The sequence below is a fragment of the Ooceraea biroi genome, chromosome 5, assembly GCF_003672135.1.
Source record: "Ooceraea biroi isolate clonal line C1 chromosome 5, Obir_v5.4, whole genome shotgun sequence".
Taxonomy (NCBI): domain Eukaryota; kingdom Metazoa; phylum Arthropoda; class Insecta; order Hymenoptera; family Formicidae; genus Ooceraea; species Ooceraea biroi.
Window position 1 is genome coordinate 5,754,765 of NC_039510.1, and position 144,179 is coordinate 5,898,943.

The 144,179-nt window shown below is 46.7% G+C and overlaps 4 protein-coding genes and 1 non-coding gene across 12 annotated transcripts; 2 read left to right on the forward strand and 3 right to left on the reverse strand.

Annotated features, from left to right (window-relative positions):
* Positions 1-1,001: 1,001 nt before the first annotated feature.
* On the reverse strand, positions 1,002-75,271 carry LOC105287554 (slit homolog 2 protein). Of its 4 annotated transcripts, none has more exons than XM_026969955.1 (4): positions 74,484-74,783; positions 73,716-73,842; positions 39,901-40,140; positions 1,002-4,824 (listed from the first exon to the last, which is right to left on the reverse strand). In XM_026969955.1, the coding sequence occupies exons 3-4, from the start codon at positions 39,988-39,990 to the stop codon at positions 4,126-4,128; spliced, it is 789 nt and encodes a 262-aa protein (XP_026825756.1). In that variant the 5' UTR covers positions 39,991-40,140; positions 73,716-73,842; positions 74,484-74,783; the 3' UTR covers positions 1,002-4,125. The 4 variants fall into 4 exon arrangements, 3 of the variants coding, with proteins under 3 accessions (XP_026825756.1, XP_011351466.1, XP_011351467.1); XM_011353165.3 differs by lacking the exon at positions 74,484-74,783 and adding an exon at positions 74,791-75,271 and having other exon boundaries at positions 1,003-4,824; XR_003406579.1 differs by lacking the exon at positions 39,901-40,140 and having other exon boundaries at positions 4,741-4,824.
* Positions 73,770-73,842, reverse strand: Trnav-aac. The gene has a single exon. It is a non-coding gene; the product is annotated as a tRNA-Val (tRNA).
* Positions 75,272-75,441: 170 nt separating the features above from the next.
* LOC105287550 lies at positions 75,442-91,100 on the forward strand. The gene is made up of 27 exons (XM_026969601.1): positions 75,442-75,655; positions 76,627-76,726; positions 76,956-77,319; positions 77,831-78,142; positions 78,455-78,643; positions 78,734-78,853; positions 78,971-79,270; positions 79,401-79,532; positions 79,622-79,777; positions 79,894-80,128; positions 80,243-80,563; positions 80,692-80,831; positions 80,913-81,140; positions 83,634-83,756; positions 84,307-84,726; positions 85,577-85,747; positions 86,063-86,226; positions 86,344-86,538; positions 86,622-87,440; positions 87,627-87,758; positions 87,831-88,334; positions 88,505-88,727; positions 88,864-88,952; positions 89,063-89,298; positions 89,384-89,539; positions 89,742-90,232; positions 90,307-91,100. Exons 1-27 carry the CDS (start codon positions 75,616-75,618, stop codon positions 90,517-90,519), a joined length of 6,573 nt encoding a protein of 2,190 aa, XP_026825402.1. The 5' UTR covers positions 75,442-75,615; the 3' UTR covers positions 90,520-91,100.
* Positions 91,101-91,288: 188 nt separating this feature from the next.
* Positions 91,289-94,326, reverse strand: LOC105287549 (DNA-directed RNA polymerase III subunit RPC4). 2 transcript variants are annotated; one of them, XM_011353154.3, is made up of 7 exons: positions 94,166-94,326; positions 93,383-93,691; positions 92,958-93,078; positions 92,566-92,848; positions 92,379-92,479; positions 92,061-92,306; positions 91,289-91,623 (listed from the first exon to the last, which is right to left on the reverse strand). In XM_011353154.3, the coding sequence occupies exons 2-7, from the start codon at positions 93,649-93,651 to the stop codon at positions 91,492-91,494; spliced, it is 1,152 nt and encodes a 383-aa protein (XP_011351456.2). In that variant the 5' UTR covers positions 93,652-93,691; positions 94,166-94,326; the 3' UTR covers positions 91,289-91,491. The 2 variants fall into 2 exon arrangements, with proteins under 2 accessions (XP_011351456.2, XP_011351454.2); XM_011353152.3 differs by lacking the exon at positions 94,166-94,326 and adding an exon at positions 93,970-94,159.
* A 1,374-nt stretch (positions 94,327-95,700) lies between these two features.
* LOC113561432 (NK-tumor recognition protein-like) lies at positions 95,701-137,538 on the forward strand. 4 transcript variants are annotated; one of them, XR_003406576.1, is made up of 3 exons: positions 95,701-95,961; positions 98,371-98,773; positions 136,081-136,166. XR_003406576.1 is itself a non-coding variant. In XM_026969953.1 (2 exons), exons 1-2 carry the CDS (start codon positions 127,866-127,868, stop codon positions 136,168-136,170), a joined length of 2,688 nt encoding a protein of 895 aa, XP_026825754.1. In that variant the 5' UTR covers positions 127,843-127,865; the 3' UTR covers positions 136,171-137,538. The 4 variants fall into 4 exon arrangements, 1 of the variants encoding a protein (XP_026825754.1); XR_003406577.1 differs by lacking the exon at positions 95,701-95,961 and adding an exon at positions 96,055-96,280; XR_003406578.1 differs by lacking the exon at positions 95,701-95,961 and adding an exon at positions 97,465-97,483.
* The last annotated feature ends 6,641 nt before the right edge of the window (positions 137,539-144,179 follow it).

Consider the following 144,179-nt stretch of genomic DNA (forward strand, 5'->3'; position numbering starts at 1 on the left):
CGTGCCCCGAGAAGAGAGAGAAAATCGTAACGATCCCGATACGTCCCGAGATCGCCGCGAGTCTCTCGGCTCGTTTGCGCTGCTCTCGACATGGACAGACGAAGCGGAGGCCGGGTGACAGTTACGGATGGCGATGCGAGAATGCGCTCGCGGGAAAATTCAGGAGGACCCAAGGTGAGAAAGGGAAAGAGATAGAGAGAAAGTAGGGGAACAGGGAGAGAGAAAGAGAGAGATCGCGCGGTGAGAAGATCCGCACGTAGCCATCTTCTCATCGCGAGCGGGCTTACGATTTCGCGAGACGACAAAAGCCGAAATGTAGGTTGAATCATCCGACGCCACATAACAACGGCAGGCACTCGTCTCTCGCTTTTTCTTTTGCGTCTATCTTTCTCGGCCGGCAATTTGTCCTCCTCCTCTCTCTCTCTGTGTGTGTGTGTGTGTGTGTTCTCCCTAGTCCTAGTAATAAATATAAAAGTACCCCGGCGGGCCAACGGCGTGTTCGTACATAATCGTACAGTCGATAGTACCATGGTCGTTGCTTCGTCAGAAACCAGGGATGAAGGGGGTGCAAAAGGGAATGGGCGAGCGAGTTACGCGAAAGGGAGGCGCGGATAGGGCGCCGGTATATTATTTGGCGGGGCTCCAGCCGGCCGCGAGGCTCGCCTCGATGCTTTCATCTTAGGCACAGCCACCCTCTCTATCTCCCCGACCCCCTTTTTTCTATTCGTCGAACAAAAGGACGTTGCACACGAGCGAAACGCGGCGGACAGGTGAACCGTGGTGTATCGACGACGTTCTATTCCCCTCTCTTTCGCTCTACTTCTCTGCAGATTCTCTTGATTTTTACGTTCTCTTCCGTACGTGCTGATATGACGGTCCTGCTGATGGCTACTACCGCCGGCGGAATAAAGCCCGGAAACCCCTGTTCCGATTTAGGATCACGGTGTGGATTCGGAAGACACTCAGATATGTAGGTACATAATAAAGTGTGACATAAAATATTCGTTAAAAGAGATTTATATTTGATACACATATATATTTACTTTCTAAATTTTCTATTTGCGGATATTTGCTTTCATAAAATTCTGAAACGTTCTCCGATCGTCATTTTGGAAATAGGCAACGAAATTATGATCAGAAAGATGTCCGTGTTGCGATTCTAAATCTAAGAGTTTTACGGTATATTATTGTACTTTATCTAACAGTATCGTATTTTACTTTCCGCGCTTTAATAACACGACTGCAACGCGGACGTAGCGCGTAACTATCCATCGACGTTGTTAATTTCGAGGAGATCCGGGAATCTGGCGGCGTCTTGCATCGCCGAGTCCTCGCCGACGATCAACGCGGGCTGCGAGAGGCGGGGGACAGGGGGAGGAAGGAGGGAGCCCTCATCGAGGCCGTGTTACGTCCGGATTTCCGGGTTGCAGCGGGCGATGTTGATGCACCGCGCGCAGCATCGGCACGGGTAACCGGTGTGCGTGGTCGGGATGCATGTGCAGCGTGCGCTACGATTCGCATCGTCGAGCGAGCGCTCTCGATGAGGTGAACAGCGAGAGAGCGACAAGGAGAGAGAGAGAGAGAAAAAGAGAGACAGAGAGATCGGAGGGTGAGAGAAGGAGAGAGATCGAGAGATCGGGGGAGTAGAAGCGCAACCTCTGCGTGGGAACTGGAGCACTCCCCGCGTGCAGGGAATGCTTGGCGGTGAAGCGGCGACGAGGACGAGGGGGCACGAAGACGGAGACGACGATGACGATGAAGAGGAGGACCCCGAAGATGCGGTGGATGGCGGCAGCACGAGCAGCGGGGCACTCGCTCCATAAATCACGGAGAACCGGTAGTTTCCGCGCGCACAGTAGGTGGAACAATGTCCTTTCCGCGCGGCTACCGTGCGCGCGAGCGCGTGTATGGCTCTGTGTGCGTGTGCGTTTGTCTATGTGTGTGTATATCTGTGTGGATAGATGCGCCGTATCGCGTACACTCGACCCCGTGAATCGCGTCGATTCGCCGTGAAATCCGTTTCTCTCTTTCTCTTTCTCCTTCGTGGATCACGCGATAAAACGACCGAACGGATCGATTTATCTCATCACCGTCTCCGATGCCAAAGAGATCTCGGCTCAAACTCGCGGTTTACGTTTGACTTCAAGGTAGCGGAGAATAGCATACGATAGCGCAAGCATTTGAGAACGTTCATGATATTACAGTAAGGGCTGCTTGATGTGTGAATCGATAGCAAATGAGAGCCCGATATGGGACAAATGATGAACAAAATTGTCAGTACAAAAGTATCAGGAATAATATTTCGAAATTCGAATTCTGAAAATTTTTAGGTCCGTACCTTTTGTTTGTCTAGGTTAATCGCATTTCAAATCCCTATTTGCTCCATTTATATGAGGGTCGTTTGAGAGAGAGAGAGATAAGCTTTCAGAAAATATGTACGTATATATATATTAATATATACGTCAATTATCATGTCAGTTTGATATTAGTGCCACCATCTCATATATTTTTTAAGGACTTATCAAACGTTTCTCGTATTATTAACAGAGAAAGTTCATCTTCGAGTTCTAGAATAGGAGCCTCGAGAGACGATATAAGCGGAAGAACTTTTGTGGTTCCGCGATATTTAAGGGCTTCTACCTTGTTTCTCCAAGCTATTGCTTGCATATTCGATTAAGCTATCCTTCTCGAGATTCTCGGAACCAATCTTGAGCTATCTTGCTGCTGCACTATCTGGATTCTTGAAAGGATTTTCCGGCCGTTTTAATTTTCATAATTCATCACGAGATCAATCGCGCTCCGCCAAATTGCGATACACGACTCGCAGATTTTTGCGAGCCGCGCGCGCTTTCATTAACGAGAATATGCATCGCGCAGCGAGCATAACGGACAGTTCCGCACCGTGACGAAGCTGTCCGCTCCTGGTTTCGCTCGCGGGCCGAACACCCCCCCAGTCCTTCTCCGTTCGGTTTTTTCGCTTCTCGCTTCTCGCCGTCCCGGCGAGTTATTAATGACTGCGGAAACCGCCCCAAAGATCCCGAGCGTTCGCGCGCAGCCGCCGATCTGCTGCACGCGTGCGAGCGATACGCATTTTTTGACCGGTGCTGATGAATGGCGGCTGAACTGGAGCCGGAATGTTCTTGTCTCGGTGTTGCGGGGAGAATCCCATCGGTGCCCCATGGACGAGCGCTACCGCGGACACGCGGAATGATTTAATACGCTCGCGAGCGATTCGACGCGCTGCCGTGATCTACGGACGCCTCACGCCAGATCGAACGCGAGAACGGCGAAGATCCTCGCGAGGATCTTTCTGATCGGGAACGGGATCAAGATAAAGACAGGGCAGATTTATGGGAACGTATTTGTTGCTGACTCATGAAATGATCACATAAAAGCAAAAGCTCAATATAAAAAGAGATGTTGTATAGGAAAATACATTTTCAGATTTGGCGAAAATTTACTTAAAGTTAAATCAAAGTTCGCCACATGTCTCTTTTTGCGAATAATATAGCGCGATTAAGTATATCAAAATGAAGTTTCCCAGAGTCGCTTCACGCAGCATGCATGATGCACTCGACGACTTGTAAGATTTCGATCATTCGTAACGTTTCGATCATTCCGGACGCACTGAAGCGCGAACGAACGCGTCGAATTACCGTTAGTTTCTAGCATGTGAGAACTCGCGATTCGAATCGTTTATTCAGAAAACGATGCAGGTCTAATCGCGAAAATCTCTCCGAAACGATAGTTTGTAGCCAATCACTGTTCGTACCTTATTAAGAATCGTGAAGCTTTAGAATCGCATGTTAGAATTGGAGATATACTTCAAGTAAATTACCTCAACATTATCCGCAGAAAACAGTTTAGTAATTATTGAAGTACTGCAATTCAATTATATTGAGACATCAAAAACGCATGAACATTATTGCGGCTTTATCTTAATCTCAATGCAAATTAAAACATGCAAATGCAAACTGCAAAAAAAACATCGAAAGCATCGAAAAATCGTCGCTGTAAACTCGCGACGATGAAACGCATATAGCTACTAAGACATCTCTTGATTTAGCACAGCTGAGTTTCATAAAAAGAAACAAAAGAATTACAAACAACGAAGCTCGCGACGGATCAATGAATGTTCTTTTTCAAAGCATCGACGTCGGCCTGCAGCTCAGTGACCTTCCTCGCGAGTTCGCGTACATGCTCGCTCAAATCGGCCAGAGCGCGCGCCGAGTCGACAGTAACGAGTTTGCGATCGACACATCCTTGCAGAACAGCGTCATCGACATCGGCGTGCAACTCGTGCACGAGGCAATCCTCGATCAGCCTATCGTTGGCGCCCCAATCCTGGACGAAATGGATGTGGTTTTTGCCCAGGTACCACGTCATCGAAGGGCGGCATCGGTACAACCACGGATTGCCGGCGATGTGGATCCTCCTCAGCCTCGTCAGCCTGCGCAGCATGTCGGGCGGCAGGCAGAAGTTCAGCTCGTTGTACGCGATGTCCCAGTACTCCAGATTGGGCAGCAGATCGTACAATCGTGCGTCGATCTCGGCGATGCGATTGCGCCACGCGATCAGCGCTTCCAGGCTCGTCAGGTCTTGCAGCCAAGACGCGTCCAGCACGCGGATCCTGTTGCCGATCAGGCCCAGCACGCGCAGCCTGCCGAGACCGCGAAACGCGTTAGGCTCGATCTGCTCCACGCCGCATCCAGTGATATTGAGCTCCTCCAGGGTGGCGCCGTACGCGGAGAACGCGTCCGTTGGTATTGTCTTGATGCTGGAGTTCCTGATTTCGATGCCCACCGCGCCCACGGGTATTTGTAACTGTGTATACATATCAGAATATACATATCAGAATGTGATGTTACTACATCAGATAGTTTCTGGAAGCGTGAAAAGAGTAAAGATGGCAGTTAAAGCAATTTGACAATCCGCAGCTTTCTAATGATGTATGTATGATTGCGAAATCGGTGTGGAATGATAAATGCTTTTAGTCCTTAGATATAATGCGATTTGAATTTGGAATATATCATGGTGTAAAATATGCTTGCGCAACTGATAATAATAAAATATAAAGCTTTAGAAATACAGAAAATATAAAATAATACATAAATAATCTCCCTTAATTCTAACAAAAGATAGAAGTCTCTACGAGATAAAACAGGAAGGTTATTTAATGTTTCTAATCACAGGGGAGCTCCAGTAAAAGAGAGATTCGAATCTCGAATCGCGCGGGATGGTACCTGCAGATTTGTAAGACCTTCGCACTGGTACCAATCTTGACGTCCGTTCAAACCTGGTCGGCAATCGGCCGAACACGCGGCTAGAATCGTCGCGAGGACGAGCAATTCCAGGACACGCTTCATCGCGACGAGTCTTTCGGTGAGGTCTGAATACTGGTCGTTCTCGCATTCGCTTCTTATAGTCGATGTCAGGGTCATCTAGAGCATTATCGACGACATCGAGGAAAAATAACGACCAGCCAGGGAAGTACCGGACCATAAGATCGTAAATGTATTGCGACACATATGCTCTGTGCATTGCATATTAAACTATCGGCAGAGGATTCACGATATGTGGTCGATAGTTTCTTGGATATTTAATATAATAAAATAATTTCGAATTGATTTCATATTGAAATATGAATATTTAATATTAAATATAAAAGAAAACCGCGAATTTTGATACGTTAAATTGATAAAATAATACTTGAAATTTGTATATGTAAAATTTGTATAAGTATTTAATTTATTTTATATGAAATACATGTATTGATATATATATATATATTTATTTATTTATTTATTCCGTAAACAAGCATCTAATTTGTCGGCCACTTCTGGACCAGACGGAGATGAAGAAGCGTTCGGGGCATCGATTATAAAAATTCTCGTAGAGAGCCTCGTTTGCCTTGCATACAGTTTCTTCGTCCCGACGAGTGGATCGTCGACCGGATTGCCTATAGCATCCGTTCGATTTCTGGATACAGGCTTATTGCACGAATGGCGATAAAAGCTCGGGAGCCGGATAATTAGGGTGTCTCGCATTTATTTCTGATAATTTATTCGGCGCGAATGGTCCGCGTGATTGGAACCGGTTTTGCTTTGTGAAAAAGCTCGTGATGATTGCAATTCAATACACTTCTCCTATTAAGATCAGTCCGATGATGAATCGTCAACGCGCGTCGAATTGACGACTCAGAGAAATCACCGTGTCTTTAGCAGCGACGCGTCCTCGACATCCGCATTCCGAGGGAGAGGGATGATTTATCACTCGGGGCGACATTCACGACACACCGAGTTCCGTTCTCTCCCTTTCTAGACACCCTCCTACCTCGAACTTCCGTTTCGCGAATACTTTGTCGCGATAAGACTTATCGTGACATAGATACCGAGATACCTCAAGTATGACGCGTTAAGCGGCCGATGAAACTGCCACATAAAGATTTACTCGATTCTCTCGAGTACGACATTGTTACGACGTCGGCGCGACATGCGGTTTAACTTTCGTCATTTAATGGGTCGTACTGGAGTTTTGCAAACCTCTGTCTACGAGGCTCTTGTAGCACTTGCTTTGTAGCTTGCAATTTACTTTTGTCCTTCCTTTCTCACGTACATCAAACGTCCACGAAACGGAAAACAGTATCGTTAAATAGCGATGAGGTGTCAATGTCGAGACATTCTCCGATGGATTAAAGCACGGGAGGGAGGCTGCTGGATTATGTCACACGTAACTATCGTTCCCGTAATTACGGGGTTTGGGGGACAGCTTTTGGCACTTTCGTGTAATGTCTTCATGACGCGCGGTGACCGTGCACGGCCCGCGGCAGGATTTGCGAGCATAATGACTCGCGCGCTCGCTATGATCGAAATATTAAAGGAACCCCCCGTTCGCGCGATAATGCCTACGTGCTTTACAGACGTTAAGCTGTGGCCCGCGTGAATTGCACGGTGCCACCGCATAATAATAAAGCCCGTTGGTTGGCTGGTTGGTCGGACGGTCATTTCGATCGCTTTCTCGCGTAGCCAACCGATCTGATGGCGTATCCGTATGGTTCACACGCCGTGCATATATATATGCGCATTTGTCATCCCCCGTGCGGGAATAAAGGCACGCGCGCGCAGATGCGTATCTCTAATGACACACCTACGAAACGTACGGAGCACGCACGTACGTTCACCTCCGCGAAATGCGATCTCGCAATTAAACAGCCAGAAAATTGTCGCGCGTTGGATTATCACGTCGTGTTAAACTGTCACGTATAATTAGACGCAACTCAGACGTGTTTCAATTAATAAATCTCAGAGGAAGAGGCAAACGTGCTCGGTCACCAATCATCAGCAGGATGCAGTTGCAAAGTCGGAGCCAGACGTTCGTCATAAATATACGTAGAACGAGCGATTGCAAAATTAGGACTGTCTGCTTGTCGGATGTAGATCAAAAGTCTCGAATTACAGTCATCTCCGAATAGATTCGGCTTCCTGGTACCCCTCGTTCATGATAACGATGCATTGCGGGACCGATATGTCGCGCACGCCGGAAGAAGTACAACGCGAGGTCGAAGGAAGGTGTTAACGGGGAAGAGAGTACGCGAGGTACATGTACGGCGACAGGTACATGCGAACCCAGCCGCACACGTACACTGGTGCATATAAGACCATACATACGCTGCCGGCACGACGGCAAATCGTAATGCCGTAATAATGGATGCACTACCAGCAACAGTTGTCCAGCGGCGTGAAGGGTCCGAGGGGCAAAGGGAGCAGTAAAAGGGGGGTTGAAATGGGTGGAAAAGCCGCGGTGGAAGGACGGGTTAGAAGAGAGAGAGAGAGAGAGAGAGAGAGGGAACTAAAGGGTGCCACCGGTCTCTCCCACGCGAATGCGGACGTCCCGCTTCCGAGCGCGAAGCTACGCAATTTGCGTGTAAATATTTCCGCCGGCTTTTACACGGTCGGCGCGTGTACATTCCGTGCTCCCTCGCGCGGAGTACATAGAACTCTCGGGTACATAGAATGAGCGAGCTAGCGAGCGAGCGAGCGCGGTGTACCAAGAGGGTCTCCGTGTCCTCCTCGCCAAGCGTTTTGCAAACTCGCACGAGCTCGCGTATGCACGCACAGCGGAATGCATAATTTATCGAATACGCCGCGCGGTTTTACGCCCGCTCGATAGTCGCGCTCGATTAGTCGCGGCGGGGGTCACGGAAAAGTCGCCGGTAATCGCCCAGGCCCGAGATAAGCACCGTCAGACACCGTACGGAGCGGAATCGCGGAATCCGCTTGCGCCGATAACGGCGCGTTAATCACCGCCGTCGTGTGTTCTCCCTGTTTGCATAATCGTCGGTTATTAATGCGTTCTTCGCACACATGCACATGCAAAGAGGCGGCCGTCCCGTTCAGTATTGTGCGAGACCCGACGAGACCTCCTCGCCGATCTTATTTTCGAAGCCGATGCGCCGATAAGCTTCTCCATCTCGCGCGCGACCTTTTTGCAAGATTGCAAGTTGCGGGTTTCCGCGGACCGCGAGAGCGCCGATAACACACTCGCCCGACACGATCAATAAGTTACGACGGAGATATTAGATACGTCGACGAAAAATGTCTACGCTCGCGAGTAAATCCGCGCGGCCAATCGCGCGAGTATACCCGCGTCGCGAAACGATTCGCGTGTCGGCGAACGGCGGCGCATTAACCGGCCGTCCGCCCTGTAATCGCAGAAAAGCGACGTTTAAGCGACCGCTTTCAGCGTTATTCCTTTTACGTTTATTACGTTCATAACGAGCGCGGGGAGGGAACGCAAAATTGCCGACGACGACGATGTCGGCAGTCGCCGATAAGGCCCGGAGGAGCGTATCAACGCCGATCGCGCCGTCCCGTCGACATTTCGCTCGCTTGGTCTAGGTTGCGCTCTTCGTCGGCCCAGACAAATGTTTATGTTCACGGGGGTGGGCGATCAGGGGGGGCTGGCGAGATACGTTAACGCGGATACGCGTTAAACTGATACGCGACGGCGGCGTTACGAAACGATACGTCGGCGGTGGTGGCGGCGGTGGTGCACCAACTATATGGCGTCGTAAACGAGTCCCGGTGCGGCGGCGTGCGGAGCAGTAAACCCCGTCTGTGCCGACGCGCACGTGCGCTGGATGCACGTGCGTGTTGCCCCGGATGTAGAGAAACGCACCGAGGAACGATACGAGTGCAAAGAAGCGCAAAGTCCGATGAAATTCTGATTCGCGGATTCGCGATGCGTTTTCATCGCGACGCTTGATCGTCAAATCAAAGGGGGCTGGGGAACAGGAAAAGGGTAAAGAAGAATTGCACCCCATGTTCTCAGCGAGTCATATTACTCGGAAAATTCAGATACTTGAAGAGAGAAAGAGAGAGGTTCGAAGAAGAAAATTTTAAGTGATTGCTATATTTGTCCTCGATTTTCTCTCGAACGATGATGCATCGCGCAAGTAATAAATATCTTCCGTGACTGGTTATTTGATTGCCGATCCTGCTTTCGACGCTGCTCGCGCAGTTGTGCCAGCAGTCGCCGGAAACTAATGCGGAAAGTTGCGCGCGCGGGCGCGCGTTTACACGAAAATGGATTATTGGAAAAGCGTTCAAGAGCGCTTAAGAATTTCGGCGGCGCGCCGCATGGTGCACGACGAGTAAAACGAGGATGACGGGAGACGCGATAACGGTTGCGAGAGAACCCTGTCATCCACGATGTGCGAGACCGGCTTACGCGATTCAGAATTAATCGTGTAGTACTCCGAACTTTGCGCTCGCAATTAATGTACCTACTATTACAAAATTACCTTGTACAAAGTCAGATTTTTAACAGAAACAATTGTCACTTCCTGTGACGCGAATAGTTGTTATTCTGAAAATCGTCAATAACAGTCAACACAATGTCGCGTATTTCATCTCGACAGTATAGTAATAAGCTGTACATTTGTTTGTAAATTCCGAGTCGTCCCTATTATGTCTGCTCTGGACACACGTGTGCTTTTATTATTTAGTGCTTTACATTTTCACGTGCAACATTTTCTCGCGAATCAATAACGCGTTGCTAAATTTACTAATCGACTGGCAAGCATGAAATCGTGCAGTGGAAAAATGATGTGAGGTACGCGAGGGAGGTAGCCGCGTACTCGAGGAACGCGATTTTATCTTTTTACTTCTCGCCCAAGGATGCCTCTCACCGCTCGGGCGAGGGGGATGCTCGCGCCCTTGTGCATCCCGCGCGGACTCTGCCGTTCGCATTATGATAGGCGGTAATTACGCGCGGCATTAATTAGCCGTTTGATATATGACTTTAACGTGTGGCGCAGGGAGGAAGGCCCGAAGCATACGGATCATTAAGTGCACGTACATACGCATCGCCGTAGCTTTGCATTCCACGTGCGCATCTATCGCGTAACCTGTAGCAGGCCACACGATACCCCGCTTATGGGGCACCACATCGTCGTGCATGTGCGCACGTATCCGTGGCTAAAATTATGGGAATTCGTGGTAGCGTAAGTCACAGAGCCGAGTCGAGCTCGACTCCAGGACCGCCCAGATTCTTTTGGTTTTACAAGCGCAATCGAGATGTTTTCATGCTTATGAAAGTTATGGAAACAGAAAGTACTTGGTGCTTGGAAACCTGCGTGACCCGCGCACGAACTTGCAGACAACGAATTTCACATGTAAAAATTGGAATGTGCGAATTGAAAAGGATACGTTACTTTGATGACGTGCACGTTCTTTCCATTGATCGAGAACAGGCTGATGAAGATTCAACTTCTGAAATTAATCTTTTTGAAGATTCACAATGCGACTGCGTAATGGAGACACCGTGCTATAAACGCGAACGACGACCTGCATCTCTGAAGGGAGAAAGTATTAAAGAACGAAGCCTTTTCTGGATCTTTCTCGCGAGGGGGATCCTCGCGTTTCCCGACTCGCTGCGTTCGCTCGTCGTCGCGCACGCGAGGCATTTTTCATGTCTTGCGTCTTCAGCCCTTGCTCCCTTCAGCCCTTCAGCCCCGGAGACTCCTTCGCTCGATCTGCCGCCTCGTCGTGCGCCTTTTTCTTCCTTTCTCTCTCTCTCTCTTTCTCTCGCTCGCTTCGTTCTTCCTTCGCGATGCGCCGCGAGAGCTGTAAACAACTCGGATGCCCCTCCTGGAAACATCCCCATAAAGTACGTTTTATCTATCGTAAATCGATGGAGCGGCGTATTTCACCGGCGCTCTGTTATACAATGCGGCTCAATTAATGCCAAACCGTTGCCCTGATTTATTTCTTAACTCGGCCGTGCCGCCGCCGCCGCCGCCGACGCCGACGATCGGCTGCATCGCGATAATCTACGCCCCTTATACGGTATACGATCGACCGTGAACCACTCGCTAAAGGATCGCATGGTAGTTGGTCGGTTCACGCGGTGAACGCTTAAACGTGTTTAAACCACCGCTGCCCGTCCGCACATCGATCGTTGATCTTTCAATGAACGACTTATGTTAATATGCTTCGCACACGTCGTTTCTGACCCTTCAATCACAGTAGTGACTATAAATCGATAGAGTTGACGATTGGAGTTGTCGGGATGATGTAACAGCGTTTTACAAGAGCGTGCCCAAAGGATAATTACATCTAATTAGAGTTAATTTATAATTAGCTAATTAAGGAATTTTATTACATTCTCCTGAGTCTCATTTCGGTCGATTTTCAATGAATATTATTATTTTATTGATGTAATAAATTCTTTGAAACTAAAATATCTATTGCAGACATTATTCTTGATTTTCTGCGAACACGCGGGTGTCTCGTACGCGTCGGAAATGCGCCGAGGCAAGCTGACTCTCTTTCGAATCTTGCGCTTCTTGCGTTACTTGGTAGTCGCGAATCACGCGGCAGGGAGGTAAGAAAGGCGGCCGCGCACGGAGCTAACGCGTCTGCGAAATTTGAGCCGCGAAATGCACGAGCGGCAAGAACCGAGGACCGCGTCACCGCCAACTCCGACTTCGCAGAATCCGGCAAACAATGAGACGATACCCGGAACGGACGGTATTCCTTCAATAGCGAGACCGCGGGCGCCCAGCACCCGACGTTGCATTAGTTTCCATTATTCCGGCCATTGTTCCGCGCGAACTCGTCCCGTTCCCCGCCGCATCTTCGCCAGCCCTTCTCGCAGCTTCCGGTGGTTGCGCGACCTGCAAGACAACGACGACGACGATGACGATGACGACTCGGAAGTCTTTGAGCTTCCCAGAAAGCCAAGTCGTGCAAAGATAACCGAATGCGCGAATGTCGCGAATGCCGACTCAGGCAACTCGCCGAGCGATGAACGCACCTCGCTTCAATTTCACTGCTTAATGCCGCGTCGCGCGTTTAACTCGAGACAAATTGACTGCGGATACGTGGGGGACGGAACTGCCGCAAGTTGCATAATGTATCCGACACCCGAAAGAATGTACAACGCGATCCCATTCCTGTGTCACGCCGCTTGAATCATCGGAGCTGCCAGGTCTCCCTTTCTCTCTGACAGGCCGGGAAAGGCGTCGCTGTCCATTCCGACATCGTTTCCCGTGTTCTTCCGACGCTACACACGTAAACGTGCGTCGGCCGCGCTTAACCGCACAGCCTCCGCAAAACCGCGAGCAATCGCCTTAACCGCGCCCCGAACTCTCGCGTACGCGGCGGTTTCCATGGGGCGATGTCAGTCGCAGGCGGCGGTTATGGCGCCGTGACGTCTTCCTCGCGGATGCGAGAGAGCGCACAGACGCGCCTCTCGCGCGATAATAACTCACGAGTGACGCGGCGTTACCTATTCCCCGCAACAATCCCGCCGTCTGCGAGAGAGATTAATTTAATTCACCGCGGATAACGCGCGTTGCGAAAACGCGCCCGCGGAAGCCTCCTCCGAGGCGGAGGAGGTCAGATCCAATCGTTACGTCGCGACGAGATCGAGACAAATATGTCAGATGTGTCTTTTATCGAGAAACGATCAATTATTTAATTAAGAGCTATAAATACTTCGCTTCTGTCGGAAGCTGGTTATATACAGACTAATTCTTAAGTCAGCAAACAATCGTAGGAAAAATGTGCTCCGTAATGAAGAGCATTGAACTAACAGTGATTTAAAGATTTTAAAGGAACTGCATCGTGCGATTATTAATTCTTATGCTTAAAATTAATGCACAGTTTACATAAGTAAACTGTGCATTAATCTCTTTTTCGTAATTACACTTTCGATTAAGTTCTCCTTTATATAAATAAAGGAGAACTTAATCGAAAGTGTAATTACGAAAAAGAGATTAAATATTAAAAAATGCTGAATACGTTATTTCACATATTACAGAATTTTTAATATATAAGTATGCAATTAATTTTTCCTCTTTAATAAAAATTTAGTGATTGGAGAGAGAACATATTCAATGGAATCGAATTTTTCATTGTTTCGCAAAAGTTCTCCGATTTTTCGTCGTCGCTTTCGTCGAAGACGTGCAGCAGCAGCAGCCCGATTCTCGTATCCGGTTTCCCCGATTATGCACGCGGAAAGTCGACGAAAAGGGACTCGGAGGAATCCGAACGAAGCTCGAATAGGTTCGCGCGAGAGCAGTCGAGGGTGAACGCACTCCGCGGGGATATTCCGCGGGATCGCGCGCGATTAGTATCGCGGCGGGAACAACAAACACTTTGCGCGTTACGACCGTTGGCAATCGCGAGGCGATAGGATTGCTCTTTAATCTCGATCGGGAATCTTCTCTCCTGCGCTCCTCTCCATTCTCCCCCTCCGCGCAGTCGTCTTCTGGTGTAGACTTGGTATGTTCTCTCTAAAAACGCTTCTTCCCTTCGCGGTCGGGCCGCGGCGAGCTGCGTGGGAAATCGCGGGCGACTGGTAATTTCTCCGGCCTGATTCTGCTGGCGGTGCACGCGGATTATCTACAGCATCCCGGCTCGAGATATATAGACACGCTGTGCGCCGCGCTCGTGCACACAGCCGCGAAGAGATCGGGCTCGCGGCCTCACGATTCAACGTGTCGGTCCGCGCCGGTCGAGGGAGGCCAACCCGTCGTTTGCGCGAACAAGAAAGGCAGGATTATCGTCGCGAGTTTCCAATTAATCGGGCGGACGATCGAACGAGCCGAAACCGTCGCTGAGAATTACGCGGCGATCCGCGTCCGCTTCGTGGAGCGAGAATCGCTCGCGTCACGCTTGCCCGTATTCGCGAAGGAGCACAGTTACGATCGCGGAAGACACCGGTTACGATCGAAGGACCAATTGAGACGAGATCGGGAACGGGAGGTTCGGTAAACAGGGATACGAATGGTCGCGAATGAGACGCGTGGGAATAGACGAGAGTTCCGAGTGCAACGACGACGACGACGCGGTCGGCGGGATCGGTCGCGGGATTCGGCGTCGCTTTTCGGCCTCTCTCGCGTTGCCTCTCGGTCTTCGTCACTTTTTCGCAAAAACCCTCGCGCTGGATGGAGGGTCACGATCTCGGCGAACCGGGGGATTGGTATCCCGCTGTTGCTGCACGCTCGAGAAGGTGTCTCGTATCTACGTCCATCGCTAAACAGCCCGAGCGTGAAATCAGACCAGCGATCTCCCGCTCTCTCTCTCTCTCTTCCTCCCTTTCTTCGTTCGTTCCCTCTTTCCTCTCTCTCTCGCCCCTTTCTTCCCATCCGCTTCCCCGTGGCTCTCGCGTAAGCTCACTCATTCCTTCTCCCTTTCTCCCTTCTTCTCTTCTTACTCTTTAATTTTCACCGGAAACCCCGAACGACCGCCATTATCCGTACCGTAGAAGATCCCGGGCGCTCGTCGAAAATCGCGTTTCGTAGGTAAGCCTCCACGGAGGGAAAATGGAGCTCAGCGGCAGCGCGACGCGGGGATAAAAAGAAATTTTCTTCCTTCGTCCCGGTATCCCCGGCGAAGTTTCCCGCAAATTTATGCTAGATTGCACGCAGTTATTCGTACCACGGGTACGATCTTTTATACTCGCGCTTTACTTCATCGGTCGGTGCAGCACGGTGGACCAACTGGTAACGTTGATACCTGCTTGCTGGGAAAATTCGATCGAACGTCTTATTCCTCTTGCGAGTAGCTCGAATCATTCAGATGCAACATCGTTAAAAATCATTGCAAATAAGTCTTCGAATTCCTGGACCACGATCAAGATAGATTGAAATGTGAACGTCATGGTGAACCTTTAGTCGGCGATTTCGTGGCGATTTAAATGCCTAGAGTACCAAGCTACACTTCTTTCGCCAATCTTTGGAGTCTTGTGGCGTCAAGTCGAATCAATATTTGCCGAGATTCATTCGCGCGCGTCGAACAAGAGGTGGCGGTGGCGGACACGAGGGGGTGGGAAAACGTTGCGGGAGGGCGACGAACGAACGACTCCTCGAGCGAATCGCGCTTCAGGCGCGGCTAAACCGGATATCGGAAAGCCGACGGTAATTTGATTCCCACGTGTACCCCACCGAGCGCGCGCGCCGGTACCCTCGGAAAAATTATTCCGGATACGTTGCCGCCCGAGGATGAGAGGACAACGACAACTACGACAACGACGTTTCGTGTCTTCCTCTCCCTTTCTCTCTCCCGCCTCTCGTTTCCTCTTTTTCTCGCTGAAACGACAGGCTTCATATAAAAAGGCATCGCCGTCTCCTCCGGAGCCCCCCTTGGGGGGCAAGCAACGCTCGTCGTATGACGAGCAAGCGTCACGTTTGCGGCAAACGACGCGCATGGCACAGCTGGAGCCTCCGCATAGAGACCCTACGTGCGGCTACGTCCTATCGCGCCATATGCGTTGCACCCTCCTCTTCTCCTCCTGCTGCCCGCGGTACCCTCCTGCCGCGCAGTGGCTTGCATCCCTCACGCTCGCGCCGTAAAGCCACGTAATACTCTTCGGAACCTGGGGAACCGTCGAACCGGGCGAATGGGGCACGTTCGCGGACGCGTAGCCCGCAATTGTCGCGGCAGCTATCCTCGGCAGTCTCCCAACCCTCCCTCCCGCCACCCTCTACAACTCCTCCTGTCCATGCTGATGTTGATGCGTTGCACGTACGTACGGAGACGTGGGAGCGCGCACGTGCGTACAGCCCGTGTACGTAGGCGCGCGTCTTCGTGGAGAGGCAACCCGGAGGACGCGGTCGAGCGAGGTCCCTGATCTGCTTCGATCCGCAGAAAGCCAAGGACCAACGTTACGATAGTTACGATTGTTTCTGTCTCTCTTCCCTCCTTTCACGTCTTTTCCATCTCATCGGTGCGTCCACGTGTTCGCGCGCAAACGACCGCACCGCGAAGTCACCCTATAAGTTTACTTTCGATCTTTCCTCTTCCTGAGGACGGGGGACCATCTCTAATAAAATATCCTGCATCTAGCGTAGTGCGTATTGTGTGGCTCGGTATCACGTACTTACGCGCATCCACGTTTCACGAGCGTGAAAGCGGAGAGGCAGAGGAGACGCTCGCGGGACACCGGAGAAAAGTCTCGTCGTCTCTCTCCATCGTCGTCCGTCTCTTTCGAGATCTCGCATCTCCCTCGTCCGTCGTTCGGTCTCGTTCGCTCGCAAGCCGAACGGCCGAGGGAGGAACGGGAGTAAGGCAGGGTAGATAACCCTGCATCCTAGTGCTAAGATAACCTGACTTGACCCGCGGGTCCTCCTTGCTGAATAATTACGGGGAAGCCCCGCGCATCTCTCGCTCTCTCCCTCTCTCGTCTATTGCCGCCTCTTGCTCTCGCCCACCCACCTCCTCCTCATCGTCCTCCCTCTCGTCCGCCGCCGCCTCCTCTCTGTCCCCTTTCTTGGTGCATGAAGGCAGCGGGAGACCTGAACCTGGTGGCTCTTAGCGATGGTATCGACCTGCGGAGAGTCTTTGCCTCCCCCTGGCCCTCCTCTTTCCAAACCAAGTCGACCCCCTTGCCCACCGCCACCTCCTCCTCCTCCACCTTCTCCTCATCCTCCTTCTGCTTCCCGCATCGCCGTCTCGCCCTTCGTCCCCCCGCCGCATCACGGCCTCGCCCGTCCCCCTTGGGCATTCTAACGCCCGCCACGGCAAGGGTTGCTCCGTGACTGCTCCTTAGGTCCACAGGATCGAAGGCAGAAGGAACAGGAGAGGAGACGGTGGCGACGCTGGCGATGCTGCGTCCGTGTCTCTTCGTGTGTACATGTCTGTACACCGTTCCGGTAGAGGAAGGGGGGCAGGTGGAGAGAACGACCCCGGGCCCTGTGCAACCTGGCCCAGGCTAGACCACAGCCTGACCCGAGTCACGAACACGCACGACCGCGGATAGATCGTGCCAGGCTTAAATCCCGACTTGAGCCCGGCCCGCCTCCAGGGGCGGATGATCGTTCCGCTCGCGCGTAGGGCACGGAGCGCGAGCACCGCGCGGATTGCTGTCGCAGTTTGCGCGCGTGTGGCCCTTTCGTGTCTCGTGGACCCCCGCGTCGTTCTTATCGTTTTCCTCCTGCGTCTGCCGACCACCGACAATCGCAAGTAATAACGAAGCTTTCTTGCCGCCGTTCGCCACGAAACGATGAATATTTTAGCGATCAATTAAACGCGGACGGCGTCCTCTGTTCTGATTGATTTAATCAGAGGTTCGTTTACAAGGTCGATATTAGTAATAGTTGATTCGTTTCGTCAGTTTGATCATTTGGACCAATTTATGTTTTGCTAATAATATTTAAAATACATTTTTCAGATATCACGACTGATCAGATTATCCATGGTATATTCAGATATATTTGCTATCTTCAGAGATAGCAAAAAGTTGTTTTTTATGTTTACTGGCGATATGTAACGTTATCTGCTTCAAGAGAAAAAATATCGTATTTTCCGATTAACGTGTTTCCACGACATCGCAATTCTGCGGTCGAATATATATATTTATATTCCATACGCATACATGCGAATTAATTAATCAGATATCAGTAACATTCACCAATTAATAACCCATGCAAGCGTTTTCGGTTGCGCTCTCGTGCTTTCCGTTCACCTCGCGCGCTCATTATTTCCCAGATGCTTAAATAGTTACGTCAGTCGAGTCACCGACAGCAACTGACTCTCGAGTTCCGTGTTTCCCGCGAATAACTCGCGCGTTAATTCACGCACTTAACGCGCGGCGCAATTAAGCGCGCATCGGCCGTTCCTGGGCTACAATCAATGGAATCGCGGGCGTGCAACTCCGGTTCCGCGCGGCGCGGCTTTCACGCGCGCTCGCCGCGCATTTACCGCCGAAAGTAACGTCATCCTCGCCGAATATCGCGTGTTCATCGACGACGACCGGGTAAATGCTTAATACCAGCGTTGTGCTGCCGCAACGCGCGCGAGTGCTTTTAAAATACGTGCACCACGGCCGACGGTCGTTTCTTCGCGCTCGTTGCTGCCGGATAATCGCTTGCGCGGACTAGCCCTAATCCGCCCCTGTGTTCAACATTATGCCCGAACCGAGCCCGAACCGTGTTCGTGCCGTTCCCTCCCGTCGCTTCGTGATCGTGCACTCGTTCACGGACACTAGCCCGTAACCACCCCGGGCGGCGCGGGGGGGAGCGGAGGCGGAACGGCGAACTCGATAATATGCACTTACTGGATGTGCATCGGCCCTCGCGGGCCGGGCAGCCGTTTTAAACGAAACCCGCGTGACCTCTCTTCCTTCTTGCTCTTCCTCTCTCTCTCTATCTTTTTATGTTCCTCTCGCATACATTTACATGTACCTATGTATAGTATATAGTAGCGCGCACTCATTGATTGCTTCCGTTTCATGCACCGACAAGGTCTTACTCTCGTATTTCGGAATAAACCTCTGGTCTCTTGAATTTTTCGAAACAACCGCATATTTATTAGTTAATATATAATACTAAAAATTTGTACATAATAACACACATACGTCGGCATGAGAATGTATATGTAAAATTCAGCGGCTTCAGTGAGATCATAGATGACTTCCAGAGATCTGAGAGTTAAGTAGATCAGGCAAGGTTTAACGAACGGGAGGTCGGTAAGGTCCGAGGAAAAGAAGCATCCGGAAAAAAGAGGAGGAACGCGAGCTTTTTCACGAGGACTTTAAAACACACGAACGATTTCCGGCGTCCGAATCAGCATTACAAATGTATCGCGCGCCCGCGTCACGAAAGTTTTACACAATCATTCTTCACGCCACCGTCGCACCCCCACTGTGCGTTTAGCATTTCATTACGCGGCCCACGTGCGCTGCTGATACACGTGGTCTATGCAACGCTTAGTGCACGAGGGAAGCAAACTTGCACTCGCGCGATTCCCTCTCACGATCCCCCGCGGAAACAGCGATAAATTCTTGACTGTCAATTACTGAGATCAAAAGTCCGGCCGAGCTGGAATCGCACCGAGCAATTGTGAGACAATCGCCGATCTGTGGCGAAAAGCCCTTCAAATTCGCAATCGGATGATTTTCGATCGCGACTGAAGGATCGTTATCGCAGCGCGATGCGAGGTGGCGATATTTTCACTTTCATCAAATATCCGTCGAGATAACGTCGACCTATGTCGGCAAGAATAACGTAGGAGGAACAACGTAGGATGACGGCAAACACGTTCACCGTCACGGGCACAATCAGAAGAGGTTTCTTGATTACGACGCGTAATCAAGGCGGGCTTTTTGCATAACCAAGAAAGGTTGGTTACAACGTATAATCGAGAAAGCTCGCCTCTCTTTCTCTCCCTCGGCCCCTCTCTCGTCTTCCTCTTCCTTTCTGTGTAACTAAGAAAAGCTGCGTAGGATGCATAATCAAGAAAGCTTTCTTCGTTACGGGGTTACACGTGTTCCTGTCCGTGCGGGAACTTATTAGGTCCTCTAATCCCGCCGGCAAATTTGCAGGGATGCGGGCGAACCTTTCGCATATGTAATAAACGAGTGCGCAACGAGAGAATCTCCCTTCGCTTTCCGCCAACGAAGCTCATTGCAGAGGTGGGTGATTCGTATGTCGTTAGCATCGACGCGCGGAATGAGAGAGAAAAATACATTGAGCGTGACAATTCGTCGCATGAAAATTCGCGTCGCCTTTCGATGCGACAGTCTTACGCGTGATCCGATGCTGCGAATCTAACATGCTTTTACATCGTCGCGCTCGTGCCGATAACGGAATTATCACAGTGAAAGTCGATAGATCAACGACGCGTCGTGATCAAATAATCCCGCACCTTTCGGCCGGTGGAACTCGATGGGAGTTTGTCGAAAATAATACCGGAGCGGCGCGGAACGAGCGTCCGACTCGAGCACCGCAACGACTTTACCGTGTAACAACGCGCGACGCCCGCCGTCGTGTATATACACGGCGCGCGTATATCATACGTGTGCATTAACACCCACATGCGTGTGCCACGCATCCGTGCACGTGGCAGGGATACCGCACACACGCGATACACGATGATGCCGACAACGACAACGACGAGGATGCAGTATGTGCGCGTTAAACCGCTCTACCGCGGAAACGCGTTAAACCGCTCTTCAGCACTCGCCATCCTCCACCCCTGCGCGCGCGCGCAGCCTACGGTCGCATCAACCCTATACTCTACACTGGCGCACTTCCGGTCCTCGACCCTTTCGCCCTTTTCATACTCGTGTCCTCTCGCATCCTTCAGCGCTACCCCCGTCCGCCTGCGCCCGCGCGCGCGCCACCGCCTCGTCCTCTTATCCTTCCATTAACGGCGTAAGCCTGGCGCCGTATCGCGTCCTTAAAAATCGTCCACGGCATATTTAATGTTTGCACTTTGACGCTACAGGCGCGACGAAGCAGCCGCCGCTTGCAGCGAGGAAACCGGCTACCATTAGCGCGCTTAATTAGTCGAGAATTTCTTCCTTTTTTCGAGCTCAAGTGTGATCGCTATGGTAGATGGTTAATAGGGGATTTAGCTCTGGTATATGATTCTGCTTAAGAAAAAATCACTGTGCATCTTGAAAGGACAGAGAAACCACGCGAAATTAGAGGCACACTTTTATCTTTTCGGATGAACCGAACAATGGGGATGGTACTGGTCTCACAATCAGTTGTTTAGGAGGAACAAAATGCGAAGATGCTGTTGGTCCCATTTGTCCAACGAAGAATGGAAGCAACACTGATCTTACTTGTTTCAGAAAAGGAATATATAAAATAGGAATACCATTTGTTCTATTTTCCTGATAGAACCAAAGTGAAAGCACTGCTTCAATTTCACGTGATCGGTATAAAAAGAATTATGCCATTATATAGATGTCGCGTGTAATGTAATAAAGATGTACGTATTTAACTAAAAATATAACACTAATAATTTATTACTGCCATTGGATCGTATAGCATTAACAAGTGTTTACTGCCGTTGGATCATATAGCATTAATAATAATTTTTATTTTATTTGAAGACTGAAAAACTCGCCTTCTGGCTTTTGTAATCGCTTAAATAATTGCTGCACGATCGTTGGATGAATCGGATCATCGGATACGAAAACAGCGAGTATCGCATGAAATCCGCGGGGAACACCGAGAGAAATTCGATAATGGCGCGTAATACCAGCAGCAAACGCGGTGACGTGACAAATATTTGGGTATTACTCGTCACCTGTGCGGTGAAAAAAAATTGATTCGCGGGGGTAGTTTATAAATCTGGATGCATGCGATCGTCAACACCAGTTCGCGCGATGATCGATTGGTAAACGGCGATTGAACGCGGAGTCCGCTCGACGGGAGACGCGGAATTTACGTCAGCGTGGACGCAATCATGCCGAGGACTTCGTCAGTCTCAATCATTTCCGGTGCTGCAGCCAAACAGGACGAGACGCGAAGAAGAAACATGAGATTTCGGCTCGTGCCTTCCTCGCGAACGCACACAGATGTCCGAGATGGTTGCCGTTTGCAATTTATTTGCGGGACAGGCGATCGCGTGTGATGGCGGCGAGCGATATCGGCCCGATTATTCGCGAACCATTTTCTCCTCGACGAGAACAGTCAGAATGAAATCGTGACCTTATCTAAGGAAGGGGCGAGGGGAAGGGGGCACGCCGATTACGCGAACCCGACGAGCTTATTCGTTTCATTCGGTGCGGATGCATGAGAATTTGCATGTTGCCTACAATGTGCGCAACCTTGCGTGCGTAATAACCGAGGGGGGTGTGAGGGGCATGAAATATCAAGGGTAGCAGCAACGTGAAGCAAGTTTGCGTACAGTCGCGGCTGCCGCATTACGAGCGCACCGATGTTTCATAAGTTCGTACCGGTGTAACGTCGTAAATCTTAATCTTGTTACACTGCATGCCGCGCCCCTCGCTCGTTCACACGCACGCACGAATTTAAATAACGACAGCATCCATTTTTTCATTATCTATTTATGCACGTGACATGATCGAGCAATCGATCCGCTGCGGTGGTACCCTCAAAGATCGGTACCCGGGTACCTCTTACTGCGTATTCGCACTTTGCGTTCGCACGACGAATCGGTTACGTGATTGTTATCCATTATGTATGTTAAATACTGCATATCAAGCTTCTTTTACTCCAACATGTACAGAAGATTAATTTAAATATATTTAAAAAACAACAATGATATATTTTATGCGGAATAAAATTTATGTTTTCCTACACATATACACAGGAAATATGTCATGATGAAGCCTGAGGATGGAATTCCGGAATTGATATCTTTAGATATTTGCACGAAAAGGAAACGTTCTCGCGGAAGAGGGAGAAAGGCTAGAGGAGCTCGCGAACTCGCGAGTTCGCCAGAACACGAAAAAAATAGCGAGTTCCACGGGTGAGTTCCAAGTGCGCGGCAGGGGAAGATAATGCGCTCCTACGGGCTCGGTCATTGAGACCGAAGGTAAACGGGGATCGGGCCCTCGATCGCGATAGATAGGGCCCCCGTGAACGTTTCGAGCCGGGGTCATCATAACGAGGTCTCGTGTCACGCGCGGTGAAGGGGGCGGTGAAGGGAACAGTGCCGGGTCAGAAAAGGGAGAGAGAGAAAGAGAAAGGGCGAGGGACAGAGAGAGGGGTGCTCGTTGTGGGAAGGACGTGCTTTCGTAATGGGACGCAAGAAGACGAAGAGAAGCAAGAAGAGGACGAGCGGGACTAAGCGCACGGCGTGTACCTTCGCTCGTCGTGCACCGCTCGTGGCCCACCGCGTGCATCGCAACGAGCAAATAGAAGAGGTATGAGTATGTGTGTATATGTGTACTCAATTTTGTGCGACGACAATATGAAGAGAGAAAGAGCTCGAAAACCGTCGATCGTTTCAACCTCTTGTTAAGTATAATTGCGGGGAGAAGGGTTCTCCGATCGGAAATCACGTTTTTACTGGCAGAGATTACAAGATGTATGAAAGATCAATTCAATGCTGGACAATCCTTCAGCTATATTGAAATATAGATACAGTATATAGTATAAGATATATTCATTATCCTATATTGAAGTATAGATACAGTATCTTCTCTATGTCCTAAATATATCTATTTACATTTTAATATGTATATTCTCAGAAGAAAGAATATTGTGCAATTACAAAAAAGATGCGCGTTATTAATCATTATTAATAACGATGACAATAATGATTTTACAAACGCGGTCTTAAGATTCAAAACTAGGAGATCCGATATGATTCACGTGCAAACTTTCACAGAGCGATACATTTATTAGAACCATGACAAATGAACCCTCCATGCAACTTTCCACAGAGCTTACGCGGTTCTTTTAATATAAAATAAATTTAATATCAAAGTTGCATCTGCCAACTAGATCATACGGGGAGAAGGATCACGAAGCAGTGGTGGTGCTAGTAAATTCCCGAACTTCCCCCGAACAGCACAAGCGGGCGACACAGTGTCGGGCCCGAACCACCCATATACACCCCCGCGTGTCCCGCACGACGCGTGCGTGAGCGTGTGTAGCGCGCGTGGTGCATACGTGTGGTCGACGCGACGTGTCGGGGCGAACTCGGGGGAGTTGGAGCGTATGCATATCCCGCACGGAAAGGAGCCCCCGTATCTCACCGGTCAGAGCCACTTAATTGACACGCGGCGGGTCCCTAACACGTCGCGACCCCCCATTCGGTATTCCCTTCTCCGTCTCGCTCCATCGCAATCTCTCTCTCTCTCTCTCTCTCTCTCTCTCTCTTTCTCTCTTTTCGTCGTCCTTTCCTCTCTGTCTTTTGTACCTTTCGTATTATTCTCCTTTTCTCTTTCACGCTTTCTCTATCCAATAAATAACGCTTTCCCTCTCTATCTCTCTATCTCTGTTTCTCTTTACTGGTCCCTTCCCGCGCACGCGGAATCACGGACCCGCATCTGTCGCGCGTGCACGCGGCGTTGGCCGCGTCGACCGCCGTCGATTTCGCGTCGTCGTCGCCGCCGCCATCGTCGTCGTAGTCGTCGTCGGTCCAATCATGGAAATGGAAATACTTCACACGATGTGTCGTCATAATTAACGGCCGGCGGATATTGCCTCGCGCGTTCGCGTCCTATCGCCGCGAGACTCCATTCATTCGAGATCGCTCTCGATAAGAGTCCGCGGCGATGCCAAATAGAATGAACCCCATCGGAGAACCCCTTCGGCACGCCGATGATTGATCGGAGAGCGGTTCTGTTGGATGATTATTGCGCGCATTCTCATTACGTGCGAGAACTATTAGAAACGCTCGTCTTCCGCGAGCACTACACGCTCGCAAATCGGCTATACGAGTCGATATTTATTTTAATGTATAATATCGATTGTGCCCGCGTATAAAACGGGAGGTACAATTAAAGCCCCGTGCAACGGAGAATTTGCTCCAATTTTCCGATAATACACTTCTCCATTACCACTCAAATTAAATTTAATTACTTAAATTACATGTCAAATTACTGCGCTTTACTCATATGCGCTAATGTGCGGCAAGGTGATATCTTTCAATCTCCGAATTATTTTATAAATGTTTGTCGTTATGTGATTGGTTCCAGGAAAATATAGTGCGCGGTTATCGCTATACATAGAAAGAGAGAACTAAACTTGCATCAGAAAATAACTTCATAACAATTAATAATTGTTGCCGCGTTCTTTTTTGGCAGGATCACGATATTAAAAGGGGAAACAGGAAAATCTAATTTTCTGGGGTTGACAATTATTATTTTATTCGTACGATTTGCATTTAATAGTTTGTAATCCTGAAATCGTCCCGATTTATTGCAACAGGAATTGCGCACACAAGGATCACGCAGATTACGAGAATATCCAATCGAACATGATCAAACTGCGAGAGGAGGAACTCTGCTTTCATCAGCAACTTAAAGGCCGAACTCTCGGGACTAATTTTTACATTAACACACACTAAGAAGACGTAAGCTCTTTCATTTCGAGAGTAAGAAAATGGTGTGATTTGATCTGTAATTTATTTATTTTTACCGAATATGTGTCGGGTTGATCGAAAATATTTATTGCTATTTAATGTAATAATTACTCTATGAAGGTTTCAATGAATATCTCAAATTTTCCTATCACGCTACATTTAATTAATAAAAACTACTGGCATCGTGACGCATCTTCATGCGTCGCAATGTATTTTTCTTTGATTTCCGCATCCCTTCTGTTGGTTGAGGAGGCCTCTATTGCGAATGCCCCGAAGCGAAGCTGCAAAGAGATCGTCGCGCCAGTAAAGGTATCCGCCGAGACGAAACGATTTGCCATATAAGTGGTGGCGCGTAGATGCGTTTCATCGGCGCTGCGCCTCTCGAGCGTGTTATGCGACACGCTTCGCTCGTCGCTTCGGCGTGGGCACGATACGCAGAGCCGAGCGAGCGGACTTTCGCCTCGCAGCGTGCCGGCCATTAATCTCCCCCGTTTGACATCGCCCTTGCTTAAAAATCGCAAAGGTCAATCTGTGCGCGATAGATCGAGCGGGCGCGTGTACCGCGTAAGATTCCTCTCGCAACGTAAAATGAGAGGAACGCGCGCCTCGCGTTCGCTCGAGCGCTGAGTACACAGCGGCAATTATAGGTAAATGTGGGAAAACGCTGCGAAGTAAAACGACGAGAAGAGAATCAAAGTGCGAAATGATTTTTTGCCAGAAGCGATATAACTGTGGCGCGATTGTGAGTCTACCGTTCCTGAATTCCATCTGCCCTTTCTTGACTTCACCTCGATTTGGCGGTACATCCGGTAACGGCTATCCCTCGCGATCGAATGGAGGAAGTGTTCGCGGAATCGACCCGGTACCAGCTCGCTTAACCGCGTCGCTCGTGTGATTCTCGCCGGGCTCGACGTTCACGTCCGGGTCGGCCCGTGGCCCCGTCGACGCGGACGAAGGATCGTCCGCGCGCCGCAATGACGCGGAAGACGCGCGCGGACCTCACGTGGCAGTTATACGTGGCACGCGGGAGAGGGCGGCGGGGGATGCAGGAGGGGCAGAGCGAGGGGGACAGAGAGACGGTACACCACGTTCGAGCTCGTGTGCGGACGAGGGGGACGAAGCGAGATCGCCGAGAGGGATGGAGACGGAGTTTTACGGGCGCGCGGCGGCACGGGGGGGTGGACGGGAAGGGTTATACGAAGGTCCGATGGTATATAGGCTTCTTACTTGGCATCGACCAAAAAAAGGGGAGTAAGAAGAGAAGGAGGAGGATGAGATGGAGGCAGAGACGAAGATCGGTGAGCGGGTGAGTGAGGGAAGGAGGCAGGTAGATAGGTAGGTAGGCAAGCGGTCGGTTGATCTCGAGCGAGAGGTACGCGAAGAAGATGAAAAAGCGAACGAGGGAGAGAAGGACGAAGATGTAGAGTGAGAGGGAAGGAGGGGAGGAGGAAAGGGTGCAGGGCGAAGGAGAGAGGGGATAGTTTGCTCTGGATTCCAAGCGTGACCCCGTGCTGACCCGGCGAGGGAACATCTCTTGCGCGCATCTCTCTCCCTCTCTTGCTTTCTCTCTCTTTCTGTTTCTCTCTTTCTCTCCTTGTCTCTCGTTTTCGCCGTCTTCGTTACGTGCACACACGTGCGTGTGTGCACCGTGGTCCGCGGTGTGCGTTTCTCCTCCCTTCTGTCCCCACACCCCGTCGGTCCCAAAGTTCGCTTCCCTCCGCAATTATATTCCCCTTGCCACCCCCGTCGCTCGCGCGACCCCACCGGGCTGTCTTATCTCACGCGCCGCACGTAAGTACGTCTCTACGTAGGTACGTCTCTCCACCGTCTCTGTACGTGGCGGAGGTGCACGCGGACGTGAGTTACCACGACGGTTTTCGACGATCGTGAACAAAGCGTGATTCCTGAGACCCGGATATCCGGATTCAACGTTCTCTCTCTCCCTCTCCTCTTCCTCTCTCTTTTCCTCTGTCCCTCGTACCTGCGAATTTCATTGGATTTCTCCGTTAGAGACCGATTGGTCTCTGACAGTAGACCTTCATGACAAGAGAAGTGACTTGAGATAGCATGAATAACAGAATCGCGCTTCGTCGCTTTGCTCTGAGATCGAGAAGGAGACACATTTCCGATCAAAGGCACTCCTTGCTCATCATGCGATATTCCGATAATTCGCCGCGTCGCGGATTCTGTCGATCTTCGCGCGACTCCCTCGCTCGAAGATACACGTTCCCATTCTGACACGACTGTTTATTCGTCCTCATTACGCTAGCGAGACTCACGACGCGTTCCGGTACCGATACGCGCGCTGTCTCGCAGCACGACGCGAAGAGGGGCACGACGCTGCCGGTTCGCGAGGTCGATATCGCGGGGTACCGTAGTGGATATAGCGAGAGCGCGCGGGGGCCTTTAATTGACTGTAATTTGCGTGCGCGGAGGTACGCGATATACTCGAAGATTGTAAACAACCGGCTCTCTCCCGGCTAGCTGCGAAAGCAAAAGAAGGGAGCGAGAAAGAGGGAGAATGTGGCGGAGTGCGAGAGTAAGAGAGAACGAGGGGGCACGAGATGGAATGAGAGAACACGAGAATCGACGGAGGTCGGCAACCCCGAGCGAGCGAGTGAGCGCCACGCTGAGGAATCGTAACCGGTGTTAGTTAAGACAAGGGTAACCTTAACCCTGGAGTATCGCCCGGCTTTAATTCCCGTACGTGCACCTCCGGGGCTGCGCCAGATCTTACGTATGCCGTGCACCCGACAAAACTGATTGCCTCGCGATCAAGCGTCTTATCTCGTAGCTCTCTCGACGACGAGGACGACGTAGACGAGGTCGGCGAAGACGACGTTGCACCCATTCTTTACTGCAAACCCTAGATCGCGCCGCCTGTTTTCAGGATGTTTTATTCATAGGGACCGTGTCTAGAGCCTCACTCGTGTCACCCGTGCGACAATTCATTCCGTGTGTTGCTCCTTGCGACTGTGAGAGCATTATAAGCGACATAATTGAGGCACAAACGTTCCTTGCGAACGCTGTCTGGATCAGTTTCTCGGAGAATTAGCATACTTACGCTTGGAAGTACGCATCTGCATTTTTGTGGAATGTCTAACCGACTTTTAATTAAAAATGGACTGGGTAAGGATGATGGTAAAAATCGGAAAATGGGATCTGCCGTTTTTCATTTAAACAAGAGTCAAAAATTGTTCCTTTTTTAGATTCTCATTTAGGTAGTCGGAACACGTGCTAGTCAGACAAATCGGGGAAAAATTACGAAAGAGAGACTCCGCACGATATCGCCGCGCTAAGCTGGATTTTATGCAACCGTCGGAATTTCAGAAATTTATAAATCCGCACCGTATCCGATAATAAATTTATCCGAGCGTGTCGTGTGATATCGCCGAACGGATAAATGTCGTGACAGTAACCGAAAATAGTTCGTTGTCCGACGAGCTGTTGGTCGAACATACGAATTCAAGCGGAGTGGAGGCGCACAGCTACGAATATACATATATACATACGTGTATAATCGGGTGATAAGGGCACGGTGGGAGAAAAGGGCTGCGAGGATCGTTATCGGTCTGATGCTCGCGATTCGCCGCGAATCAGAACGCGCGGGCGTTACGATGATTTTACATCGGGCCGCCACGACGTAACCGAATTAATACGCGCCGCGGAAATTTAATTACTCGCCGTGCTTGCGAGAGCAGGTCTCTCGTCGTTGCCCGATATTCGTTCGGCCTCATGCATATCCACGACGTCGAAAATTTAGGTCAAAATGTTCGGAAATAGAAGCTGCACTTCGCGGCAACGCGTCCAGCCCGCGATTTATCGGCAGGAGTGTTTAATAATCGCAGGCTGTATTTCGGGTTGACTTCCGTCAGAATTGGTGTCACACTCTGATGTGCGCGACGCGATATCGCGTGTCGGAAAGTCAAGAAGATATCGGATACCTTAATCGAATGGGATGAGAAAATAATATTGAAATATTTTCAATATGCAGGTCCGAAGTTAATTCGATAATTCAATTTGACCTGTGATCTCTGATAATCTCAATTTAATGTAATATTATCCAAGTCCAATTAAGGCAATTTTCATTCATGCTTTAAGATTACGCTGACATCTATTATTCGCACCAGGCTAAGAAATTCGAAATTACGGAATATATTTTGCAACGTTATTACACTATAATGTGTTAAATGAACGTTAGAACAGAAAATGTAGGCCAGATGAATGAAGAAACTCGTATATATCACAAAGAATCTGGATATTTTATTTCTCCTAGAAATAATTAATTCAGGATATCCTTTTCACCAGGCTGACGTTGCCCGTGATAATAACTTAGAAAAAAAAAACTAAAAACGATATTTCTCACGTGAAGAATTTAACGCGAATATAGAACTCGCAGGACAACACTATATCTTACACGGTAAATTGCAAAATTTGGCGTTAACTATCGATGGCCCGACGCAAGTTGAACTCGAAATCCATCCGAGCGGCGTGTTCGTAATGCCGCTCACGGAGTTGCTGCCGATAACCGATTTTTCGTGATGCACTGGCATCGTGAGAGAGATACGAGAGAGAAAGGCAGAGGACCGAAGGAGAAAGAGAGAGAGACAGAGGGGAAGAGGAGGACGGTAATCTATCGGGCGGAGAACGTGACGGGGATAGCCTGGCATTTGTTAGGAGCCAGGAAGACGGAGGAAAAACAGACGCGGCCGGCTATCCCGGGTCGTGGCCCTTAAAGGGGGTCTATTAATGTCGGTCGCATTTTTCCGGCCGCCTAATCACAGGGTTCCCGAGGGATCTCGGCCGGTGTTACCGCCCGCTAACCCCCGTCTCACGCCCGTCCGACAGTTTTTCGCCATGTTTCCGCTACTTTGAGCGACTCGAACAATTTCCGGACGCGACGGAACCACGCGCCCTGTCCTTCATCCCCCTCTTCCAGCCGGGTCCGAGAACCTGGGGCACTTTTTATTGGTCGAGCATCCACCTTGTGCACCCGCAGGCTTGCGTCGGCTCTCTGCGCGGACTTAAACTGAAATTTTCACGTTCGAGAAGCGACACTACACTGATAAAAAGTGGCCAACACATTGGAACAACGGGATGTTTTGACAAAAACTGTTAATATCAAAACGTGCCATGTCAAGCAAGTTTTACTGTAACTTTTACTGCAACAGATGTGTGGTTTGGGTATCTCTTTATCGATCTCTATTCCGAATCATATTTGGATATCGATTAGTGCGAAGAAATGATTAAATGAGTGAAATGTAGCCGTGTCGTTTTCCATTTTCACCGCCCCGTTGGCTGTTTTTAACGCGCATTATTAGCGCTTGCTTTTTTCACGCTTGATTAAAGCGGTTTTATCTAGCGCGTCGCCCAGCCGCGCGTTCTGCTTATATTTTATAATTGTGCGTACGTACAATGCACGCTTGCAAGAGATACGATATTGTTTTACGGAAGATGGGTAGGCGGGCAGAATTGTCCGTGCTGTTCTGTCCGCGCAAAAATATTTTTACCGAAATAATACGTTTTCGCGTCACGTATGTATAACGCTTCATTAAAGTCACATTTATTACGCGGCGCTTTTCGCTCGCTTCCGGATCGCGGCACGCGGCGGTCCCGCGTTTCATAACGGCACGTAAGCGCGTGATACGTGAGCGCGATGGAGCGCGAGGGCATCGGCGCGTTCTATTGCTTCGTTTAACTGCGAATGTGAGGCTCACCGAGTGAAGATACGTTTAGAACATTCGATTACATTCCGATTTAAATTTCGATACTTGGATAATGGCTCGCAAATAACGCGCGATATTCAGTTGCGAGGCAATAAGTTCCGCGCGTGGACCCGGCCGCGCTGGTCGCTTGCAATGAAATTTAATTTAATCACGGCGAAAGAACGAAGCAAACGGTGCTTCATAAAAATTGCAATAAATATAAATCTATAACAATGTATGTAATCGACATAATGTTTTAACGGTGAACATGATTCCTGATTAACAAGTTTGATATTGTGAATGTAAATATTTTTAAAATCGTCTGGACTTTAGACATTTCAGAGATGCGTTTTCAAAGGAGACCGATATCGAACATAAAATACCAAAACAATCAGATGCACATCTTCGAGGTACAATCTTGTCGGGAGCGCGTTTGTAATTCGGCCATAGCGATACGTCGTAAAGTCCCGGCCGTCCCAATGGGACGAAACATCCCAACAACGGCGCGCACTTAGCTGCGCTCTCGGTAGTACACAAAGGGGGTGGCTGAGGCTCGGAGAGGCGGCAGCGACGCGGGGGTATGTCAGGAGCGGCGTACAGAGGTGAGAGACGGTCGTGAAAATCCGCGGTGGCGGACGCGTATACGATCGGATCCAGGTGCGGCCGTCTGCCCAAAGTCTGGACGTTTCCGGAACGGTGGTGGCGGCGGCGGCGGTGCGGGGGGCCGACACGGGGGATGCCGACGAACGGGGAAGCTCGTCTCGAACGTCGAGGGTAGCGCGGGGCATGGCGGGGGTTAACGAGCCAGCCGCCATAAAGTCTAATGCATTTGTTGTCGTTGACGATGCACCACCGGCTCGGCTCGACTCGGCTCGACTGGCGGCGCAGACGACGGTCTGCGGCCACCGCGACGACGACGAGGACGACGAAGAGGACGAGGTCGACGATTACTACTACTACTACTACTACTACTAGTATTACTATTACTACTACCACGGGGACGACAACGCGACGCGACGCGGCAGCAAGGCCGCGCGCGGAATTTACGCAGCCGCTCGTAAAACCCGGTATGGATTGACACGTCGCCGGCAGTAAACGTCGCTGCCCGCTTCCCGCCAACGATGCAAAGTGCAGCCGCGTTTTATTGACTGCGAGCGACGCGAACGGCACGGCGAGACCGCGCGCGTAGACCCCCGCAGGTCGATGGCACTCGTAACGGATCCAACATGCGAGTTTCCGCACGGACCCTGTTATGAGCCCTTCGCGTTTCCCTTTCTTTGTTGTCTCCCGCGGGCGCCTTTCTGCGCCGCGCCCTCGTGATTCCCACGCCATGTGACGTAATCTTTCATCCTTCTCCTCGCGCGTTTACTAAAAAGAAGGAATAAAAAACGAAGGAAAAAGATGCAATCATAATCTTAATTGCAGATCAAGATAAGATACAAGAATATTCCTGAATTACTTAGGTAAACCGCATTATGGATGCAATATTCATTACGTGCATTTAAAGACCGTGAAACGGCTTTTCGCAGTGGCTTTGCAGACACCTCAAAGTGGTGTTTGAATCAAATTTTTAACGTACATGTTAATAATACTAAGCAACGCACGAATGAAGCAACACGTTGTTGAGCTCTACTTTGGAAACTCTAAGCGTCTGCAAACACGTATTCATTTGAACTTTCCCTTCACTCCGTTACCCCTAAAGTTCGTCTGACTATTTCAGAAACCGTCTGTGGATTCCAACATCGTTGTGGAATTTAATTGTCCCAAATATTAGTATCGATCCTAATTTTGCTGGCAAAAAATTTTTAATACGTTTTATGCGTCTTTCTAAGTCTGACAGGAGCTTAAGGGTTTTCTCCACTTCGGCAAACGTAACGAACCACCGCTCATCCGCGCGAGAGATGTCATGCGCGATATTATTCGCGGGTTAGAAGAGGAGTATCTAATTTCGCGATCTGATTAAGGCTCGCAGCACACGTTTCGCCGGGCGCGAAATAACGGAAAGTAACGGGTAGCGGTGCGGGGGAAAGGAGAACGAAGAGAGAAACGGAAAGCACGGCTTATACTGTGCTCCGGCAGATTGAACCGAAAAGAGAGGAAAAAAGGAGAGACAAACCGGAGAATAGCGGTTCGGCGCGCGAGCGCGCACGCGCGCTCGCGTGTTTAGTATGCAGATATACGGAATTTTACGCACCGCGCCGACGATCCCGGTTAACCATTGATCGCAACGGCCAGATTTTATGCGGCCCGTCGCGGAAATTCCGATTATACATCCGCGCACGTGAAATATTCTCATCTCGCGGAGTGGAGCCGGTCGAAATTGGGCTTGCGGCTCCGGCGCTGCAAGTTTTCCGGAAATACAAATGTACGTGCTCGCGCGAGGATTTCTCTTCCTTTTTCCTATTTTTTCTATTTTCCCCTTTTTATTTTCTCTTGCTTTTTTTCCCCACGTCACGTCGCGTCTCGCGGCGAATTCGTTCTTTAATTTCCGTTCGCGCGTTACCGGCTATTCAATGCGCCCGCGTTGGGTAGCGCCGATGATCGCGCGCGCGTACACGTCTTCGCGAATACGTTTTCTCCGTGCCCCGTCGCGCGCTCGTCGGATCCGTCGCGAATTTATCCCTCGCGTCGCGAGGATATTTTGAATTCGAGCGTATTTGCGACTCTCACCGGCGTAACTTGCGAACTTGTGTCGCGAGAACTTGGAAAGAATCAACGAATCTTCTACCCGAAATTCTTCCCTCTGGGTTTTATTTACGATTTAATTCAGTTGATTCTTTCAGTAGGAAACTTTCATCTACGATAATATCAAGGAAATATTGCTGCAAAATTTAAAAAAGTTTTTACATGAGAGGCGATTATGTCATCTTAGTTAGCAACGTGGAAATACACAATGGCGAGTAGAACAGCGTAACTCGTGCGAGAATTTTCTCCGAGGAACTCGTCACAAGTGCGCGCACTCGCGGAGATACACATCATCTCCATTACTGTGAAGGTGCACACATGACACATACACACTTACAGAAAATCCACACGTTGTTAGACGCGAGGGAGTCGTGTGCGTTGCAGCCGGCACTCGTTCGCGCGCTCGACGATTCCTCACGCGTGTGACCATGCGTGTGTGCATGCGTGCATGCATGCGTGCGTGCGTGTACGCCGAGGTCGGAGTTTAGAAGCTACGGAGAGAAAGGGGTGAAGGGAGGGACAATAACAGCGCCGCGTTTTCGGGCAACGACCCGTCGCCTCCACCCCTTCGGCCTCCGCTACCCCCCCGGTGCCGTGTACCAAACCAACCGGCGATACACCCCGCCGGTCCTCTGTACCGCCCTTCGTACCCCGCGCTCTCGGCCTCCGGCGTTCGCCACGTACTCTTTTCTACGCGCGCGTTCCTTCCTCCTTCTCGCCCTCCACCTGTCGAGGCGGTGAGTCGCGCTCTCGCCGCGAAAGGAGAAGAGACCGAGCGAATCGATTGTTTTATTGCGCCGGGGGTAGGTGGATAAAAGCGCTACTCGTGCCCTCTTGGGAGATATCGGCTGGCGTCGATTATAACACTGTGCCTTGATATACGCGACGCGATGGCGAGGCTCTCTCACCCTGTCTCTCTCATTCTGTCATGTTGCGGTGTCTCGAGCTTTACCGTCCCGCTACTCGACTGCGGATACTTATCGGGCGGAAAAGAAATAAGTAAGCGCGTTCTTCGATAATGGACTTTGAGAAAAAATTAGGATTTGTAGGATAAATCGAGTCGCGAGGGAGAGACGGAAATGTAGAGACGCATTGAAAGAGTGAACTGAAGAGCACGGCAGCTCTTTCAATTTGGAGGCCTCAATAGTTTTTCAGCTACGGCGGAGTCAAAGATCCAAGGCGATTTAACTCGTTAGTGCGACTTTAATGTAGCTAAGTTTTAATGAAAAGCCTGAAAATTGCAAAGAAACGAAAATGTCGAAATAAGCAGGGATGAAATCAGCGGATAAAGGTGTCGAATCGTTAAAGATGCTAATAGAAGCATCGAGACAGAGAGGGAAAGAGAAAGCGTTTTTGAAAGGGAATCCCTTTAAACGAAGGAGAACGTAGGGCCCATTAAATGTATAAAAAAGAACGATCGTTAGGCGGCTGACGAACGAGCGCTCGCCACGTAACGATGCACGTCCGGTTGCCAAATCACTTTCTCCGCTTTAATTTGCACGCCGTAACGTGCACGGAACAACCGAAAATAGCGTGGTGCGTGGACGTTGAGGGGTGAGGCAGGCGGAGGAGCGATGGGAGGGGCTCGGACCGGTGGCGGAACCCTCCGCGTTTACCCTCGGACGCGGGAGCACTCGAAAATTCGAGGGTCCCAACGCGTCCCTCGGGAGACAAGTGGCGTTGACGCGCGAACGCGCCGGTTATTGCGCCGTGCACGCGGCCGTTTTCGGCGCGGAACACGCGCGGAGTCGTAATAATTATGTCCGAACACGTTCGCGTATATCGACAGAGCGGCTCCGAGTGTGCAGATATAAAAGATTTTTGCGAAACATCCCGACTAGAAATTTATCCAGTGGTCCTGATCAGGTTGACCTTATTTTATTATCAGGTCCTGATAAGGTAAATTCATCAGGACCTAATCAGTCATGTAACGCAGCACAAGTTAGATCCTTATCTGGATATCCTCATCAGGTTTATATCGGGTTGAATTATTAAATCCTTACTACCCAGACAGCACCAAGTCGTCTAAAGGATTACTAAAACTTGATATTTTCGGTGAGTGTAAGAGACCTTAGAACACATACTACTAGTATATGTTCTAAGTAAGAGTCCAAAAGAAGAGAAGATTAGAGTACCGGATCGATTTTCCAGATGGTTATTTGTAAGGTGCTAACCAAATGTTTCTTGCGAGAACGTCACGCCTGACCTGGCCATCTATCGGTCGCTTGGTGAATCAGAGGCGAGAAACACACACTTGTGTTGATTTTTGTCTCTTATTGTTCCATAATCGAGTACATTGAAATGTATATGATATAAAAATAATTAATACTCGCAAATTAAGTAGAAATTATTATTCTTTCTACATTAAGTATAACATTAAGTATATAACGTACATTATAATATGATAAACTACGTATGGTCCGATGTAGGACCAGATGTAGGAAACCTTTACCTCTAAATTTAAAAAAAATATCAGGATGAAGGAATAAGATCCTTAGTAGGTACTAATAATGTAAACCTCAACAAAATTTGTACTTTGAAATATCAGGCATAACGTAAGAAGGTCCTAATATGTTCCTTATTATTTTAACCCTAAAAAGGTCATACATATTTGAACCTGATGAGGATATTCTTAGGTATACCTTATTCAGGATTACCTTACGCCAACCACATCAGGTCCTTATAACATATTAGGTAAACCTGACAACATTTCTAGTCGGGATTGACATAGAGTGAACGCAGTGCGGAAATGCAGTGGAAACGTCAGTATGTGGACGGACTTATCTCACGTAACAGAAAAGAATTAGTGAGAATATTGACGTGCTGTATTCAGAAAGTCTTGCTACTGTGACGTAAATAATTAATGACGATATTGTTATTAGATGGAAAATTTCTCCAAAGATCTATCTAGTCATTCAATTGAATTGTTCAATTAATTGCACTGGCATTTTGATAGTCTGAATCGTCGGATGTTGCAAATGTGGAGATTCTTTGAGAGAATTCTTAAGGATAAACCTAAACGGGCAATGAAACCATATCTCTCAGCTATTTGTAACAGAATCCCCAGCGGAGTAATTAATTCACGAGTTAATTGCGTCGAGATAATGAGAACCTCATCGAATTTTCGCGGAGAGGGTATATAAACTCTCGAAAACTCGAAAGCGATCGGGACTGCAGCGGACGTGGGACACTTCGTGCAACGAATTTGTGCGTTCGTTGCTCTCGTCTCATCTTTCTTCCGTTCATCAGAGTAATGCTGGTGAAAGGTGACAGCGAGCTGATGAAGCCGGTAGCTTCTCAGCGTGCAAAATCGGCAAAATGTGCGCGCGCGTGCACGCGACGGCGATTTATTGCGAGACGCGTCCAAGCGTCCCGCCCGTCTCCGACGAATTGTGAAATCGTGACGACGATGACGACGACGGCGACGACGACGACGACGACGACGACGACAATGACAACGTCGACGACGACGACGTCGACGACGGCGACTTCGGCGTGGGCAATTTCTGAGGGGCCGATTATCTCTTTTCCCGGGGCACAAAGTTTTACGCCCCGATCCCGAATATTATCGTCTCTCCGACCCGTTGTCTGACGAGCAGCCCGGTGTGAACGAACTCTGGGTTCGGTTCTGTCCCTCAATCCCCTGTTCCCTCCCGCGTCCTCGGTCGACTGCCCTCCTCCCTCCTTCCAGTCGGCCTCTAGCAGTAAAGTTGGGTGGCCAGACGGATATTCGACGTCGTGCGTGCCCGTCGTCCCCAAGGAGGCGGAGGGACGGTCGACAGAAAGCGAGGAGAGAAAGAGAAGAGAAAGAGAGAGAGGGAGAGAGAGAGAAAGAGAGAGGTTGATGGCGAAGGGTGAGTTTGTACGGATCAAGCGAGATCTCGAAGGGGGACGGGGAGGATGGAAGCGCACGACGCAAACTCGCGTTTGTCGACGGGATTCGACCTCGCGCTGGAGGTTGACAAAGGCCGGAGTGCTCTGGATCAATTATCGTAATTATGTCATTTCTCCTCCACGAAGTCCGCGCGCCTGGGCCTTTGACGATTCGGAGAGTAATTGACCGGACGTGTATGATTCTCCCGGGAACGCGCCGCCCAGAGAATATCGATGCGATAAGCAGAGCACGCCTGTGTCTCAATCGCGAAACAGTCTCTCGTCCTCTCGTCGATCTGTCCTTTTTTCTCAAACGGGTTATTCTTCCCGAAATGATCACATATCCGGCTCGCTTACGCAAGGATCCATTTGAAGACATAAAAATTGAAAATTGATACTTGATGAATATTTGCCGCAAATCGTCTCGCATCGCGATTATCGCGCGAGTCTGAAGAAAGCAACGTTTGATTTTTCATTACCACGAAATTAATTCGATCGTGCTGTACAAATCACATCCGGTAATGAACATTATATGCGAATATTATACGATATCTGAAATAACACAGACGCGATACAACGTTAACGACATTACCGTGTTCGCGTTTAGAGTTTCTCGCAAGCAACGAGGGAAGGGCAAGAGAGAAAAACGCGGAGGGGTATACGACGAGAGGTGAAATTCGAATGCGCTCGAGGAAGGAGGATTCGGACGCGAGCGAAGACGCAGGGATCGCGCGATTCTCGACGGTATCACTGACTTACGTTATACGGGGGCGGAATTCTGAACACGCCCGGGCTGGCCACAGTGGACGGCACGATAAAAAGCGAGAAACGTGGGGCATTTTATTTCTCGCCTCGGGTATATATAGCATGTTGTCCGTACGCAGAGCTTCGTGAAAGCCCCGAGAAGATTCCGTTTACGGGCAACGTGCCGCGCGAGCGGAATCGAGCACCCGGAACGCGGACGCGTATCCGCTGTGCGTGCGCGAGACCGGCTCACGGGTCAACCTGATCCCCTTGTGTGTGCGCGGGCGTACATGCGACATGTATCGTCTACCCTTTCTGTGAGACGGAGAGGATGGGGTGGACGGGGGGAAGAGGATGAACCCGACCGTCCGGGGATTTTGATAGAATAACGAAGAGACGCGCCACGGTCCACGCCGGTGAAATGAAAAACGGCCGTATCGTCGCATCGATGATATTCAGCGGAAACGCTTGACACAATTATTTCGAGGGCACTCCTCCCTCTTTTGCCACACGTAGCGGGGTAACGCGGAAAGGGGACACCACCCGCCGCCGCCGCCTTTGTCCCGTTTATTATTTCCCCAGCGGATCATGCCTGTAAATATTAACTGGAGTCGAGCTGAGCTTTTAACTGATATTCCGTCTCTCATCTCTCGCAGACTGACGGAAGATCATCCTCTCGGTTAACTTCGGCCGACGTTTATACGGCAGCGGTCCTGTAAGTTTTAACTACGTTACGCTCGAGTTACATCGGCCTGATCTAAAGTTTCATGATAATTTGTGGTCTTCGCTCTGCGCGCTCGAGTCTTGAGAAAAAGGTGCAACTCCCACGACGTTCGAACTCGTGAGATCGGGGGGAAGAAGGTAAATGTGCGGATCTTCTTTGGGTAATATACCAAAAGTATCTCGACATTGAAATTCATCGCGGTGAAGTTATTTCGCGGATGGAAGTAGCCGTGATTATGACAGTCCGAGAAGGCCGACTCCACCGGGCGAAAAGTAGAAATGCCATACACATCCCCGGCCACCGCAGCGTCGGCCGAATTTTATACGGCGCGAGACCGTCGTAAAGCCACCCTCACCGGCAAGCGGTACCAGCGTGGTTGTCGTCGGGGCTGCGGTGCGTGCGTGAGAGCCGAACGTCGCGCGGAGGGTGGTTGACCACCCACCCACCCATCACCCCTCTTTGCGACCCTTGCGGCTAGAAGGAAGCGAAGGTGGAAGCGCGGCGGAGGTTTGGATAGGGCGCGTAGGAGGGCAAGCGCGGGAGGTAAGCGTGGAGGAATAGGCGGAAGCGAGGGGGTGGAATGGGGGTGACTCCGCGGAGAAGGGGGAAGTGTGGCAGGGTCGTTTGGATGAGAGGAAGCGAGGGGTAGAAGGAGGGTGGTAGCGCGGCTTGCGTCTGGTGGCGCGACTTGACCCCGGTTGACCCGAGACTCCTCTTTCCTCCTCCTCCTCTTCCTCCTCTTCCTCTTCTACCGTCTCCTCCGTCCCTCCTCCTCTTCTTCCACCACGACTTCCCGCGCTTCCCTACGCCGTTCCCTCCAGCCTCATCCCTCCCTCTTTCTCTCTCTGTCTCTCCCGTTTTCTCTTACCTTCTCATTCTCTTTCTCTCTTCCGTCGTCCAACCCTCCCTCCGACCTGCCCGATGCCTGCGCCGCGTCTTGCCCACCCTGCGCCGCCATGGGTAATTATTGATGTGTCCGCCGCCGTCGCGCACGCTGCCGCCGCCGCTACCGCCGCTGCCGCCGCCGCCTGCGCCTCCTCTTCGGGATACGACGGGGGTGGGTTGTCGTGGTTGTAGGACAGGCTCGAGATGCGTGCATGCGTTAATCCTGGAACGGCAGTCAAGATGTTTCACCATCGTCAGATACCCTTCGAATTTTCAATCTGTTCCTCGGATGCATAGTTGCAAAAGAGAATATGGTAGATATAAATTATAGAGAGAACCACATAACTAATTATAAATTAACCATGCTTAATTAGCGCTCTGTTAATCATATTTTCAATTGTTCGCGCGTTCCGTATTATCGCGGTTCGCCGTTAAATCACAGTGCTGCATTCAAGGGCAATGTTAATGGCAATGCGCCGTTGCTGTAGCGCTGAATATCATTAAAGGAGACAAAAGGGAACGGCGTTTCAGGGTTGACAGATGCGTGCGAAGCGGGTACGTTAACTCCCCGCCGTGCAGGGTGACCTATATAGCTTGAAAATCTGGTGACGTTGGGATTTTCTGTTACTTCCTTTAAAGCGTTTCGCGCCGTTAACTAGAATGCAGAGAGACAGAGGGTGGAACGCAAACACGACGGATTCATCGTCGAAACGCGCGGGTGTTGCACGGTGGGGCGGGAAAGGATTCGCGAGAAACTCTGGCGGAGTTTCAACCGGCAACTCCGTCCGTCCTTGCCTTTTATCAGCAAGTTTTGTTGCCATCTCTCAAGCCCTTGCCTGCGGATGCAACGAAATTTTTTAACAGATTAACATTGGCACACGCTATTATCTCACTGCTGTTATAATAATAAAAAGAATAAGTTTTATTGAATACACATCGCATATATTATATTAAATGTAAATTTAAAGTACCATGGCTGTACTAAGTACTATGCACAAAAGGATGAGTCAACAACACTGAATTGATATTATTATTGATAATAATCGGAACTGTGAAAATTGAAAAGTATTTGATACATTACTCTAAAACTCATTCATGATGAACGATGATGTACGAAGGGGTGACGGATGATCTGAAGGAACAGAGTGTGGAGGAAGAACGAATAAAGGATGTAGCAAATTATAACATTTGGCAGCAGAGTAGTAGGAAGAAGCACGGAGTTTTATACGAGTCAAAAGTTGGCTAATTGTGTAAAAAATCTCTCCTCATTGTAATTCCGTTTACGGAATCAGTAGTCGATGACAATAAAAAGAACGTAATGCTATTGCGAAAAAATCACCGTGAATGCTGATCACTAATCGATCTCGAAGCCTATTGCGATCGTACGATGCGCGCGATCTTTGATGGCTTCCGGCGCGCGCGAAGCAAAATTCGCCTTAATGACGATGCAATTAAGGCGCCGAAGAAAAACGTCGTTCGAAGAGCTCTCCCACGCCCTTTTATTAATTTACACGGTCGGGCGCACTCCTTCGCCGCGCTCGGTAAGCAGATTAATTCGTATTTGAAATCCGCATAATGCCGAGCTCGCGCGACGACGTGCCCGCTCCCTCCCCCTCATTCCACCCTTTGCTCCTCCACCTTCGTACCCGCCTCTGAAAGGCACGTTGTAGGCGAACAGTTATCGATCAAGTTAAGTCGACAAAATGGGTAGCCTCGTTAAGGAACTTCGTTACACCCGCGCTGCCACCGCCACCTCCTCTGGCTCCTTCGCCGACTAGCTGCCGCTAGTCAAAGTAGCTTTCAAACTCGAAACTTTCCACTCTCCAGTAAGTAGTAGTACACCAGTCAAGTAGCAAGGTTATTAGGCGTTGTAATCGTCTGTTATATCGCGGCAGCACTTCCGCCCTGTTTACCACGCCGTGTCGCTTCTCCGATGGCATCCGGAAGCGGAAGAGGAGCGGCGAAAAGAAACCTCCCCCGCGCGCGCGACCAGAATTTCCGGGGAGAAGGGATAGCACTCGTGATCACCCTCGACCACCCGTGATCATAAATCCTCGACGCGTATCCGAGCGGTGAAGCTTATTCTGATATATTCGGCCGGACTCGGCGCATTCCGACCTGGTGAAGGGAAGCCCTTGCGTAAACCCTGTCATTCCACTGCGATTCTCGCGACGATGACAACGAGACAGCACCGTGGCTTTGCGCGAGATGCGTGTAGACAACGTGGAGGATCTCCCGCGGAAATAAGCACGCTCGTAAATTCTCGGGGCCGTCGCGTATTTCGGCGTCCCGAGTTATCACAGAAACGCGCGCGTTTCGTGAACGTTTCAGCCGACCGACCTAGTTACGGAGAGAAATCTGCACTGATCCTACGACCTACCCCATTTTTCCAATTTTCGAATAGCATTCATCCTCGAACGGAGAATCACGTCGTGCGCGAGGCGTCCACTGCGTCTCCCCTCGGAAACCGAACATGGGTTCCGCACGCGCGCCCGCGCGCGCCCATTCATCCCTCTGAATGCCGCGTTTACATGCATAATGTCGCCGCCGTAATGCGTTTACCGCGTCGGCCGTGGAAGAATTATGCTACCAGTTAAAAAGAGCAATTTCCTCGCGGCTACATTAAAGTGAGAGAAGAACGAGAAGAGGACGGAAGAGAGAGAGAAAGAAAGAAAGAGAGAGAAAGAGAGAGAGAGACAGGTAGATCGTACAGAACTACGCGGGATAGTAGGTAGAAAGAAGAAGAGAGAGAGGAACCGAGGACAGAAGAGTGGTGGAGGTTCAAGAGGATGGCGATGAGGTGGCGAAGGGTATGGCGCGGGGGGAGGAGGCGAAGCGAACAGCGTTAAATACCCGCAGCCCGACGCGACCCACTGGCACACTGTTTCCATGCAAATTCTGTTTACTCTCGGGGTCCCCTTTCCCCTTTCCGTCCCTCTATCTCTCTCCCTCTCGCTCGTTCTCACCCTCTTGCCATCGCGATTCACGTGGAGAGCCCCTCTCCGTACCCTCGTCCTTCGCACTTCTCTTTCGCCCATAACCTCTCGTGGAAGAGCGATGCGCGACGCACGTGTGCACACCTCCCCTCTCCCCCTCGTTTGCACCACGCACATTCACCCCTTGCCCACCCTCTCTTTCATATTACGCTGCGAAACCTTCATCGTCTCGCTCTTTATACCGATTTCGTCATCCCCATTTGTGCCTGATACAAGACTCGACACGAAATCGATGTCAAAAACGTTCCTCGAGTTGTAATTCTATCGCGTGCGTACGGGTTATTAATAAAAAGTGTCTTTCTGAAGATAAAGAACACAAGGTGGTGAATACAAGACACTTAAAAAGATTAACTTTTTCCTGCCTGCATATGACTGAAAGATTGCTGATGCTGATTGACGAATTTGCTTTAAAGATGAAATCAGTTTTAATTGATTTCATCATTGAATCAAGAAATTTGCTTGCATTTACATTATTTTTTATTTCATTAAATGTTTGATGCGTGCGTATATATACATATGTATATAATATAATAAATACGCTTACTTTTCCCGTCCAACGACTCTCTCAATTCACTCTGTTTAAAGCTGAAAAATGTTACCAAATCTTTTGAACGATTTGTTTCTCTTCTCCCGTGTCCAATTACAACATGGTATCACGCTTACCATCTTGCTGAGCACCCTGCTGTTGCCGACACAGCGAGCTCCGAAAGCAACCACCAAGCTCGCGATTCGCTACGCCCGCCGCACATCGTGACGCTCAAAGCGCGACGGTGCAATTTTCTCGCGTGGTCAGTGCGGGCGCGAGGTTCTCCCGTAACGTCTTTCGTGCCGGTCGCGGTGGCGGTCGACAACGACAGGTAGTTGCGGAAGGTCGCGGGAGGAGAGGGTGAGATTTCAGGCTGAGACGGCGACGGGGTTGACGGGCGGGCCACGGCGACGTTAGGTACCGCTTTCGGCAACCGGGGAGGGACACAGGGGGTTGCGTGAGAGCTCGACGAGGGTCTCTGCGTGCGTCGCTCCGAGTCGCGAGGTGGTTGAACCCCCGCAAAAAGCTGCAAGCTCAAAGCTGCCGGCTGGCTGGCTGGTTGGCGGTGCGGCGAAGGGCAGAGCGAGTCAGGGGCGAGGCAGGGAGACGGCGAAGGGCCGCTCCGTCTTACTCACTCTTTCGGGCTTGCACGCCCTGTGTCCCTTTCGCTCGCTCGTTTCGCCGCACCCGGTGCAACCCTCATGGTGGCGAGACCCGGGTGATAGAAGCCACCAGGATCTGCAACTAGGATCGCGAGACGCGCGGCGAACGAGGGTGGTTTTGCGGACCAAGGCTCGCACTCTTGTTTGCTTTGCCTTTCCCTCCATTTCTCTTTTCTGCGTACACGCGACGCAGCTGCACGTACTTGCGTGTCGTTGTACGTACGTCGACGTAATTAGCGCGCGGATTTCAGGATACCGTCCAACGAACGAAGCGAGATTGCCGGTGGCCTGATGAAATTCAGGCCACGGACGGAATTTCAACGTGAAAGGACCGGTCTCGAGATCTTAGGAAGTAATTCGCGAGCTTTAAATTCAGCCGCGTCACCCGCTGATTATCTCCAGGTATTACGTGATCTTCCGAGAAGCTGCGGAAGTCGGGAGTCTTCACGGTGCACCGCGGGAACGGATGACGGGGATCTCGCGGATGTCAAGCGTTGATTAGATTGTGAGATCGTTATCGGGAAAACGCTTCTTCCCGTAACATTTTTATTCAAGTTAATTATGCAGTATTCTGGTACGCTCGCTCCATCATTACTTGTCGTTAGCGTCACTATTGCTTTGCGAGATACGTCAGGTGTTCTGTTAAATGTTCCCGAGACTCGAAGAATTGTTCACACAGCAGCGATAATCAAATTTTGCGCTTTACAAAATTTCTCCCGCGTGCAAATGCGAATGGAATATTCAGAATCTGTCCAGCCGAAGGAAGCTCTGTCGTCGTGGTAATATCCATCCGAGCAACGTTTCGTTACAGATTCGTCGCGCCGTCAATACGAGAAATTATTCCGTCAATAAGAAATTATGAAATCGAGCACACCGCGTCGCACGACGTTCTTTAATAATTCCCGCGCGCAACGAGACACCGCGCCGCTGCGAATTAGAACGCTCGAATATCCGATCGGAGCGGAGAAGCTCTATAGAGAGACGGTATATTCGCTGAGCTCGAAGGCGCGGAGCGTCGCAAGAACGCGGGTGAAGTGTTCCCTCGTCCCGGTTACGTCATTGCGCGCTCACCAACACCAGCGTAATCCAGGACGATCGTATATATAAGGGTGCCCGGCCTGGTCTTTTTACACGGGGATGAAAGAGAGAGAGACGACAAGGAGCTTTTCGCGTCCGTGTTCGCGTCCCGCCTTCTCGTGTCCTTCCAGGAAAAAGGACGTCTTTATCTGCGACCGATGGAGACGCTGCTCCGTTCCTCGCTGAGGAACGAGGGCGAAAAAGAAAGCGTGGGCGGAAGGGAAGGACGGCTGGGAAAAAATTACGGCGAGCGTGGCCGAGGTAAAAGGGAAGTCGACGAACCCGGGTCCGTCGTTCTCATTATCGTCTCGGCTTCGATTGTTCCGGATCGGCGGCTACAGGTGCAACCAGGTACACGCTCTATTCCGCTTCCTTCGTGCGATTCCTACGACGTTACGGAGACACTATATAAGCGTGTGTGCGTGCGCGAGCACACGTTTCTCGGCGCAAAGCGTCCTAAAAGCAGCTTGCACACCGACGGCGGATTACGTTTTCCCCAGGCAATTCGTGAACAAACGATTCCTCCTTCCGCCTTGGAAGAGTTAATCTTAGGCGTCAATTAATCGCGATTATTTAATTGGCATTCGCGTGAGGCACCGCTCGAGGAGATCAGTGGAACTTTCGTTGATGAAAAACTGCGAAAAGAAGAAACGCGATCTTGTTCTGTTGTTTCTTTCTCTCCTGAAATGTGATCGCTCTTAGAACTGTATTCTTCTTCGAGTTGCGATATCCTCTATCGATTTTTAATATTTTTGCAGAGTGCATTTTCGCACGCCCACTTCGTCGACTAAATTTGGCAAAATCGCAGACTCTTTAATCATTCGAGAAGAATCCCACTTTCGGAGAGGATTAACCTATGATAGCTCTCTCTAATGGTGATATATATACGTAGAGCAACGTATATATCAATCTGCGGATGTAATCGGGACGGCTGGCGAAAGAGAACGAGGGAGGAAAAAGAGCCGTGGTATGTCGGTCGATCTTTGATTATGTCCGACAGAGCCCGTGATATTAAGGACAATTACGGTCTCCGCCGAAGTAATCTATATTCCCCCTCGTTCCTCTTCGATCCTCGTACTCCGATCCATCTCTTTGTTACTTGCGAAGGCTCATGAAAACTGCGAGAATGTTTTTTTCTCTACTTTACCCTCTCTCTGCGAATATCTCTAAGAGAAAACATCGGTATTTCTTCGTTTGTGCAAGAAATCTCCGAATGTGCAAAAGTTCGACGAATTATAATCATCAATGCATCTCTCAATACATTTTTCTGATTATTTTCCATTTCATAAGCAAGCTACTAGAAATTAATTTTACATTTCGACGTGATATTTGTCTTTTCCATCTTCGTTTTACGATTTTTTCGACCGTGCGTCTTCGCGCCTTGAATTCTCGCACCGAACCACCCTTCGCGTCAGCACAGACACGTGACGTGGTCGCAGGGCACGAGGGGCGAACCCTCACGTCGATACGTCGCGATTTACGGGCCGCCGGACTTTCGGCAGGTGCATCGATCCCTGAGTTAACGGCGCGCTTACGTGCGATACGACGTTCCGCATCGGCGATGCGATGCACGCAGAGGCATTGCGAAATTGCCGGGCTCACGGGGCTACGGAAAGAGGGCGATCGACAGTAGGCAGCAGGGATGTGCTCGTCGGTGCGCACGCGTGATGCAATTCCGTTAAAGAAGAAACTAATAACCGGGAACGAGAGTGTCTTACGTTAATATCGATCTTGCTACGTGATGGCTTGCGCTCCGCCAAGGACACGGACCGACAGAAAGAAGTTTCTTACATTTCAGTCTCAAAAGTGTCCTTGCAAATAAATAAAATAAAACATGTACATAGATGTACTATGTGAAATGTACCAGAATACAATTCCCTAAAGGTCCTGACAAAAGAAACAAGATAAAGTGCGCTACGAGAAGAAAGGAAATAATTAACTGTGTCGCGCGCAATAATTGCGAGAGAGGAGTAACTTCAAGAGTGAGGAATAACTTCAAGAATAAATGTACTTTTAAGATATACCCAGGAACGTTCGCTCGCGCGTGCTGACAAAACGCTTAATTCTTTCGTGAACTTTTGCGACCGTTTTCGTCGGTGCCCGATGTGCAACTCGAACTCCAGTGTCATCATTCCGGAATTAAGGAACCGTGGTTCTCGAACTCTCGCTTCGGGGCAGCTCACGTGCCTTCCCCAAGCGTTCCTCGCCACGGAGGGAAACTCTTCCCTCCGCATCGCAGTCGGCAGTTACCGCACTATACCGCTTATGTGAATAAATAAGGAGAGCGTCCCGGACGCAGCGGCGTGTCCGGCACACGCACGTGGACGCGCACACCGATGCAGAAGACTCGTAACTCGGAAGCGAGGCTCGCCACCGAGCTGAAACCGAGCGCAGTCTCATTAATAATGGAGACAATTCTATTAGAATGCGAGAAGGAGGGTGGTTCGAACGAACGACGCACGCTACTACCTTTGCAACATCGTCATCATCGCCGCCACCGTCGTCGTCGTGTGCGTGAGTACGTGCGTGCGCGATCGCGTGTACGTACATAGGAAAGGGGTGAATAACTTGCGGCGGGCGAATCAATCGTGCTCTTCGAGGTGATATCTCGCGGGGTGAAACGCGGACGCGTAAAAGCGGAGATTGTCGGGAACGGCGTCTCATCGAGATAAGCAGACACGGTAGAGAAAACGGTTGTCACTTTATTTAATTCGTTTACCGGTACTTGGCGCCAGTCGCTTGTTAACGATCGAATTGACGCAAATTTCGAGAGATCACTTCAGTCTGAAATACACAAACAAGCGTACACACATATGCACACGTGGAGATCGCTCCGCAAAATTCAGTGTTCAGATCGATATCGCCGGCGTATTCAAGCGCGATGCTCGCTGCGCTCGGATTTCTAACAATGGCACGATAATCCGATAATGATTATTTAACCGCGACAGGAGCGCGATGACGCTTATATGACCTGACAAGCGGCGAAGCGGTGGTAGAGGCGGTAATCAGCATGAAAAGATATACTTAGCGTTTGACCTGGATTGTCAGCGCGGCGCGCAAATCGAAGAAACAAGTACTTTGCAATTTTTAATTAGTAACCAGAATGTCTAACGGGCCGTTTAGCGGAGCTGACTCGTCGATCCACCGCTTAATCGACTGAAATAATTGAACACTTGTAGTAATACGAAATTTGTGTGCGTCTGATAAATCTGACTCTGCGTCTATCTCATTAAAACAGTCGGACCAACGCGAATTAGCGTTTCTGAAAATAATTCGCGATTGCGAAGAATTCACGAGGGGATCGCAAGCATACGAGGAAGAAAATCGCTTTACCACAAGCAACAACATCAGCGAACAGACTCGTTTTGCTTTTAGTTTTATTGTTAAATCGTCGACAGTTTGCGCGGCAAGCTGTGGGTATCAGGGAAGAACGCCGCGCGTTGCACCCCTCACGGAGGGTGCTCAATCCGCAAATTTTCAGCGTGGCGAAATCGACCGGGCGTTAAGCCGACTAGATAGCTGCAAGGTTCAAAGTAAAACGTGTTGGAATGAGAAAACGAAGGATAGATGTATGGTCCGCCTTGCTGTGCGTATGTTATGCGCGCAGTGCGGCAAGAAACGCTTGTTTACGAGGTCGGCGGGGGTTACGCGGGGTTAGATCACGCGGGATCGCGGAGGCACGGGGGGTTAATTGCGTAATACCGCCAATTTGAGGAAAAGGGAGAGAGACTGCTTTTCGTTCGTGCAAGCGCGTGAGCGCGAGCTCTGCACGATTGTACGTGTCTGTGTGCACGTGCACGTACGCGATGGTGCCGTCTGACTTCTCGGGGACCCAGGAGCCATCATCCTTCCTCGCATGGAGCGATGCGAGCACTCGTACGCGCCGCGTTCATAAGATAATTGCGTAATCCACTCATGCGCCACAATCAACCCCCCGCGAATGCCGTCCCGCAACCCGCCGTATCTTTCTCGTATCTCTCTCTTTTCCACCGCTTCTTCCACCCTGTCGTCCCGCATCGCCTCGTCACGTCCGCGTGTGTGTATCGGCTGCGGTTTACACGCGTGTACATCAGCCAGTCAGCCAGCCGACTCGCGTAACCTACGCGTTATGCACGCAGCAGCCGCTCACGCTCCGCGTAGTGGGAAGCGGATTTACCCGCACGGCCTTATCGTCCCGAGGGATTACAGGCTGGACGCGCGCCGTCGATGATCAGCGTGAGAACGCACGATGAAATTTACCAGCGTCGCGTGATCTCGTAACTGATCGGTTGTAAAATTCAAGTGAATCCTGGATATTCTCAATTTGCGATCGCGTTTCACGATCGCGCCGCTTATTGATTACGATAAATATTTTAGATACTCGCGTTAACGCGCGCGAGCAAAGATACGATCAGTCTGATGGCCAGTCTTCGCGAGGGCATCCGCAATGGAAGATCGCAATAGGAGATCGATTGGATCGCGAGACATCTAGATCGGTCAATACACCTCACAAGGACTGCGGGACAAAGAATGACGGCGCGCTCACGGGCGCGGGGCGGCGAGCTGGCTCCACGAGGTGGAATCGATTGGTCGCGCTTCTCTCGCGATCGGCCGATCCGCTCAGGTGCGTTCGTAGCCTTTCGACACGTGTATCCCGCGTGCGTTTCTCATGCCACGGGATCAGCCTGCCTGCCTGGTTCGCCCGACCGCCTGCCTGCCTGCCTGTCGGCGGAGCGCAAGAAACGCGAAAGAAAAAGAAGAAAAGAAGAAACGTCGAGGCCAAAGCGTCGGCCTGATAAATCGTCTCTCACGCATCCGCTTCTCGCACGAGAGGAGATGAGGTCATATCGATGATGGTGCGAAGCAGGATGAAGCGCGTACGAGAGCGAGAGAATAGAGTACGCGTTGAGGAGGAAGGAGACGATGCAGTCGTCTCTTTCGATATATCAGTGAATCGTGTCGCTGGTGCAGAGAGAGAGAGAGAGAGGGGGGGGGGAGGAAGAAGAGTCCACGCAAGAATTCATCGCGCGCTCGAATTTTGTAAGAAGATGACGAAGAGTATCGAGAATTTAAATTTGGATGAAGGACGCCATTTCTTAAGGTGAATGTGGTAAAAATTGTTGAGAATTCGAAATGCATGAGAAGAGGTCAGAGAAATAACGAAGTTACATTGATATCAAAAATTAAACCGCGATTGTCCCTTTAATGATATATTCAGGAAAAGTGAACATGTAGAACGGGAACACGGATAACGCCTTTGCGTAGTTGCCTCGAGAATTTTGGAACGGAATAGATAACGCGGGGAATCGGAGCGTGGCGACGGCGGGAATCGGAGCCAACTGCGCGTATCGCGCGAGATAGAGGACCAGCGTGAATCGATGAAACTCGAGAATTTGCTCGGAGAATCCCGGTAAACGATATCCGGATAGAACAAACAGACACGTGAACGATGGCACGCGTTAAGATACCGGATTTACCCGGCGAAATTACCTTGCGACTGCCTTTCCTCCGGAACGCGTAACCGCGATGTAAGTATGCGGGAAGGAACTCCCTTCAAAAGTTCTTGGCGAATTCTGAAGAACCTTTGACGCAGGATTCGGTCAGCGCGAGGGTGCGCGACGAAGACGCGACACGAAAATAGCTGGGCACATCCAAGTAACCCGACGAGAGAATCAATAGCGATCGATCGCACACCGATAAGAATTGCAGATGAGCGGTATTTGCGGTGCGCGATTCGTCCAGAAATCTTCACGATATTTCGCGAGAGAGGACGACGGGGGAAGAAAGACAAAGAGAGAAGAAAAGTGACAGGCAGAAAGAGGAAGAGACGTCAACGAGAGAACGTTCAGGTCTTCCGTCCAGCCGGATGAGAGGAGAGGCGAAGACGGTGTGAAGACGCGAGAGGGGAACCGAGAGAGAAAAGGGAAACCGGACCGAGAGCGGGAGGAGGAGGACAGGAGGGTGGCAGAGGGTGGGCGGAAGAGCGAAAGAGAGAGAAAGAGAGTAGGATCGCGCTGCGTATCTGACGAGCGCCCAGGCATCTTACGTCTCGCGTTTAAAGACACGGAATCGTCGCGGGGAGGCTGGGGTGGCCCTGATGACGCCGGCCGGACCCGGACCTAGGTGGCGTAACGCGGAAGGGAAGTGGAAGTCCGTGGAGAAGGAGGCGCGCACAGACGGCGGTATCGACCGACGGCTCCGGACCTGCCCCACGCCGTTGCTCTCTAACAACCACGCCGCCACATCGCCACCCGCCACCGCTGCGCCGTGTTGCCCCACTACCTCACTGTCCGTCTTGTCTTCCGCTCGCACACTCGCTCCTCGCACGTACGCGTGCGAGTGAGGGCGAGTACGACGTCAACGACGACGACGACGCCGAGGACGACGGCGACGATGACACCCCTCATGTTAGGTTGACGATGCCCGCGAAATTGATGCGGGAGTAGTGATCGTCAGACGTTGAGATTAAAATGTCATTAATCATCGGTCATCGTCATTATGCCTATCGAGTTCATTCGCGAAGAAATTGGAGAGTTTCTTCTATTTCTTATCAATTTTACGGTCACGTCCGGATGCAACAACGATCATGAAATGCTATCGTAAATTATGCATTAGTAGATAACGCGCGCGTTAAGATATCAAAGATCATGGAACTAAAGCGAATAAAAATGCTTCCGTTTACGTTCGCAGGATGCCGTCATCGAGATGTATTTACAATCTCGCGTCTATTATCGTAAAACAATGCCAGTCATGTCGCGATGCGTCGAAATGCAGTTGCACGTGCATGCGTGCACGCGAGGTCGCGCTGGTCATTAGAATATCGGTACCAATCGCGACGTGTGTTACACGATGGATGGTATCGTGAATATGGGGCCTGCGTTTCGATTCACGAGGGTTTCAAGCACCGTGACGATATCGCTCTCTCGCGTATACATCGTTCGCGCGACTTCTGAAGCGTGCCGTTTCATGGAGTTACACAGTTACGATCTGCCAGTCTGTCCCACCGTCGGCGCCCTCGGCATAACTTTAAAGGGTACGGAATATCACCGGAAACAAGGCAGTTAACACTCCGCTGACTGCGGTAAAGGGCGAGACGGAAGTAGGTATGAGACAGGAGTGAAACGGCAAGGTCGCTTAGTAAATTCTCATCCCTTAATAATCTGTCGTTAAATAGGATCCTCTCCGTCTCAATTGTTCTCTTTTTCGTTCCATCTATCTTTCCCTCTTTCTCTCTCTTTCTTTTTCCCCTTCTCTCCCTGTGAGTGCAGGCCGAGATTACGTGACACGGCTTGTTGTCAATCTAACCGTGTATCTCGCGTTATGATTAAATGATCCAAACATCCAAATGCGACGAGCTCTCTGCGCCACGTGGATGTACTCAAGGCTTCGCGTATTCGCACGTGGTAGGTACGCGAAATCGATACGAGCATGTGCCGTAATCGACAAGAACATATCGATAAACAAACGATGAATAATAGCGTATCGTAGCTTCTCCAAAACCGCGATTCAAACCGCATCCCAGTTGGCATCTTGGAATCGAGATTAATCTTACGTCTGGAATAGTGTTAGGGATTTAAGCCATGAGATAAAAGCTATCCGATGTGAAGTCGGAGCGAGAGTGAATTAGCGACCGCCAGGATAATCAGAAATTGAGCGACAGCGATGCGGCGGATGTTGATGGAGCCGACGCTGTTAAGTGCATCACGTAGTTGTCCCTAGACAGCCTTAAAGACGCGCGATATAGAAAGAGATAGATATAGGTATACATAGATATATACAAATGCGAGTGCACGCTAAACCTTGAAACGCGATATCCGAGAGCACTTGACCACCATCCCCCGAAACGGCTTTAAAGGGAACGTAATATCGGCCGGGAAGAAGGCAGTTACCGCCGCGCGCCGGTAGTCGTAAAGAGTAGGACAAAGAGCGAGTGGGTCGGCAGGGGGTTGGTTCGAGCAACGGCGAGGACACGGGGTGGCCGGGACGGCGGGAGGGTAGGTCGGAACGGCGGATGAGTCTGCCATCCCTCGATAGTGTGTTGAGTTGAGCCTCCGCGCGCACGATACGGGGCCCCAGGTTTATGACGCAGTCTCTCCCCGGTCTAGACGCAGCTTCCCCATTAAGAGCGTAATTATTTAAAACGACGACGGAAGTAAAGTGAGTTTATAAGGAGCACTCGTAGCGACGTCAATTTCGAGAGCCGGGAAGCATCGCGGCGCCGTAAAATCTCATTCGCGGCCGCGCCGTCACTTAACCGCACTCGTGCGGCACGTTAAAATATTGTCCCCCTCAACCCGCGTTAAAATATAATGATGTGTAAATGATGATTTAACTCGCGGATCTACGCATTGATTCGTAGGAAAATCAATTGGACGATGCAATACCATCTAAAGTATAAGTATATATATGGACGATATATTATGTTTGAATTTACGAAAAAATACAATTATTAGTTTTGCAAAAAATAAATGGTGAGAATACAGTCGAACAATATTAAAGCGAAAGGTAGAAACGCGTGGAATGCGTAGAACGAAAATGCGATTGATGACGATTAAAGCGATATATAGGTACAATGAAAATATATCATGCTGTTTTCATAATCGATTGCGACAACAAAATCTGCGGCGCGCAGAAACGAATGCTGTTATGAGAAAACGCAGTTCGAGAATTTCACGTTTCAACATCAAACACAATCTTGCCCCCAGTCCTTTCACTTTTTGCCTAATCGATGCTTAACGAGGTGCGTGCGGTTTCGACCAGTCTCGAAAGTATCGCGATGCTGCGCGCGGAAGTTGCGGCCAACCGATTGGGGTGAAAATAGCCGTTGCGCTAGGGCAGTTTCGGCTCCTCTCCCTCGTCCGCGCGTCTCTTCGCCCACGGTGGTGCGAGTTTAAAGGGAGCGAAATGTCGGCGGCAACAGGGCAGTTAACACCGCCGCCGACTGTCGTAAAGAGCGGCGAAGAGGAAGAGGAAGAGAAGTAGCGAGCGAACGAGAGAGAAAGAGAAAGAGAGCAAGGGGATAAGGGAGTAAGAAGGGGGCAGCGCCGGCAGGTGAATCCCCATCCCTTGATCGTCTGTCGTTAAACAGAACCCCCTCGCGATACGGGGCCAGGGTTGTGACGCAGTCTCACCCCGGTCTAGACGCACTCACCCTCCCTTCACGCCCTCGCGCGCACCAACCGTATCTCACCGACACCCATCCATAGCCATTTCTCCTCACCCACACAGACGTGGATTTACTGCCGTGGCACCCGCCGCCGCCGCCGCCGCCGCCGCTGCCGTCGTTCTCCGTTCCCATCCGCCCCTTGTCGGCCACCCTCCGTGCCGTTAATGCCGCGCAACGTACTCTCAAACACGTACACGTGCATAAAGATACGAACCGTAAACCCCAACAAGCGCGAAGACGTGCATTCTGCCGTCTGTGCACATCTATACGCTTGCGTGTCTGTGTGTGTACGATCCGCCACCAATAATGCCAAGTCGGCTACGAAGGTGCGAAGAACGCGAGGGGACGACGAGAGGGTGATGAGAACGCTACATCTTCGGCGCGCGAGCATAATGAAAAGCAGATCAAAAACTTTCGTCAAGGTCCGTCGAGAGGAACGATTGTAAGATGAAGTCGCTCGCTCTCTCTCTCTTTTCTTTATAGCTTTCGATCTGGTCCACCTGCCATTCCCTCGGGACGTCGGGAAAATGCAGGGTACGACGCGGAGGTAGAAATTATTGAGTTGGGATAGGTCGGTTTTACGATGTACCATGCCGCCGCCGTCGACGACGACGATGAAGGAGAAGAAGCAGAAGACGAAGAAGAAGAAGAAGGATCCCTAAATGAGAAAAGCTCAACGATCCAGAAACGATAATTTCCGGAAAGAACGATAATTGCACGGTATTGAGCCCGCCGAGGTTTGTCGTGACTGTGAAAAGCGGATTCAAAAATAGTGTAAGTGCATTTACGAGGCTTCCGCCAGGAGCGATGCATCTCGCTTCCGTTCGTGTCCGTGTGCCTCGTTAAAAATCTGCGGGGTGTCTCGAGGAAACGAGTTGACACTTTGCATAATCGGCGGTCCTCGAATAGCGTATCGCGTATCGCGTATCGCTTCTTATTGGTCGAAAGCGATGTTAATTCTGTTGGTGGAGGATTAATTCGTTAGATCAACGATAAAGCGCCCTGCCTGACGTCACGCGGGGGATCGATTTGATGAATGAAAGAGAATGAGGATGCGGGATTGACCGAAGCGGGTCACGCTAATTACGTTAGCCATTCGTGCTAAGTAATGGAGCAGATGGCACGGGGCGGTATAACTACTGGCATTAATTAAAAGTGGACTACGCCAACTTAACCCGCTTAGTGCCCCGGCACTACCTACGCATCACGACATTTTTGTAAAAGGAAATTTTATTTGGAAGAAGAAGAGTGATCACATATATTCCCGGCCGCTTTTTATATGCATAACGCATATGTAAAGACGATCCGAAGAGTTAACTGTATGATGTGCGTAATCAAGGAAGAATAATTGAAAACAAACAAAATATTGTAGGCCTCAATTGAAGCTGCTCGTTACAAGGTGCAAGGATTTTTGATAGGCAGGCGTTACGTTGGCCTTATTACGTCCACAGGCCTGGAAAGGCTCCCGGTTGCGTCAACGCGGACGGTGGCTATGGAGCCCCTCACCCTCCCCATTGACCCTCCTCTTGGGCTTTATTAAAACCGGTATATCGCCTGTTCTATCTTATGGAGAGCCGCGGCCTCCTATTTAAGGTTTTGAAATTCAAATCGAGCGCGGCCCCTGCCATCCGCTATTGATATGCGAAATATCGCGGGTCTACCGGACTCGTCCACCCGCTCGTCCCGCCCGCCCCTCGACAGCGATGCCATAAAAATCCGCAAAAGAGCGGGGCCGCCGCGAAAAAAAAAGACCCGCGAGAGTCCTCGCCTCTCGGCTAAAAAGGCTTCGTCGCGCGTCATAAGTCCGATATATAAAACTTATATACATATCGGGGGAGGCGGGTGTAACGGAACGGACCAAAGCGTTGGCAACTCTGTGAATCGGTCGGCGAAAAATAAAATCGCGCGCCCCCGGGATGATAATCGGCCGTCGCGGGTCCGCTGCCGGAGTTCTGCCCGATGAATATTTATCTGAATGATTAAACGCGGCTTAATCCGGGTGCGGATCCCCCTCGGCCGTCTGCGAACGGGAACGAGGGCCGCGGGGGGGACAGCCACTGAGCCGTAGAGGCGGAATCGCGCTTCCGAGACAATCTTCTTAACCCACCAGGACTTTCCTGAGTCGTCTCGACTCCCGCGTCGAAAATAACAACGAAAATCCCCCCAAAGACTCCGCGCGGGAATTTCACGCGGAATCGACCCACTCACGGTCGTAGGTCCGGACAAACACAGTCGCACGCTCACGGGATTCCGCTTGTCTCTCGTCTCTCCCTCTCGATTGATCAGGCACCGTCATTCGGGGATATCTCTCGGACACGTAACCGTCCCGACAGACAGAATTTTCCTTTGTAGATGTGTGTGTATGTGAAAGCGCGCGAGGGTACAAGGCGTGCATGTGCAGCGCGTGTACGCGCCTCGCACACGCGCGCGCTGATACGATGCGCCGGTTGCGTGTGTACACACTCCTGAAACCTTACAAGAACGAAAGCGCGTGAAGGAAGAGGACAGGGAAAGAGGCCGTCGATGGGAAGGAGACGGCGATGGAGATAGGGCGAGCGCGAGAACGGAAGAGAACGATGGAAGGAGTGAGAGAAAGCGAGACGAGGAGAGAACGGGAAAACGAGGGAATGAGAGAGCGAGAGAGGCAGGAACGGTTCACGCAGACACTCGCGAAATTACGGCCTTCGCTTACGTCTGGATACATCGCTCGAGTGAACGAGCTAGCGCCAGCGGACGACCAGGGTTTATAGGGTTGCTGCAGGCACGGCGAGGGATGGCAGCTCGGTGGAGAGAACGCGAAGAGAGAGAGAGAGAGAGAAAGAGAGATAGTGAAAGAGAAGTGGAGAACGGGAAGGACAGAGAGAACGGGGTGAGAGGCAGAGAGACGCGGCGGGAGATGCGACGAAGGGAGAAGGACAGAGGCCTCTCTCCGGTAAAGGTACGGCGACGGGGGTGGGTCGGCGGAGTAGGACGGCGGTGGTTACGGGGACGCACACACCGACGCGGTTTTACTGTTTCGGAAGTCTAGCCGCCCCCAGGCTATCCAACTCCCCCTCCTCCTCCCATACCACCGCCGTTACCCTTTCCGGCACCGGCGGAGTCCCGTCGTCCGCCCCCGACGACCACCCTTCGCCACCCTCCCATGGGGTGGCCCGCCCGCTTATACGACCTTCCACCCCCTTCGGCCAGACTAGCACACACCGAAGTCGTAAACCTGCACCCTGCCCTCTCCACCCTACCCTCGTCGTCTCTTTCTCTCATCCCTCTCTTGCTCGCCCGTCCCGCCGCTCGTTCGCCATCCTCGCCCTCGTTCGACCACCCTCGACCCAACCGCCCGCCACCCTCTCGCCCACGTCCCTTCAAGCTCTCGCACGGATACCTCGAATGCACCAGCTCTTTCTCATCGTCTGTCTGACACGCACGCACGCCACCGCTGCCGCTGGGATACGAGCACGTATTACCCACATACACACACGTGCACCAGCGCGCGATTACGCGCACACGTACCTCGTACGAGTATACGTGTCGTGCACACACACATACACACACATGGACACGGATGTGCGTGTTTGCGCGCGAACGCGCCTACAAGCGCGTGCACGTGTACGCGCCTAGAGATGCGCGCGAGTATATACGATATCTCTCTCATAAGAGGTGTGGGGAAGAACGTAATTCCATCGGCACCGACGGTGGTACCGCGCCAACCGACACCCTCCTCCCGCCGGGCATATCCTCCGCACCAACCCCTTCACACCCCCGGAACTCACGTTTCCCCCGCCGCGCGCACCCCGCCGCGCGCGGGAGGATCACGAATTCGTTTCGGCGAAATTGTTCGAGTCCACGTCGAGAATTATCGGGGTTCGAGCGGCTAAACGGCGACCCCTTCCACGGCCTAGGGGGAACGATGGCGCGGGTTTGGGGGTGTTGCTCTTAGTCTGCCTATCGAGTCCTCGTTCGGGTTCCTCCAGACGACTCGTTAAGAACGCTCGTTCGCGAACTTTTCGGCGGTAATTAGGTGCCTTTTACGGCGACATCAGCGACACGCGGTTCGCGATATCGCGTCCATCGAACAACTCCGACGGGGCGCGAAAAAAGCTCTCTCCCTCCTGGATTCCGCCCGATCGAATAATTACCGGCTGTTCTTTACGGGAATCCGCCCACCGCGCTCGCCGTATCGCACGATTTTACGACAACGGACGGCGATTATGGCGACGTTTAACATTCCGGGAGAGTCTTGCTTGACCGTAAGACTGTCGGAAAATGTATGGTAATAACGCTTTTCATTGCATCTCGTTTAGCTGATGCGATAATCGTACCTCGTTCATAGGAGGAGCGCTTCCGGTCGCTGGGAAATCTCGAGATGTGAGCTTTGTTTAATGGCGGAGTGTAATTACGGGTACGGATTTCATATTGAAAATATATACAGGGTGAGGCACCTAAAACAGGCCACCTGAATATCTCGGCTGTTATTGGTGATAGAAAAAAATATGTCAGACCAAACTTGCATGGTTTCGAGGGACACATAATTTGTTCTAAATAATTTTTTATTAGGACGCGTAGAGGTCATATGAAGCTCAACTTCGTTTTTTTAAATGGTATGATATGTTTTTTTATGTACCATCTAGTAGAGCGTTTGAAGATGCGCACATTGATCTACGGGTTAAAATCATTCAAGGTCACTGAAGGCTAAAATTTCTAAGTGTTAGAACTTTTTCATTTCTGAGTTTACGGTATTTTTAATAGCAGAGAACTCTAGGCAATATAAATAATAATGAATGATTATTATCAACTCAGAACTTCTCGAAAAAGAAAAAATTTCTAACGGCTAGAACTTTTCATTTCTGAATTTACGGTATTTTCAATAGCAGAGAACTCTAGGCAATATAAAAAATATAGATATAAACAACTCAGAACTTCTCGGAAAAGAAAAAATTTCTAACGGCTAGAACTTTTTCATTTCTGAATTTACGGTATTTTCAATAGCAGGGAACTCTAGGCAATATAAGAAATAATGATATGAACAACTCAGAACTTCTCGGAAAAGAAAAAATTTCTAACGGCTAGAACTGTTTCATTTCTGAATTTACGGTATTTTCAATAACAGAGAACTCTAGGCAATATAAGAAATAATGATATCATCAACTCAGAACTTCTCGGAAAAGAAAAAATTTCTAACGGCTAGAACTTTTTCATTTCTGAGTTTACAGTATTTTTAATAGCAGAGAACTCTAGGCAATATAAAGTAAATTATTTTCCCTTGCAGTTGGCCTTCAGTGACCTTGAATGATTTTGACCCGTAGATCAATGTGCGCATCTTCAAACGCTCTAGACTACTAGATGATACGTAAAAAAACATATCATACCATTTAAAAAAACGAAGTTGACCTTCATATGATCTCTACGCGTCCACCTAATAAAAAATTATTTAGAACAAATTATGTGTCCCTCGAAACCTTGCAAGTTTGGTCTGACACATTGTTTTCTATCACCAATAACAGCCGAGATATTCAGGTGGCCTGTTTTAGGTGCCTCACCCTATATATTCCAGCTTGTCACGATCGCAAACAGGATAGATAATTTTATCTACAGTCGCGACGAATGATTTATTTAAATATAGTTTATAATTTGCCGCATTTTGTTAAGATATTTAGTTTCTTGTGTAAAAATGCAGATAGAAACGAGATACGCATCGATCAAAATTTTGCCACGGGATGGATTTATCAAAAAATCTAGATTTGGATAAAAGCGCAGAAATTTGATAGATGATATTTGATAGATAATAAACAAAAAAAAAACGCTGTTCTCCAATTTCTGTTATACAATATTACGGAAGAATCAATTACAAAAAAAGTGTCAAAAAGTCATAAGAAAATCTCGTGAAATGGTGTCATCTTGCATAATCAGACTGCAAAAATTCAATTTTTTGTACGAACGGAAAAGTGTAAAATCTTTTGTTTTATTTCAGCGATGATAACACATATCTGATTGCACGTTGATCAGTCCTCGTCGACATTTCTCTCATGAATGACAATCCGAAACAAAGAAAGAAGGAATGTAATTTCACGTTATAACGTTTGCCACCCTCAAGATCCGTCTCTCCCACAGTCCGAACGAAGAGAATGCAACAGCGAGCAGAATTCAGCTCGCACCGGCGCGCAAGTCGAGTTTATGGCGGGATTTTAGGTGTGTTTTCATGGAATTAATACAGAGTTTAGCTTTGCGACCATAAACTACATCCAGACGGCAGTAAAGCGAGCGAAATGGCCGGGGACAGTGCTGTCTCGCCTCGGGCCATTAATGGGTCACGAGACGGGGCTAACTATAAATTGATAAGGGAACCTGACCCGTTCCATTAAGAGTAAAAGTTCGTCAGACGTCTGGCTTGGTCTTTTTTACGCGCGCGCGATGGTTCCGCCACTTCCGCGCGCCTTTTCAGTTTTATCGTACAGGACGAATCTCGGGGGATACGGAGGGAATTACGATCTTCAGTCCTTCTCTGAAACGCGCGAGAAATTCGCGGAAGTGCGCGATCTTAACGACGCACTCGTGTGAACCGCTCGCTGTGTGTCGCGAGAAACTCGCGCGTGTCTTCACGCGATCGTTTGCATATCGGATTCTTTCATCTCGATGAATGCACCCTCTGTCACTGCGTGTAAACGTCCCGCTATTGTCCCCAATGCGGAGACGATGAGAGAAACGTTGTTAAGAAGCAATCATCTTCATCCTCGAAATCTCAAGTGAAGCCATAGGCGATCTCCATTTCGATTACATAAATAGCTTCCTGAGGGAGAGAGTTTTATAGCATGTGTAATAGTAATGTTACCTTTAAGCTTGTCTGTAATCATTCGTAATCCTATGTTTTATATAGAAATCATTCGGGTTAAAAATGATTAAAAATCAAATGGTTTCTGTCGTAGCACAAAAATGCAGCAATTCCACGGCGAGAACTATGGTAGTTTCGAGCGCAAAGAGTCTCTTTCTCTTTCTCTCTTTCAATCCGAGTTTATTTCAATTATTTGTCTCTCATACCACGCTCGATAAATCGCTTTGATTCCACAGGAATTTCCTCGATTGCGGCACAGCAGAGTAGCGCGTCGTTTGCGTCCATCGATTCGCAACAAGTGTAGATTTATTTGCGTACATTGAGATCTGTCGTGCATGTACGACCGATCGCATAAATTACCCGCGCCTCGTGCGAAATAAGCATCTCTCTACCCCCACCGGATTCGAATCTGGCGGATTCCGCGGCTCGAGCGGCGGTCTCGTTAATACCACACCGGAAGATGATAAACGAGGCCAACTTATCAGCAGTCCGGGAGCGCGACCAAAAAGTTTCGGGGTCTAAAGTAGCGACGGCGCCGCCGCGGATGCGGAAAAGAGAGCAAGTAAAGAGAGAAAGAGAGGAATGAAGAGAGAGAAAGAGATCCCGATAAAAGGGGGCAGAAGCAGCCTGACGCCGCAAGAGGGTGACGAGGAAGGATAAGGAAGAAAAAGGGAGCAAAGGAAGGAGAAACGAGAGAGGAAACGAGAAAACGAGAGGGAGAGAACGCAAGAGAAAGAAAAAGAGAGAGAGAGAGATCTTTTGCGCTTGGACGACGGAGGGTAGGAAAGAGAGAGGGCCACGTAAGTCGGTTTTCGACATTGACTAAACGAGACACGGAGACATGGCGTCCGCAGGAAGGATGGTAAGTGCGCCGACCATCAGCCCCCCTCGTGCCCCCGCGCACCGCCGCTCCCATCTCCCGCGCCCGACCCTACGTCGTGCCGCGTCAACCTCCCCGTTCGGCTTCCCCTTTGACCTCCCCACCGGTTTGCCAGGACCTATAGGCACGTAACACCCTCCGCTCCGGGCTCCTGCCCACGGGCGAAAGGGCATTGCCTCGCCTAGGCGCAAAGGAGCCCTTCTTCGTGTGTGATGCACGGCCCCCTTGTCGGACGGAGCGACTGAACGCGTAACGCTCGGGCCGGCACTTCGCCTTCGGCCCCTTCGGCTTCGTACGTCTCCCCCGCCGTCGCACTCTTCGTCTCTCTCTCTTTCTCTCCCCTTGAAACCCCATTGGCAACCGTTCTGCCATGGTATCTCCGCGGCAAAATGGCTACCCGACCTTCCGCTATCCGACTTCAACCCAGTTCGTAACTGGGTGATTATACGTCGACGACATCAGACCGGGCCATTCGTCATACTGTGGTCGCGGTATCGTCCGAAAAATGATAACAAGTCTTCTCCCTTTTAGCCTGTACCTGCATCTACTTCGCACCGTATCCCTTTCGACACTTTATATCTTGGCAAAGAGCAAGTCGGAGCTTTCTGCTTTCCTAATGAATCTAATTACCATCAGCTCTTTTCTCGCGACGTCTACCCTCATCAAGAGCTTGTCGCAGTTAAATCCTATCGCGTGATTTCTGCATTTTTAGCGCATTTTAGCGTACAAGAGCCGTACGTGCATTAGGGAAGACGTAGTGACATCGGAATCGCTGTTACTTCGCGAAAGATTCATCTCGAGAGAAAAATCTAGCGCAAGCTCGTGGACCACATCTGTGACTTGCAAACACCATCTCGACCGGCGCTATCGATCATCCGTCCGCGTTTCACGCGGGGATATAACAATGTACGTCCTTGAACCCGTTCCAAGAGTGCTGCGAAAACCGATCAACCCAGATTCCGGTCCAGCTCGCGTTCGTTTAACGGGAATGCTCGCGAGATGCTCGCGAAGTCTCTCGTGCGAGATAGCACGTCCTCCTAAAGTACGTCGCTGCCGCGGGATGAGTCCTGACGCACGACCTCGATTTCCCCAACCGCGCCTCGTCGACGTCGCCATCATCGTCGTTACCGTCGTCAACGGCTTTTCGAGAATGGTTGCGCTGGCGCTACGTGCCATGAAAAAGGGATTTCCGCGTGAGAATTTCGGATTTCTGGGCGCGACGAGCGAGTGTCAGCAGAGAGCAGTCGCGCCGCTCTCCCGCGCGTCCCTCACATTTCACACGATTCACCTCCTCTCCTTCCCTCTCTCTCTCTATCTCTCTTTCCCTTTGCTGACGATGTTAGCCCCACGGTAGGAGTGGATGAATCGGGGACGCGACGTGGACCTGGCGTTTGCCGAGAGTCGATATTCCCTCGGATGGCACGGATGGCCGAAAAATCGAGACGCGAGACGAGATCTCTTCGGGGGACGGGCATGCTTTTTTCGCCAATCTGTCTCTCTTTCTTTCGCACATTTTTCGCACGTATAGGCGCACATGCACACGCATACGAGAATAATTCCCGCCTAACGTCATTACGCGACGAGGAAGAGACGGAGGATCGAGAATCGAGAGGAGATTGCGCTCGCGAGAAGAATTGCGAGGAAACCCTCTACTAGAAAGAAAGAGAAGAGAGAAGGGAGAAACGCCGCGTTTACGGGAGGTGATTTTCGCAGGACGGGAAAAAAAGGATTCACGTAAACTCGGCGAACCGCGCGGTCCGTGCGAGTGTCAGCAGACGTTTGCGCTCCGGTATGTATGCTTCCGCTCGGCGTCTACGACCCACCTCCGTCCGCGGGACGCGGTCCGGGACGACGAGATGGAAGACGACCGCGACACATACACCGGAGGATGGAATGGGACACGACGCTGCAGGACGAGGAAGTTTTTTCGGCGGTGACGCGCGAGCGCGCGGATAAATTCAGTCGGCGTAGCGCGGAACTCCCACGATCATTTCGGGTTCTTGACGCGTTCGTACGCGCGTCAGCAACACGCCTCCCACGGTGGCATCTTGCTTTGCACTTTTCCTTGCGTCAGGCGCGCCGAGTAACGAACCAAAATAGGGTGAACGTGGCTCTCTTGTATATTGCAATGGAAGCAAGGGGTGACTGGGTGATAGCTCTTGAGTTGGCAAGTTGGAAATGTACAAAGCTGATATAAAGAGCATTAATCATAATTATCGCGCGAGAAATGGTAATACCGTAAAGAGGGGAATATTATTATACAAAATATTTTTTGAAATAATTATAACTCGTCATATTATACTTATATATCTTAATTATCCTGAAACTTTAGAAAAACGGAACGTGAGAAAAGTATGTACATTATAGCGCTTTGTAGCTTTATCGCCTGACCGAACGAATGTCGTGATGAGTAAATAAATTAATTTCTAAACAGTTCAATTTTTAATTTGACGAAACAAGAAAGAGTAAAGATGAACCAGAAGTCAATACGTCCGAACGAACGAAACTCTTCACCATCGTATCAACGCACGACGATAGATCCGCATAATCGATCGGGGGTGGGAGGATGCAATTCCTTAGTGTCCTCTTTCGCGCGTTTCCGTGGCGTCGGCACAATGTCGTGACGAGCCGGCATCAGCGAGGGGCAGCGGGTGGTCGAGCAGGGGTGGGCGGCTACGCGCGGTCCAAAATGCAGCTCCTTCTCACACAGGCCGAGGACGAGGACGAGGACGAGGACGAGGTCGACGACGACGGCGACGGCGGCAACGACGACGACGAGGACGAGGACGAGGACGAGGATGAAGAGGGGTGTTCTAGGGACTAGCGCGAGGGCGGATCAATACAATCGCTAATCCGGTGCATTGTGAGGCGAGGCGTGGCGTAGCAAAGAGGCGAGGTGAGGCGGTAGTAGTGGTCTTGCTTGCCTTCTCATCCCCCTTCGCGTCTCAGCCACCGGTTTCAACCCTCGCCCTTTCGCCCGCTCTTTGCCCCTCGTCCCGTGCACCCACTCGCCATCCAGCCTCCCCCGACCACCGCTGCGTTTTCTCCTCGCACTCGCCTCCCCGCACTCACGACGGTTTCCCGTCGTACCCTCCGCCGCCCCCGCTCCCCTTCACCGCACCGCTCCCTTGCCGCTCTCTGCGTTTCAACCTCTCGACGAGCCTGCCTCTGCCTTCCTTCGTGGCCGTTCGGCCCACCCGCGCCCCTACATCGTCGTCGTCCGCTGCCTTCCACCGGCAGCCGGCACCGTCTTGCCGCACTTCCGCCTTCCAACCCTTAACCTAGCCCCTCGGCGTACCAACAAACCCCCTCAGCGGTGGCGGCAACGGTGCACGTTCGCTCGTTGTCGAACGAAAACGCGAGCTACGAACGCCGGATCCTGGACGTGAAGTCTCTCTCTCTCTCTTGCTCTCTTTTTGTTTTTCTCATCCCTTTTTCTTTTTTTCTCTATTTCTCAACTTGCGGAACCTCGATGCGTTTCTCGCGGCGCGCGGAAGGCCTCTCGCGAAAAGGGAAGGAAGAAAAACGACGCGACCGATTTTTCAGTTGCCGCACACGCGTTGCTAAACTTTGTCGCAGGAAACTCCGTCCCTGTATACCATACCTACATACGTGAGTAGGTGGCGAATGAATTATGCTCGACACTGAATTAATGGCGAATGCCCGAAAAGCGCCATCAAGTGTAAGAACCAATTTCTCCCGTCTCGGACCCGCGACGCGACGTTATCATTTTTTATTATCCACCGCGGTATTCTTGGAACGTCCGGGGGCGGGCGACACCACTTAAGAAATTCAACGGACGGGATGTAACCGAGCACGGGCGGAATGAACACTAGGGATGACGGAGAAGGGTAAAAGAGAGGGAAGGCGCGAATCTGATAAAAGACTGATAATTTCCATCTGATCTGGTGTCTCTTTTGGCGCCGTGAGGAATGCGTGCTAACGGAATTTAGGCACCAAAGGCACGGCGAAGAATTAAATAGCGGCTGTAAGTATCGAGCTGCGTTACGGAGACCAGAGCGCGGGGTGCGCTTGTAAAAAGTTAAACAAGATTAAGGTGGAGAGCGGTGCAAGGCGCTAGGAGTGGATAGCCGGCTTGTAATGCCTGGCCTGCGCGCAACTTAAAAGATAAATGCCTCACGCTGCTCACGGATACGCGCTCATGAAAAATATGCTGAAGTTCTTCCCCGGTTCGTGTCGGCGAACGCGAGACGACGCGGTGTCGCTCGTGTAAATTATACTGCACTTTGCGGGATGATAATTACGGTAGAACGAAGAGAGTCCATAAACGGCTGTTCATCAGAATCGATACATGAATCAATCGCAATGATGCGATGGTGTAATTCGGTCAATTATCGCTCGTAAAAATTATGCGCGTTGCGAGGATTAATCCTCGAAGCGGTTGTTTAACGGAGACTCTTTATTACAAAATTTCCAATAATAATACAGAGAGGGAGACGGAAAAATTAATCATATCGCCGCTCCCCTCGCGAATTTGCGCGCGTATTTTATCAGCGTCACACTGCATAACTCCCGCGATAAACAGTTCTCGTCAATGGCGTCGGGAGCGGCGCGCGTGGTTGCGTAAACGAATTTATTTATCGCCGCGATCGCGGTTTGCAACTTCTGAATGGAAATGTCCACCGTGCGCGCGGGGTGAAACGTGCGCGGCAGTCGCGAAGTGCCGCTACCACCGCCGCTACTTCTGCTGATGATTGCGCGCGCGCCGAGCCAACTTTCGAGAGCTACAAAAGCATAATTGCTTTGCAGCCCGTTATACAAATCCGCGAGTTGCCGAGGAATTTAATAGCGGCGATGCCCTCTCGAGGTTCGCTTCCTGGTGCGCGCGCGGAATCGGAGTTTGCTCCGCGAGGTATCCTTTTGACACTGTGTCTAAGTCTATTATGGCTGTGCAGATCAATTTACCGAACAAGAGGTCGACTGAAGGAAAGAAAACGTCTTGTATTTAATATAATTTTATATCTTGCAATATGCTGAAACTTCCGATTTAAAGAAAAAATCAAATTTGATCATTTTTTAGAAAATCGAGATATCTCTCTGAAAAATATATTTCAAAAATTGAAATAATAATATTAGATTAGTTTAGCAGATAAGAGTTTCTATTGAAATGTAATATAGAATAAAATCCTCTGGTTTCGTTTCCTTTTTATAAACCTAAATAAACCTATAAATTTACTGTTCAAGACTTTTTATTTTCACAATCGCAATGCTCTTTTTTTTAAAGCCAACACATCTTGATGCATTATTAAGAGTTGCATGGCGAAGATATTGCTGCAGTAGCAGAAATTGTCGAAATCCGTCGAATTTCCGACGTCACTCGGACATCGATCGGGTCCAGAAACATATCCCAAAAAGAGCATCGCGAGATTAGGTACGCGGTATTCCTCGGGAAGGGGCTTCCACCCCCTGGCAATTCCAGCAAAGTGCCGGAGCAGGGTGATCCCGCATCCTTCGCGGAACCGCCCACTCTTAAGCGGGATGGATCCAAACAAACTCGCTCGCGAGCAGCCGAAACTGTGTTACTGGAGTATAAACTCTGTCTGTGGCAGCACCAACAGCAGCAATTTACTACGCGCGTCCCCGTGCACGCGTGAAGTTTCACTCGCGCGAGTACGTTCGCACGTTCAAGCGCAGCAACGCGAGCCGCGCCGGATGCGGCGCGGGATTCGCTTTCTGTTGGCATGAGGAACGGAAGAAAGTGCTATAAATTCGCCGCATAATATCGTTGGACGCGTCAAAATCCCTCACAACCCCGCAACGCTTCGCGAAACTTTTCCGTACCATTCCGTCGTCGACTTATTTCATGATATACGACATGACGCCGATTTCAATGCCAGTGCAGGGAATGCAGGACATACTCGATAGAGAGTAGGTCGCACGTTTATTATTAATTCTCTAAAGGTGAATTTTTTTAACGCAAGAAAAAGATTTTTAATCTTTCATGAATTATTCCCAAGTAAATCATATGAGTAAAAATGGTCAATTTTTAAAGAGTCTTCGTGAATCTGTAAAATCATTATCTTGGAAAACTGGATTGAGACTATCGTTAATTACGCACGTGGATTTACAAGGTAGAAAATTACAAAAATTAATTAATGTGTTTACATAGATTGCCATATTATTGTCGCCAAAAGATATATAGAATTACATGAACGCGGGCGTCTCGAATTGCTTGTTTCCAGTACGCTCAACTTCCGATTGATTCATTGATCATGGATTTGCATTTTTCATTCTTCCACTTGACGCGACGAATATTAGGGATAAATGGGAAACGATGGAGCTTGATAGGATAGCTTCCTTGCTGCATGATGCGTCGATGTCGCGTGTACAATGAAGGGGAAGGGATGATAATTACGCGACGCTTTCGCCCGCCGGATTTCCATCCTACGAACGATCGTCTGAGGACGTATCCAGATGGACGGGCGCGTGTGTATATATACGTAGAGCCAGACCGGCCAATTATCAAGTGATTGCTCGCAGATTATAGGAAATGCAGTTCCGCGAATGGAAGGTACGCGCGACGTCATATCTCTGCGCGTCGACCACCCTCGACACTCCCTCCGATATTCCGCGCGATTCTCCTCTTCCTCTTGTCGTATCCTTCGCGAATTGGTTATCGGTATTTGCCGTTCGGCGATCGAGGCGTCCAGCTGCCGCCGCTAGTGCTTGTTTGCCATTTCCAGAGATTACCTTCCCCAGAAACGTACGGTCGCGCACAGTCCGTAACTGAGAGCTATAATTGATACAAGCTAATCCACCGTGTAACACGATTTCACATTGTAAAGCAATATTGTAAAGCAACAAGATTTCAGATTTTGTCAAAAGATACTTCTCGATGACGGACTGTGCGAAGTACAACTATATCTTAGAGGTAGAAATATAAATTCTAAAATGTTTAAGGTTTGAAGTTCTCTTTAATGTTGCTAATACGTTTCTATCAATCATGAATTATTTAGATCAATTAAATCTCGTGTTACGGGGACTCGTCTTAACTAACTGTTGCTCTTAACTAAATTGAGAACGATATACGCGCGGGCTCTCATTATCGGCGCGCCGATTGCTAAACGCTCTTGGACGCGACTTGGACTCTCGCGTGCGCGCGGACGAAAGCCGCGTCGTCCACATTCGTTATAGATTATTGCTTATCCGCCGCCAATCTGCAAATGGTCGTGCCGGCGGCGGGAAAACAACGAAGGGAAAACCTAAATTCCCCGCAATAAATGGCGGGGGAGTGAGGCTCGGCCGAAACGGGATGGATGCTTGCGGATGTACAGGAAATTCGCCTGGAGACCTCGTATTGGCTATCAGGAAGGCCCGGTCGCTCGCTCGGCCGTGCGTCGTGTCCAGTCTGCCTGCGCGAAGTTGCGCCAAGTTCCGCAATCGGTCCACCCTCTCGTACCATCCTCCTCTACCTCCTCCTCCTCCGCCTCCTCCTCGTTCTCATCCTCATCCACCCGTTCTGCCCAACCGATCGTTCTTTTTCTCCCGATATTTCGCCCTCCCCTCTCGCTCCGTACCTCTACCCTTCGCTCAGCCTACATTCGGGTTTTCCTCTTTCTGCGCGCGACCGCGGTGCAGCCCCTCGTTGCAGCCCCCTTCATCGCTCGCCACTCAGACTTCAATTAATTTCGCTGGTTCTGGGCCGACCGTTTTCCAATTTCGAGTTTCTACGTTGAACGCGAGCGCTCTCGACAGAGACAGCGAACGTGGGAGGGTACGAAACCGGGAAGCGAAACGCGGCGGTCCAGGGACCGGAGACCGACCGACGAGAGATGATGCGAGCGTCCCGGCGCGGCTGCGTGTCCGCGGAGCGATAGCGAGCGTGCGACGCACGCGAAAAATTAATTGCATATGCACATCATCGCCCCGAGGATGCTTCGGGACATCATCGTGAGCTCCGCTCGCTCTTGGGCGAGAACGCGCGGAGGCGGTTCTCGTCGAGATTACTATCAGCAACGGGAGAGAATCGCGGACAGCGGACCGGAAACCGTGCGGGGCTCCGCGCTCAACATTTACATCCGCGTAACGCGAATCGCCGTCTGCGCCTCGAGTCACGTTCGGGATATTCATGTATGCTGCATATGGAATTCAACGTCGTCGCGAAGAACTGCCCCTCGCGTAATCCGCTCGGTCGTGCGGTCCCGACCGCGTGACGTAATAGCGATCAGTTTCCAAATCCGGATCGCGAATCGGCGTGCAAAATTTACGCGCGTTTACTTGTCCCTCTGCGAAGCGGAGAGTGCGACCGTAATGCTGTTACACTGATGCACGCGTACATTCATCGGTATGCTCACATACACACGCACGCACGCACGCACGTCTCGGTCGGAAGGGAGATCGCTGCCACGCCGATTGATTTACAACGGTCGAAGGTGTGGCAGAATCCTGACACCGATATCATGCCGATGGCCGCGACCGGCGTGGACAATTATCGCGCCGTGGACAAAGGCTATGGGGGTGTGCACGCCTATCCCATACATACGCGTGGCCTACGGCTCTTTACGCAGCTGACGCGCCTCGTATCGAGGAAACGCGTGGGCTTCCCTACGTGATGCAGCGTGCGTGGGCTCCGGCACCCGCATCAGTGAATGCACGGCACACGCAACTCGAGCAACGATCAAGGGAGTCCCATCGCGAACGCTCTTCTGCGTACTCTCCATAGGAGGTGGAGGAACGGTTTGTCCTGCGAATCGCCAACGGCGAGACGATAAATACTCCTCGCGGACGAACTACGCGCGAAGGTCCGTCGGGTTCGATAAATCTTGTAATTTTTGAGACCTCCAGATTCATCAGTTCGCCAGTCACGAACTAATCCCATTCCTGTCCCGTGACAATTTTATAACGTACGTCGAAATAATACACATGGAACGATTGGAAGAGTGATCATGCTCTTGAAAGGGATATGTGCCTGATGTCCAGCGTTTTGAGAATTGTGCCTTCGAGCTAGCAATTTAAATCTTTCTATATTCGATACTTGCAGTACTGACACGATGTTGAATTTTTGTATATTATATGTATATTTGTACTTGTATATTAGACTGCGAGATCTATCTGCGAAGTCTCTTAATTTAACAATATAACTCCCAATATCGTTAAGATGTATCAACGGACAGGCAAGTGTCAAACATTCAAGAAAGGTCCTGCGTGAGAGCATTAGTCTGCACAGAGACGCGCCGGCGAGATCGCCGTGTCGTTCATACGGGAGAATTGAAGCTGAAACTCTGGAATAACGTTAGGAAAATATGAGCGTACCTCCCGGAGAAGAGGAGAGAAGGGTTGCATTTCCCTACTAGCGCGGAACGGGACATTCCTACCCACACCAGCAACCGACGTCCGATGCTCCGAGATGGTCCCGCGGACCGTATTGTTGGTCCGATATCGCGACAACATCTCGGCAACGCCGGTCGCGAAGGGCCTGAATAAATTTACGTAACGAACGCGGCACACACGGGGGAGGGGACATTCCGGGGTTCCGCGGGGTGTGTGTGGATGCGTGTGTATGTGTGCAACGCGGCTTGCAGATATGCGTATGCCAAAGCACGTGTCTCACTTCACGAAATAATGCTAATAACATGCGGCTACGTTAAGTTAGTTGATTTATCGTTCTCGCGATGTCGAGGTAGATGTGTCGCGGACATGATGGCAGAAAACCCAAGCGATCGGAATCTAGAAGCTAGAATTATATATTGGAGCAGAAGACGTTCTCTTGTGTATTTCGAGAGGAGTATCAGACACTTGTATTTATGAGATTTTTAATAAGCATTGATTTTATGATGTCCAGTATAATATAAAAATAGATAAATTAATAAAATAGTTCTTAAAAAGAGCAATGTGACACTGGGATTCCCCAATTTTTCTAGATATTAATTTTTTGACAATTAAATTTGACTGTAAAACATTAATTCACAATAATACCAGTTAAAAATAATATCTATAATTTGTATTCTTTAGTAATTTATTCTTCAGCAATTAGAGACGCTTAATAAGATAACAAACATACTAATAAACTAAATATTCTAAATAATCTTATATTAATAAATTAAAAAGCAGAAAAATAATTCTGCAGGTGACCATTAATTTGATTGTAGCGCACATTAATAGTAAGTTTATATAAAAGGTACTCCATATAAGCATAAGAATTTCATTTATCCACTTACTCATTTAAACCTCAGAAGTCTGCATTTTTAAAAGTTTATATCTCGGCTCGTGTTAGAAGTGGATATAATATGTAATAAATATTGCAAGCTCTGCCGGCACCCCTTAACGGACAGCAGGCGTCAACTAGCGACGACATTGTTTAATATAAGCCGCTAAACGGTACGCGTTTTGCCATCTGCAGGCCAGCAGCAGCACTTATCACGTTTCTTAGGTTTCGAAAGAAAAGGCAGTCGATAATGTAAAATTACCGATCTATTTCATTACTTGATTCTCAATCTAAATGTTAATCAACAAACGTAGCATATGAAAAATAGCGAAATAATGAAAATGCTTCGTTGTTAATTGCGTAAATAAATAAAAAATATAGTGTAACGGAACATACAATTTATTTCACGTCAGCATCCTGAAACTATATTATCGATCGAAGATTCAAGAGTTGATTTCTGTTTTGTCTTTCGGGACACGTCGGTAACTCCATGTTGCAAGTTCGGGCTTTCATTTCAAAACACGTACGTATCACTGAATGATACGATGGATGTAACGAGAGCAGATAAGGACTCGTCTCGCGTATCATTTCGCCGTATTACAAGCGATACTGTTCGGCCATTCTTACACAAAACTTTCGGGATTACAGGAACACCGGCGGAATAGAGAATTATAATTAAACTGAAACACGTACACGCGATGTACTTTATGACACAGATCCGATTCAGTTATGTCATTTGTCGCGTTTGGAACGCGAAAGGCGTTTGGTACGCGGCTCGGACGTATCTAATCACACGGAAAACAGATATTGATACCAGATAAATTCAATATAAGCTATCTCCGCTCGCCCGTCGAAGCCTTTGCCCGACTATTTTTACGACGCAGTCAACATGCGCGCTTTTGTTTAGCTTCTTGTTCACGATTACTCATGTCGCGTCAGACGGATCGAGCTGCGCCTTTAGTGCCTTTGTGTTTGACGAGATTCCACCCGCGTTACTACATTCAATGCCGAATAATGGGAGTTTGCGAAAAGATGAGCCTCCCCAGACAGCACACATGTCCAAAATCGGGACATAAATCGTCTTTTCGACGTCTTTAAGATATATATAGTGTCTAAAAGACGATTTTGGACATGTGTGCTGTCTGGGTCCTTTCGTATTTTTATATCGTCATGCATTAAAGAAAACTATAAAAGAAAAATAAAAACACTTTTATTATATAATTCGACCCCAAGCTATCCATTGAGCCTACTTAGAAGTTGATCCGTTCAGCGGTTATTGAGATCTAATAATCTGAGTGTCTGCGAAAGCGTCGCTTCGCGTAAAGAGTCACGGTGCGGTCTCGCTACGCGTATACTTGGCGCGAGACACTACCGTGTCTCTTGATTTTGAAAAATTATGGGTATTTATACGTCGCTTTCCAATCCCGGAAACAATATTAAATTCGTGACGAGTAGAGCGATGTGTTTTAAAATATTCCTTTTTTTCTGCAAAAAATTAAAAAATGAAGAAAATTTAGTTCTCACCTTAATCTTCCCACCTCATAATCTTGCATCGATGAATTTGGCGAAAGCAAAAAATGTTTCCGCCCGGGATCGAACCGGGGACCTTCCGCGTGTTAGGCGGATGTGATAACCACTACACCACGGAAACCTGTTGGGAGACAAGTCGTATCGCATGAGTTTTCTGGGTGATAGTATTTCTGAGAATTATATGACATATATATATATATATATATATATATATTGGATGCGCATATATGTTACGTCTTATTATCTAACACGGTCGGTGCTGATAGACACGTAAAAAGATATTATTGCTTGTGGCATGCATCATGGCAAGAAGATCACTTTATGTAATTTACATTGCGTGTTCTGATACTTTGACCTAATTAATATTTAATATTTAACCATCCATTATTTATAAAAATTTTAATTTATTTATTAAAAGAGTGTAAAGCATTTATAATATATATTGTAAAATATTGTTCTTAAAATATCCGACAAAATAATGCTTGTAGATTAATGAGGAAAAATTATGCGTGAAAACAAGCTTTGTGATAAAAATACCATTGTGTAAACAATCGATCGAGCGATATATCTCTCGATCAGTTGATTCTGTATCAGTCATCAGTTTATCTGATTATATTCAACAAAAAAAACTGCTTCCGTATCGAAAGACCGCCGTTATACTCACTTCATCAAAATAGTCTGAGTCATTTCGCGCGTTTCAGAAATAACAATAACGTAACGACATTTAGATCGTTAGAACGAAAAATGTTCGCTGCCGCTCACCAGTAATTTCGTTATCGGTCGGGATAAAGTTCGCTTCATTTTCATAAATATTATTCCGTTATGAATTTCGCAATGCAAAACGTTTCGTCGCAATAACTCGCGACTCCGTATTTAGACGCCGACACTCTGCATTTTGCTACGCAAAAGGTCACGTGATCGATTTCGAGAAGGACGCATAGGGGGTTACGCGAGAACAACGGCAGACGGAAATAAAATTGGGCTCGACCCGCCAGAAAATAACATAATAACGAAGCGAATCGAGGTTTATGAAATAATGCAATAACGAGTAGACGAACATTACACATACCTCATTGCGATAAGAATTACCGCAAAAATGTACCGCGAATTCGGTCACGCGAAACGCGTCATGCAAATTTACGGTTTACTTGGCGTGAACGTAGTCTCGAATCGATGCTATCGCATCGTACTTAATGCGCACATAGAAATGATGACAACTAATGGAAAATTCATAGATCGCAACTGACATGATGAATTAATAGAATCAAAAGCCAAAATGAAGTAAGGAATGCAATTCGATTTGTAAACGCATACTAGAATTAATGATTTCGGTGCGCTATCATTATTTGTGACAACAGATATGCAATGATGGATGTGACAAGGGACAAATTCTATTTCTAAGTAATACACCGTAGGGACGAGAGATTTAGTTTACCGAGAAGTTTTTAGATAAACGTGAAATATCTTTACGCATTCGACCGAAGAAGCCATCTGAAAGTAGCTGCGAAGCAGTAGAAGCGACGGCCCTGCGCAGCGAGACGCTTGATTGGTCGCCGCGATAGCTGCGACGTGTACGCGAGTGTGCGTGCGCATCGATGCCTCGATCCACAAACTTCAACGGCATTGCCGAGCGCGACCGAGTGCCGCCGAAGTGCGTTGTGGTATCGAGGAGGGCCGAGGGTCCGAGTTCCCGAGGAAGCGGCGGAACAATTTACCGTCATTCACCCATCATTACTCGTCATCCGGCAGCGGAGTGGATCGCTGCGTCACTCGTGAATGAGATATCGCGTTCATCGTACCTGCGCGGCACCTGATTTGCGCATCGATCTGTCGCTAACTTCATTACGCTGATCTCGACGATTGGCAGTCGAGACACGAGAGTGCTCGCGGAAACATGAGGGGGATTTCGATCGCCTTTAGCGCGATCCTGGCTGGTGAGTTTACACGATTGCGGTACAGCTGACGTCACGTTCGCTGTCATCATTCATTTACGTATTTTTAATTTCACTTTTTACATTTCCTTCTTTCGCAAAAGCACATTCCCTTTCGCTACTCCCAACTGTTGGAGTCATCTGTTCGCTTTCTTCGTTGCAAGTGCGCTCCTCTCTCTCTCTTTCCCTCTCTCTTCTGTGTGTTTCTAGAATATTGCATCGCATTTTCGTGCGCGCGCGCGTATCACATATTTACACTTCGATTGCGTAAACAATGATTGAAACTTCGATTACGAACTATGACGTTTGGCCGAAGCGGATTTCATGACTTCCCGCATGCCTCTTCTCCTCCTCCTCCTTTTATTGTTTGATCTCCTCCTCCTCCTGTCACGGGTTTTCCTTCTTTCTTTTGTCACGCTCGTTGTCATGCGCCATCTCGCTCGCACTTCGCGTTCTTCTTCTACGTCGCTGATAATCACATTTTCTGTTACTCATTGCGAAGGAACTCCACTTCCTAGGCTGAACAAAATGACTCAGTCGACTGGAGCTCATAAATTTGCCAATTTAAGTTGACCATGTCGGAAAAGCGTGATGATAAACGTTGCTAATGATGCTTTCCTTCTCCTTCTGTTCTTATCAATTACATGATGTTTTCCTGCAAGACTATTGCAGTTTTGAATTCTACTGCGCTGAGTCGCGCTCAGCTCAGACGCTTCCGTGAATTTAATGACTAGAAATTAGATATTGTGGAAGAGCCATCATGTAATGATTCTTGCATTACTGATTAGTCAGCATTATTGCAGGAGGCTACAATTGACAAGAAGATGATGAAGCTATTGGCAAATATTTTTCCTTGTGTAATTTTAGATGTTTTTTTTGCCACATAATGTCCTTCTTCGCGCAATAAATAAAACCTCGATGAGATAAGAAGTGAAGATAATTATGTGCTGATAATTATATCTCTTTGTTTTCAGTGTGCACAGCCGAGGTGATCATAACTGCTTCTAAAAATGATCACCTCTTGGGTTCGAACGAGTGTACATGGGGCCCAAGTTACTGGTGTGAGAATCTAAAGTAGGTTTCTTGGTAATTCCTAATTTTTATATAAAGTCCATTAAGGAGAAATGGAGAAATCAAAAAAGAATAAAGACTGACTCATAATATATTTGCATACGATATGTATTTAATTTTGACGTTAAAGTCTCAAGATTTAGATTTTTTGTGATATATTTTTTTGTTTTAATAAACTTCATGTCATTTTGGAGCACATGATGACGATGCTGACTATTAATTCTGATAACAGAACAGCTAAGTCATGCTCTGCTGTAAAGCATTGTATCCAGCGATACTGGGAGCAGATGGAAGTCCCAGAGGATAATGACAACGTGTGCGGGATCTGTAAGGACATGGTGCAACAGGCGCGGGATCAATTGGAAAGCAATCAGACCCAGCAGGAATTGAAGGATGTCTTCGAGGGTAGCTGTAAGCTGATCCATATCAAGCCAATCGTCAAGGAATGCATCAGCCTTGTAGATGAGTTCATTCCTGAGCTCGTGGACACGGTGGCGTCTCAGATGAACCCATCCGTGGTTTGCACCGTCGCGGGACTTTGCAACAATGCTCGCATCGACAAGTTGCTCTCGCAGTATAAGGAAACGCCGGTGAAGGTGAGAACTGGCCATTCCGAATTTTCCGCAATTTTAAGACTTAAATCTGGCGTCTTGAATTCTTCGAGCTCGTCTTTCTGCCTCGAGATATTTTTTTTTATACTAAGGTTCGGGATGATATTTTAAAAATATGAATTACGATCGTGCCAATCATTGTTGAGTGGCTCGTTGACATACTGATACATATATTGCATCTTTCAATATTTTTGAATAATTTGCAAGATTAGATTATTAAAAGTTAGCCCGTTATAAGCAATATCCGGTAACTTGCTTTCATGCATTTATCTCGTTTAATTATTTTGGAATAACTTACCAGAATAGATTATTGGAATTTATTATAAACAATAATAATATTTCCATACGTGTCATCATGGTTTAACTAAATATTCTGACAAACTTGTGAGCTTTATCATAAGTTTTTTCATCCATCGTGTTTGACAAATGACAGTTGACAAAAACTCAGTTAGTAGAATGATTCTCGATAACAAAAAAGCGGTCCTTATACTTTTAGAAGGTTAAACCGACGCCGTTGGTCCTGATGAAGAATGATGAAGTTGAACCCGACACGTGCACCAAGTGTTACACGATAGCGAACCACATGGAGAGCAGATTGCGAAACATGCCGCGCGACAAGATGCTCGAGCAGTTTCTGAGAGTCTGCGGCCAGCTTGGTTCTTACTCGGACTCGTGTGCGAACATCGTTCTGCGTCATTTCGACGTCATCTACGATCATCTGCAGAACAATTTCAATGCGGACAACATATGTCATCTATCGGGACAGTGCAGCAGCAAATACCACAAACATGAGGACGACGTGGACACGGTGAGTGCTATATTAATCACGTCTTAATCATTTGCGATTCCGCAACAAATTTAAATCGACTCATATACCGTTTTAACTGCTTTTACATCAGTTCCGCAATATCCCACCTTGAATATGAATATACTATTACGAGTGTTAAACATTGTGCTCCAAATTAGATGCTAAAATATTAAAATAAATGCAAAATGCGCGATATTGTCCAACGCTGACCAGATTTGTGAAATTCAGAGCAAAACATCGAAATTAATTTGCATCACAACGAGCTAGCTGACTGAAGACTGTTCATTAAATCGCACACATTGTAATACTTAGATTCCAAAAGTGGAGATAACGCCGATGTCGAGTGTGGGTATGGTCGAAGTGGACGACGACTTGCCGTGCAAGCTGTGCGAACAGCTTGTGGGACATTTGAAAGATCTTCTAGTCGCAAACACAACGGAGCTCGAATTCAAGCAGGTCCTCTTGGGTCTCTGTAAGCAGACTAAATCTTTCGCTGACGAGGTTTGTAGCTTGTAATTACGTTATTATCGAGACTAACATTTTGTCAGCTTGTTGTATGCAGCACTACACTGACAGATGCAATCTTTTCAGTGTAAAGCTATTGTTGATGAATATTATATGGAAATTTACGAGTACCTGACAAAAGGATTAGACAGCAATCTCGCGTGTCAAATGGCCGGAATATGTCCGAGTCGCGACAAGATGGGACAAGTAAGTGCTCTCTTTGAGTAATAATGTGTTTTCGAAATTAAGATTAAGATCAAGCGAATCCATGTTTCATTTTGCGATATTATCCGACTATGACTGGACTATTTGTGTTGTTAACAGGGACCGATCTGGCCTTTGCTTCCAGTCGAGTCGGCGAAGCTAGGACTAAAACTAATGAACAGCAAACAGAAGAAAGAGGTCGAAGTCGCCATTGGCAACAAGCACTCGACATCGGAGGCTGAAGAAATGCAGATGCCGAAAGCTGAAGCAATGCAATTGCCGATTGAGAGATTAGTGCCCTTGCCGTACCCTCTGCTGCTGCAATCGTCAGCGGAAGGTGTTAATGGAAAGGAAACGTGCGCGTTGTGCGAATATGTGCTGCATTATATTCAGAACGTCGTTACGGATCCCAAGAATGAGGTAATGAATCTTGACATGCTTATTTAAATCGCGAGACTACGCAAAGTTTATTGTTTGTTTATTATTTGTTTATTATTTAACATTGGATGTGAAAAGTATATTTATTAAAAAATTAAATTTAATATCTCAGGAGAAAGTGAAGGAAGCTCTCGGAAAAATCTGTACCGAGATACCTTCTATCAAAGGCACGTGCCAGGAATTCGTAGATACTTATGGAGACGCAGTTGTGGCCATCCTCGCCCAGGAGATCGACCCGTCGCAGGTAAGTGCTTTCATTACATTCCGTAGGTTCATGTTAACACGAAGTGTTACTTAATACTTAATGTACTTAACATCGAATCTTCGTTGCAGGTGTGCCCTATGATACACGTTTGCCCATCGGAGGACTTGCTGCGCTTGTGGAAGACTTATTCCGTCCAGGATGAATCGAAGGACAAACCGAGTTGCCCACTGTGTCTGCTCGCGGTTGCACAGATTTACAACGTCATCAGGAACAACAACACCGAGGTAAAGACGACGGGCGAGGCAGCGACAGCTGATCCTCCATATGAATATGAATCACTTTTGTAGCGATTACAATTCTACAAGTCGCTCGTTTGATATCGAACGACGCGTTGTTACAGGCCAACATCGAAAACGAACTGGCCAAGTTGTGTAATCGCTTGCCGCACAGCTTAACCGAGCAGTGCACCGATTTCGTCAAGGTGTACAGCAAGGAACTCGTGGAGATGTTGCTCGCGGACATGACACCCCAGGAAGTCTGTTCTTTCCTGAAACTGTGCGACCCGACCAGGCATGTCGGCCGAACCGAGAATCTCGGCCCGAAACAGTATATCAGCCGGAAGGATCATGAAATCCGTGAGTCATCTCGCGAAGCAGATCGCGCGGATGCGCGAACGTTCGTCGCGCTTAATTGATTCATTGCAAAAATATCGACGAATAATCACGTGGCAAATTCCTCGACTGTTTCAGTAACTAATGAGATATCTGATCAGCCATTACCGCCGACTCACACGGAGTCGCATGAGCTGGGTAACGATGAGGTGTGCACGCTCTGCGAGATCATGATGCAGTATATCGACAAGGCGATCGGCAAGAAGAGGTCGCGAGAGCACATCGAGAGCATAGTGCACGGCATGTGCAATCACCTGCCGAAATCATTTTCCCAGCGCTGCAATCACTTCGTGGATGAGTACGGTGACATGATGATAACCATCCTCGCGGATGAAATCAGTCCGAAGGAGGTCTGTGGCATACTCGGCGTTTGTACGGTCACCACGAAGCAGATTGAAGGTACGGAAGGTCCGCGAAGAAATCTGAAATCGCTTCAATTTTCTGTCATACAATGACCGTGATAATGATTTTGATGTGATATCAATCATAGCGGCGATTATAATTTTCTTTATTCGCTTTTCGTGCAGAATCGATAGCTGAATGTGCCTTGTGCCGAGACATGGTGTCGGAGATCGATACTCGGTTGCACAATCGCAAGGTTTTCGTTACGATTGAAGAGAGCGTCAACAACGCGTGCACCTACATTCCGCGGACGGAAAGAGAGAAGGTAATATACGATGTTACTTTACGATCCTTCATAAAGCTAACTTTCCGGTCGAGAAGTACTAAAATTGAACTCCTGCGGCAGTGCGGCAAAACGCTAGAAATTTACGGACCGAGCCTGGTGAACATGCTGAGGGCTGGCGTGCACAGCGAAGAGATGTGCGACAAGATCGCTTTGTGTTCGCCCACCGATAACTTGGCAATCCTGTCGAAGGGTGCACATGTACCTACATCGGCTCAGGAGATCAGAGAGTGCACACTGGGCGCGGAGTACGTGTGCACGCAGGGAAAACAACTGATCGAGCTTTGTAAGGTGAGTGCGATGAGTACGTTTGTCAATGTTGCAAGCTAATACCGGAATTATCTTTTAACTCCGTCTTGAATTGCAGCTTACGAAGCAGTGCGAGGAGTTCGCGAGGCACGATGAAACGAAAACCGAGTGATAGCCGCGAATCAGAAAGGAAGTTATCGGTGATAAGAAGGGAAGCGTAATTGCAAATTAGGTTTTCGGAGATTCTAACTGTAGCGAATAGTCTGTTTCACGTTTTACTATATTATATCAATGATATTTGTATTAAATTCTTGCTGTTTCCGAGCACTCAGAACTGTATCAGAGCGATCTGTGTAAGCGCCGTGCGAATGTCGTGCGATCTTCCTCGAACCAAAAATTAGTTATTCGTACTTAAGTCGATGCGCTGGCGCCGTAAAAAATTGTTAAGACAACGGCGCAGCGGGAATACCTTTCCTCCAGCTAAGTAAGTGAAGTAAGTTCCAGCCTGTGGGAAATGTGACGATATTAAGAAAGTATAACCCAAGTCTCTCTCTGCGTATCTATTTGTCTTTTTATATTCTTAAGCAGTGAATTATATAGCATACATACATTTCCAGTATGATATATAGTTCAGTGTGCTCAACGAACAATGATCTGTTTACTTTGAGTTTGTGATAATAGTCAAATAAAGAGAATAAACAGAAGCGCGAGTTGCTTTGTGCTTGCAAATTTTGTAATGGAGATATATTGAAAATAATTGAGATCGAGATTCAATTTGCAATTTAATTCTGACGGTTTAGAATACTTGCAGATTGTGCAAACGTAGAAGTGGAGTGACATTAATATACATTTTTTTATCTCCGTAATTTTACTTAATTTTTACAAATTCGAATTTATATGTTGAAATTTTAGTGTCTCGTAGATGAATCGATATAGCTTGATTTCTAATTGAACTGTTTATATTTAAAAAGCACCGAATTAATTTGCACATCTAATAAATCAGTACTAAAAAATTCCGCTACGAGCTTTCACTATTCCTGAAAAGTGAGGTAGTAGTGCAGTACAACGATGAATCAGTCATAACTTTATTCTCAAATAGCATAATTCAGTATTTTGATTTTACAACTGCACAGCGTAAAAGCTTTTTAAATTCTATGAGTTAATAACACTTTGTACGATATTAAAGAAAAATAAAAAAAGAGAGACATTGATTAGGTGAGCAAATTAATTCAGTGCTCTTTTTGAAGAAATTGGACCTTTATTACAAAATAAACATGCAATCTTCGAAATATTTGATATTTTCTAATATTTTTAAAATAAAATCGGGCAGCTGACGAATCTCCTCATGAAAAAAAAGTGTAACAAATAAAGTATCACTTTCTTGAGAAAAAGCACAAAATTTACACATCTCCAACTTCCTATTCCTTCTGCGCATGCGCACTTCGATGTGGAAACATCGAAAGAATGGACGAGTGGCACTAGTGTGTACTACACTGCTTACGGCGTGACCGACACCATCGCCATATTAGCGAATATTGAACGGTCTACCCATTCGTGTATGATTTTTGGCAAGGTATTGCGTTCAGTAAAGAATTGTGCGTTTCATATTTGAAAATCGTTGCACGCCAGCGATCAGTGCGACCAAAATTCACTCAATACGTTTCTCGTTTCTCCTCGCAGGAGACAAGCTGACTGGCGTTTGCCCGAGGGTGTGCAACGCGTCTCGCCAAGTCCCGAGCTCCAGCCGCTCATTGCCAAGATGATGTACACAGTAAGGAAACCAGCGGCTTTTACCGCCACCGTCACATCGTGTTCCTTTTAACGTCGTCTTCGACGATAATTCGAAGTTGATTTCTCGCTTGGTGAAAGCGTCGAATTTCTTCCATATAGTTCCGCCAACAGCAGTCAACAGGCGAAAATAATCGACTTCCCGCGCTAAAAATAACTGCTATAAATGAAGCAAAATTATTTTCGGCTTAATTTCGAAGATATTTTGTCTGTATAAATTTCTGATATAAGAATTGATCAGCAAGCTTGGAAATTTAAATTTTTTTGGATGGATCATTCGATGATTCATGGAATTCGTAATTTAATGTGCCCCATGTTTCCGCTAAAGAAAAATCAATTTCTAATTCAATCAAATGAGTCATATGATGAGTCATTTCTGAAGATTGATTAGTTAATCTGCACTGTAAATCTGTATTTGTGTGGAATCTTACTTTTTTTTTGTATATAACTTTTCAGGGGACAACTGCGTCGCAGGACACGCGATTCAGCGACAAGGAGAAGAAGCTTCTTAAGTTGATGAAGTTTGGCGATTCATTAACGCAAAAGGTATTTAATTTAAATTTTCTCATTTTTACAGAAGGGCATTTTATACAATTGATAATTCCATTTGTAGCAATAGCAATTTAAATTATCGATTTATTAATTAGATTCATAAAGTTTACGTGCAAGAAAATATATTGAATACAATTTTCCTGTGCTAACTTGAAATGAATAAAGAGCGAATATGCATTTAATTTGTCTGAATAGGTGGATATGAGCAAGGTGAAACTCGATGTAATCAAACCATGGATCACAACAAAGATCACGCAGATCCTGGGAATGGAGGACGACGTTGTGGTAGAATTTGTGTATAATCAGCTGGAGGAGAAGGTAAGAGACATCACCGCACTTACTAGAATGAAAAATCGGATTCAATCACATTCGATTAGAGGTAGATATCTTTACGATACGCAATAGCTCGCGAAAGGAAAGCGATCAGTAATGTCAGAGTTAATACGTTCACTTGGCTTTTTCCCCTCATCATTTTAGGAAACCGATAAAAATATGCATTATTTCAGCCACGATGCTTTCGTACAAATCGCAAGCATTCACTATTCGAACTCCGCACGACGTGCTGAGTTTGGATAACGTCCAAAAAAAAGCAATGAGGCAAACATTTTGTGTCTAGCCGCATTGTTTCTATCTTTTTTTTTTTTCTTTAATTTTCATAAGTTTCATCGTTCCTCAGTACCCTACCTGTTTTTGATCGGTTTTGATCCACACATGTATCTCTCCCTTCGTCCAAGTATGCTGACTTTTGGCAAAAAAAAAAGAAAAAGAAAAGAAAAGAAAAACCGATCAGTAGCTGATCCTGCCATATCTGAACTGTGCAAAGCCGATCTTTATCATATGTGTTTGAATTCCCCGTTAGTATAAGTAGAGACCGTTGGTGGGGCTCAACCCTTTTGTCCAAATGGCAAAATTCGGATGTGCTCCTCACTACATCCGATTGGCCGCCTTTCTATCAGCCGTCAACCCTAGCGTCAGCTGCAGTGGCAGTTGGTATCTCAACGTCACCTTAGAACCGCCGACAAATCTTCAGCAGCTACGTGTCATCTTCGTCTTCATCGTCGTCGTCGTCGTCATCATCATCATCACCACCACCAGCGTCCCCGCGGCTACCACATCGTCAGCAACGTCAACGTCGCAGGATCGTCGGCGTCCCGGGACGATACCTCCGCCACTTCGTGTCTCCCTGCCTCCAGCTTTTCGCTCCATGGAGCAGCTGTGCACCAGACTTTCCTGCGGCAGACATCATTCATGTTTGCGCAGTCACCTCGACCGGGGTAGCTCGTTGTCGTGAGCCGCGGGACTTTGAAAGTTCTGTGGCTTTCGGCTCGCCGCCCGAGGCATCTTCAGCTTCAGCCACGATGATGTCCTGTCAGCTAGTCTGCCTGCCTGCCTGCCTGATCGTCCCGAGGTGATCATCCGCGTCAATCTGGGATCTACGGAATCGTCATCATCATGCGGATCGCCTCATCATCGGATTCCTCGTTGGAACCGTCGAGTGGGAATCGACGAGGCGCCACTTGCCCGGTACTTCTTGCTTACCGCTGAGTTCGCGATGGACTTATTCCGGACATACTGGTATCGGTCGGATTGGCGTCGGCGTGATTGAGGCGAAAAACGACGCCCGAGGAGGTATCCCTACACACGATTTGACTCTTTGTCACTGTCACAGGTTGGTGAAAAGGTGATCCTTTTATATCACATTATTTCATCGATTTTCAGGCGGACGCTCTCACCGGATGTCCGGACGCTTCTTTCTCTCTCGTTTCAGCTTACGCAAATATCAAGGATCGACAAAGGTGTCGGTCTATCTATCTCTCGTGTTACTTGTACATTTAATATTATAATTCTCTTTTCTCGTCAGCATGTAATTCTTTTAACACAGGTTTAAAAAAGGGCGAGATCAACGGCAGCGACGGTAAGGCACGCTTAGAGATAAAAAAAGTAAAATATCTGCTTTTTCGAGGGGGAAAAGCAGTTAACAGAATAGGCATACTGAAAGTACTGATTAACTTTGTCCAAGATTTTAATCGAAATTTAACGTGGTATTTTTTTTCCGTTGTTGAATTCCGTTTAGATGCACAGACACTTTTTGCTGTTCTTGTTCGGAGGATTAAATTTGTATGTTGTATATTTTACAGTTTCCCGATCCCCGAAAAATGCAGATCAACTTGACGGGCTTCTTGAACGGCAGGAACGCTCGTTCCTTCATGGGTGAATTATGGGACCTTCTGGTTTCTGCTCAGGAAAGCGTCACGGGTATTCCCGAGGTTTTCTTGCAGCAAAAGAAGGATCAGATTAAAAAGCGTTTGGTAATTATCAATTTTCATTTTTATTTTATATTTATATATATTGCTATATATATAATTTATTTAAATAGTCGCTCCTTACTAATATTAATCAAGTATTCGGATTTTGTAATAAAAATTAATTTCTTGTATCTTGTGAAGTTTTCTGCGTTCTCAGAAAATGGACAATTGAATCGCTATATTTTAACATTCAATAATATGTTCAACTCTAACCAAATGGACGCGATTAATTTTAATTTAGTTGCACTTAACTGTAGAACGATATTTATTAAGAAACGCGCACATAGATATACATCATGTTGTAATATATCGAATTAGGAGGAGCAAGAGAAGCTACAAGCATCATTGGCAGAGAAGGACAAGGAGAAGGAGCGCGAGAAGGAAAAGGATGACGCAGAGAGTAAAGTGAAGAAGGAGGAGAAAGATATCGGCTCGTCAAAAGAGCGTAGAAGGGATCGTAGTAGGGATCGCGATAGAGACAGGTATCGTCGTCAAAGCGAATGTAATTCAAAAAAGAAGTGCGTCACTTGTATTATGTTTAATACTTGCATGTTACACTTAACATACGTTGTCTTTAAACTTAACATTATTTTATGTAGAAGCAAGAGAAGCAGATCGCGAGATCGGCATAGGGATCGTGACCGATCGAGTCGGAAGAGGAGATCGGCCTCGAGATCGCCGGGTAAGAACTCGCTGAAAGACAACGGGAAGGACATGCCCGAAACCAAGGTAGAACGCGATGATTCGCCGCAACCGGAAAATGCTATACCCTTAATGCCGGTTAAGACCAAGCCGTAAGTAAACTAGATTATGCGAAACACATTGCGCCGGTCATAAGGGCTTAAAAAGAAAATAATGAAATTTTATACATTTGCAGAGAAGCCGCGGTGGCGATATCGAGACTGCAAGCGAAGTTAATGAGCATCGCTGATGGCAAGAAGAAGAACAATCGTACGCCCTCGCCGGAGTCTCTGGACAAGTCGGCGAAGAAGTCGCGATCCAGATCTAAGTCGCCTGCAAATCGCTCGAAAAAATCAAGATCCAAGTCACCGGCGAGCCGTGACTCGAAGGCACGTCGATCGCGATCGCCCGCCTCGAAGTCTAGGCGGTCGCGCTCCAAGTCGAGATCCAGGAAATCCCGTTCCAAGTCGAGAAGATCGAGGTCGCGCTCGCAGGATCGTACAAAATCCATGCGAAGCAAGTCCAAGTCGCCGAGATCACGCTCGCACTCGCGATCGAAGAAATCACGATCCAAGAGCGACGATCGGAGCAAATCGAGGAAATCGAGGTCCGACTCGAGCGACTCGAGATCCTCCAAGTCTCGTTCCAAGTCGCCGGACAAGAGAAAGGACAATGTCGAATCCAACAGGAAGCGCGAGGGTAGCACGAGTAGCAGCACCGAGTCCGAGGAGGACAAAGGAGCGAAGGACAAGAACGATTTTGAGATACGGAAGAAAAAAGATGGTGTGCAAGCCAAGAGATCCTACCGGAAGACCAACAAGGACGATAGTGGTAGCGACAGTGACTCCAGCCGAGAAAGAAAATCGGCTCCTAAAAGAAGGAGTCCATCACCGCGCAAGGATAGGGGTCGATCCAAGGATAGAGACAGGAACAGGTCGCGGGACAGATCACGGGATAGATCGAGAGATAGATCGCGAGACAGATCGCGTGATAGATCACGAGACAGGAATCGAAGGTAAATTTTACAAATCTAGTCTAATTGTATCACAGTTATGTAAAAGATATATTAATGTGTGTGTTTTGTAATACAAAACCTATTTGCAAAAATCATTAGAATTTTGAAAAAAGAAAAAACGCAAAATCATAGTTTAATAAAAGAGAAAATTTACGGATTTTTTTATTCACGTGTTTTGTTCTATAGGAGATCACTGGATCGAGAACGCGACCGAAGGCGAGAGCGGGAACGGGATAGAGAAAGGGAGAGACTGGATCGGTACAGCGGCAGCCGCAACATGCGACCACCGTCGGTGCGCGGAGCGCCTAATAGACGCAGGTGAGAATGCGTTTCTTTATACCCAATATAATTTAATTCTCCACATTAGAATACAAGAAACATTTTCTACAGTCCACCGCGTAGGAGCCCGGCAAGATATCGTCGCAGATCACCGAGCCCCGGGGACAGGCGGCGCAGCAGGAGGTCGTTGGATCGCCGAAGACGATCGTCGGAGAGACGCGACAGACGTCGATCACCCGATCGCAGCCGACGCCGCTCGCCGGACGGACGGGATCGATCGAGCAGGTACGATAGATCTTCCTCACGCGACAGATCAAGTAGGCGTGAGCGCTCCAGAGATCGGCGGGATAAGGATCGTCGATCTAGATCGAAGGATCGTAGATCGAGATCGAGGGATCAGAGGTCATCGGTGGATCGCTCGAGGGACGGGAAACGGTCTCCCGATCGTTCGAAGGATTCCAAGGATAAGGCAAGGGAAGGCAGAAAAACGGATGAGAAAGCTAAAAGACCGCCCGATACAGGAACGCGAAAAGAATTGCGAAACGGCCGATCTAAGTCGAGTAGCTCGGAAAGTAGCGAGAGTAGTTCCTCTAGCAATGAGGACGAGTCGCTTAGGTGAGTAAAATTCTTACTTTGAACACGATACTACGTCACATTTTTGCTCTTTTACGGGGTCTACGATCGATGGATCATGATAGATTGGCGGACACTCGGTCGTTGGCGTCTCGCGCTTCCATCGAACGATGTTTTCACCGAGGGCGCGTTTGTGCTCCATGTGTTCGCAGGAAATCGATCGAGCGTAAGGCGTCGCAGGAAAAGCGGGAGAGGGAACGCGAGCACGTGGACGATGCCAAGAAGAAGGAAAAGGAGAAACTGGTGAAGGAGGAAGCCGCCAAGCGACCGGAGAAGGAAATCAAGAAGATCGAACCCATCGCCGCGAAGAAGCAGGAGCCCATCGTGTCTCCCAAGAAGCTTCAAGTTTCCTCACTTCCCGTCACAAGACACAGAGTAGGCTTAAATTCCATTTTGACCATTTAAAAAAAAACAATTTAAAGTAATATATCATCAGATTTTGATTTTACACACATTCGATAGGTTTATACATCATAGTTATCGTTTTGTAAGATTCTCGCTTTCTTTTCAGTTCTCGAAGAGCTTGTCGCGTACTCCCTCGCCGTTCAAGAAGACCGAGGACATTGTCACAGCAGTTGTCAAGATTAAACAGACGATTAAGTATGTCTCACACGAGATGTTTATTTAATATTTTATATGCGTAGCTTGGTTCTAAAATGTCTTGAAAATGTTATTTTAAGACTATTATTCAATGAAATTTTTTATTCCAGAGAGGATGTTAAGGACGAGTCGCCGAAAGTCGGAGAAGCGAGCTTTGCTGGAGACGTTTTCCCGCTGAAGAAGGATGAGAAATCATTGAAAACGGCGAAACTAGCAGTGGAAGATAAGAAGTCTGCTCAGAAGTCGTTGGAACCTTCGTTGTCCAAGAAACCCTTGGAAACGGTCAAGAAAGCGAAGAGGGAAAAACGCGACGGTTCCACGGACAGCGAGGACAGTGATGGTGAAGGCAAGATAGATATTAGATGATCGTTAAATAATCATCGGTCAATGTATTTCAATCTTCCGTTTCTCTCATGATTTTTATTTCATAGGTAAGAGAAAGTCCAGAAAGTTGGAGAAGCTGAGAAAGTCGAGGAAAGCATCAACGGACGAAGATAAATCTGACAAGAGCAAAGCTGGCTCCAGCTCGGACTCCGAGGATGACAAGAGACATTCAGACAAAAATAAGAAGGCTACTAATCGAACTGGTTGGTACATTCTTAATCATAAACGATGCAACTATTAATGCAACTGACATGATTTGAATTAATAAGATTACAATAGACCTACTGTGTCTAAATTAATTGGAAGATAAACTATTTAGATATAATTGCCGTTTTACTATAATATTCAACATCGCAATAGTTTTTATAATTATTGTTAATATTATCCTGCTTTGTCTTACGTTAGATTCAATGGACGATCGCAGTAAGGATAGAAAGGACAGTAGAAAACGCGAGATCGCTGATAGCGATACGCGCAAGCGATCAAGAAAAGAAATCGAGGAAGAACTAAAGAAGTCGAAAAAGCAGCGACGAGACTCCTCCTCGGGCGAAGAGGAGCAGAAATCCAAAAGGAATAGGAACGAGGACGACCGATCGAGATCTCGCAAATCGAAGAAGGACTCGAGTTCCGACGAGGAGCCAAAGAAAACGAGAAAGAGGCGGGACACCTCGTCGGACGACGAGAAATCTAGATCGCGAAAGCCCAGGAAGGATTCGACAAGCGAGGACGAGACGAAATCAAAGTCAAAGAAATCCAAGCGAGATTCGAGTTCGGAGGACGAGGAGCTTGTGGATAAAGACGCAAAGAGGAAGAAAAAGGTCGACGACAGCTCGGACGATGAGAAAGTGAAGAAGAAGCGTAAGAAGAAGACAAAGACCAGCACTAGCGAATCGGAGGTAATTTTCTAAACTGGAGATCTTGATAATCCTTAAACATTCCTTACATTTCCGAATTCCGGTGAAATTTTCAGGAGAGCGAAGTAGAGGAGAAGAAGAAGAAGAAGGAGAAGAAGCACAAGAAGCATAAGAAACACAAGAAGCACAGGAAGCACAAGAAGAAAAAGGTCGCAGATTCGGACGAGTCTGATGTAAGTGAGGGTAATACCGAGGAACTAGAGAAGAAACTCCGGGAGAAAGCATTAAAATCCATGAAAAAGGGACATAGCATTGAACGAAGCGATTGAGACGGTAACGATACCACAAGAGTGTGTTGTGCGTGTACCTCTGTATCTCTGCAAAACGATTCTGTGTACAATCGTTTTGATTGTGTATATGAGTAACTTTCATTCGTTTCATATCAACGACGGATTGGATTATTATACTTAGTACACGTATATTACTCAATCCCTTCGGAACAAGATCGAACGGCCTCCGTACCGTGAGATAGTTTCGTTTTTCACGCGATGCCGCACGCAAGAAGGAATGCGTGACACGGCTACCTACCTTAATGTTTGCACTTAGCACTTATTTGACGGAATTGGCAGAATCATTTCGCTCGGTGACGTTGATATTTGTACCAGCTCACGATAATACGGATTATTCATTTAAGTTGATGTGATACGAAGATTTTCCACTTTTTTTTAGAAGAATCCGAGGCAACACGCAGTTCTTGAAACATCCTGATCTCCGAATATATTTGAGCGAAATCAGGACTCGCGTGCAGAGTACATGTTCACTTTACTATAATAACACTATTAAATTGTAACATAAAGTCGATTTCTCGGCGCAGTGTTTTTAGAGAATAATAAAGTAGCATACCGAATGACCGAGTGTTACCGCAACTGAGGCGACGAGAACTGTCGCAAAGCTCATCCTTCGCGGGAGCTCTCCCTCTCCCCCTTCCCCTCATTCAACCTCCCCCGCAAGTGCTGTCAAGTGATATAGTCATTTTTGTTTTGCAGTGCCAAGAGTAGATTTCTCGCTAGACGTCACGTACTGAATCGCCATACCGAATTTACAGACATAATGTAACTAATTTAATGATTTGCGTGTTTCACAGTACTGGAGAAAAATATACAAAGTATATCGAGAATTATATACATGATTCCCCTTCAGTTATACCGCTCACAAATAATTTGTATCCTTTCTTTCTTTTTTTTTAATACAAATTTATATCATAACAAAAATTTTTATATACAAGCTTTATTAATAGTAACTTATGTAAAATCAAAATCTTCCAATATCTGACTCAAGTCTGGTGAAATAATTAGTTTTCCATCTATCGAGCCCAGATTGACAGTATCACTGGTTGACGATGCCGTGTTGTCCAGTTTTACGGCCATGAGATCCTGAAAAATAATTGAGTTACTTAGTCACGGTGAATTAAACGAGCGGCGGTGTAGCTTAGCGATAGAGTGCCAGACTTGTAACCGCCGGAAACCGCGGGGTTCTCAAGTCCACTTGAGCATATAAATTTTATTCTAAGCTGCGTTCCGTATCAAGTAACTGGAGAGAGACTCAAGTATCGAAAACTGGGAAGCGACGTTAAGCCGTTGATCCATACGCAAACCGGTGAACCGCTGTGTTACCCCCTCCCCATTATGCAACTCGGGCGATCGGCTAATAACTCGCCTACTCTAAAATCGAACCGTTACCGACATCGATAGAAAGATCAGTCAGCCGTTCAAGAGGCTTTCTAGAAACCCTATATGCCTCGAAGAATTAAAGAATTGAAACTATACAGTAAATCGATGCGAATCAGCGCGATTATCGGAACATCATTTACCTGACGACACTTTAGTTGACTGCCAGTGTTGGCAGAGAAATACATATTGCCAATGCGTAGTCTTGTTCTACCGGATTTCAAGACCTCAAGTGTACCAAGACGACCTTCCTTCAAAGTGCCCAAGGTGCAACGTTCCGCTTTCGCATTATCATCGTCCTCGTCGTCATCGTTGGAGTTGCTCGATTTCCCTGGTTCCGTCTCCTCTTTGCTGGATTCCAGCAAAGAGCCTGGCAAGCAATCTGGAAGCTATTCAATTGACTGCTATTAAATCGAGGGGGAGACCAATACGAGCAACAACACGAGCGCGCGATTTCTTACCTGTATCAGTACATAAGAATTAGATTTATTTTCGATCATCTCGGGAATGGTGCGTGCTTTGTTCTCGTCCGGCATGTCCGAAGCTTTGTTCTCTACATTTACTGTAAACATAAAGCAAATGTACGATTTAATTAACATCGAGATCTAATTAAGAATTACATCTCCGAGAGAATAAGAGCGTTCTCACTTTTGTCCTTTTTAATTCTGGATAAATTTTGGTTGCCTCTCGGCAGTGAGAGAGGCTGCACTCTCTCGTCAGCCTCTTCGTCTTCGTCACTGTCATCATTTCTCAAAACCAGTTTCATCAGTCTTTCCGTTTCAGCTTCCTTCGTCTTATCCGTATCCGTAACTTTGTTCAATTTTTTTGGTTTCTCCGAGTACCTTACTCGGACGGAGTCCGAGCCGCCGTCACTGCTATATTTTCTGCTGACTGGAGGTACGTATATCCCCTCTGACCAGACACCGGTAGACTAAAAGCACAACAATATGAAATGTGCAGATACTTTTTTTTTCAAAGAGGTTACACTGAAATTTTATGTTTAGAAATCATAATCATCAGCTCGACACTGTAGAACTCACCTCTATTATCTTTGGTTTACCACGTCCTCTTTCACCGCGTCCTCTATTGCCTCTTCCTCGTCCTCTTCCGCGATCACTATTCCTCACTAATTCGTGTTTTACCTTTGGTGGCAATGGTTCACTGGAATTGAATATGACTCTAATATTTCTATCATGTTCTTAACGGTTATATAGTCATAATATGCTAACGCCACTTTTGTAAGCTCTCTGAGCATGAGAGACAAACACTGTTTGTGTGCTATCTGTATGTGATTTTTTAAGAAGAGATCATTAACAAGAGATTCTAACAACAAAGTGGTCATCAAATCATCGCTGGTAATAATGGCTCTGTACTGTAAAACATTTGAGAACGATCTGCTCCAATATTTCTCGATTTCTATAATAATAATTCTATAATAATTAATTAAAATAAGTAAATAACGTACTTCTTGTTTTTGTTCCTCTGCACGTTGACGTTCGGTGTGTACACCTTCTTTGGCTTTTCCAACTTAATATTTCCACCTAGGGTCAAGTCGCGTGGCACTCGGAAGGACGTTAGCCTCTGTACAGGAGCGGGCTGCGTGTTTGGCTCCGTCTTGATGTGTGGCAAGCTTTCCGACGGTGTAAATGACGTTGACGACGCGGATGTGCCAGGTTCTATCTTCACCCGCACATCAGCAGGAAATGTGCTTTTTGTGGAGTTGTCTGAAGCCATTGTCGACTGTTGCTAGTTGTCTCCTTGTGGCTTCTTGGTCCTTTAATATATTTTTCACACAATTATTGATAAATCCTAATTTAACAATAAGCTAGAGTGAATTGGAATGGGAACAAATCTTATGCTGGCGATTGAGACTACCTAACCTCTCAAACGCAAATGAATTGATTTTTATCACATTATTACGATCGTTTATTGTTTGTTTGTTATTTTTATTAACTTACTGTGAAGATGTGTGTGACTTTAAGAACAAAGTATCATCTACACAATTAAAAATGTTTATAATAAAAATTATGTCAACAGTGTGAGCACACTTACACACTTGCATATGCACACGTGCTCTTCCTCTTCTTTTTAAATAATTCCTAAACTAAAAACAACTTTTACGATAATGACTATTGTCCTGAAGCAGTCGTACTGCTTCTCAGTTTATAAAAATTTGTCAACTTTATCGTTCAATTACACTTCCAAATACAGATTACTGCTGACACATACAGTTATACTATATACACACGTGCTCGAAACTCGAAGTTCGGACCAGTTGATCGCTCGGCTGCGCAGTTCTGCGTTGATTTTTAGTTAACCAATCACGTTACTGCAGCATGGAATTGCTGGATGCATTTAGAACTACAGCCGCTTATTGGATACTCGGTGAGCTCTTGCACATAACTGATATATTCTTTTAGATCTAGAAATGTATGCCAATTAGATGGAAGAACTCACTGAGCGCTCAGTGAGCGTTTGTAGTACTGAATACACCCACCCATAGCTTAGCATATGGCGCTAGATTTAAATTCAAGTTCAATATGGTGTAAATTTAAATCTACAATTACTTTTCAAATTTAAATGTGAATCTAGATCTAGATTCAAATTTTAATCTAATTTCGAAATTTGAATTAAACTGAGATTAATTTAAACCTTCAAATCTCAATTTATATCTGGATTTAAATTTAAATTTAAATTTTAATTTAAATCCCATACAGCACTGAAAGATTGCAGAAACGTTGCAGAAATCTTACATTGAAAGATTGCAATATTGCATGGAGGTTGCGAAATGTCTCTGCAATGTTGCTGCAACATTGCAGTAACGTTGAAATGTCCGCCCTAGGAAACATTGCAGCAACATTGAAATGTGTGCTCCCAGAAACATTGCAAAAAATATAATAGTATAGTAAAAGAGAGTAATTTATATTGGTCCAATATTATAAAGTAATCTGTTTTTTAGCTAATACTTAATTATGATTAAATGAGCAAATTTAATGACTTCAGATGCTTGCGGCGTGCGTGGACGTGTCCATGGGAACCTCTGCCGCAAGTGCAAAAATTCTCAGAAAAACTATTATCATGCCAAGGCACGTACTTATATAATTGTGAAGCTAAATCTTAACGTCGAGTAAGAACTCGACACATGCACCACCTAGTGGTGCGGAGCGAAAACGCATACAACTTTGCAGGATCATTTCGGTGCAATATTGCAATTGTATATCTCTGTAATATCTCTGCAAAATTACATTGCAACTTGTAATGTTGCAACATTCCTGCAATAAAACTGGAAGCTTATGTGCTGTATGGGAATATAAAGCCTTTAGACTGCCATGATATTTGGAGAAGAAAAGAATACTTGATCGATACAGGTGCACACAAAATCATAGTGTAGCGATCATCGGTTATTTAAAATAAACAAAAACGTGTTAAACTTACATAACAAGATTAATACAAAGTTGAGTGCAAATCGCGAGTAAATCGATCGTCAAGTATAGCTTCTCGTTCAAGTTTTCTCTTCTTTTCAATTTAATATGATTCAATTTCTTCTGCAACCCCAAAATTCCACCCCCATGTGTACTTCTTTCGCCCGTCCCCCTTTCTCGTGTACCATTCGTCGCGGCGGCAGATAAGCGGTATCGCGCGCGCAGGGCAAGCCGCAGCAGGCGGCGTCGGCGCCGGCGACGTTTTCAGGACGGCTAGTAACGTAGTGACACGGAGGACGAGGAGGAGAGCACAGCCGGTGTGGATGAGGTCATCGTATGGTTTTTTAGCCGCCGCCGCGCGCGCCGGCAGTCGCGACGCGGAGCGCCCGAACGCCGGCCGTTGCTGCACGCGTTCCCGCTGCCGCCCGCACGCGAGCGAGAGTGGTGCTCCTGCGAGCGAGCGAGAGAAACAGAAAAATAGAAAGAGAGAAAGAGAGAGAGAGAGAGAGAGAAAGAGAAAAGAGCGAGTCAAGACACATGCGACGACGTGCCACGTGCCACGGCGCCGTGCCCTGTTTCAGCGTGCCCGCGAGTGCACCCGGATCGTCGTCGTCCGGCGCAGGTGGTGAAATCGCCCTCGACGCTCGTTTCTCCTTTTCCGCCGTTTTCTTCTTCCCTCCCGCGCGATCGAGAGTAAGACGAAGAGAAAGAAAGAAAGAAAGAGAGAGAGAGAGTGTATGTGAGAAGATCGCTCCAGGATTCCACGCCGAACCGTGTCCTCGAGTCCTGTGAGGGGAGGTCTCACACGCAGCGACGTTTCGGAGCACTGATCGGCGATCGCTGGCGAACCGCATTTACGTGTGGAAATCGGTCCTCGTCCTGATGTAATGGAAATCTGATTTGTCCCCTGATATTTTCAAGTCAAGTGTATAATTTGCGCGGTGAGGACTTTCTTCGTACGGCGACCTGTTCCGTCTGCGATTCCGTATGATTACTTTTCACAATGCGCAATGCCGTTGCGTGGGGCGTGCACCAGGACGCCGTCACGCATGATAGTCGTATTCGCGTATACCTGCGTGCCGGGAACCGGCAATCAGAACCGGTATAATTTCGGTTGAGTTCACGTTTCCATCGCGGGTACCGAGATACGAAAGTGATCTCTACGTTCGTTCGCAAAACTCTCCGTACGAACGAGAAATGCTTTCGCGTATCTTATCTATATATATATATATAGAATATATTCTCTCGTTTATCTTATCTTACTATATAATATCGGATCCGCCGGTATTGGCGTAGCATCAAGATTCACCTCGTCGAAATCGCGACCGCGTTGTTTACGTCATTTGTGTGTTTTATCGCCGCTCGAATCGCATTACGCAACCCGATAGAGTGAAGCAATGTTATCGTGCGAAAGTTGGTACGCCGATTCGATCCATGAATTATCTTTCGTCGCGTTCGACGCTATCGATGAAATTCAGAATCGTTCTCGTCCGTTCCTGGCACGTTGACGCACTTCCGCGCCTCTCGTGATTACAATAGCGTCGATTTCTTCGAACGCCGCCTCGAGAGAGGAACGGTGGATTGATTTTGTTGAAGCGCCCGTTTCCGCCGTAGTAGAGCGGATTTGAAGTTCGGTCAGCCGCGGTGTTCTTAAACCTGTTTCTGTTCTGTTCTGTGCACTCCCCCTCAGACATCGGATACATCGACGGGTTTTCGAGCCCAACCGACGCACGTCTTCCTGAAAGTCCCTCGCGTTGGATATCTCGTCTTTTTCGCCTTTCAGGATCCTCCCGTTGATCCTTTCACACTCGCGGACGAGTCATCATACGCTTAGCCGCTTTAGATTCGCAAGCGATACCAAAATTTCAATATTTCGCGTGCAAAAGAAGTACTGATAGTGTTATTTTGCAAGCACTTTCAATCTTTTGTTTACTCTGATTTATATTCGTGGTATTTTATCTTGTTTGTCGTGGTGCAATAGTGAGCATTTAATTGATCCGATGGAATCGGAAAAGTGAAAAGTTTAATAAATTTATAAGGAGATACTGATGCAATAATAAAGAGATAAATGGAATTGATGGTTATTTTTAACAAAGTGCTCCGAAACGTCGATAACGATCTGCATTTGCAGATAGATAAATATGGTAAAGTCTTGTATGTACAAAGAACATATTTTTTGACGATTTAAGAATGCTTCTATGCCAATCATAACGCAGTTCAAATTTTAACATTAAATGTACGAGAGTAATTATACTTAGATTATTGAGAAAGAAACGGGCAATCTCAATCTTTTACTCAAGTTATTGATTTAAGTAATTTCTTCTCTTGCATATTAAATTTTAAACTGATTATACCTGAAGGAAGTAACATCATTACGATATAAAAAATTTGAGTATTACGTAATAATGTATTGATCAGTTTCAGATAATTATTACAAAAAGACCTCAATTTAAGAATCATTGTTGATGGAATAATTATCAAATATTAATCCTTCTCCGTTAATAATACACTCATTGCTCTTATTAAAAATTACATGTTTTTCAAAACCTGCAAAACAGTAATAGTAGAATCGTTCGAGAAGAAATACTTAACAATTTTCATTTTACTTACGATAAAACGTGGAACATATATTTTAATAACGCATATTAATTAATACACATTTCTTTGTCTAACTTTCAAAATAATCCCGTTCTTTCGTGAACGTGCAAAAGGAGGCACGCGGTCGGAACAACACGTGTCGGCGCGCGTCGCGATGCGCGTCGCGGCGCGCATGCGCGCGCTCGGCGAATCGCGACGCCGCGTTTCGAATCGCACGTCTCGCGGGACAGAAGCGCGCGTCCTCGCTCAAATGTCGCACGTCGTCCGTTCGCTGACGGAGTCACGGCCGAATAAATCGCGCGAGTCCCGTCGCGTCCATCGGCGAAATCGCTCGACACGTCGCGCGACACGACTCGCTTTCGCTTTCCTACCGGTAATTCGCCATGATGACGATCTAACGTGTAATATTAACGTGGACGTGTCGACATTCCAGTGCGCAGCTAACCAAACCACCGCTCCGCCATTTTTGTCAACCGCGAATGTTCGGCGCGAAATCGCGCGTGAATCTGGCTTCTTGTCGGAGAACCTGGTGAACGAACATCGCGGAACATCGCGTGCCTGCCAGTTACGCGAAATATGACGAAGATCCACGCTCGAACTGTGCGCGGACTCGCGATCGCGGAGTGAAAAGTGTAACTCGTGCTATTCCTCCTGTGTTGTGTGATCCTGTCGATTGGACTCGAGTGAAGTCTTCTTCTACCACGAACTTTTACCGGCTGTGTGTGAATCTACGCGAAGGACCTACTGCGGATTGATCGAGAAGATCATCGTGAGCGGATCAGCTGCGGAGGATGAACGGCGTGCAACGGACTCCAGTCGACGCCTTCGACGCCAAGGTAATTTAAATTTTTCCTCCTTTCTTGGTTAGCGAGGTCAGGTCTGCAAATCGACGCGGATCAGATTTATTTCTCGAATTCCTCGAATAAAAATAAAGCACTTTTTCTTGCGCTCCGCCGCCCGCCTGGTAGTTTCGAGTATATTACCTTTATTGATCGGAATGTGTGTTTTTGTTTACGTGCAATTATATATTTAGCCAACTCGCGCGGGTCTATTTCGATTTGTTGGCGGACGGTTACATTGTTTAAATTATAGCATTCCTGCGAAAATATCGCAGGCTTCTTTTAGCCCGTTATCCTTGAAGCTGATAAATCACCGGACAAAAATAATCAACTTATCGTAAGGTTACGTGGATAGGAACTCCGCGCACGGATTCCAGAGATTCCAACTTATTGCAGCTGCTCGATGATGCAAGGCCGCGTTTTTTTTGTATCCGGAAATATCGTAAGACTGAATGAAGGAAGAAAAGAATGCCTAATCAACATAGATTCTCAAAAAACAATACAGTAATATGACATAAGCAACATTATATAAATATGCAACATACATATGCAAGCTTACACACGTAACACTCATTGTTCTCTCGGAATAAATCAAAATGAATTGAACTAATAATTTAGGGAGACTAATTCAATTAAAATTTATCTGAAAAAAATTGATGCTCGATAGAGAACGCGTGCGAACCGCGAGTCTGAGTCTCGAGTAAGTCGTGCGATTCTTAAATAATCTCTCGTCCAATTATTTATTAATTTCATCTCTGATTTAATACCGATACGCGTCGTCGTATCAATTTACGTCGCAGATTCGCGCGGCAGATCGGAGCGGAACGCAAACACTGATTCGCGCGCTGATGCGCTCTCCGGACTATCGGTACGCGAGGATCCAATCGCGAGGAGTACCGAGCGTACTTTTCCACGGTTCGCGCCGCGCGAATAATCGCACGCTCCCGTCTAATGGATCGAATCGATGTGATTTGAGTTTGCACAAGGCGACACACTCGTGTGTCACACGTGTGCAAACGGCGATCGCGATGACCGTGGCCCGCGCAATCCAGTACCTGCAGCGTCCTTGAACCGGATCGTTTCAGGGGTAATAGGGTTGTCAGCGGTGTCGTTAAGTATCGGGATAAAGATAAAGAAGATTGCACACCTACACGCACACGCACACATGCACGGAAGCACATACGTGAAACGTGCGTTTTTTTTTTGAATGGCCAAGTCACTCACGCTTTCTAATAACCGCGCGTTCTCCACTCTCTATTTTTGTGCGTCTTTAATTTGAGGCAAAAGTTATTTTCGCGGGCACCGTTATCTTTCGTGCAAGACAGGCGAGACACACGAGAGGATAATGTAATATGTATACATCTGAAACGGCGACGAAAATTACATGCTCGCCGGAGAAATCGCTCGCAGCAATTTGCCCCGTTTGATAGTCGGGAGTCGTAATTATTGCAAGTATCTGGAACATGCGAGTACTTTTTCGATAACGTGATGGAACATTACACGCGAGTGTAAGGATCCGTGCGAATCGCATAATACGCAAAGGTATCGTTTTTACACTTTATCGTCCGTGACATAAACGGGGCCCGTTCGCAGTATCGATCGGATATCAGAGACCCTGTACGTAATAATGTATCGTCTTTAAACTGTATCGCATTTACGTATACATACCTGTAGCCATCAGATTTATTATTTAACGACTGTGCTTGTGACTATATCTAGGTGTTTCAATGTTGCATCTTGGCAACGGCAGTTTAACCGTATCGTGAGCTTTAATCGCGTATTGTTTTACTTTCCGTGTTAAAGTGTTCCACATAAACTTTTCTAATCGCGGAAGATTTCGATCAGTTATAAACCGCTTTTGCATTCTGCGTATACCCTGATTATAGGAACGGCATATTAATAATGATAGTGACTTATGTGCAACGAAAAGGATACAAAATAGTGAAATTATGCAAGTAGTATTATGCACTTTCTGATTTCGACCGGTCTCCTTTCGGTGAAATGGCACGACGCTCTTTTCCACCGGCACATCGATCGCACTTAGATTACATCCGCGACCTCGCGTGCCGTTCTTGTAGCTTCATATAGCACGGCAAACAGAACCCGGTTTTCTCGACAACGACGACGACGTATTTACGAAGTTTTTAAATCGCCGGTCTTTGCTGAAATATCATTATCATATCGTTATCGTCGAGTGCCTTTATCTGTCGATTGCACATTACGCACTTGTGACGCGTCGATACTTCGATGCGAAAAAACATAGAAATCATTTCTATATTTAAGCCTGACGTTGAAACAATAATAATTGGTGCATGCGAGTTATTATTGTATGTTATTTGTTTTTTGTCTATTACTCGAGCAGCGTGGCTATCTTTGATGAGTTTCGATTCTTTGACGATTATAACTCTTACACAGATATGATATTTATGCAGTCAAAAGACTGCGAGTCTCTTGAAAAACTGCGACCGATCACTATTTTCAGATTAATCTAATTTAATAGATAATTTAAGAGATGATATTACCGTTCCTTTTGAACTGTGCCATGTCGCTGTATTTGCCGTAAGATGACAGAATGAAATAGACATATTTTCCGTATTTCTCTGTCAAGAAAATAATACAACTGCCAATACAGCAACAAATACGCTGAAGGAGACGGAAGAAGGAGACCTAATTTTACATCCCCTCTGATAGAATCCCCGAAAATGTATTCACCGCCGGCGGAGTTGGCGGCAAGTTAATTCGGCATCGCGCGGGCGAGTCCGAAATCGAGAGGGCACTCCCCGTAAGTCCCGATTGAACGCGAGATCCAGCTGCGTGTAAGAAGGGAAAATCGAACGAGGAGTCAGGTGGAACCGCGCTGGTTTCTCGCCGCAAAATCGAGCCGGGTTCACCCACTTTCCTCCAGTCTGGCCGTCGAGGTGGCCAGACACGTCGATGGGAGCACTGCCGTTCGGTAAATCGCGGGCGTGTGGATGCGTGTGGGTCGGACATAACGTGTAATTAACGTGTCTTAACGCGCGTCGAGGCCGGTGCACCGAGGTAACGCGGTATCTATGGCGAGGGGATCGAAGGCTCCCATTCGAAATCGTCATGCGGCTGATCCTTCGATCGATCACGGCGCAATTAGCAATTCTGAACGCTATCGGGAACGATAATCGATTCCCAGAGCACCGATACAGCCTCGCCGAAATTATCTTCCGAGATTTCGAGAGGAGAAAAGAGAATTTTTACGTCGTTATGTACGAATAATACAATACGATACTTTCGCGTGTCTTGTCTTTCGACATTATTAGTTTTCTTCGGAAATGGATATTTAGAACGCGAGCTTGTAAGTAGGACACCTCGCACGTGTTAAACGTTTGCTTTACTTTTGCTTCACTCGGCGATGCAGGCAGTTCGAATGCGCCGCATTAAAACGCGTGATTTCGAGGCCATGATTTAGCTGCACAAGCAGCGTAACATTATGACTGGTGTACAAAATAAATTATATTATATCACAATTATTACGTTGGGACTTTGTTCTCTGATACGCATATGATATGCTGCGACTTGTATAATATAATAACGTTAATAATAAACCGATGTCAATAATGCAGTCGCGCGGCTCTCGGCTGTGTATCAGATATTACATTTCCTCCTGTATCGGTCGCGCATTGTGCTTTCGCGACGCATCGAATACATTTACCGTACACGAGAAAATTATAAATTCGGAATAAATCTCGGCCAGCGGATTCAGTTATAACGATGACGTCAATCGGTGCGGCGCAAGAGCGCACGGCGACGTCGTAACGTGAAAGATCGTAATGCACGTCGCGGGGCATATTAATCTCAGTCGAATCAAGCGATTGTCAATTGATTGCACGAGGGAAAGCAACACATGAGAGGTGATGGATCTCGAACGTCACGTCCGGATCCACGCACCTTTAACTCCTCCTCGCGTTTCTCGCGCGAGTGACGGTTGCCATTTACGAATTCGCGCCACGACGACGCGCCGCGAATCAATTTCAACATTTTACGCGACCGTGGTCGTCACCGGAACGGTTTCGGTCGAACGACGATAACAACGTGTTCCCACGTGAGATGCTAATTTTCAAGAAACATGTAATTCTGTTTTTTCGGCTCCGCCGCTTCTTTTCACGTGAGTCTTCCACGCGGTTCTGCGATTGTTTGATCTCGCCTAGAAATTTCCCAAGATCGTCCCATATATTGTTTAGATTCTGATCAGAATTCCCAAAATTATACGTAGAATCACGTTCTCGAAACATTATAAACATTATTTCTGTTTGGGATCTTTGTAGATTGATTTTCTATCAGAATCAGAACACGTGATTTATTTAGGAAATTGAACTACATTCCAATTAGATCCAAATCAGATTCTAATCAAGATATTTTCTATGCGGGATCTTGTTGCTAGCACGCGTCATGGAAGTAGAGTGATGGCCAATTGTGGACGTTGAGCGATTTGATCCATCAAGAATGATATTTGATATGATTGCTTGTATACCGATGTGTCATATTCTGTTCGTGATTCTTCCTTTTATAGACATTGTATTTTCTCCCCATAAGAGATCTGATTATATATGTGTGGTGCATTATACGCGTTTATAATGCATTTCTCCGTGAATACAAAGTACTTTTCAAGTTCATGTCAATCAAAACTATCTCTTAGGTAGCTACGAATAAAAGCATCATCTAACAACATCTGTGCAAGTTTCATAATATAAAAAAGGTAAACGGAGAAATTAATTTCGAAACAAATGCAAACATAAAACAGAATCGAAAACGCGGCGGGAATACAAAGTTTGAAAACTGTAACTCCGCTATACAATGTATTAAAATCTCAACTTGTACGTTTTCTTAAGAAGGACAAGAACGTAATTGGAATCTACTATCGTATCACGAGCACATATGCAGTCGTTTAAATGGTATCTGCGACACGTTGTCGTTGCCTGCAGCTGATCGCGGAACGTAAATCTTGCTGGTCGGATCTTGCCGTCGTCCCCGATGCGCACGAGCGGGACTAAACAAGACAGGTTTATTGTCCTCGGCATTTTTTGGCCTTCTTTAGAGACGGCGACGGCCGCATGAGCGACATCGTCGGTCCAACCCAGTTTCACTGGTGCGTACGTGTCGATCGCGCACAAGTCGCCCTGCCTATAAGGGGCTATCCAGTTTCCCCGTTATGGGATAGCGCTAATTGGAGAGGGACCTTTTTTTCCCTTCGCGAGAGCACGAGTCGATTCGCGCGATTCATTAGCATTCCTCGCGCGGCTCTTCGACGCCGGCTCTCGCGTCGCTGAGCGATACTCGATCGAGGCGTTTCTGCACCACCTGCGATGCGAGTAATTCGGTGAAAAGCGAACGCGACTAATTACACACGTGTATCCGTCGTATCGCGCATTATCTTCTTTCTATAGAAGGAGACGCGACGAGAAGAGATGTGTAAATATTCTTGTGCACTTTTTTCTACTTTGTTCTCTCATGTTTCTGCACAGATTTCTACTTTTTAACTTTTAATTCTAATAAATTCTTGATTTCGAAGTAACATTTTGCGTCACGTGTCACTATTGTTACTCTACGCAAGGTGTTTTCCGCCTCGTTAAGGCGGTCGATTGTAATTAATTGCGAGAGGGTAACGAGCATGTGACGGCTTCGACGGATTTGTCCTGTTTCGTAATCGTCCTCGATCGTTCCTCCCCTGCGAATTCCGCGACGTCGTCAGTTTTAATTAAATTCATATCGTGCATTCTTTTGTCGATATTTTCTTTGATATTTGGTAATAATGAATTCGTCAGTTTTCTTGAAGCTTTGAAAATTGCGATGCCTGGGAATATATTAGTATCTATGTTTACCTTACTAATCAGGTTTTAAGAATAGTCGCATTGTCGCCATTTTTTAATCTTTAGTCATTTTCATGTCTATCTATTAAATTCATCAATAATTATCCATATTTTTTAAATGTTATTCTTTGACGTTTATACTTGACAGTATTTATCGATCGGTGTTATAATAGTATCACATCAATTCCCTTTATATTGAATTACTGTGCAGAGTTTTATTTTGCCGGTTAACAAATCGTTGTTCTTTAAATGGCCTCATCTCGCGTTATCAAGGTGCAACTAGATTAGCCGAAGCCGCGAGAGAGCCGTCCTTATCTGAGCCCCGAGTGAAAGCAACGAGTGAAACCCACTCGCGCATACAGGCCCTTTTTTAAAAGTATCAGTGACTTTTCGGTTTCGTATTACCGCGCGTCGCACTTTCACGCGCGCGTCGCCGCGACGCGAGCGAGCGAGCCGTCATCGTCGATCAACCGGACCGTAAATCCCATCGTTGCTTTCGAACGAACTTTAGAACGAGAGTTGTAGTAGACGATTAAACTTAATGACGTGATACAGTATCGCTTCGCGATCGATACAATGTACGATCGCGAAGCCGGTCTGCAATTAGATCGTGTAACGGGAGCAAAGACACCAAGTAAAGGATAGATGTTGCGCTTTTTCGCTATTCCGAGCACACTTTTCTATTGCCTTGCATTGCTCTTCTTTCTTGCTATTTTTAAAAATATTATTCACCTTTTAAAATGAAAAAACTATAGTTAAGATAAAAAATTAATTTATTAATGTATTAATCAAAGTTATTAATTTCTCGAGTGAAATAATAGGAAATGCGAAACGTTTTAATGATGTTTTAATGATACTTGTAATATTCCAACTACTTGATTAATGTTAACGAATATATCAGTGTCAGTTTTGAGAGGCGTGGTAGTGGCATGAATAAAACAGATATTCTTTATTTGGCAAGAAAGTACTCCATCTCTCTCTTTCTTGCGAAACTTCCAAAGCTTATAAAGTTTTCGAGTCGCAAATCATATGTCATTGAGACGCGCTGTAAATGCCACTGTAATTAGATCAATTACTATCGTTTACTCGAACCGACTTAACACGCAAGCGGCACGTGAAACGACATTTTCTCGCGTTTCTACGTGAAGAAATGCCTGATAATCGGTATTTCCTGTACTCTGATTGTAGCAACGCAGCCTATTACACTGCACACGAGATTTTATAAATCTTTACAAAAGAGAACTCGTATTTCCACACTGTCATTAATAAAACAAATTTATGTATTATACCAGAACAAATATATTATTGCCGATACATTAACAACATATTACTGAATTGTGATCACATATTACTGTATTTTATTCGCGTTTACTAATATTCTATTCTTTTACGAAGGGAAGGAGATTTCCCTAAATCTTTCCTTGAATTTGTTATTTAATTTCATATAAGTAAATCTTTCTCTTATTTTTTCCCACGAAAGCATCGAAATCTCGTTAGCTTCAGCGCGCGGCGAATGCCTCTCCAATTTTTTCTACTCTCGCGCGTTAATTCGCAGTGGCCGATCGCGATTGATCGCGTTACGCGATGCGTCTGGAAAAGAAATTGAGCGCACTCGGTTGGAGCATGATACGATGTATCGCGCGACGAACTTCCGCGGCAATATATGACCTCGTAATAATCGCAGGGGGAAAAGTGGGGTAATCCGTGCCACGCCGCGTGCATTTTTGCCATTCTTTTCGCCGACGCGACACCTCCGTAGGTTGTATGTTGTACGCTTGCCGATTAATATGCTGCATTCATGATTTCATCGTCGATCTGTCAGGATAATCGACAGCTAGTGATCTTTACATTATACAGGCTTCACGGTGCAAGACCGCGCAAAGTGCTGTGCATTACGTCACGGTAGCTCAGGGTTTCTTATGTAAATGAGCGCAAGTGGCTTTTCTTCACGCTTCACTGATGATCCTTTTTCCACTTTAGGAGAAACGCGGGATCAGCGATTACCTTGTCATGAGAAGAAAACGTCACACTCGCGCTGGGAAACCAGTTTTTCATAAACAACCGGGTAGACGGTTAGACGCCAATTATTATCGGTACTTAGTGCGCGCTTGCGGTTTTCGCTCCGAGCGCGTGGTAGCGCCGCTATTTTTTACGTCATTTGTCGTTACGCGTCGTTTGTCATGCGAATGCACGTACACATTTGCACATTGGGAGCGACCGTATCTTAAATAGCACGAAATATTTTATTCGTGTTGTGAATTCGCTCGTGTTTATGCCTAGATTGTAATAAAAAAATTGCGTTACTGCATGTGAACGTGCTTACAAAACTGCTTAGTAGATATTTAGATAGAAAAACATGATTCTAGAGAGAGTATAAAAAATAGTGAAATAAAGTACTACTAATAATACAACTAAACAATTTATTGCAAATGCATATTTATTGCATCGAAATTGATTTACTGAGCTCATCGCTCTGGAATGATGTGGCTATTTTACCATACATTGACATTTAACAATGGATCTCATAACATGAATCTCTATTTGCATTTTTTAATTCCTCATTATTATCTTTTGTGTCATAAGTTTTCTATTTTAAGAAGAAAATGTTCAATTTTTTATCTTAAAAAGATATATAAAATAATTTTTTTTAATATGTATGAATACCATTATAATTTTCTTATACGTTTTACTGCGAGATATGCTTTTTAATTAATTACAATAATTTTGTTCGGTAGAATTAACCGGTAGTTCGTTCATGCGAGGTACTACTTTGCTGCCTTTTCTGACCGATTTCTCAAACGAGTTTGCGACATTAGGCAATTAGGGAAACTCGCTGCTTTTCTAAACGCGTCGCCATAATCGAACAGAGATCTCGCGTCGCCGGCAGCGACCCGTGTAACACGCACTTGCACGAATGCCATCGAGTTTGCCCTGGCGTCGCGCGGTAAATGCCGGTGATAAATCAGTATATTTTCACGCAAAAAGGTCGCGGCGAGCACCGTGATCCGTCGTATCCCGCGTGTTGCACCACTGTCTGACCTGCTATTTTCTCGCTGGTATAGATCGCGATCGGCGGCCGCCGAAGCTCGCGGCGCTCGCCGATACGTAACGCTAACAAACAGGAAACGGGGAGCGACAGTTCCACCTAACGTGAGATTTATCCTCGCGCGAAGGCCACGCCTGGCCTCCATGCTCAGCCTCGAACTTTTCGCGAATAACGACGCTCGAACATTCTCGGATCCGGCGAGGAAACGCACGCCGATCGATAGGTCTCTCGATATTCGCGTCCCCGTGATGCATCGTCGCGATGCATCGTCACGATGCACCATTGCCGTCATCGTCTTATCGAGCAGTTTCCTGGATTTTTCGTGTTTTTTGACGACACGAGGCTATTCCGCAAGAACGATGAAATGCAAAACTGCTACCGCATCGCGAAACGCGGCTAGCCAAGATCGCGTGACTAACGGCAGTTTGTAAGTCCTGCGGGACTTACGCGAGGCTCCCGAGGGACGCTTACCTAATGCCACCGAGAGAGTCACTGTAATTAAGGTGGCAGGCAGTTCAACCGCGCGATTACGAGTTTCATAACGGAAGCGGGACGAGCGTACGTACAGAGCGAGAATACGACACGCCATATCAAAATAGGGAAGCCCGACGCCGCTCGACGTGATACTAATGTCAGGAATCATTACGTACGCACGCTAGGGAGCGAATTATTCCATCTGGTTTCAAACGGTCCGTCTATCTCGATTATGCAACTTGCCGTTCGTCAAACACAAAATTGACGCGGCAGTTCATGATCCCCAGCGATCAGATTCGCGATATTTTGCAAGTGAGCGAGCGCGTCAAAACACGCAACGGCTAACGCAGTCGCGTTAACGAAGTCAAGAGGCAAATGTGTTTGATAGAATATTTCACGAAAATCCCGCAGGGATCGTTTGCTAAAGCGGATTTACTAGTTTTTGCCGTTCTTCTTTCCTCTTTTTTTCTTTTTTACGCTCGGCCGTTCAATTATAATCTCATAGACTTTCGCTGATCGCGCCGAGATTACCCTGACACAACGACCGGCCGACGAGGAGATAATAACTCGCGATTTACATGGACCATGTAAGCGGAGTAAAGTGCGCGAACGCGATGTGAGTCATGCTCCGTGATTAAACGGCGTTGCGACCCCGATGATTCCGATCATCGCGGTCGTGAACCGTGCGAACTTTCCTCTCGGACTTTGGGTCCATATCGTTGGCGCCTTTCTGCGGAATGAAGCGGATGCGTATCGCTAGTCGCGCGAAATGGAGGGAAAACGCGGAAGCGGATGGAAGAAGCACGAGAAGTACGCGAGCGTATTTATGAGACGATTAAGACTGGTTCGACGGCGCTAGATTAACGTTGAAATGGATGATTGTCCGATGTTGGCGATTGTCCGATTCGTTTATAATTTCATGGTTCACCGCGTGCACCTTCGCCCAGATTTCGCCGTTTCTCGAGCTGGCCGATTCTCGATACGCGAAATCATTTGCGCGCAACCTTTCCGCAAATAAACGTTTGACCATTAACAGTATTTTCAGTATCGTATCGATTTTCATTCAGGCCACGGGCGCTCTATTTGTCACAGTTTCTCTGTTTATTGCGGTCCTCTAATTGAACGATTATTCTACATTTAATATTTCATTATTTCATTCTTTTATTCATTAATATTTACATCGACTCGTGGCAGTTTGTTCATGCGAAAAAAGCGATTACTCTTTGATCAATTTGACGTGGACTGTGCTGGAAATTTTAAATGGCAATTTAATTATCAAAATATTCATGGAACAATATTAACATGTTGTTACCAAACGATGCGATTTTCCTGAACAATTCCATGAAAAGTTTCAATCTCACGAAGAATTTATAACTACAGTTAAATTTATTATTTTTATATATGCTTGCGGCAATCCGGTAAGGACCTTAAATTTGCTCGTGCATTACGACTATTAGAATAATTAGATTTGAACTTTCGGAACGGGATGCCAACTACGGAAAGGCGAGCCTACACTCCGCCGTATCGGCCTGGACGTAGATATAATCGACCGCACCTTTCAGCTCTTATCTAGGCTGCACCCTTCGTGATCACCCAACCCTTCTCTACGCCTGATTCGTGGCCCTGAAAGTAGACGTGGTCTCGTGTAGGAACTGTCCCGCAGGGGAGATCGGGTTTCTTTGCTAAGGACTGGGGTAGAAATTAGAAATAACTGTATCCTTGAGGATCGCTGCTCGATAAACACTGCGTTCGATAAACGAGGCGAAAAATTACGTGCAATGCGATGGAACGGAAAATATTATCTTTTTATTTTATGTAGGTTTAGGCTTGAAGCTTCACATCTATTATTTACTTTTTCAAAATTCGTTTTATATCATTATCGAAATTAATCATATCGAATTTAGTACTAAGAAACGAAAAAAATTCAATTCGCATATTTATTCGCAATTTATGCTCTGAAACGTGTATTTAACATCTTGTTTTTGCGCGGCTCACTGTGCTACACGACTCTATGCTATATCATCTTCCGTAGATACGTGACGAAAAGATAAATTGTAAAACATGAACTTAAAATTGAGAATTAAAAGATAACAACTTAAAGCTAACGAATTAAAAACTAACGAAATTTGCAGCTGAGAACAGGGGAATTATAAAGTATTATAGATACATACACAGAGATATTTTACACGTAGATTTCAAATTATAAAATACATTTTGAAATAAAAACACAGAAATAAATGAATGGCACAGTATTGCACTGCGGTCAGCGAAATGCCGTCAACTCACGTTTAGCGTTTAGAATTTGAGATTGAAGACTCGGAGCACGCGTCCCACGGACGCTAGTCGCTACGGAGGAAGATCCTCTTTCCCGGCATTACCAAGACAGCTTGATAAGTTTAACCTACGCGTACATTGTTCCAAGTCTGGAGTGAAGCAAGAGAGGAGTTTGTCTTCTTATCTGCTGCTACTCGCGTGACACTCGGAGCAACAACGTTTTACATTCTCGACGTAATAAAGATCGACGGTTTATCAATTACAACATTTCTTAATAATGAATCGTGCGCGATGAAACATATCTCTCTTTTTATTTTTCGACGAGTTCCGGATTTTATATTGTTTAAATCAATGAAAGAGAAGTAAGAACATGTCGAAAAATGTAGATCAAAATAATTTTGCGGACATTTTACCAATAAAATATATTTGGAGCATCATTTGACTGTCCGATTATTCGATTATGATATCACAACGACGCGCCTGATCGCGCGGCCAGCTTTTCTTTTTCTTAGCAATCAAGAGAACGTGACACCGTCCCGCGTTAAAGTTAACTCGCGTTAGCGCGAACGCCTCTCGTGCATTACTCACGTTATATCGCGTTTAATTACAGCTGCGCTGTTTGCCGGAAACGACCGCTGTGGTAACAACTGGTTATCTATCTTCATGCGTCTCGTTTTGAGACATGGGAGAACGCGCCGGGCTTAATTTCGGCTTGACCAAGCACCGTGAAATTCTCGCGAATTCGCCCATTGTCCGGATACATTTCGAGAACTCTTTCTCGTGTACAAAGCAGCGATCTGATATCGAGGCGAGCAGTAATTTTAGATAAACGAAGCGTTTTCGGCTTTCAGATACAATATATCTCAAATTTTTTTTCACAAAAAATATGTAGGAATCTTCTCTCTCTCTCTCTCTCTCTCTCTTTTTCTCTCTCTGCAAATGAAAGAATCTTTTTAGAAAATCGAAAGGAGTGAATAATTAATTGTCAAATAATTAAAGAAAATTTGAGAATTGGTCGTCAAGCAAGGCGATTGAATTTCCGGTTACGGTATATGAGAAATATGAAGAGGTTTGGCAGCGACATTCACAAATCGCAAGGGAACGTTGCTTTATTGAATTATTTTACGACAGGCATGACCGTGGTTCTTCGGTTGCGTTAGGGTCACGTCGTTTAACATAATAAAGGTCAATTGCCCCGTGGGCAAAGCACGTTGACCGTCATTGCATAATTTACGAATTATGACTCTCCGCGCGTCTATCCTCTCCCGCGCTCGCTGCCCCTGAATATATTTCCGTTGAGCGTCGTAGCTTAAAAGTTAATCTCTCGTGCGTTGTTTCCGTTGCAATAAATCTAGTAAACCCGCAATTTACGGTGAAACGCGTATTCGATATCTCACTTTTACGTAATCTGCTGCTACGCGACTCTGTGCTATGTCATTTTCGCCGCAAACGCGTTCCAAAAAGATGTACATATTCTCTCCTTTTCTCAGCAAGTGAGTATCTTGATGGAACGAACGCTAAATGGGAATGACATTTAAAAATTAGATGCGAGGAATAGATATATAATGCATACATTAGTAAAATAGTAGAAAAAATAAATGATGATGTTGCATAACAAGAAAATAAAGATTAATATCAAAGGCATCAAACGTCTCACCAAAAGTATTAAATTAATTCTTCTGTGTAGAAAAGAGTAGTTTTATTTTTTATTATCTTGATGTCTGAAAAGTATTCATGTTGTTAATGCGATATTTAGGCGGCGTATGTAGAAGTGAACCGATGCGGCATTACAGCATCAGGATTTCTCGCAATTACTTGCGCCGTGTTTATTACGAGGAACCGTAATCTCGCGAGGTTTGTGGAATCCCGCGCGCTTAATGGCGTAAATGGGAAAACGAGAGGCGATCTCGTGCGCCGCTGAAACCGCATGATATTCGCTTAAACTCCGCTTAACGGGCTCGTCCTTCTAAAACTTTACGCTACGCGTAATCCCGCGTAATGCGCCTAATGCCTTCTGATAACCGCAAAGCACTCTGATTAACCCAACCCGATGACTCCATCTGCAAAGATGAATCTTTACTTGTACAATTTTAATTAACTCCGCGCGTAGAAACATTCTAAAAATAGGTGCTGATGCAGTTTCCACTTGCTGAAACGCGAATGAATTATCTCCGGAGTGCAGTAGTCCCATGTAATTTACATGTGCAAATTAATTCGGTGTTTCTTTTTAACAAAAATCAATCAATCTTAAGTTTTGTTACAAATTTTGATTGATCACTCCGCTGTGTACTATGAAGTTTTGTAAACATTGACGAGAGAGTGTCTCGAAACCGCAATATTTAATAAATCCCAGATAGTTATTATGAACCGGCGAAACTAAAGAGGCAGCGAATTAATTCGCATACCTGATGCATTATGCATTGAAAACGTGTGAACGTGTGAAACCGCACATTCGAATTTATGATCGCGGTTTTATATTAATACCATCACAATAACCAACGATTTTCCAAATCAATGATCTTCCAAATAAAAATAAATCCAGATGAACTCATTGTGATATATCTGGTAATTTTTCTTTTCATAATTTAATAACTTTTGTTATGCCAAAACCGAACTTCGCCAATTCAATCCTCGGAGTATAAATCTGACCGATTATCGGTTTCATCAACTACCGAGAATATCGATCGTTTCTCGACCTCTTCTCGTCTCGTCACCTCGTATACACGATAGATTGTCGCATACTTAATTAAAACTCGCGTGTCTAAATATAGCAGCCGAGCGGCACCGGCATTCCGATCGTGGACATTGGTCGGCTGGATGCGTTTATGCGTTCCTGCAAACCTAACGTCTTCGTGCGTCCACCTGCGAATGGACCTCGAGGATCCATCGATCGAGAAATCTATCGAAAGCTCAATTAATGAATTTAACATAATTTGGAGGGATAATTGCGTTCGGAAATAACCGCCGATTTCTTAAACTCGTACTTTAAATTTATTATTTAAATTGACGGAAGACTGCTTGTGCTAGACATGAAATAGGAGAAACCGCGTATCATTTATATTCTCTCTGCTAGAAATCTGAGAAAATGATTAATTAATTCATCTCAAACGCGGAAAAAGAGATTGTCGTCAACGGTCGAGTATCATGTAACTCTGAAAAGGCGCGTTTCTATTAGTATCAGACGAGACGTGAGCTTGTGGCAAGACTTGATAACGATATCGCGCGATCGCCTCTTCGTGAACGCGCTCCGCGAGCATTCGGCCTTCGGTCGCACGTACGGATTCGATGCAATACTCGTTTTGGACGCATTCTGACACGTAACGGGGAACGATTTGACAGCGAGTGCATGCACGAGGTGGACCGAAGTAGCAAAGCGAGAGTAGCTATCGGTACGCGTGACACAATCGTTCGGGAATGCCAGTGTCGGAGGATCCTTAGGTCCTCGCGATTCTCGTCTGTATCGCGTCGAAGACTCCGAAGCTGGCCAATTTGCCAAAAGCTTTGATCGTATTAAATTGATTGATTAATTTAGGTAATCGCTCTTTCTCCAAGTAAAATAAAATTCGATAATTAGCAGATCGAATCGAATGGTGAAATGTCATTTTGTGTGTTGCAAGACTGGTTCTGTGAAGAATAATCTTATAAGAATTAAATTACACGTTGGTCTCAGTAAATTAAGAAACAAGAGCAAATCACACGATTCCTCGTAGTTAATCTTCGTAATACGGTCAAGTCAATCGTAGTCGGTGTCCTCTTTATGGTGTACATTGCATCGGCTGGATACCAACTCGAGCGACTGTGCGAATGCGCGCGCGACATGAAGTCCCTCAGTCGCTATCGTATCGATAGCAATTATACTCCCACGCGAGATCGAGGATTTTTCTCCGGCATCAAAAGTCTTGGTCAAATCGAATCTATTCACGTGAAATCGAGATGAAACATCCATGAAATTGCATTACTCTCTTCTTCCTTCGCTATCGCAATTTTTCTCTCGCGTTTCGTTTGAAGGCCGATTTTCGATGCGGCGAGCCATAAACGGCACGGGACCGTGGCTCTCTTTTTCTCACGAAGTGTGAAAAAAATCGGCTAGGCATTCGCGGAGGCCACGAAGAAATCGATCGACCGATCAACTGGTTAGCGGTAAAAAAGGAACACGACTTAGGCCCAATTTCACCAACTATCTTGTAATCGGCGTTTAGCTAAACTTCGTTCTGTGTAAGCGAAGATTCTAATCGTGATTATGGTCGAGCGGATTTCACCGGTTTCACAGTAGCACAATTAATTCTAGTTTATTAAATCGAAGTTTAGGTGCAAAAGAACACCGGCAACATCGCAAATATGTGGATCTAGATGGCAATGACCATTTGACAGTAGACCATAATAACCTTTTACAATTTGTCAGCAATTTGTTCAGTAATAAGCCTTACTGAAAGATGTCAACTATTAGTAACAAGACTATTAGTAACCTCATCACAAAATCTGTGTCGTCTGTGGAAATGATCTTCTCTGTCTCGTATCCACCTTGGTCAACGAACAACAAATTCATCCTCATCATCACTATTCTCAAAAACTAATACATATCCTCTTAGCATTATTATTTCTTGTCGGTTTGATATAATGTTGGGAGTTTCCAGATGAATTTTGATGTTCGCAGTCGTAATCGCGGTTTAAATTCGTTAACTGACCAAAATCGGTCAGTTAGTTTTTAAACGTCGATTATTCCTAAACTCGATTAGTTTCTCTTGGTGAAATCCAATATCGAGGGTTAAAAACGTAATCGAAGTTTAATTTCAATTAATCGCGTTTTACGTTGTTGGTGAAATCGGGCCTTAACAGGTGAAGTCACAGATGACAGATAAAATCGATGTAACGCGAGCACCGAACGAATCATCAATACCGCAACGCAAAAGTGCTAATGCACTAAACTTGGTTCGACTTTTCTCGCATCGGCGATCGAAACGGTCGTCACAGCGGCGTTAATGAATTCTTCCTCGCTAATGATTCGATCCCTAAGAATCCGAGTTGGGTAACTTGATAAGCCCGTTGCATTAGCGGCGGGTGTTGCATTGGCAGCAAGCGGATGAGACAGTGATTAAAACGCGCAGGGGGAGCGGGCAGGAGGACGGAGGAAACGGATCATCGGGAGTGGAGAGACTGGAGATTGATGCGGAGTGCTTGGCGACTCGCCATTCGGGATGAGATCTGTCTATCCCTCGGAAACACGAAAAGCCGCAACGAAAAATCGCAATCGCATTGCAGAGAAACGCGGACCTTATCGTGCCGGCGAGTTCTAATCTCGATCGCGTGGTTCAAGGATGGGCCCGTTAAATGACGCCACGCGAATTTATAGCGTTCACTTGTAGTTTGTTTATTGCGACGTGACACCACGTGTTTTCCTCTTGCGGCGCTGAGAATCCGCGCTCTTTCCGATCGTTAATTCTTCTTGAACTATTGCGCTCGAAAAATGGCTGCGAATAAATGTGAAGCATTAATTGTTACTGTTTTTTTGCATCATTCTGTTAAATACTTTGGGAGCGTACATATTATTATAACTTTAAAACGTATTTTAGTTTTCTCTATTATGTCCTCTTTCATCCGTAAAATAACGCTAAATGAATTCGCGTATGTAAGCTACATTTATATAAAGAATAAAATCTTGTAAATAAGAGAGAGAGAGAGAATATAATTATATTCGTGAGAAAATTGCGTGGTTTAATTGATTCAGTGTCTACATTAAAGGCCGTCATGTGTCAGACGTACGATTGAAATAAAGGTCAGACTGGACGAAGCTGCAAATTATTCGTCGGGTCGGACCACAAGAAGCCGACAAAATGATGTCACTTCCGCGCGAGTGACATCATTACGCCTCGGCTCAATGTCAATGTTTGTCTTCGCATCGATGATGGCTGCCCACCGGAGAGTTCGTCCTTTCTCGATTTGCAGCTGTCACGAGTCGCAAGATTATGATAATCAGGAACTTCCGGTTATATTTGCGTATTCCCCGGAGAAGCACTACAGAATAATGCGGGTGTTAGGTCACAAGTGAAGCGGAGCGCAAAATGAAAAATTCCGAAATTCGAACAAACAAACGAACGACCATTTCGTTTATTGCATAATGGCGATACGTTCAAGTAATTTACATTTTTCATGGTAAATGCAGAAAATATCTCCTCTAAATAAAGATGCAAGGAAGTGATCGAATATTTCGGTACCGCGCGATTATTTTCCAATTTGCGTCCGTGCTTTCATACCAATCAGTTGATTTCGGTTTATCGACCACTGACGAGCGTCCCGATTCTCTTATCGGTTTAATAACTTTTTAAAGCACCGGCGCGCACAACTCACCACGATTAATCTCTATTGAGTACCGCGCGTACGCGCGACTGCGACTCAAGTGAACATTATGCACGATTCAGGTCGTCATCGGATTTCGATATTACGGGATATTATGATCCAGTTCCAAGTGTCTTTTTGAGCATTCGCGAATACAATGTTACTGTTATGTTCTGGCACACGACGGCTTTTAAAAGTATGATAAGACGAGACCAATCATGATAACTTGCCCTTTGCAAAAGTGTTGAAACGGAGAATTAAAGGAATAAAAATAAAAGAATATAAAATGTACTTTTATTTCTTTTAATGAACAAATATGCGTTACATTCAGCTTAAAATGTTTAGTTTGCAGATGCGATTGTACTTTGTCACTAAAATTATCATTCGCGTCCATGTATGTCTTAAATGTACGACATACTTTAATATCTCATATAGAAGTACTATGTATATTTATAAAATTTTTTGGTCGGATTATTGCATCTTCTGATCTGCAGAGCACTGTAATGCCGGCTTCGGATAACGCTAGGCCTCGCGCTAAGATTCTCGCAGTCGCTTTGCGATGTCGCGATGAGATTAAAGCGCGGGATGTACGAATCTGCGGGAGAATAATTCCTAAAAATATTCCTAATAAAAATTCCGGCATAATCTATCCGCCGAAAAATCCGATTTGTAACGCGCTGAATTTTTATGGACCAATCCGAGATAAGAAGATTAGCTTTACTAGTTCCTACATTCCTGAATCATTTAATTTAGATGCAATAAAACGAGATTGACGATCGCGATTAGTTCGTGATGTACGGCTCGTCGATTTAAAAGTGAGAGATATAAAGTTTTAATAAAAACTCTCGGTTCCTCTCATCTAAAGGCGATAAGGCTGAACTCTCGAACGCGCGCCAAGCTACGATCATTTTCGAGAACACGCGATAATACGTCCGTCTCTAATAGATACGTACCATTACCGGGTTTCTCGGACAGCCGCCAAGTTTTTCGCTTTACAAGCGACGTAACGGCACCGCGCTAGCAAAAAGCAGTTGCCGGTTACACGGAAGCAGGTGCCGTACTTTTGCCCAACGAGAATTGCAGTCGTTACAAAAGCGAGATATGAATTCAATATTATTCCCTCGCTTTTTATGGTGCCGGACGACGAGACATCACGACATGACGTGGCGTCTCCGTGAATCGTCATATATCACCGCAGTCCATCTTAATTGACATCTCGGATAAACATCTCGAGTGGACTATCAGGACCCAGTAATCTCGATCCTGGAACCTCGAGAAAGCTATTTTCCACGAACGATAATCCTATAAGCGAAGATCATTCGATTGCGTCGCGAACTGTACAGTTAAACGTTTCGCTTGCGTTTGCAATCTAAGGCCTCGTGGATAAATCTCCAGGAGCGTTTTGGAAGAACATAGCCAAACGTTCTCCAGCTTGATATCGATAAAGTATCAGATATAAGACAGACTCTGGAGAACCGTGGTTGTCGAATCGCGCCGGAACGCTCGAGTGGAGTCCACCGACCGTTCTCCAATGGAACGGGAACGCGCGAAGTGAGTCATCGCCGTATTATACCAGCAGGCAGAGCAGGGGGCTCGAGGGGGAGACAGGGTACGCAATTGTGACACGCACCGCTAAATGCTTATAACGGGTCGGCCGCGGTAAATCCAATTAGAGCATTTCTTTCGCGCGGCGCTGAACGGATCCGCGTTATCCGGATCCGTCGCGCTTCTTCGAGGATGATAAGCGCAAACGTGACGACACGAAGGCGAGAAAACGAGAACGATCCGTCATCGGGCTTCGTCCGGTTTCGCCGGGACGTCCTGGAGAACGATTGACTTGTAAATCGAGGTAACCGCGACCAGCGTGGATCATCGTGAACACGCTCGAGCCGCCCTCCTCACGCGTCGAGATACTTCTCGTTGCCTCCGCAGCGCAGGCGACGAGAGAGCGAGGAGTTGAAGAGAGAAGGCGGCCTTCCGATGCGCCGATATTTTTCTGTGTTACACGTGGGTGTCGCGTCGAGCGATGTAGATGAATGTAAGTGTGCCGCACAAGCGGTAAATGAATGTGGGTACTGTGAACGTCGCGTTGCGCGACGATGTGTGAAGAACGACGGCTTTTAAGGAAAAGCGAGCACTGCAACCTGGTCAATTGGGTTGCTGCGCTCGATTCGTGCGATTAGTAGCAATTTCAAGCGTTATTGTGAATTGCTTCATCAGAAATTTAGATTAATAGGCAAGATCCGTGAGAGATGATGAGGTCGATCTTTCTTTAACGGAAAAGCTTATTATTATTTTCATTTTTCTTTTCTCTCGAAACTGTTTAGATCTCAAGAGTGTAATGTAAAAGAAATAACATGAAATGTTTGTCTAACGTTCCACAGAAATTAAATGTTCTAAACATTCCATTTGATAATTAATATCGATTAATTGAAAAAAATCAAGATATGATTCATAAATCGCCAAGTGTCCGCGAAACATCGGTGTTGTCGTTGCGTTTCTTCGCGTGGAATATCGGTCACGACTAGGCGGAGTGGAAATCGGCACGCGTCCATTAACTTCTCCACCAGGTGATTAGCTAGGGAAGGTACGGTCCCATCGGTGTGAATGATGTCTTAAAGCTAACCGTTGCAACGCGCGTGTGGTAGCGCCCTTGAATCCTCAGGGTATGTGGGCAATGTCTGTCTTACGAACGACTATGTACGTCTACGTCTACTTGTGGATCGTGCTCTCGTTTTCATCCGCCTCCTCGCAGAGAAACAAGTCCAAAGACGAGCTTCCAGCGATGCTCGTGTCTCCGTATCGGCTCGATCGGTTTGCTTCGCTCTTCCGCGAATGGCGATTGGATCGAAGATAACGATTGTGTGCGAAGGATTCTTGGACTCGATTCGTTTCCGTTCTTATTTGTTCATTAACGATCAATGTTTCATTCTCGAGCAACTCTTGTAATCTTGTGTTTACTAGTTTTAGGATTTTTAGAATACTATGTCAATTAAAATGATTGATGCAGCAATGTAAAATAATCTAAGTTGTTTAAGAAACATAGGGATGGAATTTATAAAAGAATTTGATAATATAATTATGACTTTTAATAGGAAAACGTTTTACCCCTCTGTTAGATCATAGATTGCTGCGATTTATGATCAGCAGATCTTCGGTCGATTGTACAAGACATACCTATTATCATCTTCTAATCGAATCGAATTACAGCTTATCATCCATTTATAAATTACTCCATCCATAAATTAAACGATTCTGATAAGCAAGAGAATGATTCATAATTCGAAGCGATCAAGGCTGCAGCTCGTGTGTGCCTCCAAGCAAAAATAAAAACGTAGATTGGATCTGTGTCGACTCCGACTAATGGATTTCTTCGAAATTGAGAGAGAGCCGTTCTCTAGCATCAGAATAGTTAAAGTGCCAGCCGATTCGATCCGAGGTCTACCCTCGATCTTGCCATTTCGGGCGAAAAGGCCGATACGTTCGTAAGGGGACCCCGTTCACTGGCTCTGGTCGTAGCAGTCGACGTGCAAAAACGCGGGGGCGTCCTGACAGGACCTTGTCGCGGCCCACACACAGGGACGTATCCGGAGGCTTCACGAAAACCGATCCTGAACGAAGAGATCTCTGCTGCGATCATCGTCGAACATGAAGAACTTGTTCGCTGACTTCGAGCGTTCGCTCAAAGTTGAGAATCTTTCCTCTCGCAGATCTTTATTCGGCCTCGTGTCATCTATATTCTTCGTACCGCCGATTTATACTTAAATTCTGTTTTCAAAAAACGAAACTGATATCTGATATGAAAGTTTTAACAATGAATTACCAGTTTGAAATAGAATCTTGTTTTCTCGATATGACGTCTAATGATTTGAATTTTTTACATTAGATACAATATTTAGCGTGCAATAATCGGATCGCTCGAGCGAGTAAAGTGATCTATTTTTTGCTCTCTCTATCTTCCTCTCTCTCTCTCTCTCTCTCTCTCTCTCTCTCTCTCGCTGCTTTCGATACCACTAGTAGTACTTCTATCGCACCTCCACGTCGCGGAACGAAGTGACTTAGCCAGCTATGAAGTTCTTATCTGATATACGGCTCAGGCTATCTGAACAGGTAACCGTGATACGCTCCGGATACAATTTATTTTGCACGTTGCATTCTTCGCAAAGTGAGCGCGCGACACTTTTTTCACTATTTTACTTTCTAGACGTTGGTGGTTATCTTACGCTAATTCTCCGCACTCCGATGGTTTCTCAAACGGTTTTGCGATGTGAAAACTTGCAGCCGCGTTGTTGGTGCAGCGACGATCTCTATCACTCTAGAACGATACTTGTTTATAGCCTTTGCTTCCAGCGCTTAAAAATACAATGCGCGAGATATGAAACGTACAATGTGCCACGTACGAAACACGTTCTTAACGAGTATGAGAAAATTTATTACTGTACATTCATCACATAATAACGTATTCAATGTTATTCTAATAATCATTTAACGCGTAACGGTGTAACAGCTGGCTATAATTATGACTGTCAAATAGTTAACGTCCGCTACATAAGCGATCAGAGTATTTCGCGTGGGAGTCGGTGCAGAATTATTCTCCGCGCGAACCCGTCCGTGAATAAAAATCCTCGAACGAGTCGCTTATTATTTACGTCATCCATAAAACGACATTGAGACTTGATCCCTCTTTCCTCGTCGCCGTTTCCCTTCGTCTCTCTGTCTCTTTCTTGTCTCTTTCTTGGTGGAGAATCGCGCAGCTGGAAATTCATCGAGTAATTAGAAGCGAACGAAGCGCAAAGCGGAACTTAATTGTGCACATTCGCGGCGCTGGGACCCGTTAAACAGTCGGTATGTTACCTGAAAACGGTTCGTCCTCTCCGGTTATGGATAACCGGCCCTTCCAACTCACCGGAATCGTAAAATTGCACGCTAGCATTTCGCGATGCCCACAGCCGGGAAACGGGGTGCAGCCTTCGGCTCCGACCATCTGCTCTCTTTTCTCCTGCATAGCCGGGAGATCACCGAATTCGAGTGCGCTTTCATATGCCGAAACAGACAGTCGCACAAAAATGTAAGGAGTATCCTTGGGATATTCCTTACATTTACGAGTACATTCTGAAACGCAAGAGAATTCGCAAAATAATATCGATACGAACGTTTCGAAAAAAGCAACAAGAGGCGTACGATGTCTTCTGCATCCAATTAACATTCTTTTTACGGACATTACGCATAGTTGAGAATCTATTTAAAGAGTTTCGTGATGGACGAGAGCACCCCATGAGGGCGCAAGAAAGAACGAGCGTGGAAGCCGAGCGGTCGCGGCTATTAGCGCTTGCCTCGATCGGTCGCGCGATTTCTCGCGAAACGCCACGCGATGCTGGAAGCACGCGATAAATTAATTACGTCGACCCCGTCGGGAAATTAATCGTGCCGAGCGCCGCGATAATTATTGCAGCATGACTCGGGGACTGGCGCTCTTATTGTCGGACAATTCTTGCCTACAGCTGCCGTTCTGCCATGTCGATATATCGTCGATATATTTGTGTGACGATTTAATGAATCGCTCGGCGAGGACGCGTTGCGATCGCGCGATGCGATTGATCAAGATGTATCTTCATCATTGTCGCTTGGATCATCGTCGTGATTGTTTAGAGACTCGATACGCGGGCCAATTGTCCGGGCTTTACGGCAAGAGTGATGCAAGAGTGAAAGCCCGCGCGCTATGGGACACGCGTGATTAATAACGCGCGTGTGCGCGCGTTCGCGCGCGGCTCGGAAAGTCGGATATGACCAGGCGATGAAACGCGCTCGATCGAGAGAGTCGGCGAGCCGCGACCGCCGCTTTTAATCGGCTGAGAAGCCGCCCGCCGAGCGCGCGAGCGATATAAATTATTCCGCGATAGCCGATTATCGATGCGCGCGAGCGACGTTTCGGTTAATTTAGCAATTATCCACGCCGCGAGCGGAGAACGGTGATATTCCGTTCAATGCCGTTGCGGCTTTCATTGTCTTCTGTACGAGGGAAAAATCATTGCGCGCCTATTTACGTGGAAGCATCATGGATGGCTGCACCGGTGAAGGGTCACCAGTGAATGACCATTAAATCTACCGTTTCTGCGTCTGTACGAAATTATGCAACTGCGATTTCGCAGGATTTAAAACGCGGTATTATCAGTCTTTTATTTTAGTATTTTTACTACATTTCAGTAATAGTACATTTCTCTCATGAAAATTTAGCAGTATTCAAAAATTAAGATCTTAATTGACGATGTTACTTATGTTTATACAGGGTGAGGCACCTAAAACAGACCACCTGAATTTCTTGGCTGTTATTGGTGATAGAAAAAAATGTATCAGACCAAACTTGCATGGTTTCGAGGAACACATAATTTGTTCTAAATACTTTTTTATTAGATGGACGCGTAGAGGTCATATGAAGGTCAACTTCGTTTTTTTAAATAGTATGATATGTTTTTTTACGTACCATCTAGTAGAGCGTTTGAAGATGCGCACATTGATCTACGGGTCAAAATCATTCAAGGTCACTGAAGGCTAAAATTTCTAAGTGCTAGAACTTTTTCATTTCTGAGTTTACGATATTTTCAATAGCAGAGAATTCTAGGCAATATCAAAAATAATGATATCATCAACTCAGAACTTCTCGGAAAAGAAAAAAATTTCTAATGGCTAGAACTTTTTCATTTCTGAATTTACGGTATTTTCAATAGCAGAGAACTCTAGACGATATAAAAAATAATGATAACAACTCAGAACTTCGCGGAAAAAGAAAAAATTTCTAAGGGCTAGAACTTTTTCATTTCTGAATTTACGGTATTTTCAATAGCAGAGAACTCTAGGCAATATAAAGTAAATTATTTTCCCTTGCAGTTGGCCTTCAGTGACCTTGAATGATTTTGACCCGTAGATCGATGTGCGCATCTTCAAACGCTCTACTAGATGGTACGTAAAAAAACATACCATTTAAAAAAACGAAGTTGACCTTCATATGACCTCTACGCGTCCACCTAATAAAAAACTATTTAGAACAAATTATGTGTCCCTCGAAACCATGCAAGTTTGGTCTGACACATTTTTTTCTATCACCAATAACAGCCGAGATATTCAGGTGGCCTGTTTTAGGTGCCTCACCCTGTATATAATATGCTAATGATGTAAATTATATTATAAAACAATATTGATAATGATATCATTATTCAGCAAAATTTAATCACGATAAATAAGCTCTTCTTAACAAAACGATTTGCCTAAACTAACGTTGTAATATGTTGCAAGTATAACGAGCATTATTATTACGACTTTTTCCTTGTTGCACATGTCGCAAGACTATTTTTTACGCATCAGGATGCATGAAAAGAAATTCGTACGAGACCTTCGTGCATGCATTTGCCGAAGCGTGCAGCGTGCGACTCGCAGTAAAATCTCGCTCCGCACCCGCGCGAGGTCGAGAAGCGATTAGGCGCGCACGGATGACTCGATTGTGCATTTCGCCGAAGAAAATATAATCTTTTTCTTTTTTTTTACGGTGCGCGTTTTCGTGTCAGCTCGGAACGTCCACGCTTATTCGGCGCTGATTCATGGGCCGGTTCTTCCCCACGCCGTTTCAGCAATGGGAACTCGTTCGTTAACCCTCCCGATGCGCATCTAGACTGCAGTTATCGTCCGTTTAATTTGCCTCCTAAGGAGATTCTCTTGTAGTTCTCGTGCATTTGTTGATTTTTGCGATGTTCTGTCGATCTAAATATTAACTTTCCTCCAACTTTGCTTTATTTTATTATAGACAGAGTTGGAAAACTCATCGTTTCGCCAAAATCTACGTGTATGTATATAAGTTATATAATTATATATTCTGCATATGCACATATACATAATTTATACAAAACGAAATTTTACTCCAAGCATTTCAATTTTACTTCAACTGCGGGCTGGCGGCTCCGAAGGGTTCTTAAAGCGTTCCTGCCAATGATCGGTGGTAGCTTCAACTTTCCATTTCTGGCATATCGCGATCCGCGCCGGCGTGCAATTTCATCGAAACTCTCGTAACTTTCTGCGAGATAAGGGAAAAACGAGTTTACGAGCTGGGCCATATCATACGGTTTGAGGGTAATTCCCCCCGGTCTCTCTCCCTCTCCCCATTCCCCCCTGGTTCTCGGCCTATCCCCCTTTCCGGTTTTCTCTCCGTCAGCGATTCTGTCGCCTCGGCTTTCCTTCGGCGCGAACGTAAACACGCGCTAAGTAACGCTCCCGCGGGGTATTATTCCTTTTCTTTTTTCTTTCTTTTACCCGGCCAGTCCCATTAAGGGATCGCTAAGGTCTCATTAAGTCGCGGGCCACGGTCGACGGGCGACAGCGGCGTCTTTAGCGCCGACGACATTCCCGAAGTTCCTGCGACCTTATCCGCGACGTGTCCACCTCCACGTATGCTCTTCTCTGATGATCAGAGTTTTATGCGCGAGTCGCGCTTAAGGGACGAGAGATCGTTACACGATATGCTCGAACAGTTTAGATCCTTCGCCCAATGACTACAATCGGTTACTTAGAAATTTGTCAATTTTCTTTCGTAATCTCTACAGACTCGCGGAATTTGTTAATCTATTCACTTGATTCCGAAGAATTTGTTAATCTCGCGGCGCAAGTCACGGTTAATATCAGCTTAATCGCCGCAAACGAGATTCTGGAAAGTCTTAATGAAGCGCGATCCGGATGATCCACTTGTGAAATCTCGCGGTGTAACGAGAGAATCTCGACTGTCCCTCCGCCTCTCTCTCTCTCTCTCTCTCTCTCTCCTGTTCCCTCTCATGTTTTTTTATACATTTTCACGTTCAGCCTCTTTCACGTTCAAAGTGTGTCGTTAATTTCCGCGCGAACGCTCGGCTACGCCTGGCGAGCGAAAGATGAGAGCTTCCGCTCTCGTTCTGTCTCTCAAAAAAGAAAAAGAAGATATAACACTGGCTTGCCTCTCATGCCAGTCTATTATGACGACATTCACAAACGCTCCACCATTATTTACCCCAGTTGCGCGACAAATCCAAAGATGACTTGGCTTACTGACGCATCCTCCTCATCTCGACGTGTTGCATTAATACTATATAACACCCCGAATCTGTTTCTGAGCTGCTCAAGAGCTCCTAAGGGTTCAAGAGCTTTATCTCTTTGGAACGTTCCGTCAGGAACGCACACTCTCCCTCTCTCCCTCTCGGAAAGCGGGATTCCTATCGGTCTCCCGCGGACACCCATCGATCGATCCAGCAGGCTGGTGAACCTCGGCTTCGGTCGAGCTTTACGCGCTTGACGTGTCTCTCGTGGTTGCCCAAAGCATCAGTGGTCCGTCCGTCGGATTAACGGGAGACCGGAGTCGCCCGCTATTGCCCACCTCGGGCAGGACCGCAGGACCGCGGACAGGAGGCGAAGGAGCCGGCGGCGACCTGAACGAGGATGAAAAGGGGGGAACGACGTGGTAGAACGTGATGCGGAGGAACAGCAGGAGATGTAGGAGGAGAGGGTACACACCGAGGAAGGGGACGACAGCAGGACGGGAAAAGGGAAAGAGGGAGAGGGCCCGGCGGGAGACAGCAGGGGGCACGGGGGAGAGCGGGAGGAACACGCTCTCCTCCGGTGCACACTCTCGTGGTGACTCCAACCGGCAAAGTGCTCGCGTTCGTGAAAGTCCACAGACGACTTTCAGGGTCGTCTGCTCCGCGCGCGCTCGTCGCCGCCACCGCCGCCACCGTCGTCGTCGTACCGCCGTCCGAGGTGCCGGCTGGGCTTCTCGCCGTGGAGGAGCCACCACGATAGACGAAAGGAATCGAGAAGAGAGGAGAGGAGAGGACTCTCCGGCACTCCCGCGAAATTCGGTGTAACGCGAGGATTCTGCGGCGTCGTGCTTCTCCTTCCGCTTCTCAAGAAGCATCGAGGGTGAGAGAGTTCCTGAAGACGACGCGACACAACGCGTGGTGACCGATCGCGGGAAATTCGGCAGATTCACGTGTTGCATCTTGCTGAGCACAAAGGACCCTCTTCGATACGACGACAAGGATTCGGCCGCGCGATCATTGTTTACTCCGATGTGACGCTCCGTCCGGTTTTGATTATCGGCAGATCGGAGCGGGTTGCAGTTTCTTGCCGGAAGCTGCGGGAATCAGTAGAAATCAAGATGCTCAAAATCAGGAAGCTAATTGGAAAGCCTGTGAAAGATTTGTGCGGTTAATCGACTCGATTAGTTTCATCATCTTATTCGCGAGGAGTGAAATCACTGGTGACGCATCTCTTTGTCGTTGCAAAACTTGAGCCTCTATGAGAGACGTTTTCACTGAAGCATCAGCCATTTTACTGTTGAAGAAATTTTTCCGTCTGGCTGTGAGATTTTTGGGTGAAAAGAGGGTGGATACTTGACGCAACGTTTCGCGGTCTCGATGGACCAAGGTGCTTTCCCAGTGCCGATTTCAGAAACCCCGAGGAGCTCAGGTAGTTCTAGTGTTCATGCACTGAAACGCCGATCCAACACGTACACGCGGTGGATGACGGAGGATCAATCGGGGATCAACGGTAGCCGTTGGGCTGGTTCGATATACGGGAATAATAATAGGTTAGTGCTCGTACGCTTAATCGCGCGTGTCTCAGCCAACGCGCCTACGTTCCTCTGCCCAGCTTGGAGATATCGCGCCACGAGAAGAAGCAACGACGTGTTCTTCACCGAAGAGAAGAAACTACGTATTCTTTTTATGAAAAAGGATCTTCCCATTCAAGTGAGAAATTTCTGATGAAGAAAATCAAAAATAATCTTAGTGATATCAACCGCTATATGCTAATGTTATCCAGAAAAAAGGATTTCGTCATCCAAATATAAAACTTTTGCTGGAAAATTAAGAATAATTCCAGAGTGATACCATCGCATATTAATTTTCTATGCTTAAATATTAAAAGCATAAAAACTTTTCTTTTTTACTAAATTTTTCACTAAATGTAAAAATTGTGGTTGAAAATCAGAAATATTTTAAGCGGTACCAATCAATTAGGAACCATCTACATACATATACACGTACAGCAAGAGTGACACATTTCGAGGCACGAAACGACTCTCCTCGTCAAGATTCCGTTCCTCGCGAAGATGACGTCCCGCCTGCGCGGCCCATCGGCGGTGAAGGACACGCCGAAGGCTGCCGCCCCGTTCGCCAAGGACTATTTCCACCGGAGTGAGCCGGAAGTGCACTCCGGCCGGTCGTGCAAGAACGGCGGGCGCGGCAGTCGTTATCACTTTGGCATGTCGCGGCAACACGACAACAAAACGGAGCGGAACGGACGTGAATGCGCTCATAGAGACGAAGCAACGGAAGCGGTTAACGCCGACCTGCTCTACAGAAAGAGCAGGGAACACTTTGGTTCTTGGGAATTCAAGGATATCGTTCAGGACGACGCGAGAAGATCGCGGCGTCAGGAGAGCGAGGACGCGCGTCTGACGAATGGGAAGTTCAGGAGCGAGCCTGTAGGCGCGAAGATGGATAAATCGCAACAGGATCGCCTGGAGCATCGGGATGAGGGATATGTAGGATCCTTGCCACGAGAGGATCGCTCAAGAGGCGAGTCCGTTGAGCGAGAACTCAATGGCTCTCACAAATCGAGAAAAAGAGAGTCCTGGGAGGAGGATGTGGAAGCGAGGAGTCGAAGCAGAACATCCAAGACGAGCAAGAGCAAGGATGACGACAAGGACATAACACAACCCGTCGATGAAAGGGACATTCTGCTGAAGGAGATTGAGAACTTAGCCATCGATGGCAGTCAGTCGCCAGATCGCAGGATCCAGGCGATGATCGAGCGATTGAAATCACGGGAGGAAAGCAAGCTGCGATCCAGAAGAGAGCACCGTTCGACGAGTCCTGAAAAAGAGGTGCACGGCAGGACGAGGAGCAGCGGTAGGAGCGAGCCACGATCACCGATCGGCGATCATTCGCTGGACAACGATCGTGGAACTAGATCGAGAAGCACTGAGAGATCAAATGAAGATCGAAATGAGCCTCGGAGGGACGACAGCTTCCGAAAGAGGAGTGACACTTACAACGCTGACGTTAAGAGTCACCGAAGGAGATCAAGGGAGAATGAGGAGGATCATTCTCGATCAAGAGCTGACAGCTCGAAGAGAAAAAGTTACACTTACGACGGCTCGCCGGAGGACTTTGACGTCAGGATACAAAAGTATGACCGGGCCCTTCTCGAACCCAGACGGGATCTGGACAGAAGTTCACCTCGGCGAACCTCTCCTAGAGACTCGAATCTAGGCAGAAAGGAGTCCTTCAAGGAGCACGATCGAGAACCGGTGACCAAAAAGAGCTCCTTCAGGGCAGAATCCAAGCGAGCGACCAGCAAAGATCGCGGCGAATCCGGTTTGACCAGGAAGACGACGCTTAAGGATCAAGATAACGACGCGTATAAAAGACACGTATCGAAAAGCCAACATGAGACTTCAGGAAGTATTAAATATTTCGGCAAGAATCAAGAAGAGCTCTCTCGCAAGGATTCCATGAAAGATACGAACGCGGAAGGAGGTAGGAAGGGTTACTTCAAGATATCGGATGACGAGTTTGGTAAGGTTTTGCTGAAAGATCAGCATGACGATTCGGACAGGAAAGTTTCTTCAAAGGAACACTCAGGTGGCGTCAGCAGAATCGTCCTAAGAAATTTCGATGATGAATCTGGCAGGACTAACTCGTTTAAAAATACGAGTGAAGATTCCGGAGGGAGAAACTCGTTTAAGGAAAAGAACGTCGAGTTCGGTGGGCTTTCCTACAAGGACCGCGAGAATGACTCAGACAGGAGGAAGAACAGCTTCAAGGATAACGATGGAAATTTCGGTCGAACATGCTATCAAGATTATGAGAATAATATCGACAGGAAAACCGCGAACGATCGGTACATTGAGTTCGGCAAGATCTCTTTCAAGACGGAGGATGACGAGTTGCGTACCATGAGTCCCTTTAAAGCGGAGGACCATGAGGCGGTCGCTAGAGCGAGTTCCTTTAAGGAGCGCGAAGTCTCATCGAAGAGACGCGTGTCCCTGCGAAACAGAGGCCGCGAAGCGCTCGAGAAGAAGCCGGACAGCCACTACGCCAGACCATTGTCGCCGCTGAACAAGGACGAGCTGGAATTATCTCCCCGAGAGGATAACTTCGCCAAGGACACGAAGGGTTTCTGCAACAAGGCCTGGCACGAGAGCAACCGGATGTTCTCCGCAAAGTATCTGCGGGAGCATAGCAAGCTGCGGAACGCACCGGAAGGGCGACTCGAAACATCGCCCGAGCGAGGATTTTCGATCCTGCAGGACTCGAGGGCTGGCGCAATCGAGGCGTCTGCGAATAATCCTGATGAAGATCGCTTTGGAACGCGCGGCGGAATCGATTCGGGTGACGGTGGATCACCGCGATTTTCGCCGATTCGTGATCGCAACGGCGCCACGATTATCAGGATCCGATCATCAGAGGATCCTGGCGGCGCGGAGAGGCGTCGCCGGCGTCGTCCCGCGCAGGAAGTATCCGCGGCGGTGAGACGTAGGAGGTACGAGGACGAGAACAACGACGAGGACAGCGAGGATGAAGCGGAGGATCGCTGGCGAAGGACTCGAAGGGACGGCGGGGTCCTGCCGGGAAGAAGCGGCGGCGACACCGGCGGCGGGGGTACGACGCCCTCGAGAACGATTTGGAACTACCGCGAAGGGGTATGGCACTTTCATGAGTCAATTGCGTTCGACCGGTCTTTTATGGTTCAGAGGCGCGAAGCGATTTTCATAAATCGCTGGAGACGATGAGAGAGAGAGAGAGAGAGAAGAGTGAAAGAGCGAGAGAAAGAGAAGAACGACAGTGGTTGGAAGTGATAGACGCTGCGGCGTTATCAAGGATAATTCCTGAGCGAGAAAGAGAGAGAATAACATAGAAAGAGTGAATGAGAACCCAACTCTCATCCCTTCTATCCCGTCGCCGTTCACAGGAATGATCGGCTGTAACAGCCGAGACGATAGTCGATTTTCCGTCCCTGGGATTCGGTCCGAAGTCGAATTCCCGTTCGTGTGAAGGTGAAATTGTGATGTCGCGTGTGGTCGCCGTATGAGAGCCGTAATCCTCCGTTCTGTCTGCGTCCTGTATCGCCATGTAGGGAGAATGCGCCGGAGAGTGAGCGGTCGTTCGAGGAGAATATACCGTTCGATAATTCAATCCCTTCGCTAAACGAAGATAACACTTACGGGGTCGACGTGTGGCGTGCGATTTAGGCGTCGGACAAAGTTTAAACTTTCTAATGCTGTTGATTTTGCACACGCAGCCTGTGCGACGTGTGCCACTTAAGATCGATAACGGGGAAATGTCAAATTTACACGGCCACTAATGAGTAATTGGCGATTTTCTTTGACCATGAGGAAGGGATTTAAATCGTCTGCTAATTTCTCATGATATGAATGTTAGACGAAATTTTGTGCTTCGCTTCGGTAGGACGCAATCGACATTCATTCGAGCGATAAAAATTATAAAGAAATATAAAAATATACATAATCATTACCTCAAGTAAATAAATAGCGAGAATTGTTTCTACAATATCATGTATACTATTAGCTCTCAATTATTATTAGCTCTCAATAGCTAATAACAATAATTACAGACTATTACTAGAAATTATCATTTAATATCTAGATATTATGGAGTAAATGTTATGTAGGTGTCAATAGAGTGCCAGGTTGCAAATGCAAGAGGAAAAATAGATTTGTCGTTTATTTAGAATTATATTATTGAAGATATCATATTTTTTCTTTCTTATTGTTTTTCATCCTAAAAAATAAAAATAGAATACTTTATAAATAAATCTCCAAGAAAAGGTGTAACGCAGGAAAAAAGATATAGTATCAGTCATTCGTGTGCTTGGTAGCTAAACTTTCCGGGGAGAAAATTTGAAAGGTTCGAGGCACACGCACAAGCGATACGAATGAATACTTAAACGATAAAATGTATGTTGAACTAGTTTGGATTGTGGCATTGCGTTCCATACGCGCTTCGTGCGGCCATTTATCGGCGATTTTCCGCGATCGTTGGCGAGCGAGGAGGCATTGTTATCTCTCGGTTGAGTACGCGAGCGACCGAATTGCCGTGGAAAGTTTGCGCAATGTTGCGCGACCTCGTTGCACTAAAATCGCGATTCGCTTGGAATTTCGCGATGGCCGTTTTACGGTCGAGGGAGCGCGATACGTTAAAATTAAGTGGTCACGTTCAGAAACGATAAGTTTCATAACTTGCGTGAATGCAAACGCAATTGTGTACAGCAGGACTTTTTTATTAAAATTCTCCTGAATAATCGGTCTCTGTAATTTTTATTCTCCAACCCCTGCAATTGTTATTGTGTTTAACGTTCGACGCGTTTCCATGAAAGCACAGTTTTACCTTGGAAATTATATAAAGTAACTCATGAAATACGTAAAATATACACATCGCGTTATTTCGATTTTATTATTATATTCTTAATTTTACTTTACTTTATTTTTATGTTTCAATATTTATTTACGTTTGTAAAATTTCGCTTGCTTAATTTGATCTTTAAATATATTCTGCATCTCAATTTTCACCTTCGTCTTTCAACGCAAATGCATGTCATGCAGTTTGTAATCGTTCTCTTAAGATTGGCAAGTATCGATGCAACTCTATCGGCGAATTTCCTAACAAACTTGGCACGTTTTGATGTCATCGGGAACAAGCAATTTATAATCCTCATTTATCATCCACGCCTATTTGCGTCCATGGGGCTACACAAATTACGCTCCGCCGCGACTCAATCGGATTAAGTGAAAGCTAAATACCGGTAGCCGGATCGCCACCGTTACTAATCCTTTGAATGACCCAGTGACGCAACGATCCACTCTAGGATCTGAATCGTGAAATTTTCGTGAAACGGATTTCGTCGTGTCGCTCTACCATTTCGTTGACCGCGCGAGTAGACATCATTTTCGGTAATTATTACAACAATCTCGCGAATTGGAGAACTCTCGTTCGCGTGTCGGGCTTTGAAATCCAATCCAAAAATGACTCGCGCCGCTCTCGAAGTGATTGATCCGATTGCGCGAATCGGTTTCGCAAAGTCGCGCTCGCGAAACATTGCGGACGATTATCCAAAGGGGATACTTATCAATTTGTCGCTGGGTTTGTCGCGTGCACAGGTTTTCAGCACAGGTTTTCGCAATCACCTTGTCTATTGGCCAACGCGTCATGCAAATGTCAGCATACCGCCCACGAGCTGAATGGCCAGTATCGCGCGTAGGACACGTCGTTACGGATAACATCTCTCCTTAAACGGGTCGCCGCGTTAAAAACGCGGCCTTTGTCAGCGAGATAATCGAGCGATCACTAACTCGTTAAGTGGGGTAGGTCGACCCGTTAGGTCCTAATTAGTCTTCCCCGGAGCTGCGCCGTGGATTTAGACGTTAATCATTGGTCGAATGCAGAATACACAGCTGTATCTTTTACCACACAATTGCTTATACGACAGTTTTATTAATTAGAATTTAGTTTCTTATTATTGGAAAGTGCAGTATATCCTGCAAAACAAGGTAGCAAAGCGCATTTAAAATTGACAATTTGATTTTCAGGAAGATGATTATATTTCATCTCGTAATAATTTTTCGTGTTTACGAAACGTTCTAAGCGAATTAATTTTATTAAAGACTGTGATTTGATACCGATCGATATACGAAAACTCTTCCGTGCCGACTTCCGAGTCGACCGCAAATGTGTCAGCGTCTTAACAGCGATTACGATACGCTAAAATAGCAATCGAGCGAAAGTGTGCAGTCGTCGAATCGAACCAGAATCACGAAACCGTTTTCGCCGCAGTTTCGCGTTACAGCGGTGCCATTTATTTCCGACCGCAGTTGATTGGAATATAATTTTTGCACGGCCACCGCGGTATCTATTAATTCCGAGTAATCTATCTTCTTGAGCAACGTTAGTGCAATCAGAATCATCGTTTAATCATCCCAAGAGTTACTTTTGCGCATAAATAGATGAAGTCTTTTAATGCATGGAGGGATAATGAAGCTAATTAATCAAAATCGTAACGGATGTTGCAATAAGACTGCAATTCTAATAATCTCTCGGGTTCCAACGTAGAGAACCGCATAATCGAGTGTACGTGACAATCCCTCGTTGCGTCTTTAGCAACCGCAAAGGAAAGAGCGGATGTTTCACTACGAGATGATGCAGCATCAAAAACAAAGAGAAATGAGATGAAAGAAATGGAAAAATAAGGAGAAAATGAGAAGACAAGCTGATTAGATGGCTTGGCCGTCGTTATTCGGGATGACTAAATATAGGCAGCTAGAGGCACGAGAGTCGAGAGATCCCCGCGGCATATTTTCCGACGCGCGTGTACTCGACGCGTCTACTCGATATTTGGCGATGATGCTGACACAGCGGGCGGATCCATGTGGGCGTACCGACCATATATGCCGGCCGGAAGGTTCTTGAACGCATCCAACGCGCCTTGAGCTTTCTTCTTCCACGTCCAGCCGCAGCGCGGCTTTCTCTTCTCCTCTCCTCGCCCGTTTGTAGACAAACCGGTGACGGTGCCGAAGCGAGATTCTGGGACCTCTCGTGGGCCCGGCTGGGCGCAAACAGCGCCCGACACTTGGCGATTCTCTTATTGTTAGCAGTGGTGATCCACGGTCTCATGGACCGACGCGGATCCTGCTCTGACTGCTCGACGATGGTACATTCTCTCGAAACTTATTTATTCTATAAACTCGTATTATTTCTCTTCCTTCATTGTTTTGGTGATACATTCGGTATAAATTACAATATTTTGCATACGAAAACTTTTTTAATATAAATTTCGCGTGACGCTTGCCTCAGCGAACATGTTTTTTGCCGATAAATTCGTGGCGTGTTATCGACTTGATTTCGTATGATTCAACAACGTAAGCGTAAGGAATAAGCACATCGTCGAAAGTACTCGGAAGACTTTTTTAAAAAGTGCGAACGGCTTATGCGGTGAAACGTCCATTATTTACGTTGCTCAGATCCGGCCAATCTCGACTTCCAGGATGTGTGAGGAAATCGATATATTATTAATGTTTCCTGAACGCGAAGACGGTAATATGAGGTGATAGCTGCGCCAGAAGCGCCCGTTTAATAGGTTCGATGATAACATAATATACGCTTTATTACATCCTACTCGCTCGTCGACTTATCTGATGCGAGAAATGTTAATAGGTACATATATTACATTCAATTTCCTTTCTTACTTTATGTAGCTGAAGCTATATTTTGTATCTTAAATTGTATCTTAAATTAGATACTATATATCCGATATTAATATGTTCCTAGCATACGTAAAAAGTACCTAATTTTTATAATGTCTTCTTTTCAAATTGAAGACAAAATCGTGTAACGATTAATTTATAAAATTAAAAGTAACAAAAAAAGATTCGAAGGAATGTAAAGAGAGATAAATCTCAAATAAATTTAACGTAGTAACAGGCAGAAAAACAGGTACCCATTAATCTCGACGAACTGCAGCTGGGCAAATAAATTATATTCAAGCGATTCAACTGTAGAACGAGAGAATTATAATATGATATAAAATACACACTCATAAAATTTTGCAAATTATTTTTAAGCGTGGCCAGTTAGTTTATACAGCCGCGGCTGATGTGTGTTTCGTATCAGGTTCGCCGATACATCGACGGGACGATTATTATTACGGACTATTATTAGCGGCGGACGCTCATTAGTGGTTCATCGTCCGCTTACGAGCGAGATAAACACCACGCGCTGCATCGTGACATAACAAGGCTCGCGCAATTAAAAACTTTTCCTAATTACACATGCCATCGTCGTCTCGCCGGGACCTTGTCCCCGTTCGTACGTGTCAGCGAGCATCATACATGTGCGAGATGACAGCGTGCCCTGTCCATATTATTCCTCTTTGCCAGAGGAGGAAAAAGATTCGCGAAATTAGAATATTGTTCAAATGTTAATACCTCGCTTTTGACTGAATATTTTTGACACTGATATTTTTTTCGCGATCAGATATTAGCAAAGAGCTATTTCGGCTATCGATATCTAAAAGAGACAGAAAATATCTTAATTCATCAATCATAAAAATAATCCCGATGCTTTCCGGAAATGTCTTCAAATACATTTTTTATACGCATTAACATTCTTTTTCTCTTTTTCTCTCTCTCTTAAAACAATAAAAATCCTTAATTTCAACATTGAGGTATGTTCACGAATATTCATCATTAAATTTGTATGCAGCTTATCGACTATAATCTGTTAACATTTATTTGCTTTCTTTTACAGGGCGTGCTCATCACGGATGTGGAAGAAGGGCAGCCCTGCTTGCAATGCGGAGAAGCGTGTCCCGGATTCTCGCCGCATACATGGAGGTAAGTCTTCTTCAATGAAGTAAATATCGCACAATGGAATGGCAAAGGCAAAAGTTGAGGCTGCAATCGGATACCTACAATTCTGCAGAAATCACTCAAAAGACCCGAGCTTTCGTAGATTATTCATACGAGAATCATTTCGATCCGTCCGCGACGACGAAATGTCAGATCACTGAACTTGTGCTCATTTCAATGAAGCGTTAAATGGCTCTTCGGCGTTTAAACAGCGTTCTCCATGAGACGCGTTAATTTTCCATTTAACCGCGGTCGCAGTAGAACGAGAAAAAGAGAAGAAGAAAACAAAAGAGAAAGAGAGATAGAGAAAGAGAAAGAGAAAGAGGCCTTGGTGCAGATCACGGAACGCGAGATCACGGATTGCCGAATCACGCTGAAACTGTTAGGCTCAGGGATGCCGCACGATGGTATCCATTACCCTGGTAGCGTAACCCGGCAGCGGTGAAATTACCGCTCGGTAATTACCCACCGTGACTTACGACCCAGCAATGCGGTAATAGCGAATTAATCGCCTGGGGCTACGTGGGGCGAAGGCAGGGCCGCCTTCTCTCTTTCTCTCTCTCTCTCTCTCTCTACTGCAAGGAGAAAGGCGGGCCCACCGTGTCGTGCGATGCATTTATGGCATGGAGATGGATTCACAGTTATATCTCGCCTCAGGATGAGTCGAAGATCGGGGATCGTGCGGGGCGACTGTGATTGCAATAATTGGCAGCGGTACCTACGTCGCGGATCCATGAATAAATGTCTTCTCGTTCACGACAATTTTCATCCGGGGATTTTTGTTATATAATGAGCAACAGAGCATAATCAATTTAATATTTGAGAAAGATGCATATGAATTTTTCAAGTCCTGCGAGATGAATCTATAATATTGTAATGGTTAGAGAAATATATAAAAATCCACAAATTCTTCAAAATCGAGTTTGTATCTTCAATATACCGCAAGAAATTATTGTACAAAACTTGGAGCGAAATTTATTGCGGAGTGTACAGATGGAAGTACTAAGTTTACTCGATAATCGAATCGCGTTTAACGTGAAAGACACAAATCGGTGCTAAAGTACGAATTCTATCTGGGGAGAATCATAAAGAACATTCTTCAAAAATATTAAGCCGAATTGATCTGTTGCGGTTGTTAATCGCTCGAACTGGAGGAGGAACAAGCTCGTCCGGTCGTAAAAGCGTAAAATCGATGACGAATCAGTGCCACGGTATCCTCATCGTGACATTTCGCTCACATTAGAAATTAGTCTCGTTAGGTGGAAAAAGAAACAACAGATTCGAACACGAGCCAGAAACACGATTACTCGCGGCTCGAGGTCATAATACGCGACAGGGAGAACGCATATTGCAAAAATAAATCGTTGACATTTACGGACGGCGCTCTTTCGGCGAAGTGGATCTTCCTCTCGCGCCTCCCCTGTTTCAAATGATTAATATCTGCCGATCGCCGTTGACTTAGAATAAGCAGCTGTTGCTTAATTCTCCTGGCTCGCGCAAATAATTCATGATTGTTTTTCCCGATAGTCGATGCGATGGAAGCCAAAGCACGAAGATTATATTGGTTGATGAATGCATACGTGAATAATTAAATATATTTAATGCAATAAATATACATGATAAAACTATGACAAATAAATAATTAAAACACATTCATTATTTATTCCTTATGTATATAATAATTATATTATTAATTATAATCTGGTTTGATCCAATTAAATAATTAAATTAAATGAAAATATATTGCTATTGCTGTATATAGCAAAGTTTCGTATTTTGGACGTCGGTAATCTAACGCGAACGTGAATATTAGAATTTATGATTCAACGTGTGTGATATAAAGCGGGTTATGAAATATAGACTAGAATATAATTAGTAATATTAAAACTATTCACACGAATGCAGGAATTAGCAATGATTATTCGCTGCATCTATCTATTATAATAGCATATCTATTATTAATATATCTCAATCAACTTCCACCTCTCATCTTTCAATTTTCATTCTTCAATTCTGACGAAATCCCGTGGATTAAATAACTATCATGATACTTCGGTGTGAAACAATGATACCATCGCGTTTCAGCATATTGTAACATAAAAGACAGAGTTACGGCTGACGTGTCTTTCTTTTTCTCCTATGTTCTCCAGGCGAGTCACGCTGCTCTACAGTCTGTAACTGTTCAAAAGCGAGTAAATAAATTAAAGTGATCACCATCGCATTCTAAAATGCGTAACGGGTCCCGTGCGTCGATGGGCCATCAATAATTCGCGCGATAAAGTTACACGCCGACAGGACTCTCCGCGTGTATCTCCGGCTGTCTTGTCCATTACGCGGGCGTAAAATCGTGCGCGTAAAACTGCGAGTGTCCTCTCTGGCGATGTCTGAGCTGCTCGCCCGGGACACGTAATAAAATCCGATTGATTTACGGTGCTTGTGCCGATTCGAAATAAAAGCCGGCCGCTCGGAGATCTGGCGCGAGTTTTCGGCGATCGATGATCGGCGCCTCCTTGAGTACGACCCCATGTACGTTGCCGGTATTTTTAGATTTATGACGTGGATCAAGCTCGATCGGATGCGAATGTGGTGGCGGTTAATTTCACGACTCCGTCAAGACGTCGTAACTTCCGAAATATAATACATTTTGCACCCTGCGAGCGAAATTATCAAGATTCTATGAAGTTGTACAGCGAACTCTGATATTTATGCGGATGTTTCATGAATTTGCTACGTCAAAAAGGATAGTACGTTACTCGCAGTGATCTATAATTAGAAACAATGACTAGAGAAGTTTTGAGTAGAACCACGCTCCTTTCGTATTCCTCACTACGGACTTTCTACGTTTTGCATTGCTAATACATACTTTGTACCCCCGGATGCATATTAAAATCGCGGTCTCCGTAGCGACGATATAACCGATAGACATTTTGCATGTTACGAAGAGTTCGGGGCTAGCACGCGAACGATGACTCTCGATCTGTTCTTGGAGCAACAAAATCTTCGCGTCATAGTTCTATTTTTTATCTCGATATTTCAGTGACAAGGTAAATCGACGCTTCTCCCGTCTTCCTGATGTTTCTTTTCTTCTTCAGGACAGATCAAGTGTGCACGTGCTTTGAACGTGTCTCTCGCTTATCTCTTTTCGCAATTTAGAGACGCGGGGGATACAAGCTGGAAAATCTCCACTCTCCCAGTTTATTTCGAACTTTCTGCGATTGTCGGACGCGACAAACGACTGACAGCGAGATGCGGGGCGAACAGCGATGACGTGAGCCTTTGCAAAGCCGCGAGTAACTGTTTCTCAAAGTGATACGCGCATTACGGCTTTATTTACAACGCGCACCTAAATTTATCCGCGCGATTCCGCCCGGCACCGCGCGGCGAACTGTGATCTCATGGAATTACCTCATATCGTTAACAAAAAGACAGCTGATGACTCCGAAAACGAGTAATCAGCTCTCTCATCGTGCTGAGTGCATTTTCCTTATTTACGAACCGCAACGTATCGCTCACGCGCCGGCTCATTTATTGACACGCGTGCCGTCTTGCTCGGTCATTTTGATACGCGCTTTTCTCTGAGTACCGCAATAGCGGAGTCGGATAACAATCCATGCGGTTTAACCAATTATGTATGCACCAAGATGAACGCAATCATCAGGTAATACATCAGACTTGACAAATTAACAGCATTCAAATGACATCTCGCAAAACTTAGAAACATTTTGCCTCGATAGATATTTACACAAGATGACACTTTTACAATGAAACTATATATATGTGTGTGTGTGTTGGATGACTCAATATGCCGCATAAAGAGTTACAAACGACATGAGTGGCGCTCACGACGCTTCTGGAGTAAAGAACTCGGCTATCGCGGGATCTCGCGGTTTCCGCGCGTTTTACGTAATAACTCCACCACCCCGTGACCCGCGCACGTGTATATTACGACGTGTCTCGCACGCACACTAATACATAGGGCAATCCGTGCGTGTGCGAAACGTGAGGCCTCTGTGAGTCACTCTCTCGCGCGGGGGTCGCGCGGCACGCTCGTCGCCCGCTGCATCTCGCAGCTTCCTCTCGGCGATCTCGGCGGGCGCGCACGTGCTCCGACGGCGATATATGCGGTGGCGGCCAGTGCAGGGCCGGTTGGCGACCGCGTCGGCACACGCGACCGCGTCCTGGATTCGCGCACGCTCGACGGTCGCGACGACACGTCTCCTCAACACCTGTCGCCGTCGCGACGCCGACGTTCCGGTCACACTCGCTCCAAATTCCCGGCCGATCCAGTCTGCTCAAGTCGAATCGCCGGCGAAACGTGCGATCGCCGTGAGCGCGAAAGACGCCGTCTACGATAATTCTTGTCTTTGCGTTGGAAGCTAGGCGGTTTTTAAAGTGAATAATGGGAACTTTTTAAACGGTGCTTTTTTGCCGGATTTAGGTGATCTCGGAGCGAAGGAAGGCTGATACGAAGTCGGTTATCGCGTCTGATAACGTGTGTAATGAGTGTAATGTGCGTGAGTGAGTGAGTGAGTATATTACTACGGTGTGAGTGTGAGACGGATTTATTTAGTTATTTTGGATGGAAGATAAAGAAGAAATGTGAGGAAATATAAAGTGATTAGTTAGAGAGTCTGTGGGAAGAAAAGTAGAGATTTATTATTGGGATGTTTTATTTATTTAAGTGGTGTTTTACAGTAACGGTCTCTAACCTGATTTAATTGTTTTTACTGTCGCAAACAAATTGTATAAAAGTATTCTTTTAGTTTTGGAAAGAAGGCGTGCTTCAAATCTAGGCACTTCGATTTGCTTCATTTTATTATACTTGGAAGTTTTAATTGATCTACGTATCTTTTGGAAAATCGCTCTGCTTTGTTCGTTAATTCCGATTTCCCGAAGCGTGTTGGGCCAATCTCTATTTTATTCAGACGAAAGCGAACACTTGCAATTCGTTCATCTCTCCTCGAAGGTCGCTATAAATATAGTATAATATTATAATATAGTATAATATTATAATATTTGTTTTGTCGCAAGAATATATATTTCTGCAAGTGTTTAAAATGAATCATTAATGCATTTATTTAATTAAGCATAATAATGCGAATAAAAGCAACTTTTGAAGAGACGGAACGAAAGGCACCGCATGAGAACATTGCCGCGTGCGCGGATTCAATTGTGTTGCGCGCAGAGCGCAACAGGTGAGATCAGCTGACGACGCGATTGCCGCTATCGTCTTACATTCGGTGAGCTCCTAATCTGCCAGACGGCAAAAGTTACGCATGTGCGTATGCGTGCGGCTTAGCAGGTGCGTGAGAATGTTCAATTCGTCGTCTGAAATATAATAACATGCTCGCGTCGCACGTATTTTAACGTATTAAAAACAGACGCCAAAAATTTTTGCGGAAATGAAAAGCGATCTGATAAAGTAACGTTCACCGATCAAACAATTAGTAGATATCTTTCAAAAGCAAGATGCAAAAATTGCAAAGGTGTCCACATGCTCTTCTAGCATCAGACTTTGTACAATCAAAATTACACATCAGATGTGTAACTTTGTATAAACTACATGATGCAATTAGAAAGATCTGCTTTACTTATTTATTCACGAGCGATCACTTCGCAGGTCATTATATAACAATTTGATTTACGAGACATTAATTGACTCGTACGATTCGCAAAAATAAATGGATTAAAGATTCAAAAGATAATGTCGTCTTTACTATGAAATTACCACGAAAAGACCGAGCTATCATTCTTTTTGTCTCGGATCCTTTTTGTATGCATCGCTGCGCTCGTGTGTCACTGTAACACGCCTCGCGAGCGATCCCTGAATCCACTATTATCCACGTTAACTCAACCGCGTACCGTTAAGATCCATTTGCCTGCGCGCCGTCCGCTCCGCGTCCGGGAAAAAGTACGGGTTTCAATGCGCTTTTATACCGGCCCGGAGCTTTCATGCCCTCGCGGATTCAAACGAGTTGAATAGAGCTTAACGGCTGTTTTAGCTGACCTTTATTAAGATTTCCTTCTAGAATCTAAATATATGAGTCATCATTAATTCTTGTATCTGTGAACTTGCGTCCTACGAGATACATTCCTTCGCTGCATGCAGAGAAAAAATATTATAAAGTTTTTATTCGTGTATAAAATGTGAGATAGTTTGATACAATCGGGCGAGGCTTCTTTTCTCCCAATATTATAATATAATGTTATAATTTTATCTGAGATTGTAACGTATCGTGATTACCGCTATATTATTCAATATCACTTTGATCGCGATAGTGCAATTATTTGTCTTGCGTTGATCCTATCGATCCGCATCGTCACTAATTGAACGGATCTAGCTACCTCGGGCCTTCGAACGCAACCGCGGTAAGATCGCATCCCATGATATCCAGTAGAGACTGCGAGAGCGCAGGAACTAATTAAACGGTTCTTTCTGCGGCGATCTTTTCTCGCACGAGGCGGAAATGATACCTATCTAACGGGGACTGGATACGGATCGATGGTCGGTCGAGACTCCCGACATCTCAGCGTGATTTGTAACGCACGGTTTTACTCTGCGACACGTCGCTATTCCCATTGCGATAAGAGAGGGACCAGGAAATCTTTTTTACATATAATCATGCACATAATTATAATTCTAAGATTCATACTGCGGGTTTTAGCTGTTGTTAGCCTGTTTTGTTAAAAATTATTGACAATGTCAAGAGATTCTAAAGTATCACTCATTATTGAGCAAAGACCTCGCTGTTTCGTGCCGCGACCATGAAATGCGAAACCTTGATTGTTATTTTATCTTTGTTGATATGAGAGTATAGTTGAAGGATGGAGCGATAATTTCGATTCTCACATAACATACCACGGTCGCTTCCTCGGTGCGTTTCGCGCGATTTAAGACAGAAGTGCATCTCGCACGGCGCGCATATGTGCGCTCTGCGCGGCTACTCTCTCGTGTATCTTGTGCTATTCTTAAATCCGACCACCTATCGCGTTTTTAAACGCACTAAACGCTGATTTACGATACCCTACCTCCTACCGAAGTCACGATAAAAGACTATTCTCGGTCTCGAAGCAATAACGACGTCTTTGCGCTCTTCGCTGGTGGAACTCGCGGCTAAGTGCCACGAAGGACGCAATTCGCCTTCCCCTGGCGATTCATCTTGCATGCATCTAACGAGTGCGATTTGCGGCTGCAGCGCAATGCAACCGTAACGCAAGGCGCTCAGGAAGTACGTCAATTTGAGTACCGGAAGCGTCTCGAACTTCGAAATAGAACATCTTCGTGACAAGCTATAGCATTATCTCTATTTTACTATAAAGACCGATCATATAAAGACCATTGCAAACCACATGAAAAAGAACACAAAAGACTGCCTTGATAATAATGCAAAAAACCTCATACAATTTATTTGAATTGTGTTTAGGAAAACATTTGTTACATACATAACTCAGTCCGAGTATTTTAATGCACGCAGATAATCGCAAATAATCGTGGATGTAGTACACAATATTTCTCTAGCAGAAAAGTGATTAATACTTCTTTGTTTGTTTATAAAAAGATCAAGTCACGTATTTTCTGCTACAACCGATTCAATCATCCTATGACAATCGTATTCCCACGATGTTATCTAACTCTCCGCAAACCGTCACGCGATATGTTAGACGTACGTACACCACCGCGAAATCGTTAGAGCGAGCGCGTGACGCTAACGATGCTTTTCCGATGTAATTAATAGCCTCTATTTCTCTTAATACACGCATCTAAATCAGTATCTGTTTTATTCTGCAAACGCATCCGTAACCATTGTACTTATAATCGAGCGAAAGATTCGCATCACGCCGCGCGTTCATGCCGCAAGTGATCATCATCATCGTTCGCTGGCTTCCCGGTTTCTTCCGCGCGGATCCGCTGAACTTCTCGTTCCGAGGAACGGCGAGCAACGGTGCTCGTGCGTGCAATAATTGCACAGTGGCATTATTACGCACGCAGGTGTGCCG

Bases quoted from the DNA above. Each gene is read 5' to 3' on its own strand.
- LOC105287554 (XM_011353164.3), bottom strand. From the start codon at position 5,441: ATGACCCTGACATCGACTATAAGAAGCGAATGCGAGAACGACCAGTAT. The intron at 4,825-5,243 runs GTACCATCCCGC...ATGTATACACAG, and splicing joins AAGGTCTTACAAATCTGCAG to TTACAAATACCCGTGGGCGC.
- LOC105287550 (XM_026969601.1), top strand. From the start codon at position 75,616: ATGAGGGGGATTTCGATCGCCTTTAGCGCGATCCTGGCTG. The intron at 89,299-89,383 runs GCAAGATAGATA...TTTATTTCATAG, and splicing joins CGAGGACAGTGATGGTGAAG to GTAAGAGAAAGTCCAGAAAG. The intron at 89,540-89,741 runs GTTGGTACATTC...GTCTTACGTTAG, and splicing joins GAAGGCTACTAATCGAACTG to ATTCAATGGACGATCGCAGT.
- LOC105287549 (XM_011353154.3), bottom strand. From the start codon at position 93,651: ATGGCTTCAGACAACTCCACAAAAAGCACATTTCCTGCTGATGTGCGG. The intron at 93,079-93,382 runs GTACGTTATTTA...ATTCAATTCCAG, and splicing joins CAGAGGAACAAAAACAAGAA to TGAACCATTGCCACCAAAGG. The intron at 91,624-92,060 runs GTAAATGATGTT...ATTATTTTTCAG, and splicing joins GTCAACTAAAGTGTCGTCAG to GATCTCATGGCCGTAAAACT.
- LOC113561432 (XM_026969953.1), top strand. From the start codon at position 127,866: ATGACGTCCCGCCTGCGCGGCCCATCGGCGGTGAAGGACACGCCGAAG. The intron at 130,464-136,080 runs GTATGGCACTTT...TTTCTTTTACAG, and splicing joins TTTGGAACTACCGCGAAGGG to GGCGTGCTCATCACGGATGT.